Source organism: Rhamphochromis sp. 'chilingali' (genome assembly GCF_963969265.1).
Source record: "Rhamphochromis sp. 'chilingali' genome assembly, chromosome: 7".
Lineage (NCBI taxonomy): Eukaryota > Metazoa > Chordata > Actinopteri > Cichliformes > Cichlidae > Rhamphochromis > Rhamphochromis sp. 'chilingali'.
Genome location: NC_137934.1, coordinates 26080928 through 26225106, shown reverse-complemented (window position 1 = coordinate 26225106; position 144179 = coordinate 26080928). Strand labels below are relative to the sequence as shown.

Below are 144179 nucleotides of genomic sequence, written 5' to 3'. Positions count from 1 at the left end.
GACCCGCCCTGAACAGATTGATGTGCCCATTGTCAGGAATATGAAGAGCGCCACCTAGTGGGAACAGGAAATGTCATGTCTTACACTTTGTTGTACTGATTTTCACAGGTTCATAGTGGCCACCTCAAAAGCGGTGAATATCACCATCAGTCCTTGATGATGCTTTAGTGCAAAAATTGTGACTTTAAACTGAACGGCGCACCCTGGTGGCAACGCTTTTCACCATGAAAAATGAAGTGGCTTTTGAGGGGCTTGGAAAGTTTATAGAGGCTTTAAATTTAGCACACCCCTCCAAATGGACGAAGGCTTTGTTGTCATGTGATCATTTTCATTGAATATCCCAAAATGGCTCCACAGCGCCCCCTACAAAATTTCAAAACCACAGCCCCAGCTCTGTGTTTTATGTATGAATCTGAAACCTGGTAAGCTTATAGGAGATATCAAGATGTACAAAAAAGTCTCTTGGAGCAATATCCCAAATCCAACAGGAAGTCAGCCATTTTAAAATTAATGTGCAATTTTGGCAACATTTTCCTCTCTTTTCAGGCACCGTGCTTTGACGTACTCCTCCAAGGGATTTCATCACATTGATGCAATCTCCTGTGTGTGGAATCTTAAGACCTTTATGATGTTAAATTGCGAAGCCTTTTACATTCAGGGAAATGGGGTGGTCATGGCGGCACTTGGAGTTTCAATCACTGGCCAAAAAGCAGTAATCTGCTGTCACTCAAAATCAAAATATTCAATCTCTCCCAAAGGTCGCAGGCGTGATGAGACTCCAGCTCGGAAATATTTGTTATGCCATTTGTACATAATGGTTAGAGCGCCACCTAGTGGAACGACTAACTAATCATGAATGAATGAGTTGAAATGTTAGCTGGTGGTTAAATGCATGAATTCCATCAATGTGACATCAGATCGGAGGTGCTGGTTTTAGGTGTTGGGCGTGGCTCGACGTGCCGGGGGTGCGAGGGCCCTCATAACGCTGCTTGCAGCTTTAATTATTATTATTAGGGCCCGAGCACTGACAGTGCGAAGGCCCTATTGTAATTGCTCTGTTTATTATTAGGGCCCGAGCACTGACAGTGCGAAGGCCCTATTGTAATTGCTCTGTTTATTATTAGGGCCCGAGCACTGACAGTGCGAAGGCCCTATTGTATCTGCTCCGTTTCTTATTATTATTATTATTATTATTATTATTCAGGCGAAACAAGGGCCTTTTTGAGGGCCTAAACATGCTCAAAAACTCATGAAATTTTGCACACATGCCAGGTCTGGTGAAAAATTTTGTATTTTAATGGTTTTACATATGAGCACTGGGAAATGGCTCTACAGCGCCACCTATGCCTTGTTAAATGCAGCCCTACGACCACATCGTTTGAGCTACATGTATGAAATTTGGCACACATGTGTATCATGCCAAGACGAACAAAAAAGTCTGTGGGCCCATTGACGCAAACCCAACAGGAAGTCCGCCATTTGGAAGAGAAGGTGACATTTTGGCTCTAATTTTGCCATTTCCATGCCTCGAACTTTAACGAACTCCTCCTTGGGATTTGGTCCTATAAACTTCAAATTTGGACAGTGTCAACTACACCCTTGTGCCATGTTAAATTGCGGAGCTTTTGAGTTTTCACAATACGGTGAGGCCGTGGCGCCATGGCGAATTTCGATGACTCGCCATGAAAATCTTATTGCCTCCCATTTTGTCATACATTTTCTGACCTTGACCAAAGTGAACACATATGATAAGGCTCCACCCCTGAACATATTTCAACTGCCATATTTGACACCAGGGACAGCGCCACCTAGTGGGAACAGGAAATGTCATGTTTTACACTTTGGGGTACAGTATTGTGATGGGTGACATCTGCAGCCTCAAATTTCTCCAGGAAAGCCTTAAGGAGTTGGTCTTGGGTTACAGTGAAAACTGTGACTTTTCACGAAAGGGTGTGACCCCAGCAGCATGGCGAACTTTGATGTCACGCCATGAAGAAACAAATTAGTATAACTCAATGAAATCCAGTCTGATCAGTACCAGACTTTACAGGCATGATGTCAGACCCGCCCTGAACAGATTGATATGCCCATTGTCGGAAATACGGACAGCGCCACCTAGTGGCAACAGGAAATGTCATAGCTTTAACTTTGTTGTACTGATTTTCACAGGTTGATCGTGGCCACCTCAAAAGCGGTGAATATCACCATCAGTCCCTCGTGATGCTTCAGTGCAAAAATTGTGACTTTAAACTGAACGGCGCACCCTGGTGGCAACGCGGTTCATCATGAAAGATGAAGTGGCTTTTGAGGGGCTTGGAAAGTTTATAGAGGCTTGAAATTTGGCACACACCTCCAAATGGATGAAGGCATTGTTGTTATGTAACCATTTTCCTTGAATAGCGCAAAATGGCTCCACAGCGCCCCCTACAAAATTTCAAAACATCAGCCCCTGCTCTGTGTTTCATCTATGAGTCTGACACTTGGTAAGCTTGTGTAAGATATCAAGATGTACAAAAAAGTCTCTTGGAGCAATATCCCAAATCCAACAGGAAGTCAGCCATTTTAAAATTAATGTGTAATTTTGATGACATTTTCCCCCCTTTTCAGGCCTCATACTTTGACGAACTCCTCCAAGGGATTTCATCATATTGAAGCATTCTTCAGTGTGTAGAATCTAAAGACCTTTGTGATGTTAAATTGCGAAGCTTTTTCCGTTCAGGGAAACGGGGTGGTCATGGCGGCACGTAGAGTTTCAATCACTCGCAAAAAGCAGTAATCTGCTGTCACTAAAAAACACAATGTCCAATCTCTCCCAAAGGTCGCAGGTGTGATGAGACTCGAGCTTGGAAATGTTTGTTATGCTATTTGTCAATAATGGTTAGAGCGCCACCTAGTGGCATGACTATAATCCTGGTTGAATAAGATGAAATGTTAGCTGGTGATTAAAAGCATGAAATCCATAAATGTGACATCACATCGGACGTGCCGGTTTGAGGTGTTGGCAGTGGCTCGACGTGCCGGGGGTGCGAGGGCCCTCATAACGCTGCTTGCAGCTTTAATTATTATTATTATTATTATTATTATTCAGGCGAAACAAGGGCCTTTTTGAGGGCCTAAACATGCTCAAAAACTCATGAAATTTTGCACACATGCCAGGTCTGGTGAAAAATTTTGTATTTTAATGGTTTTACATATGAGCACTGGGAAATGGCTCTACAGCGCCACCTATGCCTTGTTAAATGCAGCCCTACGACCACATCGTTTGAGCTACATGTATGACATTTGGCACACATGTGTATCATGCCAAGACGAACAAAAAAGTCTGTGGGCCCATTGACGCAAACCCAACAGGAAGTCCGCCATTTGGAAGAGAAGGTGACATTTTGGCTCTAATTTTGCCATTTCCATGCCTCGAACTTTTGCGAACTCCTCCTTGGGGTTTGATTTCATAACCTTCATATTTGGTCAGTGTCAACTACACCCTTGTGCCATGTTAAATTGCGGAGCTTTTGAGTTTTCACAATACTATGAGGCCGTGGCGCCACGGCGAATTTCGATGACTCGCCATGAAAATCTTATTGCCTCTCATTTTGTCATACATTTTCTGACCTTGACCAAAGTGAACACATATGATAAGGCTCCACCCCTGAACATATTTCAACTGCCATATTTGACATCAAGGACAGCGCCACCTAGTGGGAACAGGAAATGTCATGTTTTACACTTTGGGGTACAGTATAGTGATGGGTGACATCTGCAGCCTCAAATTTCTCCAGGAAAGCCTTAAGGAGTTGGTCTTGGGTTACAGTGAAAACTGTGAGTTTTCGCGAAAGGGTGTGACCCCAGCAGCATGGCGAACTTTGATGTCACGCCATGAAGAAACAAATTAGTATAACTCAATGAAATCCAGTCTGATCAGTACCAGACTTTACAGGCATGATGTCAGACCCGCCCTGAACAGATTGATGTGCCCATTGTCAGGAATATGAAGAGCGCCACCTAGTGGGAACAGGAAATGTCATGTCTTACACTTTGTTGTACTGATTTTCACAGGTTCATTGTGGACACCTCAAAAGCGGTGAATATCACCGTCAGTCCTTCATGATGCTGCAGTGCGAATATTGTGACTTTATACTGAACGGCGCACCCTGGTGGCAACGCTGTTCACCATGAAAAATGAAGTGGCCTTTGAGGGGCTTGGAAAGTTTAAAAAGTCTTGAAATTTGGCGCACACCTCCAATGTGCATAAGGCTTTGTTGTTATGTGATCATTTTCATTGAATAGCGCAAAATGGCTCCACAGCGCCCCCTACGAAATTTCAAAACATCAGCCCCAGCTCTGTGTTTTATGTATGAGTCTTAAACCTGGTAAGCTTATAGGAGATATCAAGATGTACAAAAAAGTCTCTTGGAGCAATATCCCAAATCCAACAGGAAGTCAGCCATTTTAAAATTAATGTGTAATTTTTGTGACATTTTCCCCTCTTTCCAGGCACCGTTCTTTGACGTACTCCTCCAAGGGATTTCATCATATTGAACCAATCTCCAGTGTGTGGAATCTAAAGACCTTTGTGATGTTAAATTGCGAAGCTTTTTACGTTCAGGGAAACGGGGTTGTCATGGCGGCACGTGGAGTTTCAATCACTCGCCAAAAAGCAGTAATCTGCTGTCACTCAAAATCTAAATGTCCAAATTCTCCCAAAGGTCGCAGGCGTGATGAGACTCGAGCTTGGAAATGTTTGTTATGCCATTTGTCAGTAATGGTTAGAGCGCCACCTAGTGGGACGACTATAATGATGATTGAATGAGATGAAATGTTAGCTGGTGGTTAAATGCATGAATTCCATCAATGTGACATCACATCGGACGTGCTGGTTGTAGGTGTTGGGCGTGGCTCGACGCGATGGGGTGCGAGGGCCCTCATAACGCTGCTTGCAGCTTTAATTATTATTATTATTATTATTATTATTATTATTCACCCCAAACAAGGGCCTTTTTGAGGGCCTAAACATGCTCAAAAACTCATGAAATTTTGCACACATGCCAGGTCTGGTGAAAAATTTTGTATTTTAATGGTTTTACTTATGAGCACTGGGAAATGGCTCTACAGCGCCACCTATGCCTTGTTAAATGCAGCCCTACGACCACATGGTTTGAGCTACATGTATGAAATTTGGCACACATGTGTATCATTCCAAGACGAACAAAAAGGTCTGTGGGCCCATTGACGCAAACCCAACAGGAAGTCCGCCATTTGGAAGAGAAGGTGACATTTTGGCTCTAATTTTGCCATTTCCATGCCTCGAACTTTAACGAACTCCTCCTTGGGATTTGGTCCTATAAACTTCAAATTTGGACAGTGTCAACTACACCCTTGTGCCATGTTAAATTGCGGAGCTTTTGAGTTTTCACAATACGGTGAGGCCGTGGCGCCATGGCGAATTTCGATGACTCGCCATGAAAATCTTATTGCCTCTCATTTTGTCATACATTTTCTGACCTTGACCAAAGTGAAGACATATGATAAGGCTCCACCCCTGAACATATTTCAACTGCCATATTTGACATCAAGGACAGCGCCACCTAGTGGGAACAGGAAATGTCATGTTTTACACTTTGGGGTACAGTATAGTGATGGGTGACATCTGCAGCCTCAAATTTCTCCAGGAAAGCCTTAAGGAGTTGGTCTTGGGTTACAGTGAAAACTGTGAGTTTTCGCGAAAGGGTGTGACCCCAGCAGCATGGCGAACTTTGATGTCACGCCATGAAGAAACAAATTAGTATAACTCAATGAAATCCAGTCTGATCAGTACCAGACTTTACAGGCATGATGTCAGACCCGCCCTGAACAGATTGATGTGCCCATTGTCGGAAATACGGACAGCGCCACCTAGTGGCAACAGGAAATGTCATGGCTTTAATTTTGTTGTACTGATTTTCACAGGTTGATCGTGGCCACCTCAAAAGCGGTGAATATCACCATCAGTCCCTCGTGATGCTTCAGTGCAAAAAATGTGACTTTAAACTGAACGGCGCACCCTGGTGGCAACGCTGTTCAACATGAAAGATGAAGTTACTTTTGAGGGGCTTGGAAAGTTTATAGAGGCTTGAAACTTGGCCCACGCCTCCAATGTGATGAAGGCTTTCTAGTTATGTAACCATTTTCCTTGAATAGCGCAAAATGGCTCCACAGCGCCCCCTACAAAATTCCAAAATATCAGCCCCTGCTCTGTGTTTTATCTATGAGTCTGAAACTTGGTAAGCTTATGGAAGATCTTAAGATGTACAAAAAAGTCTCTTGGAGCAATATCCCAAATCCAACAGGAAGTCAGCCATTTTAAAATTAATGTGCAATTTTGGCGACATTTTCCCCTCTTTTCAGGCTTCATACTTTGACGAACTCCTCCAAGGGATTTCATCATATTGAACCATTCTCCAGTGTGTGGAATCTAAAGACCTTTGTGATGTTAAATTGCGAAGCTTTTTACGTCCAGGGAAACGGGGTGGTTATGGCGGCACTTAGAGTTTGAATCACTCGCCAAAAAGCAGTAATCTGCTGTCACTCAAAAACACAATGTCCAATCTCTCCCAAACGTCTCAGGTGTGATGAGACTCGAGCTTGGAAGTGTTTGTTATGCCATTTGTACATAATGGTTAGAGCGCCACCTAGTGGAACGACTAACTAATCATGAATGAATGAGTTGAAATGTTAGCTGGTGGTTAAATGCATGAATTCCATCAATGTGACATCAGATCGGACGTGCTGGTTTTAGGTGTTGGGCGTGGCTCGACGCGCCGGGGGTGCGAGGGCCCTCATAACGCTGCTTGCAGCTTTAATTATTATTATTATTATTATTATTCACCCCAAACAAGGGCCTTTTTGAGGGCCTAAACATGCTCAAAAACTCATGAAATTTTGCACACATGCCAGGTCTGGTGAAAAATTTTGTATTTTAATGGTTTTACATATGAGCACTGGGAAATGGCTCTACAGCGCCACCTATGCCTTGTTAAATGCAGCCCTACGACCACATCGTTTGAGCTACATGTATGAAATTTGGCACACATGTGTATCATGCCAAGACGAACAAAAAAGTCTGTGGGCCCATTGACGCAAACCCAACAGGAAGTCCGCCATTTGGAAGAGAAGGTGACATTTTGGCTCTAATTTTGCCATTTCCATGCCTCGAACTTTTGCGAACTCCTCCTTGGGGTTTCATTTCATAACCTTCAAATTTGGACAGTGTCAACTACACCCTTGTGCCATGTTAAATTGCGGAGCTTTTGAGTTTTCACAATACTATGAGGCCGTGGCGCCATGGCGAATTTCGATGACTCGCCATGAAAATCTTATTGCCTCTCATTTTGTCATACATTTTCTGACCTTGACCAAAGTGAACACATATGATAAGGCTCCACCCCTGAACATATTTCAACTGCCATATTTGACCTCAAGGACAGCGCCACCTAGTGGGAACAGGAAATGTTATGTTTTACACTTTGGGGTACAGTATAGTGATGGGTGACATCTGCAGCCTCAAATTTCTCCAGGAAAGCCTTAAGGAGTTGGTCTTGGGTTACAGTGAAAACTGTGAGTTTTCGCGAAAGGGTGTGACCCCAGCAGCATGGCGAACTTTGATGTCACGCCATGAAGAAACAAATTAGTATAACTCAATGAAATCCAGTCTGATCAGTACCAGACTTTACAGGCATGATGTCAGACCCGCCCTGAACAGATTGATGTGCCCATTGTCGGAAATACGGACAGCGCCACCTAGTGGCAACAGGAAATGTCATGGCTTTAACTTTGTTGTACTGATTTTCACAGGTTGATCGTGGCCACCTCAAAAGCGGTGAATATCACCATCAGTCCCTTGTGATGCTTCAGTGCAAAAATTGTGACTTTAAACTGAACGGCGCACCCTGGTGGCAACGCGGTTCATCATGAAAGATGAAGTGGCTTTTGAGGGGCTTGGAAAGTATATAGAGGCTTGAAATTTGGCACACACCTCCAAATGGATGAAGGCATTGTTGTTATGTAACCATTTTCCTTGAATAGCGCAAAATGGCTCCACAGCGCCCCCTACAATATTTCAAAACATCAGCCCCTGCTCTGTGTTTCATCTATGAGTCTTACACTTGGTAAGCTTGTGTAAGATATCAAGATGTACAAAAAAGTCTCTTGGAGCAATATCCCAAATCCAACAGGAAGTCAGCCATTATAAAATTAATGTGTAATTTTGATGACATTTTCCCCCCTTTTCAGGCCTCATACTTTGACGAACTCCTCCAAGGGATTTCATCATATTGAAGCATTCTTCAGTGTGTAGAATCTAAAGACCTTTGTGATGTTAAATTGCGAAGATTTTTCCGTTCAGGGAAACGGGGTGGTCATGGCGGCACGTAGAGTTTCAATCACTCGCAAAAAGCAGTAATCTGCTGTCACTAAAAAACACAATGTCCAATCTCTCCCAAAGGTCGCAGGTGTGATGAGACTCGAGCTTGGAAATGTTTGTTATGCTATTTGTCAATAATGGTTAGAGCGCCACCTAGTGGCATGACTATAATCCTGGTTGAATAAGATGAAATGTTAGCTGGTGATTAAAAGCATGAAATCCATCAATGTGACATCATATCGGACGTGCTGGTTTGAGGTGTTGGCAGTGGCTCGACGTGCCGGGGGTGCGAGGGCCCTCATAACGCTGCTTGCAGCTTTAATTAGGGCCCGAGCACTGATAGTGCGAAGGCCCTATTGTAATTGCTCTGTTTATTATTATTATTATTAGGGCCCGAGCACTGACAGTGCGAAGGCCCTATTGTAATTGCTCTGTTTATTATTATTATTATTATTATTATTATTATTATTATTATTATTCCGGCAAATGAATTGGCCGTTTGAGGGCCTAAACATGCTCGAAAACTCATGAAATTTCGCACACGCGTCAGGTCTGGTGAAAATTTACGTATTTTAATGTTCTCAGACATGGCCAGGGAAAATTAGCTCAGTAGCGCCACCTAGAAAAATGAAAAACGCGAGCCCCCGGTATGGGTATGACCTACATGTTTGAAAGTCGGTACACCTATATAACGTTCAGAGTCGAACAAAAAAGTCTATTATGGCAATGTCCTAAACCCAACAGGAAGTCCGCCATTTTGGATTGAAGGTGACATTTTGGGTCTGATTTTACCGTTTCCATGCCTTGTACTTTAACGAACTCCTCCTTGGGATTTTGTCCTATAAACTTCAAATTTGGACAGTGTCAACTACACCCTTGTGCCATGTTAAATTGCGGAGCTTTTGAGTTTTCACAATAGTATGAGGCCGTGGCGCCATGGCGAATTTTGATGACTCGCCATGAAAATCTTATTGCCTCTCATTCTGTCATACATGTTCCGATCTGGACCAAAGAGCACACATATGATAAGGCTCCACCCCTGAACATATTTCAACTGCCATATTTGACATCAAGGACAGCGCCACCTAGTGGGAACAGGAAATGTCATGTTTTACACTTTGGGGTACAGTATAGTGATGGGTGACATCTGCAGCCTCAAATTTCTCCAGAAAACCCTTAAGGAGTTGGTCTTGGGTTACAGTGAAAACTGTGACTTTTCGCAAAAGGGTGTGACCCCAGCGGCGTGGCGAACTTTGATGTCACGCCATGAAGAAACAAATTAGTATAACTCAATGAAATCCAGTCTGATCAGTACCAGACTTTACAGGCATGATGTCAGACCCGCCCTGAACAGATTGATGTGCCCATTGTCGGAAATACGGACAGCGCCACCTAGTGGCAACAGGAAATGTCATGGCTTTAATTTTATTGTACTGATTTTCACAGGTTCATCTTGGCCACCTCAAAAGCGGTGAATATCACCATCAGTCCCTCGTGATGCTTCAGTGCAAAAATTGTGACTTTAAACTGAACGGCGCACCCTGGTGGCAACGCTGTTCAACATGAAAGATGAAGTGGCTTTTGAGGGTCTTGGCAAGTTTATAGAGGCTTGAAATTTGGCACACACGTCCAAATGGATGAAGGCTTTGTTGGCATGTGATCATTTTCATTGAATAGCGCGAAATTGCTCCACAGCGCCCCCTACAAAATTTCAAAACCACAGCCCCTGCTCTGTGTTCTATGTATGATTCTGAAACCTGGTAAGCTTATAGGAGATATCAAGATGTACAAAAAAGTCTCTTGGTGCAATATCCCAAATCCAACAGGAAGTCAGCCATTTTAAAATTAATGTGTAATTTTGGCAACATTTTCCCCTCTTTCCAGGCACCGTTCTTTGACGAACTCCTCCAAGGGATTTCATCAGATTGAACCAATCTCCAGTGTGTGGAATCTAAAGACCTTTGTGATGTTAAATTGCGAAGCTTTTTACGTTCAGTGAAACGGGGTGGTTATGGTGGCACTTAGAGTTTGAATCACTCGCCAAAAAGCAGTAATCTGCTGTCACTCAAAAACACAATGTCCAATCTCTCCCAAAGCTCATAGGCGTGATGAGACTCGAGCTCGGAAATGTTTGTTATGCCATTTGTACATAATGGTTAGAGCGCCACCTAGTGGAACGACTAACTAATCATGAATGAATGAGTTGAAATGTTAGCTGGTGGTTAAATGCATGAATTCCATCAATGTGACATCAGATCGGAGGTGCTGGTTTTAGGTGTTGGGCTTGGCTCGACGCGCCGGGGGTGCGAGGGCCCTCGTAACGCTGCTTGCAGCTTTAATTATTATTATTATTATTATTATTTCGGCAAATGAATTGGCCGTTTGAGGGCCTAAACATGCTCGAAAACTCATGAAATTTTGCACACGCGTCAGGTCTGGTGAAAATTTACGTATTTTAATGTTCTCAGACATGGCCAGGGAAAATTAGCTCAGTAGCGCCACCTAGAAAAATGAAAAACGCGAGCCCCCGGTATGGGTATGGCCTACAAGTTTGAATCTCGGTACACCTATATAACGTTCAGAGTCGAACAAAAAAGTCTATTATGGCAATGTCCTAAACCCAACAGGAAGTCCGCCATTTTGCATTGAAGGTGACATTTTGGCTCTAATTTTGCCATTTCCATGCCTCGAACTTTAACGAACTCCTCCTTGGGATTTGGTCCTATAAGCTTCAAATTTGGACAGTGTCAACTACACCCTTGTGCCATGTTAAATTGCGGAGCTTTTGAGTTTTCACAATACTATGAGGCCGTGGCGCCATGGCGAATTTCGATGACTCGCCATGAAAATCTTATTGCCTCTCATTCTGTCATACATGTTCCGATCTGGACCAAAGAGCACACATATGATAAGGCTCCACCCCTGAACATATTTCAACTGCCATATTTGACATCAAGGACAGCGCCACCTAGTGGGAACAGGAAATGTCATGTTTTACACTTTGGGGTACAGTATAGTGATGGGTGACATCTGCAGCCTCAAATTTCTCCAGGAAAGCCTTAAGGAGTTGGTCTTGGGTTACAGTGAAAACTGTGAGTTTTCGCGAAAGGGTGTGACCCCAGCAGCATGGCGAACTTTGATGTCACGCCATGAAGAAACAAATTAGTATAACTCAATGAAATCCAGTCTGATCAGTACCAGACTTTACAGGCATGATGTCAGACCCGCCCTGAACAAATTGATGTGCCCATTGTCGGAAATACGGACAGCGCCACCTAGTGGCAACAGGAAATGTCATGGCTTTAACTTTGTTGTACTGATTTTCACAGGTTCATCGTGGCCACCTCAAAAGCGGTGAATATCACCATCAGTCCCTCGTGATGCTTCAGTGCAAAAATTGTGACTTTAAACTGAACGGCGCACCCTGGTGGCAACGCGGTTCATCATGAAAGATGAAGTGGCTTTTGAGGGGCTTGGAAAGTTTATAGAGGCTTTAAATTTGGCACACACCTCCAAATGGATGAAGGCATTGTTGTTATGTAACCATTTTCCTTGAATAGCGCAAAATGGCTCCACAGCGCCCCCTACAATATTTCAAAACATCAGCCCCTGCTCTGTGTTTCATCTATGATTCTGACACTTGGTAAGCTTGTGTAAGATATCAAGATGTACAAAAAAGTCTCTTGGAGCAATATCCCAAATCCAACAGGAAGTCAGCCATTTTAAAATTAATGTGTAATTTTGATGACATTTTCCCCCCTTTTCAGGCCTCATACTTTGACGAACTCCTCCAAGGGATTTCATCATATTGAAGCATTCTTCAGTGTGTAGAATCTAAAGACCTTTGTGATGTTAAATTGCGAAGCTTTTTCCGTTCAGGGAAACGGGGTGGTCATGGCGGCACGTAGAGTTTCAATCACTCGCAAAAAGCAGTAATCTGCTGTCACTAAAAAACACAATGTCCAATCTCTCCCAAAGGTCGCAGGTGTGATGAGACTCGAGCTTGGAAATGTTTGTTATGCTATTTGTCAATAATGGTTAGAGCGCCACCTAGTGGCATGACTATAATCCTGGTTGAATAAGATGAAATGTTAGCTGGTGATTAAAAGCATGAAATCCATCAATGTGACATCACATCGGACGTGCCGGTTTGAGGTGTTGGCAGTGGCTCGACGTGCCGGGGGTGCGAGGGCCCTCATAACGCTGCTTGCAGCTTTAATTAGGGCCCGAGCACCGAGAGTGCGAAGGCCCTATTGTATCTGCTCCGTTTCTTATTATTATTATTATTCACCCCAAACAAGGGCCTTTTTGAGGGCCTAAACATGCTCAAAAACTCATGAAATTTTGCACACATGCCAGGTCTGGTGAAAAATTTTGTTTTTTAATGGTTTTACATATGAGCACTGGGAAATGGCTCTAGAGCGCCACCTATGCCTTGTTAAATGCAGCCCTACGACCACATCGTTTGGGCTACATGTATGAAATTTGGCACACATGTGTATCATGCCAAGACGAACAAAAAAATCAGTGGGCCCATTGACGCAAACCCAACAGGAAGTCCGCCATTTGGAAGAGAAGGTGACATTTTGGCTCTAATTTTGCCATTTCCATGCCTCGAACTTTTGCGAACTCCTCCTTGGGGTTTCATTTCATAACCTTCATATTTGGTCAGTGTCAACTACACCCTTGTGCCATGTTAAATTGCGGAGCTTTTGAGTTTTCACAATACGGTGAGGCCGTGGCGCCATGGCGAATTTCGATGACTCGCCATGAAAATCTTATTGCCTCTCATTTTGTCATACATTTTCTGACCTTGACCAAAGTGAACACATATGATAAGGCTCCACCCCTGAACATATTTCAACTGCCATATTTGACATCAGGGAGAGCGCCACCTAGTGGGAACAGGAAATGTCATGTTTTACACTTTGGGGTACAGTATAGTGATGGGTGACATCTGCAGCCTCAAATTTCTCCAGGAAAGGCGTAAGGAGTTGGTCTTGGGTTACAGTGAAAACTGTGACTTTTCACGAAAGGGTGTGACCTCAGCAGCATGGCGAACTTTGATGTCACGCCATGAAGAAACAAATTAGTATAACTCAATGAAATCCAGTCTGATTAGTACCAGACTTTACAGGCATGATGTCAGACCCGCTCTGAACAGATTGATGTGCCCATTGTCGGGAATACGCACAGCGCCACCTAGTGGCAACAGGAAATGTCATGGCTTTAATTTTGTTGTACTGATTTTCACAAGTTCATCGTGGCCACCTCAAACGCGGTGAATATCACCATCAGTCCTTGATGATGCTTTAGTGCGAAAATTGTGAGTTTAAACTGAATGGCGCACCCTGATGGCAACGCGGTTCACCATGAAAGATGAAGTTCCTTTTCAGGGGCTTGGCAAGTTTAAAAAGTCTTGAAATTTGGTGCATACCTCCAATGTAATGCGGGCTTTTTTGTTATGTGATCATTTTCATTGAATATCCCAAAATGGCTCCACAGCGACCCCTACGAAATTTCAAAACATCAGCCCCAGCTCTGTGTTTTATGTATGAGTCTGAAACCTGGTAAGCCTATAGGAGATATCAAGATGTACAAAAAAGTCTCTTGGAGCAATATCCCACATCCAACAGGAAGTCAGCCATTTTAAAATTAATGTGCAATTTTGGCAACATTTTCCCCTCTTTTCAGGCACAATTCTTTGACGAACTCCTCCAAGGGATTTCATCAGATTGTTGCAATCTCCTGTGTGTGGAATCTAAAGACCTTTGTGATGTTAAATTGCGAAGCTTTTTACATTCAGGGAAACGGGATGGTCATGGCGCCACGTTGAGTTTCAATCACTCGCCAAAAAGCAGTAATCTGCTGTCACTCAAAAACACAATGTCCAATCTCTCCCAAAGGTCGCAGGCATGATGAGACTCAAGCTCGGAAATGTTTGATATGCCATTTGTCATTAATGGTTAGAGCGCCACCTAGTGGGACGACTATAATCATGATTGAATGAGATGAAAGGTTAGCTGTTGGTTAAATGCATGAATTCCATCAATGTGACATCAGATTGGACGTGCTGGTTTTAGGTGTTGGGCGTGGCTCGACGCGCCGGGGGTGCGAGGGCCCTCATAACGCTGCTTGCAGCTTTAATTATTATTAGGGCCCGAGCACTGAGAGTGCGAAGGCCCTATTGTATCTGCTCCGTTTCTTATTATTATTATTATTATTATTATTATTATTATTATTATTATTCACCCCAAACAAGGGCCTTTTTGAGGGCCTAAACATGCTCAAAAACTCATGAAATTTTGCACACATGCCAGGTCTGGTGAAAAATTTTGTATTTTAATGGTTTTACTTATGAGCACTGGGAAATGGCTCTAGAGCGCCACCTATGCCTTGTTAAATGCAGCCCTACGACCACATGGTTTGAGCTACATGTATGAAATTTGGCACACATGTGTATCATTCCAAGACGAACAAAAAAGTCTATGGGCCCATTGACGCAAACCCAACAGGAAGTCCGCCATTTGGAAGAGAAGGTGACATTTTGGCTCTAATTTTGCCATTTCCATGCCTCGAACTTTAACGAACTCCTCCTTGGGATTTGGTCCTATAAGCTTCAAATTTGGACAGTGTCAACTACACCCTTGTGCCATGTTAAATTGCGGAGCTTTTGAGTTTTCACAATAGTATGAGGCCGTGGCGCCATGGCGAATTTTGATGACTCGCCATGAAAATCTTATTGCCTCTCATTCTGTCATACATGTTCCGATCTGGACCAAAGAGCACACATATGATAAGGCTCCACCCCTGAACATATTTCAACTGCCATATTTGACATCAAGGACAGCGCCACCTAGTGGGAACAGGAAATGTCATGTTTTACACTTTGGGGTACAGTATTGTGATGGGTGACATCTGCAGCCTCAAATTTCTCCAGGAAAGCCTTAAGGAGTTGGTCTTGGGTTACATTGAAAACTGTGACTTTTCACGAAAGGGTGTGACCCCAGCAGCATGGCGAACTTTGATGTCACGCCATGAAGAAACAAATTAGTATAACTCAATGAAATCCAGTCTGATCAGTACCAGACTTTACAGGCATGATGTCAGACCCGCCCTGAACAGATTGATGTGCCCATTGTCGGAAATACGGACAGCGCCACCTAGTGGCAACAGGAAATGTCATGGCTTTAACTTTGTTGTACTGATTTTCACAGGTTGATCGTGGCCACCTCAAAAGCGGTGAATATCACCATCAGTCCCTCGTGATGCTTCAGTGCAAAAATTGTGACTTTAAACTGAACGGCGCACCCTGGTGGCAACGCGGTTCATCATGAAAGATGAAGTGGCTTTTGAGGGGCTTGGAAAGTTTATAGAGGCTTGAAATTTGGCACACACCTCCAAATGGATGAAGGCATTGTTGTTATGTAACCATTTTCCTTGAATAGCGCAAAATGGCTCCACAGCGCCCCCTACAATATTTCAAAACATCAGCCCCTGCTCTGTGTTTCATCTATGAGTCTGACACTTGGTAAGCTTGTGTAAGATATCAAGATGTACAAAAAAGTCTCTTGGAGCAATATCCCAAATCCAACAGGAAGTCAGCCATTTTAAAATTAATGTGTAATTTTGATGACATTTTCCCCCCTTTTCAGGCCTCATACTTTGACGAACTCCTCCAAGGGATTTCATCATATTGAAGCATTCTTCAGTGTGTAGAATCTAAAGACCTTTGTGATGTTAAATTGCGAAGCTTTTTACGTTCAAGGAAACGGGGTGGTCATGGCGGCACGTGGAGTTTCAATCACTGGCCAAAAAGCAGTAATATGCTGTCACTCAAAGACACAAAGTCCAATCTCTCCCAAAGGTCGCAGGCGTGATGAGACTCGAGCTCGGAAATGTTTGTTATTCCCTTTGTCTATAATGGTTAGAGCGCCACCTAGTGGGACGACTATAATGATGACTGAATGAGATGAAATGTTAGCTGGTGGTTAAATGCATGAATTCCATCAATGTGACATCAGATCGGACGTGCTGGTTTCAGGTGTTGGGCGTGGCTCGACACGCCGGGGGTGCGAGGGCCCTCATAACGCTGCTTGCAGCTTTAATTATTAGGGCCCGAGCACTGACAGTGCGAAGGCCCTATTGTAATTGCTCTGTTTATTATTATTATTATTATTATTATTATTATTATTATTATTATTCCGGCAAATGAATTGGCCGTTTGAGGGCCTAAACATGCTCGAAAACTCATGAAATTTTGCACACGCGTCAGGTCTGGTGAAAATTTACGTATTTTAATGTTCTCAGACATGGCCAGGGAAAATTAGCTCAGTAGCGCCACCTAGAAAAATGAAAAACGCGAGCCCCCGGTATGGGTATGACCTACATGTTTGAAAGTCGGTACACCTATAAAATGTTCAGAGTCGAACAAAAAAGTCTATTATGGCAATGTCCTAAACCCAACAGGAAGTCCGCCATTTTGGATTGAAGGTGACATTTTGGCTCTGATTTTACCATTTCCATGCCTCGAACTTTTGCGAACTCCTCCTTGGGGTTTGATTTCATAACCTTCATATTTGGTCAGTGTCAACTACACCCTTGTGCCATGTTAAATTGCGGAGCTTTTGAGTTTTCACAATACTATGAGGCCGTGGCGCCATGGCGAATTTCGATGACTCGCCATGAAAATCTTATTGCCTCTCATTTTGTCATACATTTTCTGACCTTGACCAAAGTGAACACATATGATAAGGCTCCACCCCTGAACATATTTCAACTGCCATATTTGACCTCAAGGACAGCGCCACCTAGTGGGAACAGGAAATGTCATGTTTTACACTTTGGGGTACAGTATAGTGATGGGTGACATCTGCAGCCTCAAATTTCTCCAGAAAAGCCTTAAGGAGTTGGTCTTGGGTTACAGTGAAAACTGTGAGTTTTCGCGAAAGGGTGTGACCCCAGCAGCATGGCGAACTTTGATGTCACGCCATGAAGAAACAAATTAGTATAACTCAATGAAATCCAGTCTGATCAGTACCAGACTTTACAGGCATGATGTCAGACCCGCCCTGAACAGATTGATGTGCCCATTGTCGGGAATACGGACAGCGCCACCTAGTGGCAACAGGAAATGTCATGGCTTTAATTTTGTTGTACTGATTTTCACAGGTTCATCGTGGCCACCTCAAAAGCGGTGAATATCACCATCAGTCCCTCGTGATGCTTCAGTGCAAAAATTGTGACTTTAAACTGAACGGCGCACCCTGGTGGCAACACGGTTCAACATGAAAGATGAAGTGGCTTTTGAGGGGCTTGGAAAGTTTATAGAGGCTTGAAATTTGGCACACACCTCCAATGTGATGAAGGCTTTGCTGTCATGTGATCATTTTCATTGAATATCCCAAAATGGCTCCACAGCGCCCCCTACAATATTTCAAAACCACAGCCCCTGCTCTGTGTTTTATGTATGAGTCTGAAACCTGGTAGGCTTATAGGAGATATCAAGATGTACAAAAAAGTCTCTTGGAGCAATATCGAAAATCCAACAGGAAGTCAGCCATTTTAAAATTAATGTGCAATTTTGGCAACATTTTCCCCTCTTTTCAGGCATCGTTCTTTGACGAACTCCTCCAAGGGATTTCATCAGATTGGACCGATCTGCAGTTTGTGGAATCTAAAGACCTTTGTGATGTTAAATTGCGAAGCTTTTTACGTCCAGGGAAACGGGGTGGTTATGGCGGCACTTAGAGTTTCAATCACTCGCCAAAAAGCAGTAATCTGCTGTCACTCAAAAACACAATGTCCAATCTCTCCCAAACGTCTCAGGTGTGATTAGACTCGAGCTCGGAAGTGTTTGTTATGCCATTTGTACATAATGGTTAGAGCGCCACCTAGTGGAACGACTAACTAATCATGAATGAATGAGTTGAAATGTTAGCTGGTGGTTAAATGCATGAATTCCATCAATGTGACATCAGATCGGAGGTGCTGGTTTTAGGTGTTGGGCGTGGCTCGACGCGCCGGGGGTGCGAGGGCCCTCATAACGCTGCTTGCAGCTTTAATTATTATTATTATTCAGGCGAAACAAGGGCCTTTTTGAGGGCCTAAACATGCTCAAAAACTCATGAAATTTTGCACACATGCCAGGTCTGGTGAAAAATTTTGTATTTTAATGGTTTTACATATGAGCACTGGGAAATGGCTCTACAGCGCCACCTATGCCTTGTTAAATGCAGCCCTACGTCCACATCGTTTGAGCTACATGTATGAAATTTGGCACACATGTGTATCATGCCGAGTCGAACAAAAAAGTCTGTGGGCCCATTGATGCAAACCCAACAGGAAGTCCGCCATTTGGAAGAGAAGGTGACATTTTGGCTCTAATTTTGCCATTTCCATGCCTCGAACTTTTGCGAACTCCTCCTTGGGATTTGGTTGTATAAGCTTCATCTTTGGTCAGTGTCAACTACACACCTGGGCCATGTTAAATTGCGGAGCTTTTGAGTTTTCACAATACTATGAGGCCGTGGCGCCATGGCGAATTTCGATGACTCGCCATGAAAATCTTATTGCCTCTCATTTTGTCATACATTTTCTGACCTTGACCAAAGTGAACACATATGATAAGGCTCCACCCCTGAACATATTTCAACTGCCATATTTGACACCAGGGACAGCGCCACCTAGTGGGAACAGGAAATGTCATGTTTTACACTTTGGGGTACAGTATAGTGATGGGTGACACCTGCAGCCTCAAATTTCTCCAGGAAAGCCTTAAGGAGTTGGTCTTGGGTTACAGTGAAAACTGTGACTTTTCGCAAAAGGGTGTGACCCCAGCAGCATGGCGAACTTTGATGTCACGCCATGAAGAAACAAATTAGTATAACTCAATGAAATCCAGTCTGTTCAGTACCAGACTTTACAGGCATGATGTCAGACCCGCCCTGAACAGATTGATGTGCCCATTGTCGGGAATACGTACAGCGCCACCTAGTGGCAACAGGAAATGTCATGGCTTTAATTTTGTTGTACTGATTTTCACAGGTTCATCGTGGCCACCTCAAAAGCGGTGAATATCAACATCAGTCCCTCGTGATGCTTCAGTGCAAAAATTGTGACTTTAAACTGAACGGCGCACCCTGGTGGCAACGCAGTCCACCATGAAAGATGAAGTGGCTTTTGAGGGGCTTGGAAAGTATATAGAGGCTTTAAATTTAGCACACCCCTCCAAATGCATGAAGGCTTTGTTGTCATGTGATCATTTTTATTGAATAGCGCGAAATGGCTCCACAGCGCCCCCTACAAAATTTCAAAACCACAGCCCCAGCTCTGTGTTTTATGTATGAGTCTGAAACCTGGTAAGCTTATGGCAGATCTTAAGATGTACAAAAAAGTCTCTTGGAGCAATATCCAAAATCCAACAGGAAGTCAGCCATTTTAAAATTAATGTGCAATTTTGGCAACATTTTCCCCTCTTTCCAGGCACCGTTCTTTGACGAACTCCTCCAAGGGATTTCATCAGATTGATGCGATCTCCTGTGTGTGGAATCTAAAGACCTTTGTGATGTTAAATTGCGAAGCTTTTTACATTCAGGGAAACGGGGTGGTCATGGCGGCACGTGGAGTTTCAATCACTCGCCAAAAAGCAGTAATCTGCTGTCACTCAAAAACACAATGTCCAATCTCTCCCAAAGCTCATAGGCGTGATGAGACTCGAGCTCGGAAATGTTTGTTATGCCATTTGTGCATAAGGGTTAGAGCGCCACCTAGTGGAACGACTAACAAATCATGAATGAATGAGTTGAAATGTTAGCTGGTGGTTAAATGCATGAATTCCATCAATGTGACATCAGATCGGACGTGCTGGTTTTAGGTGTTGGGCGTGGCTCGACGCGCCGGGGGTGCGAGGGCCCTCATAACGCTGCTTGCAGCTTTAATTATTATTATTATTATTATTTCGGCAAATGAATTGGCCGTTTGAGGGCCTAAACATGCTCGAAAACTCATGAAATTTTGCACACGCGTCAGGTCTGGTGAAAATTTACGTATTTTAATGTTCCCAGACATGGCCAGGGAAAATTAGCTCAGTAGCGCCACCTAGAAAAATGAAAAACGCGAGCCCCCGGTATGGGTATGACCTACACATTTGAAAGTCGGTACACCTATATAACGTTCAGAGTCGAACAAAAAAGTCTATTATGGCAATGTCCTAAACCCAACAGGAAGTCCGCCATTTTGGATTGAAGGTGACATTTTGGCTCTGATTTTACCGTTTCCATGCCTCGAACTTTAACGAACTCCTCCTTGGGGTTTGATTTCATAACCTTCATATTTGGTCAGTGCCAACTACACCCTTGTGCCATGTTAAATTGCGGAGCTTTTGAGTTTTCACAATACCATGAGGCCGTGGCGCCACGGCGAATTTCGATGACTCGCCATGAAAATCTTATTGCCTCTCATTTTGTCATACATTTTCTGACCTTGACCAAAGTGAACACATATGATAAGGCTCCACCCCTGAACATATTTCAACTGCCATATTTGACATCAAGGACAGCGCCACCTAGTGGGAACAGGAAATGTCATGTTTTACACTTTGGGGTACAGTATAGTGATGGGTGACATCTGCAGCCTCAAATTTCTCCAGGAAAGCCTTAAGGAGTTGGTCTTGGGGTACAGTGAAAACTGTGGCTTTTCACGAAAGGGTGTGACCTCAGCAGCATGGCGAACTTTGATATCTTGCCATGAAGAAACAAATTAGTATAACTCCATGAAATCCAGTCTGATTAGTACCAGACTTTACAGGCATGATGTCACACCCGCCCTGAACAGATTGATGTGCCCATTGTCAGGAATATGAAGAGCGCCACCTAGTGGGAACAGGAAATGTCATGTCTTACACTTTGTTGTACTGATTTTCACAGGTTCATAGTGGCCACCTCAAAAGCGGTGAATATCACCATCAGTCCTTGATGATGCTTTAGTGCAAAAATTGTGACTTTAAACTGAACGGCGCACCCTGGTGGCAACGCTGTTCACCGTGAAAAATGAAGTGGCTTTTGAGGGGCTTGGAAAGTTTATAGAGGCTTGAAATTTGGCGCACACCTCCATTGTGCTTAAGGCTTTGTTGTTATGTGATCATTTTCATTGAATAGCGCAAAATGGCTCCACAGCGCCCCCTACAAAATTTCAAAACATCAGCCCCAGCTCTGTGTTTTATGTATGAGTCTGAAACCTGGTAAGCTTATAGGAGATATCAAGATGTACAAAAAAGTCTCTTGGAGCAATATCCCAAATCTAACAGGAAGTCAGCCATTTTAAAATTAATGTGTAATTTTTGTGACATTTTCCCCTCTTTCCAGGCACCGTTCTTTGACGAACTCCTCCAAGGGATTTCATCATATTGAACCAATCTCCAGTGTGTGGAATCTAAAGACCTTTGTGATGTTAAATTGCGAAGCTTTTTACGTCCAGGGAAACGGGGTGGTTATGGCGGCACTTAGAGTTTGAATCACTCGCCAAAAAGCAGTAATCTGCTGTCACTCAAAAACACAATGTCCAATCTCTCCCAAACGTCTCAGGTGTGATGAGACTCGAGCTCGGAAATGTTTGTTATGCCATTTGTACATAATGGTTAGAGCGCCACCTAGTGGAACGACTAACTAATCATGAATGAATGAGTTGAAATGTTAGCTGGTGGTTAAATGCATGAATTCCATCAATGTGACATCAGATCGGACGTGCTGGTTTTAGGTGTTGGGCGTGGCTCGACGCGCCGGGGGTGCGAGGGCCCTCATAACGCTGCTTGCAGCTTTAATTAGGGCCCGAGCACTGACAGTGCGAAGGCCCTATTGTAATTGCTCTGTTTATTATTATTATTATTATTATTTCGGCAAATGAATTGGCCGTTTGAGGGCCTAAACATGCTCGAAAACTCATGAAATTTTGCACACATGCCAGGTCTGGTGAAAAATTTTGTATTTTAATGGTTTTACATATGAGCACTGGGAAATGGCTCTACAGCGCCACCTATGCCTTGTTAAATGCAGCCCTACGACCACATCGTTTCAGCTACATGTATGAAATTTGGCACACATGTGTATCATGCCGAGTCGAACAAAAAAGTCTGTGGGCCCATTGATGCAAACCCAACAGGAAGTCCGCCATTTGGAAGAGAAGGTGACATTTTGGCTCTAATTTTGCCATTTCCATGCCTCGAACTTTTGCGAACTCCTCCTTGGGATTTGGTTGTATAAGCTTCATCTTTGGTCAGTGTCAACTACACACCTGGGCCATGTTAAATTGCGGAGCTTTTGAGTTTTCACAATACTATGAGGCCGTGGCGCCATGGCGAATTTCGATGACTCGCCATGAAAATCTTATTGCCTCTCATTTTGTCATACATTTTCTGACCTTGACCAAAGTGAACACATATGATAAGGCTCCACCCCTGAACATATTTCAACTGCCATATTTGACACCAGGGACAGCGCCACCTAGTGGGAACAGGAAATGTCATGTTTTACACTTTGGGGTACAGTATTGTGATGGGTGACACCTGCAGCCTCAAATTTCTCCAGGAAAGCCTTAAGGAGTTGGTCTTGGGTTACAGTGAAAACTGTGACTTTTCGCAAAAGGGTGTGACCCCAGCAGCATGGCGAACTTTAATGTCACGCCATGAAGAAACAAATTAGTATAACTCAATGAAATCCAGTCTGTTCAGTACCAGACTTTACAGGCATGATGTCAGACCTGCCCTGAACAGATTGATGTGCCCATTGTCGGGAATACGTACAGCGCCACCTAGTGGCAACAGGAAATGTCATGGCTTTAATTTTGTTGTACTGATTTTCACAGGTTCATCGTGGCCACCTCAAAAGCGGTGAATATCAACATCAGTCCCTCGTGATGCTTCAGTGCAAAAATTGTGACTTTAAACTGAACGGCGCACCCTGGTGGCAACGCGGTCCACCATGAAAGATGAAGTGGCTTTTGAGGGGCTTGGAAAGTATATAGAGGCTTTAAATTTAGCACACCCCTCCAAATGGATGAAGGCTTTGTTGTCATGTGATCATTTTTATTGAATAGCGCGAAATGGCTCCACAGCGCCCCCTACAAAATTTCAAAACCACAGCCCCAGCTCTGTGTTTTATGTATGAGTCTGAAACCTGGTAAGCTTATAGGAGATATCAAGATGTACAAAAAAGTCTCTTGGAGCAATATCCAAAATCCAACAGGAAGTCAGCCATTTTAAAATTAATGTGCAATTTTGGCGACATTTTCCCCTCTTTTCAGGCTTCATACTTTGACGAACTCCTCCAAGGGATTTCATCATATTGAACCATTCTCCAGTGTGTGGAATCTAAAGACCTTTGTGATGTTAAATTGCGAAGCTTTTTACGTTCAAGGAAACGGGGTGGTCATGGCGGCACGTGGAGTTTCAATCACTCGCCAAAAAGCAGTAATCTGCTGTCACTCAAAGACACAAAGTCCAATCTCTCCCAAAGGTCGCAGGCGTGATGAGACTCGAGCTCGGAAATGTTTGTTATGCCATTTGTGCATAAGGGTTAGAGCGCCACCTAGTGGAACGACTAACAAATCATGAATGAATGAGTTGAAATGTTAGCTGGTGGTTAAATGCATGAATTCCATCAATGTGACATCACATCGGATGTGCTGGTTTTAGGTGTTGGGCGTGGCTCGACACGCCGGGGGTGCGAGGGCCCTCATAACGCTGCTTGCAGCTTTAATTATTATTATTATTATTATTATTCCGGCAAATGAATTGGCCGTTTGAGGGCCTAAACATGCTCGAAAACTCATGAAATTTTGCACACGCGTCAGGTCTGGTGAAAATTTACGTATTTTAATGTTCTCAGACATGGCCAGGGAAAATTAGCTCAGTAGCGCCACCTAGAAAAATGAAAAACGCGAGCCCCCGGTATGGGTATGACCTACACGTTTGAAAGTCGGTACACCTATATAACGTTCAGAGTCGAAGAAAAAAGTCTATTATGGCAATGTCCTAAACCCAACAGGAAGTCCGCCATTTTGGATTGAACGTGACATTTTGGGTCTGATTTTACCGTTTCCATGCCTTGTACTTTAACGAACTCCTCCTTGGGATTTGGTCCTATAAACTTCATATTTGGACAGTGTCAACTACACCCTTGTGCCATGTTAAATTGCGGAGCTTTTGAGTTTTCACAATACGGTGAGGCCGTGGCGCCATGGCGAATTTCGATGACTCGCCATGAAAATCTTATTGCCTCTCATTCTGTCATAGATTTTCTGACCTTGACCAAAGTGAACACATATGATAAGGCTCCACCCCTGAACATATTTCAACTGCCATATTTGACATCAAGGACAGCGCCACCTAGTGGGAACAGGAAATGTCATGTTTTACACTTTGGGGTACAGTATAGTGATGGGTGACATCTGCAGCCTCAAATTTCTCCAGGAAAGCCTTAAGGAGTTGGTCTTGGGTTACAGTGAAAACTGTGAGTTTTCGCGAAAGGGTGTGACCCCAGCAGCATGGCGAACTTTGATGTCACGCCATGAAGAAAGAAATTAGTATAACTCAATGAAATCCAGTCTGTTCAGTACCAGACTTTACAGGCATGATGTCAGACCCACCCTGAACAGATTGATGTGCCCATTGTCGGAAATACGGACAGCGCCACCTAGTGGGAACAGGAAATGTCATGTCTTACACTTTGTTGTACTGATTTTCACAGGTTCATCGTGGCCACCTCAAAAGCGGTGAATATCAACATCAGTCCCTCGTGATGCTTCAGTGCAAACATTGTGACTTTAAACTGAACGGCGCACCCTGGTGGCAACGCTGTTCACCATGAAAGATGAAGTGGCTTTTGAGGGTCTTGGCAAGTTTATAGAGGCTTGAAATTTGGCACACACCTCCAATGTGATGAAGGCTTTGTTGTCATGTGATCATTTTCATTGAATATCCCAAAATGGCTCCACAGCGCCCCCTACAAAATTTCAAAACCACAGCCCCAGCTCTGTGTTTTATGTATGAATCTGAAACCTGGTAGGGTTATAGGAGATATCAAGATGTACAAAAAAGTCTCTTGGAGCAATATCCCAAATCCAACAGGAAGTCAGCCATTTTAAAATTAATGTGCAATTTTGGCGACATTTTCCCCTCTTTTCAGGCTTCATACTTTGACGAACTCCTCCAAGGGATTTCATCAGATTGAACCAATCTCCAGTGTGAGGAATCTAAAGACCTTTGTGATGTTAAATTGCGAAGCTTTTTACATTAAGGGAAATGGGGTGGTCATGGCGGCACGTGGAGTTTCAATCACTCGCCAAAAAGCAGTAATCTGCTGTCACTCAAAATCAAAATGTTCAATCTCTCCCAAAGGTCACAGGCGTGATGAGACTCGAGCTAGGAAATGTTTGTTATGCCATTTGTCGGTAATAGTTAGAGCGCCACCTAGTGGGACAACTATAATCATGATTGAATGAGATGAATTGTTAGCTGGTGGTTAAATGCATGAATTCCATCAATGTGACATCAGATCGGACGTGCTGGTTTTAGGTGTTGGGCGTGGCTCGACGCGCCGGGGGTGCGAGGGCCCTCATAACGCTGCTTGCAGCTTTAATTATTATTATTATTATTATTCAGGCAAAACAAGGGCCTTTTTGAGGGCCTAAACATGCTCAAAAACTCATGAAATTTTGCACACATGCCAGGTCTGGTGAAAAATTTTGTATTTTAATGGTTTTACATATGAGCACTGGGAAATGGCTCTACAGCGCCACCTATGCCTTGTTAAATGCAGCCCTACGACCACATCGTTTCAGCTACATGTATGAAATTTGGCACACATGTGTATCATGCCGAGTCGAACAAAAAAGTCTGTGGGCCCATTGATGCAAACCCAACAGGAAGTCCGCCATTTGGAAGAGAAGGTGACATTTTGGCTCTAATTTTGCCATTTCCATGCCTCGAACTTTTGCGAACTCCTCCTTGGGGTTTGATTTCATAACCTTCATATTTGGTCAGTGTCAACTACACCCTTGTGCCATGTTAAATTGCGGAGCTTTTGAGTTTTCACAATACGGTGAGGCCGTGGCGCCATGGCGAATTTCGATCACTCGCCATGAAAATCTTATTGCCTCTCATTTTGTCATACATTTTCTGACCTTGACCAAAGTGAACACATATGATAAGGCTCCACCCCTGAACATATTTCAACTGCCATATTTGACACCAGGGATAGCGCCACCTAGTGGGAACAGGAAATGTCATGTTTTACACTTTGGGGTACAGTATAGTGATGGGTGACACCTGCAGCCTCAAATTTCTCCAGGAAAGCCTTAAGGAGTTGGTCTTGGGTTACAGTGAAAACTGTGACTTTTCGCAAAAGGGTGTGACCCCAGCAGCATGGCGAACTTTGATGTCACGCCATGAAGAAACAAATTAGTATACCTCAATGAAATCCAGTCTGTTCAGTACCAGACTTTACAGGCATGATGTCAGACCCGCCCTGAACAGATTGATGTGCCCATTGTCGGAAATACGGACAGCGCCACCTAGTGGCAACAGGAAATGTCATGGCTTTAATTTTGTTGTACTGATTTTCACAGGTTCATCGTGGCCACCTCAAAAGCGGTGACTATCAACATCAGTCCCTCGTGATGCTTCAGTGCAAAAATTGTGACTTTAAACTGAACGGCGCACCCTGGTGGCAACGCGGTTCACCATGAAAGATGAAGTGGCTTTTGAGGGACTTGGAAAGTATATAGAGGCTTGAAATTTGGCACACACCTCCAAATGGATGTAGGCTTTGTTGTCATGTGATCATTTTAATTGAATAGCGCGAAATTGCTCCACAGCGCCCCCTACAAAATTTCAAAACAACAGCCCCTGCTCTGTGTTTCATCTATGAGTCTGAAACCTGGTAAGCTTATGGAAAATATCAAGATGTACAAAAAAGTCTCTTGGAGCAATATCCCAAATCCAACAGGAAGTCAGCCATTTTAAAATTAATGTGTAATTTTGGCGACATTTTCCCCTCTTTTCAGGCTTCATACTTTGACGAACTCCTCCAAGGGATTTCATCATATTGAACCATTCTCCAGTGTGTGGAATCTAAAGACCTTTGTGATGTTAAATTGCGAAGCTTTTTACGTTCAAGGAAACGGGGTGGTCATGGCGGCACGTGGAGTTTCAATCACTGGCCAAAAAGCAGTAATATGCTGTCACTCAAAGACACAAAGTCCAATCTCTCCCAAAGGTCGCAGGCGTGATGAGACTCGAGCTCGGAAATGTTTGTTATTCCCTTTGTCTATAATGGTTAGAGCGCCACCTAGTGGGACGACTATACTCATGGTTGAACCAAATGAAATGTTAACTGGTGGTTAAATGCATGAATTCCATCAATGTGACATCAGATCGGAGGTGCTGGTTTCAGGTGTTGGGCATGGCTCGACACGCCGGGGGTGCGAGGGCCCTCATAACGCTGCTTGCAGCTTTAATTAGGGCCCGAGCACCGAGAGTGCGAAGGCCCTATTGTATCTGCTCCGTTTCTTATTATTATTATTATTATTATTAGGGCCCGAGCACTGATAGTGCGAAGGCCCTATTGTAATTGCTCTGTTTATTATTATTATTATTATTATTTCGGCAAATGAATTGGCCGTTTGAGGGCCTAAACATGCTCGAAAACTCATGAAATTTTGCACACGCGTCAGGTCTGGTGAAAATTTACGTATTTTAATGGTTTTACATATGAGCACTGGGAAATGGCTCTAGAGCGCCACCTATGCCTTGTTAAATGCAGCCCTACGACCACATCGTTTCAGCTACATGTATGAAATTTGGCACACATGTGTATCATGCCAAGACGAACAAAAAAGTCTGTGGGCCCATTGACGCAAACCCAACAGGAAGTCCGCCATTTTGGATTGAAGGTGACATTTTGGCTCTGATTTTACCGTTTCCATGCCTTGTACTTTAACGAACTCCTCCTTGGGATTTGGTCGTATAAGCTTCAAATTTGGACAGTGTCAACTACACCCTTGTGCCATGTTAAATTGCGGAGCTTTTGAGTTTTCACAATACTATGAGGCCGTGGCGCCATGGCGAATTTCGATGACTCGCCATGAAAATCTTATTGCCTCTCATTCTGTCATACATGTTCCAATCTGGACCAAAGAGCACACATATGATAAGGCTCCACCCCTGAACATATTTCAACTGCCATATTTGACCTCAAGGACAGCGCCACCTAGTGGGAACAGGAAATGTCATGTTTTACACTTTGGGGTACAGTATAGTGAAGGGTGACATCTGCAGCCTCAAATTTCTCCAGGAAAGCCTTAAGGAGTTGGTCTTGGGTTACAGTGAAAACTGTGAGTTTTCGCGAAAGGGTGTGACCCCAGCAGCATGGCGAACTTTGATGTCACGCCATGAAGAAACAAATTAGTATAACTCAATGAAATCCAGTCTGATCAGTACCAGACTTTACAGGCATGATGTCAGACCCGCCCTGAACAGATTGATGTGCCCATTGTCGGAAATACGGACAGCGCCACCTAGTGGCAACAGGAAATGTCATGGCTTTAATTTTGTTGTACTGATTTTCACAGGTTCATCTTGGCCACCTCAAAAGCGGTGAATATCACCATCAGTCCCTCGTGATGCTTCAGTGCAAAAATTGTGAGTTTAAACTGAACGGCGCACCCTGGTGGCAACGCTGTTCAACATGAAAGATGAAGTGGCTTTTGAGGGTCTTGGCAAGTTTATAGAGGCTTGAAATTTGGCACACACCTCCAAATGGATGAAGGCTTTGTTGGCATGTGATCATTTTCATTGAATAGCGCGAAATTGCTCCACAGCGCCCCCTACAAAATTTCAAAACCACAGCCCCTGCTCTGTGTTCTATGTATGATTCTGAAACCTGGTAAGCTTATAGGAGATATCAAGATGTACAAAAAAGTCTCTTGGTGCAATATCCCAAATCCAACAGGAAGTCAGCCATTTTAATATTAATGTGTAATTTTGGCAACATTTTCCCCTCTTTCCAGGCACCGTTCTTTGACGAACTCCTCCAAGGGATTTCATCATATTGAACCAATCTCCAGTGTGTGGAATCTAAAGACCTTTGTGATGTTAAATTGCGAAGCTTTTTACGTTCAGTGAAACGGGGTGGTTATGGTGGCACTTAGAGTTTGAATCACTCGCCAAAAAGCAGTAATCTGCTGTCACTCAAAAACACAATGTCCAATCTCTCCCAAACGTCTCAGGTGTGATGAGACTCGAGCTAGGAAATGTTTGTTATGCCATTTGTCAGTAATGGTTAGAGCTCCACCTAGTGGGACAACTATAATCATGATTGAATGAGATGAATTGTTAGCTGGTGGTTAAATGCATGAATTCCATCAATGTGACATCAGATCGGAGGTGCTGGTTTTAGGTGTTGGGCGTGGCTCGACGCGCCGGGGGTGCGAGGGCCCTCATAACGCTGCTTGCAGCTTTAATTATTATTATTATTATTATTATTCACCCCAAACAAGGGCCTTTTTGAGGGCCCAAACATGCTCAAAAACTCATGAAATTTTGCACACATGCCAGGTCTGGTGAAAAATTTTGTATTTTAATGGTTTTACATATGAGCACTGGGAAATGGCTCTACAGCGCCACCTATGCCTTGTTAAATGCAGCCCTACGACCACATCGTTTGAGCTACATGTATGAAATTTGGCACACATGTGTATCATGCCAAGACGAACAAAAAAGTCTGTGGGCCCATTGACGCAAACCCAACAGGAAGTCCGCCATTTGGAAGAGAAGGTGACATTTTGGCTCTAATTTTGCCATTTCCATGCCTCGAACTTTTGCGAACTCCTCCTTGGGGTTTCATTTCATAACCTTCAAATTTGGACAGTGTCAACTACACCCTTGTGCCATGTTAAATTGCGGAGCTTTTGAGTTTTCACAATACTATGAGGCCGTGGCGCCATGGCGAATTTCGATGACTCGCCATGAAAATCTTATTGCCTCTCATTTTGTCATACATTTTCTGACCTTGACCAAAGTGAACACATATGATAAGGCTCCACCCCTGAACATATTTCAACTGCCATATTTGACACCAGGGACAGCGCCACCTAGTGGGAACAGGAAATGTCATGTTTTACACTTTGGGGTCCAGTATAGTGATGGGTGACACCTGCAGCCTCAAATTTCTCCAGGAAAGCCTTAAGGAGTTGGTCTTGGGTTACAGTGAAAACTGTGACTTTTCGCAAAAGGGTGTGACCCCAGCAGCATGGCGAACTTTGATGTCACGCCATGAAGAAACAAATTAGTATAACTCAATGAAATCCAGTCTGATCAGTACCAGACTTTACAGGCATGATGTCAGACCCGCCCTGAACAGATTGATGTGCCCATTGTCGGAAATACGGACAGCGCCACCTAGTGGCAACAGGAAATGTCATGGCTTTAATTTTGTTGTACTGATTTTCACAGGTTCATCGTGGCCACCTCAAAAGCGGTGAATATCACCATCAGTCCCTCGTGATGCTTCAGTGCAAAAATTGTGAGTTTAAACTGAACGGCGCACCCTGGTGGCAACGCTGTTCATCATGAAAGATGAAGTGGCTTTTGAGGGGCTTGGAAAGTTTATAGAGGCTTGAAATTTGGCACACACCTCCAAATGGATGAAGGCATTGTTGTTATGTAACCATTTTCCTTGAATAGCGCGAAATGGCTCCACAGCGCCCCCTATAATATTTCAAAACATCAGCCCCTGCTCTGTGTTTCATCTATGAGTCTGACACTTGGTAAGCTTGTGTAAGATATCGAGATGTACAAAAAAGTCTCTTGGAGCAATATCCCAAATCCAACAGGAAGTCAGCCATTTTAAAATTAATGTGTAATTTTGATGACATTTTCCCCCCTTTTCAGGCCTCATACTTTGACGAACTCCTCCAAGGGATTTCATCATATTGAAGCATTCTTCAGTGTGTAGAATCTAAAGACCTTTGTGATGTTAAATTGCGAAGCTTTTTCCGTTCAGGGAAACGGGGTGGTCATGGCGGCATGTAGAGTTTCAATCACTCGCAAAAAGCAGTAATCTGCTGTCACTAAAAAACACAATGTCCAAGCTCTCCCAAAGGTCGCAGGTGTGATGAGACTCGAGCTTGGAAATGTTTGTTATGCTATTTGTCAATAATGGTTAGAGCGCCACCTAGTGGCATGACTATAATCCTGGTTGAATAAGATGAAATGTTAGCTGGTGATTAAAAGCATGAAATCCATCAATGTGACATCACATCGGACGTGCCGGTTTGAGGTGTTGGCAGTGGCTCGACGTGCCGGGGGTGCGAGGGCCCTCATAACGCTGCTTGCAGCTTTAATTAGGGCCCGAGCACTGACAGTGCGAAGGCCCTATTGTAATTGCTCTGTTTATTAGGGCCCGAGCACTGACAGTGCGAAGGCCCTATTGTAATTGCTCTGTTTATTATTATTATTATTATTATTTCGGCAAATGAATCGGCCTTTTGAGGGCCTAAACATGCTCGAAAACTCTGGAAATTTTGCGCACGCGTCAGGTCTGGTGAAAATTTACGTATTTTAATGGTTTTACATATGAGCACTGGGAAATGGCTCTAGAGCGCCACCTATGCCTTGTTAAATGCAGCCCTACGACCACATCGTTTCAGCTACATGTATGAAATTTGGCACACATGTGTATCATGCCAAGACGAACAAAAAAGTCTGTGGGCCCATTGACGCAAACCCAACAGGAAGTCCGCCATTTTGGATTGAAGGTGACATTTTGGCTCTGATTTTACCGTTTCCATGCCTTGTACTTTAACGAACTCCTCCTTGGGATTTGGTCGTATAAGCTTCAAATTTGGACAGTGTCAACTACACCCTTGTGCCATGTTAAATTGCGGAGCTTTTGAGTTTTCACAATACTATGAGGCCGTGGCGCCATGGCGAATTTCGATGACTCGCCATGAAAATCTTATTGCCTCTCATTCTGTCATACATGTTCCAATCTGGACCAAAGAGCACACATATGATAAGGCTCCACCCCTGAACATATTTCAACTGCCATATTTGACCTCAAGGACAGCGCCACCTAGTGGGAACAGGAAATGTCATGTTTTACACTTTGGGGTACAGTATAGTGAAGGGTGACATCTGCAGCCTCAAATTTCTCCAGGAAAGCCTTAAGGAGTTGGTCTTGGGTAACAGTGAAAACTGTGAGTTTTCGCGAAAGGGTGTGACCCCAGCAGCATGGCGAACTTTGATGTCACGCCATGAAGAAACAAATTAGTATAACTCAATGAAATCCAGTCTGATCAGTACCAGACTTTACAGGCATGATGTCAGACCCGCCCTGAACAGATTGATGTGCCCATTGTCGGAAATACGGACAGCGCCACCTAGTGGCAACAGGAAATGTCATGGCTTTAATTTTGTTGTACTGATTTTCACAGGTTCATCTTGGCCACCTCAAAAGCGGTGAATATCACCATCAGTCCCTCGTGATGCTTCAGTGCAAAAATTGTGAGTTTAAACTGAACGGCGCACCCTGGTGGCAACGCTGTTCAACATGAAAGATGAAGTGGCTTTTGAGGGTCTTGGCAAGTTTATAGAGGCTTGAAATTTGGCACACACCTCCAAATGGATGAAGGCTTTGTTGGCATGTGATCATTTTCATTGAATAGCGCGAAATTGCTCCACAGCGCCCCCTACAAAATTTCAAAACCACAGCCCCTGCTCTGTGTTTTATGTATGAATCTGAAACCTGGTAGGCTTATAGGAGATATCAAGATGTACAAAAAAGTCTCTTGGAGCAATATCCCAAATCCAACAGGAAGTCAGCCATTTTAAAATTAATGTGTAATTTTGGCAACATTTTCCCCTCTTTTCAGGCTTCATACTTTGACGAACTCCTCCAAGGGATTTCATCATATTGAACCATTCTCCAGTGTGTGGAATCTAAAGACCTTTGTGATGTTAAATTGCGAAGCTTTTTACGTTCAAGGAAACGGGGTGGTCATGGCGGCACGTGGAGTTTCAATCACTCGCCAAAAAGCAGTAATATGCTGTCACTCAAAGACACAAAGTCCAATCTCTCCCAAAGGTCACAGGCGTGATGAGACTCGAGCTCGGAAATGTTTGTTATGCCCTTTGTCTATAATGGTTAGAGAGCCACCTAGTGGGACGACTATACTCATGGTTGAACCAAATGAAATGTTAACTGGTGGTTAAATGCATGAATTCCATCAATGTGACATCAGATCGGACATGCTGGTTTCAGGTGTTGGGCATGGCTCGACACGCCGGGGGTGCGAGGGCCCTCATAACGCTGCTTGCAGCTTTAATTATTATTATTATTATTATTATTATTATTATTATTATTATTATTTCGGCAAATGAATTGGCCGTTTGAGGGCCTAAACATGCTCGAAAACTCATGAAATTTTGCACACGCGTCAGGTCTGGTGAAAATTTACGTATTTTAATGTTCTCAGACATGGCCAGGGAAAATTAGCTCAGTAGCGCCACCTAGAAAAATGAAAAACGCGAGCCCCCGGTATGGGTATGACCTACATGTTTGAAAGTCGGTACACCTATATAACGTTCAGAGTCGAACAAAAAAGTCTATTATGGCAATGTCCTAAACCCAACAGGAAGTCCGCCATTTTGGATTGAAGGTGACATTTTGGCTCTGATTTTACCGTTTCCATGCCTCGAACTTTAACGAACTCCTCCTTGGGATTTGGTCCTATAAGCTTCAAATTTGGACAGTGTCAACTACACCCTTGTGCCATGTTAAATTGCGGAGCTTTTGAGTTTTCACAATACTATGAGGCCGTGGCGCCATGGCGAATTTCGATGACTCGCCATGAAAATCTTATTGCCTCTCATTTTGTCATACATTTTCTGACCTTGACCAAAGAGCACACATATGATAAGGCTCCACCCCTGAACATATTTCAACTGCCATATTTGACATAAGGGACAGCGCCACCTAGTGGGAACAGGAAATGTCATGTTTTACACTTTGGGGTACAGTATAGTGATGGGTGACATCTGCAGCCTCAAATTTCTGCAGAAAAGCCTTAAGGAGTTGGTCTTGGGTTACAGTGAAAACTGTGACTTTTCGCAAAAGGGTGTGACCCCAGCGGCGTGGCGAACTTTAATGTCACGCCATGAAGAAACAAATTAGTATAACTCAATGAAATCCAGTCTGATCAGTACCAGACTTTACAGGCATGATGTCAGACCCGCCCTGAACAGATTGATGTGCCCATTGTCGGAAATACGGACAGCGCCACCTAGTGGCAACAGGAAATGTCATGGCTTTAATTTTGTTGTACTGATTTTCACAGATTCATCTTGGCCACCTCAAAAGCGGTGAATATCACCATCAGTCCCTCGTGATGCTTCAGTGCAAAAATTGTGACTTTAAACTGAACGGCGCACCCTGGTGGCAACGCGGTTCACCATGAAAGATGAAGTGGCTTTTGAGGGGCTTGGAAAGTTTATAGAGGCTTGAAATTTGGCACACACCTCCAAATGGATGTAGGCTTTGTTGTCATGTGATCATTTTCATTGAATAGCGCGAAATTGCTCCACAGCGCCCCCTACAAAATTTCAAAACATCAGCCCCAGCTCTGTGTTTCATCTATGAGTCTGAAACCTGGTAAGCTTATGGAAAATATCAAGATGTACAAAAAAGTCTCTTGGAGCAATATCCCAAATCCAACAGGAAGTCAGCCATTTTAAAATTAATGTGTAATTTTGGCGACATTTTCCCCTCTTTTCAGGCTTCATACTTTGACGAACTCCTCCAAGGGATTTCATCATATTGAACCATTCTCCAGTGTGTGGAATCTAAAGACCTTTGTGATGTTAAATTGCGAAGCTTTTTACGTCCAGGGAAACGGGGTGGTTATGGTGGCACTTAGAGTTTGAATCACTCGCCAAAAAGCAGTAATCTGCTGTCACTCAAAAACACAATGTCCAATCTCTCCCAAACGTCTCAGGTGTGATGAGACTCGAGCTTGGAAGTGTTTGTTATGCCATTTGTACATAATGGTTAGAGCGCCACCTAGTGGAACGACTAACTAATCATGAATGAATGAGTTGAATTGTTAGCTGGTGGTTAAATGCATGAATTCCATCAATGTGACATCACATCGGACGTGCTGGTTTTAGGTGTTGGGCGTGGCTCGACACGCCGGGGTGCGAGGGCCCTCATAACGCTGCTTGCAGCTTTAATTATTATTATTATTCACCCCAAACAAGGGCCTTTTTGAGGGCCTAAACATGCTCAAAAACTCATGAAATTTTGCAGACATGCCAGGTCTGGTGAAAAATTTTGTATTTTAATGGTTTTACATATGAGCACTGGGAAATGGCTCTAGAGCGCCACCTATGCCTTGTTAAATGCATCCCTACGACCACATCGTTTGAGCTACATGTATGAAATTTGGCACACATGTGTATCATGCCAAGACGAACAAAAAAGTCTGTGGGCGCATTGACGCAAACCCAACAGGAAGTCCGCCATTTGGAAGAGAATGTGACATTTTGGCTCTAATTTTGCCATTTCCATGCCTCGAACTTTTGCGAACTCCTCCTTGGGGTTTGATTTCATAACCTTCATATTTGGTCAGTGTCAACTACACCCTTGTGCCATGTTAAATTGCGGAGCTTTTGAGTTTTCACAATACTATGAGGCCGTGGCGCCATGGCGAATTTCGATGACTCGCCATGAAAATCTTATTGCCTCTCATTTTGTCATACATTTTCTGACCTTGACCAAAGTGAACACATATGATAAGGCTCCACCCCTGAACATATTTCAACTGCCATATTTGACACCAGGGACAGCGCCACCTAGTGGGAACAGGAAATGTCATGTTTTACACTTTGGGGTACAGTATAGTGATGGGTGACACCTGCAGCCTCAAATTTCTCCAGGAAAGCCTTAAGGAGTTGGTCTTGGGTTACAGTGAAAACTGTGACTTTTCGCAAAAGGGTGTGACCCCAGCAGCATGGCGAACTTTGATGTCACGCCATGAAGAAACAAATTAGTATAACTCAATGAAATCCAGTCTGTTCAGTACCAGACTTTACAGGCATGATGTCAGACCCGCCCTGAACAGATTGATGTGCCCATTGTCGGGAATACGTACAGCGCCACCTAGTGGCAACAGGAAATGTCATGGCTTTCATTTTGTTGTACTGATTTTCACAGGTTGATCGTGGCCACCTCAAAAGCGGTGAATATCAACATCAGTCCCTCGTGATGCTTCAGTGCAAAAATTGTGACTTTAAACTGAACGGCGCACCCTGGTGGCAACGCGGTCCACCATGAAAGATGAAGTGGCTTTTGAGGGGCTTGGATAGTATATAGAGGCTTTAAATTTAGCACACCCCTCCAAATGGATGAAGGCTTTGTTGTCATGTGATCATTTTTATTGAATAGCGCGAAATGGCTCCACAGCGCCCCCTACAAAATTTCAAAACCACAGCCCCAGCTCTGTGTTTTATGTATGAGTCTGAAACCTAGTAAGCTTATAGGAGATATCAAGATGTACAAAAAAGTCTCTTGGAGCAATATCCAAAATCCAACAGGAAGTCAGCCATTTTAAAATTAATGTGCAATTTTGGCAACATTTTCCCATCTTTTCAGGCACCGTACTTTGACGAACTCCTCCAAGGGATTTCATCAGATTGGACCGATCTGCAGTTTGTGGAATCTAAAGACCTTTGTGATGTTAAATTGCGAAGCTTTTTACGTCCAGGGAAACGGGGTGGTTATGGCGGCACTTAGAGTTTGAATCACTCGCCAAAAAGCAGTAATCTGCTGTCACTCAAAAACACAATGTCCAATCTCTCCCAAACGTCTCAGGTGTGATGAGACTCGAGCTTGGAAGTGTTTGTTATGCCATTTGTACATAATGGTTAGAGCGCCACCTAGTGGAACGACTAACAAATCATGAATGAATGAGTTGAAATGTTAGCTGGTGGTTAAATGCATGAATTCCATCAATGTGACATGAGATCGGAGGTGCTGGTTTTAGGTGTTGGGCGTGGCTCGACGCGCCGGGGGTGCGAGGGCCCTCATAACGCTGCTTGCAGCTTTAATTATTATTATTATTATTATTCAGGCGAAACAAGGGCCTTTTTGAGGGCCTAAACATGCTCAAAAACTCATGAAATTTTGCACACATGCCAGGTCTGGTGAAAAATTTTGTATTTTAATGGTTTTACATATGAGCACTGGGAAATGGCTCTAGAGCGCCACCTATGCCTTGTTAAATGCAGCCCTACGACCACATCGTTTGAGCTACATGTATGAAATTTGGCACACATGTGTATCATGCCAAGACGAACAAAAAAGTCTGTGGGCCCATTGACGCAAACCCAACAGGAAGTCCGCCATTTGGAAGAGAAGGTGACATATTGGCTCTAATTTTGCCATTTCCATGCCTCGAACTTTTGCGAACTCCTCCTTGGGGTTTGATTTCATAACCTTCATATTTGGTCAGTGTCAACTACACCCTTGTGCCATGTTAAATTGCGGAGCTTTTGAGTTTTCACAATACTATGAGGCCGTGGCGCCATGGCGAATTTCGATGACTCGCCATGAAAATCTTATTGCCTCTCATTTTGTCATACATTTTCTGACCTTGACCAAAGTGAACACATATGATAAGGCTCCACCCCTGAACATATTTCAACTGCCATATTTGACATCAAGGACAGCGCCACCTAGTGGGAACAGGAAATGTCATGTTTTACACTTTGGGGTACAGTATTGTGATGGGTGACATCTGCAGCCTCAAATTTCTCAAGGAAAGCCTTAAGGAGTTGGTCTTGGGTTACAGTGAAAACTGTGACTTTTCGCAAAAGGGTGTGACCCCAGCAGCATGGCGAACTTTGATGTCACGCCATGAAGAAACAAATTAGTATAACTCAATGAAATCCAGCCTGATCAGTACCAGACTTTACAGGCATGATGTCAGACTCGCCCTGAACAGATTGATGTGCCCATTGTCAGAAATACGGACAGCTCCACCTAGTGGCAACAGGAAATGTCATGGCTTTAATTTTGTTGTACTGATTTTCACAGGTTCATCGTGGCCACCTCAAAAGCGGTGAATATCACCATCAGTCCCTCGTGATGCTTCAGTGCAAACATTGTGACTTTAAACTGAACGGCGCACCCTGGTGGCAACGCTGTTCACCATGAAAGATGAAGTGGCTTTTGAGGGTCTTGGCAAGTTTATAGAGGCTTGAAATTTGGCACACACCTCCAATGTGATGAAGGCTTTGTTGTCATGTGATCATTTTCATTGAATATCCCAAAATGGCTCCACAGCGCCCCCTACAAAATTTCAAAACCACAGCCCCAGCTCTGTGTTTTATGTATGAATCTGAAACCTGGTAGGCTTATAGGAGATATCAAGATGTACAAAAAAGTCTCTTGGAGCAATATCCCAAATCCAACAGGAAGTCAGCCATTTTAAAATTAATGTGCAATTTTGGCAACATTTTCCCCTCTTTCCAGGCACCGTTCTTTGACGTACTCCTGCAAGGGATTTCATCAGATTGATGCAATCTCCTGTGTGTGGAATCTAAAGACCTTTGTGATGTTAAATTGCGAAGCTTTTTACATTCAGGGAAACGGGGTGGTCATGGCGGCACGTAGAGTTTCAATCACTCGCCAAAAAGCAGTAATATGCTGTCACTCAAAAACACAATGTCCAATCTCTCCCAAAGCTCATAGGCGTGATGAGACTCGAGCTAGGAAATGTTTGTTATGCCATTTGTCAGTAATGGTTAGAGCACCACCTAGTGGGACAACTATAATCATGATTGAATGAGATGAATTGTTAGCTGGTGGTTAAATGCATGAATTCAATCAATGTGACATCAGATCGGAGATGCTGGTTTTACGTGTTGGGCGTGGCTCGACGAGCCGGGGGTGCGAGGGCCCTCATAACGCTGCTTGCAGCTTTAATTATACTTGTTACTGCTCAGAACTTTCCTATCATTTCCTTCGTCTTAGAGGTGTTCAAAATAATAGCAGTTTTTGTGACTCCAGTCACTGGAAGCTTTTACAAGATTCCTGTATTTAGATTCTGTCTATTCCTGATGCATGCCACTAATGGCAGCATCATCTGAGTATTTCTGGATGTGGCAGGAGTGTGCTGTATAAAATGTGAAAAAGAAATAGACCTGGAACGGTCCCCTGTGGCGCTCCCATACTGCTTATTAACATTCCAGAAACAAAGTTCCCCAGTCTCACAAACTGTGGCCTTTCTGTCAGGTAGTCTGTGACTTAGAAAACAAAGGAAGAATCTGTTCCCATCTCTGTGAGCTCGTCTTTGAGTATATTTGGTTGAATAGTATTGAAAGCGTTTGAAAAATGAACTCTCATAAAAGTGCCAGATTCCTCCAGATGAGCTAGGACATGATGAAGCATGTAGAGGACAGCATCATTCACTTCAATGTGTTGTTTGTATGCAGATTGCAGGGGAAGTCTGGTTTTTACCTCGAGTTTCAGTTGGTGTCATAATCAGCTGCTTTAAGGTTTTCTTGACTACTGGTCTGCAGTCGTTCAGTTCAGCTGGAGACTTTTTGTACCGGCACAATACAGGATGTTCTCCACAGTGCTGGCCAGAGTACAGACATTCTGTACTTAAGTAGAGGTACAGATACTACTGTTAAACAATACTCCAGTAAAAGTAACAAAGTATTTGTTACCGTACTTAAGTAGAATTTTCAGGTATCTTTACTTTACTTGAGTTTTTCTGACAGCTTTTACTTTTCTCTCTACATTTCTAAACAAATAGCTGTACTTTCTACTGCTTTAAAAGAGGCTCATTATTTTTGGTTTAAGGGATATGGGAGAAGTCATTATTTCACGTCACTGCGGGCCTTCAAAAATCAAACTGATTTAAGCCTGAACAGTAACACGTGAAAGTCAATCCTGTTCGTGTATTAATCACCAGGGGACGTCGCATAAAAAGAGATCAAAGACGCACAGTCATGTGCTATAGTCAGGGGTTAAAGAGGGTGTTTGTGTTGTGTTTTCTTTTTTCTTGCACAGCACCAGAATGATTGCAGACAGAGAGGACAGGAGTGAAAGAAGAGAGGTTAGATTTAATGGTAAGGACTGCTCAGTGATGCTTGATAAACTGCATATGTTAAGCTTGCATGTAAAGCCATCAATTTAACCATGTACTGGATCTGTATATGGTGTGTTTTGATAAATTATGTATTTTTATGCTGTAAACAATTTTGCAAATCAAACTAAGCTATACCAGCTTTGTGTTATTCAAAAATATATGCAGTCCTGTGGTGAATTCACGGTAATGCTGTTTGTTTGACTGGTGCTCAGTGGCTGTGGTCCTCGTGGTCAGATTTAGGTTACATCAAGTGTAGCAGAAAAAAGGGGAGGGGGTAACCTGATCACAGCCTGTACACTAAGAAAATCTGCTGAAGCTCTTATAAGAAATTATTGGAGTTGTGATTCTTTTCCTTCTTTTGAACTACTACACAGATCTTAGGGTTCCCCTACCTGCTGAATTCCACTGTAGCCCTTGACTGTACTCATTTTACTTTTAAGGTGTGGATGCAAAGTCACCCTATACAATGTAGACAGCAGAAAATTGTTATTTTTTAAAATTCCCTTTCACTGCTTGTGTGCTACATTACAGATTCAAGCTGAGTACAGTCCTTAGAGTTAGAATTTAGATTTGAATAACATTTGTAGTATCATGTTCTATCTAATATTGTTTTATTATTATATTAACATAGCACAAAGTTAAATTTTTACAGAGATGTTTAGTAGAATTGTCCTTCAAGAAGCTACTTTTTACTTTCTTACTGTGAGTACATTTCAGAGCCTGTGCTTTTCACTTTTTTTGAGCAAAGAAGTTGCTTCAGTATTTCAACTTTTTACTGGAGTATTTTTTTAAAACAGCTATCAGTACTTCTACTTAAAGAAAGTCTGGGGCGATCGTGGATCAAGAGTTGGCAGTTCGTCTTGTCAATTGGAAGGTTGCCGGTTCGAGCACCGGCTCAGACAGTCTCGGTCGTTGTGTCCTTGGGCAAGACACTTTACCTGTTGCTTACTGGTGGTGGTCAGAGGGCCTGGTGGCGCCAGTGCCTGGCAGCCTCGCCTCTGTCAGTGCGCCCCAGGGCAGCTGTGGCTGCCACCAGTGTGTGAATGGGTGGATGACTGAATGTGGTGTAAAGTGCTTTGGGGTCCATAGGGACTAAGTAAAGCGCTATACAAATACAGGCCGTTGACCATTTTTTGCCACCTCCGTCATGTACAGAGTGAATTGACTATTGGCTACTTTGTTGTGCTTTTTTTAAGTAGTATTCAGGAATAATTCTCCAGACTTCTTGAAGGTTATTGAAAATCTGACCTTTGGAGGCTGACCACCTTTTGTTCTGTGTATTGTCAAGATGATCCCACACTGCTTTAATAATGAAGATGTCAGAGCTGTGGAAGTCCAGTCCATTAGTAATACTGTGCCTCTGTGTGATGTGTTTTACTGCATTAGTGGTGGGCTTGAGAATCTGAAGTTCCTCCAGATTCCCTGAATCTTTTAATTACGTTATGCACCGTTGAAGGTGAAATATCCAAATCTCTTCCTTCTTTCTTTGAGGAACATTGTTTTTACACATTTCAATAATTTTCTTCACGTATTTGTTGGCGATCCTCGGTCCATCTTTGCTCCTAAAGGGCTAGATGTTTCTTGAATGCTACTTTTGTACCAAATCATAGTTACAATCACCTGTTAACATCACCTGTTTCAAATCACATTATTATTTAACCAATTTACCTGATTACTAGTTGTAAATTGCTCCCGTCCCAACCTTTTTTTGGAATGTGTTACAGGTCTGAATGACAGGAAAGGATGAACATTTACAAATGAAGTTGACCAGGCAAAACTTTTTAAAGAAAAATTTGTGTTTACCATACTGTTACAACGTTTTCTGATATTTAGTTTTTTTTTTTTTTTCTGTGCTGCATAATTCCATGTATCTTGCTTCACATCTTTGTCTTCAATATGTATCTACTATGTAGAAAGCAGTAAAAATAAAGGTCAGCTGTTTAAGGTTTGTATGGTGGAATAGTTTGCACTATTGTAATATTGTAATGCAGGTTTCCTTTGCATAAATCTTCCACTGCACCAAGGGCGTAGATTTGGTTTTGGCATTGGTGGGGACGGATGATTCAACCACCGAACCCTGCCCTGTTTCTTTTTTTTTTTTTTTTCCTTTTCGTCTTTGCTTCTTGATTTAATAAATAAAAAAAAAAAAAGGAGAAATATACTTGCCTACATATGCTATTCTACGTGCTTTTAAACCATTTAAAATTACAATTCATAGTTTTATATGTGAATTATATAATGTTAAGTTACTATTAAACAAATGACTAAGTATTTTATACTTTAGTTTACTTCAACCATATTTCATATAAATCAGATATCATACAAAAATAAAAATAGCTTAAAATACAGTCATAGCAATAAAAGAATATGACTTTAAGGACTTAACAACATTACTTCAGTTATATTACACCAACATCTCTGATACATTAGCACTAAGGGAACACTGAATGACCTGGTGGTTTTTGTCCATAAAACTACTCATCTAAAATTACCACAAAGTAAAAGATCTCTTAGCAAAATTATGCAACATTTTAGGCACACTATTGCCCCTATCAAGTCAGTGAGCTGGGGTGTTTTACTCTAAACATGAACTACTGTTACAGCAACAGACATGGACTACTGGTGTCCCACACAACAACTCAATGTCCACTATGTGAAGGAGCCAAACACATGCCTGCTCCTCTCATTAACTGAGAAACTGCTGGCATATTTGTTTTACATCTATACTGTCCAGTCTCTCCTGGTGGACATGGCAACAGGTTATTCATGGTTACATACAATTTTAGACTGATGTGGGCCAAAGCCTAAAACGATGCGCCGGGAGTTTGCTGTTCTCCCCGGTTCAGATATTTGAAGTTTGCACAGCTACATTCTCGCCTGAAAATTTTTTAAAAGTTTATTTTGCAACCCAGAAAGAGTAGGGGAGACCGGGGATAGTTGTAACATTTTTGACATTTCTGTCTGTAAATTGAAGCTCTTTTAAGGTAGTGGATTCAAAATGTAATGCAAAGTATTTACATGTCTCTGCTATTAAATAGTGCAGCTATTTTCTCTGCAGCACAATTACCCATTGCATGGTATGGTCTCAAACACAAAGAGTGAAATGTTACAATTAACCCCATAGTCTGGGTTAGTTGTAACACATCCTGGGGTAAAATGTAACACAATGAAATAAGGGTACTAACAAAACATTAACATGTAATCTTTGTTTATTCAACACATGAATGCACTTACATCCATTTATGTAGCTATGTGTGTGTGTGACAGAATGCAGAAATCTAGCTTTTGAACATATTCCAACCCCCCCAAAAAAACATATTATGGAATTTTCTGCAACTGAATATTTCATTAATTTTGGTTGGTCTTCCTTGAGTTTGGCCTCATTGGCTCAGTGGGCATTATAACTTACAACTCTTGCACCAATTTTGAACATAACAATGAAGCTGAAAAAATGTAGTTGTTCACCAGCATCGCAATTCCATTACTTTTTATCATGGCTTACCTTGGTGTGGTTTGCAAAGTGCTTCAGAAAGATGAGGGAATCTGTTTCTTGCACCCATCCTGATTTATTTCCACTACCAATACTTCCTACTGGTCCATCTCTGACACAGTGGTCTGCATAATGTATGCGTGGGAACACAAACAGTGGAGGAATTGTGTTGCCAATGGCATTAACCGCATATACAAATGCGACCAGTGAACCTCTCTCTGCTGATGTCGTTGCCCCAACTTGTTTAATATAAGTTAAAGTAATAGTGTGGCAAGTTGTAACATCTGCATTATTGTTACAACTAACCCAGACTGTTGCTGTTACAACTGACCCAGACTCCTATAGCCATGAACTAGCTAACATTACAGCCAACGGCTAAAACATTAGCACTAAAGACTTACACAGAATATATCCCCACAGACATACAAATAACATAATTTAAGTTTGATGAGTTTAACTGCAAAGCAGATAATGCTATCACAAATTGAAATAAAGTAGAAAAACTTACTTTTTGGCATACAAATTACTTTTTTTCATGTTAAATTGTCTGTGTTTGACAAAATGTGCTGATTTTTCACGTGTGATAGCAGAACTGAATTGGGCATGCACAGGATGAGTCACATCATTTGAAACTTAGCCCTGATTGGAGAAATTGGAAGTGTTACAACTGACCCACGTTACAACTATCCCCGGTCTCCCCTAATAAGAGGGGCACTGAAATTCGGGATTGTCCGAGAAAAAACGGGAGGGTTGGCATGTATTGCCTTGCATTGCCTGTAACGTTATTATGATGTACAGGTTTTATGAGTGAACTTTACGGTGGCCCCTAGAGACAAAGCACGTACAAACTCCAAAACACATGCAAATTCCAAAACACATGCAAACTCCAAAACACTTGCAAACTAAAGAACACATGCAAACTCCAAAACACGTACAAATTCCAAAACACTTGCAAAATCCAAAACACTTGCAAACTAAAAAACACATGCAAATTCCAAAACACGTACAAATTCCAAAACACTTGCAAAATCCAAAACACTTGCAAACTAAAAAACACATGCAAATTCCAAAACACGTACAAATTCCAAAACACTTGCAAAATCCAAAACACTTGCAAAACCCAAAACACTTGCAAAACCCAAAACACTTGCAAACTAAAAAACACATGCAAATTCCAAAACACGTACAAATTCCAAAACACTTGCAAAATCCAAAACACTTGCAAACTAAAAAACACATGCAAATTCCAAAACACGTACAAAATCCAAAACACATGCAAACTAAAAAACACATGCAAATTCCAAAACACGTACAAACTCCAAAACACGTGCAAACTCCAAAACACTTGCAAAATCCAAAACACAACGGAAGTGCTACAGGACGCTAGGGGCAGTGTTGAGCTCGATTTGCAAAATAAACGGCAAGTTTGTCTGTATGGGACGGTCTAGTCTCCGTCGCGCTTCCCAGGTTGCCTAGCAACCGTGATACTAACCGCTGGAAACGTGTCATACAACTTGGTTTGACAGAAATGAGGGAGAACATATTTTGTTCATTTGTTTGTTTGTTTCTACATGAGCTTTGTGTGATTTGATAAGTATCTGAGGCTGAGACCACAGGACAGTAAAACATGATTTTTGGGCTTCATTTCTGTACTGAACAGTCATTTCAAGATTAATTAGTAAATAAGAATTAGCTGATGTTGTTCATGAGACTAAAGTCATATCACTTTGGTAATGTAAATATAATATGGCCAATATTCTAGTTATTATATTAATCATTATTAGCTATTACAGCAGTGAACATGAACTCTGTGTCAAATACTGAGCTTCAGTACAGATTCAAGTTGCAGTTATTTATATGTCTTATCACCTTAAATCTTCACTCAAAGACAAGTATCTTTGACAGTGCATATATAGGTGTATCATATATAAGAGACAAATGTTGTTCCTTCATGCTGGCATTACTAAATTTGGCTCATTGCTTACATATATTTATAAAAAGAAAATGTACAAGCTGTGATAACTGTTTCTGATAAAATGAAGAGTAGACTGATATATGAAATATTCCTTTATTGGGTGAGAAAATCAGACCATGTCATAACTGCTTTAAGTCATACAGAATAGATATCAGAGCCTTAAACAGGCTGGCTTCTGCTAAATGGGTCAAACTGGGCAGAAAGTCTACAAACACATAACATCCTTACAGAATATGATGTAACACTATAGATCAACTTACCTCAGAATATATAAAGCATATAAACAATTACAGCAATATGATGCAACAAACACAGCAGTGCTACTGATCCAAAATACTCAAAGCTTCATAGAACTGAAACAAACATTTGTTTTTAGCTCCATTCTGCTGCTGATACATACTTTAGGTTTCTGAATATTACACTTGTTGCTGCCTTTCATAGTGTGTAACTTGAAGGCCCTGAGTACTTTCTCCCACACTGAAAACACTGGAATGATAAAATTATTTGAACATTACCTAATAAGACTGATTCAGGACAGACAATTAGTTATTTTAAACTGTCCTAGCAGTCCTTCACAAACAGGGAACAGTCTGTCTATTCTCTCCATCTGTCAGCTGCTGCTGGCTCTTCCTTCTCCTCTTCCTCACACACTGCTGAGTTTGTCCTGGTGGATCATCAGGGGTGCAAAGCCTCACAGATGATGTGCAGCAGTGGGTCCCTCAGTCTGTCCTCACTCTGGACACTTGCAGTTGTCACACATGGAAATCAAATGTGTGATAAGCTGCAGGATTCAAACACAAGTGTAACTTATTAACACATGTTCATATTTTTATTACACAATCAGAGAGAAAGAAACAGAGAGAGAGTGCAGGACAGACAGACAGGTGACAGTCTCAGGTGTATACACTGCTACAAAACAGCACAAAAGAAGGAGGATTTAGTGTTTGTGTTATTACGAAACAAGAGGAGTTCCCAGATGGTACAGTGAACACATGTGTGACTCCTGTGATTAAAGCATCTTTCTTTCAGCTTAACGAGTGAACCGTCAGCTCGTTCAAACACACGTTAAAGTCCGTTTGGCTCGACACCACCGAACAGAGGCAGCAATATAACATAGCTAACATTAACAGTGCAGTGAATCTTCCTTGTGCTGTGATATTCAGGACTGCAAACCGAGCAGCATCACTGACTTTCAGCTTGTTGTGTTTGTGGATATATGACTGACTTTAATTATCCACAAAATCATCACAATCTCTGTAAGATTAAGATCGACTATATATTTTTTTTTTAAGTAAAGGCTTTAAAACCAAGTTAATTCTGAAAGTACAGACATGACTAATGTCACATAACTTTCCCGACATGTGGCCAACAATAATGGTTTAATGTTCTTCATTAAAAAAATATTTGCGCATAAATAAGTGACATAATATTCAGTACTTACTTCTGAAAGTTTACACTTCCTCCGCTCCGCTTCCACCGTTTTTTTTCGGCAAAATTATCCACACCACCACCGCACTATGAAATCTGGGATATGTTGGGCCATGAAGGCTACACCGACCCATCCTTAAAATTCAGGGAAATTATGGACGCATTTCGAGCAGCCTTTGAATTGGGAAAGCCTTCTCTTGTCGCTGTGACGTAATCGGCCTTAAAATGCGGCCTTTAAGGCTGCAAACCCCAAATCCGGTCATTGGTACTTCCTGGCTTGTGTAGTTACTAGGTAACAAAAGCTCAACACTGCCCCTAGCGTCCTGGAGCACTTCCGTTGTGTTTTGGAATTTGCATGTGTTTTTGAGTTTGCAAGTGTTTTGGAATTTGTACGTGTTTTGGATTTTGCAAGTGTTTTGGAATTTGTACGTGTTTTTTAGTTTGCAAGTGTTTTGGATTTTGCAAGTGTTTTGGAATTTGTACGTGTTTTGGAATTTGCATGTGTTTTTTAGTTTGCAAGTGTTTTGGATTTTGCAAGTGTTTTGGAGTCTGTACGTGTTTTGGAGTTTGCATGTGTTTTTTAGTTTGCAAGTGTTTTGGAGTTTGCATGTGTTTTGGAATTTGTACGTGCTTTGTCTCTAGGGGCCACCGTAGAACTTGACTTTAAGTGACTTACAGGTTTCTTTGAAAAATACTTTCTTATATCCAGGTTCTTTTTGCTGCCATCCTCCTCTCCTGCTCGCAGCGCATGATTGCCGCTGCTAAAACTAAACAGAGCTCCCTGAAAGGCACAGCCAATCACATTGGCCATATTTGTCACATGATATAGGACTCCAGTAGAGAACGTAATTTAACTCTTTCTGCACCGCTGGGTGAATGAGACGTTTACTCGAAGAGATCAAATTATTGGTGGGGACAATTCAATAATCGCTGGATATTGGTGGGGACATGTCCCTTCCGTCCATGCCAAATCTACGCCCTTGCACTGCACCCAAGTCTTAATCAGAATAATATGTGCACACTGCTCTACAATTCCTATCAGTCATTTCTTATATCAAAAGCATATTTATTTTTCTTCAGCGTCCTCTCATTTATTAGAATTGCCACACTGTTTTCAGAGAGAAATGCGTGAAACCTGCTCTAACACTTTGTTTTTCAGTCACTATGTTCTGCTCTTGGCATAATGGTTGTTTTTACTGATGTGAACTGGCTGAATCTTTGTATATGAATTCAAATGTATTATTAATGGCGACATTGCAGTAATTTCCCTAAATTAGTCCATCTCATAGAATATAAGTAAAATACAACTTATTTTCTTATATTTTACTGCACCGATCCAGTGTAACCCAGTAACCTCCTGCCTGTTTAAGTAAAAAGTTAGAAGCACCCAGTGTAAAGCCAAAAGTTACCTTGGATCAGACTAAATTCTGGTTGGCAGTATAAGCTTCAGGTACTTCTATCAGAAGTCATATCATCAATAAACACTCATTAAAAAGCTGTTAGCCATGACTGATCAATGTCATCAAACAAAGTGATTAACATGAACAAACAACTCTACGCACACAAGACTTGTGAAAGACTGATATAAACCGCACTGATGACAGATAACAAAAGCTTAGAGGTTTAGATTAAAAAGTGATTTAATCTTTCTTTTAGACACAAACAATGTAAGGCTCAGAACCGATTTCACACTTTAATCAAAATATACAGATTTCATCAGATAGAAAACTGACAATCGCCTTTTAGACACTGAACTGTGGTATAAAACGTGTATGTACAGCTGAATGCCCCTCCCTCCTGTTACTGACTGGTCCCATTCCCACCTCACCTGACCAGGTTTTGTGATGCATTCCAGTCACCTGTGGGATCTGTCCCAATGGAAAGGCTGCAGTTATAGATTAAAGGGAACTGTGTCCTAATATGTCTCCCAGCCTCCATGTAGTGATGAACAGCATGCAGCACGTCTATCAGTTTGACAGGTGAAGGTCCCTGACACTGTGGTAACCGCAGTCAGGTTCAGCTCAGACTTGCACCTCACATAATCAGAAAGGTTTGAGCTTTACATTGTGTGAACTGCAATGAGCTGGTTTATCACAACCCTGAACTGCACATCACAGTCTGATAGTGGAAGAAAATGGACAGTTTAAGTTGATCAATCGCCAATACAAACACCCTCGTGTTCAGTGAACATGTGTCTTCAATATCTGAGTTGGGTTTTTTGGGATTTTTTTTTTTTTTAACACGTGTGTTTAGGAGCTCAGACTTCTCTTGCCAACAATACGAACTTGAGTATTTTAATTCCGCAGTAAGAATTAAAGCCAATTGAAAAGTTAAATGAAAGAAGATGGTAAAAAGTGTCAGTACATGAGGGTTTGGTTGTTATCGTTGACATGTCTCAGAGTCCTGATGGACACATGTGCCCACCTGTTACGTATAGCTGTGAATTTTAGAAACCGTCTCAAATTCCTCGCACATCCATACAAACTCCGTAATCACAACGTGCAGGGACCTCGTAAGATGTACCTTTAGCCCCTTTTCCATTTGATTGACTTGCCAGGTTTTCCATTAGGTGATAGCTCCTAATGCCAGGTACTAAAATAGTACCTACTTGGCAGGGATTCAAAGGGATCCAAACAGGTACTAAATGTTATTTCAGACTGCATGCCACCGACTGGCTGGTCAGTGCTGTCATTTCATTTGATGAGTCATGAGACCGTCTCATTCACAAAAATCTAAACCGCCACTTTTGAAACCCAGCAACGAGTGACATAGCTACAAAAAAAACCCAAAAAAAAAAACCAACATGTCGTGGTTCTGAGTCTGACAAAAGGCCACAGACTGACCAGCAGGTATACTGTTGCCTCAACTGCCACCTTTGTTGCAGCGTTTGTGTCGCATACTAATTACGTCACAGGGCCTTGGGAGGGGTTGCTATAACAACGATGACGCACATTAGGTAATACTCGATTGTAATGGAAAACCAGTCGATCCGAGTCAGGTTGTGGCGAGTCAATCCGAGTAGGTACTAATGGAGAAGGGGCTTTTGTCATGTTCAAATTCAGGTGCAACGCGGCTAGTTTATTTGTTTGACTCTGAAATGACCCGCCCACCTGGACCTTTGGTCTGGGTATGTAGGGAGGGAGTAAACAGGGACACAATCACCATTTTCTCCTCACCTAGTGACAAAGTGAACACACAAACCCTCCCAGCTCTACTGAAGGCACCACAATGAACCTGTTTAAATGAACCATGGTCAGTGAAGAATCTTTGTCTTTTTGAAGTTCAGTTGAACATCTGAGCAGCTGGAATGACAAAATAACAATATTCATATTAAGACACAAACAGATCAAACCAGCATTTTATGGTTTCGGAGGACTGTGGGCTTCCTCCCTGCCAAACTGTCACATCAGTATACAGATAAATTAATGCCTGATTACAACTCAGTGCTGCGTCAAAGGCACTCCAAACATCTGGTTTTGCGATTAAGAAATGAATAAAAACGTTCCGCATTCTCACAGGAAAATAAGAAAGCTGAAAACAGCTTGCAGTCTTTCTGTAGTCCATAAAACCAGAAACCTGAGGCAGACATATTTGTTTGCATCCTGAAGGCCATTTTTGGTTTCAGCTGTAGTGGATCACAAACTTATAAATAAAACCATCCAGAAAGGCGACACACAAGACAACCTGACCAGATTCACCAACTAGACAAAACATTCGTCTGCACGCCGTGAAAGGCCGAGCTCACAAAAAAAAAAAAAAACCTAACACAAAAACAGTTATATCAGGAATGATTAAAATATTGCTACAACATTTGATTAACACATGATTGCAAACACAGAAATATAGAAATCAAAAAGAAAAACAATGCATTTAGGACTAAAGACCCAACAAACCTGCTAAAAAGACAATCAGTTCTTGTTTCACACTACAGTAACACAGTGGTACAAAACACTAGAGACAGAAAACGCAGATATATCTGTAATACAGCTCATTAACAGTAAACCTTTTCACTTTTTTTTCCCCCCTCTTTCTCTTAAACATGACATAATCACGGTCATTCACACTCCAGGAATAAGGCACAGGGATCATGTGAAGGTCTAGCCAGGCTTCTCTTTACGGGGCCACACTTGGACCTGCAGGCCTGAGCGGACATCTGACCTCTGATTGATCGTTTACAAGCAGAGCTGGAACTTTTAAAGAGAGCTAAAAAGGAACAGGGTCACGTGTAAAACTTGGGCTAATTTAAGATCAAAGTAAAAGTCTGAATCTGAAAAACGTAACATCTTTGGATAAGAAGGTCGACTTTGATCCCTCGGTGTGGGAACAAAGCCCAAAGGCGAGATAAAAAAGTACATTGCTGTCTGAATTCTGACTAACCGAAGAACTCCGGCTTTATTGCAGAAAGCCTGAACAGGTCAGAACTACAACTTTATTCTCTAGTTTATAAAATTTGAGAGAATAAAGTCAGATTTCTCCTCAAGAGACCTTAATTCTGTCAGAAGGCAAAGAATCAGAAAAAAAAAAGCAGAAGCATAATAATAATAATAATAATAATAATAATAATAATAATAATAATAATAATAATAATTTAACATTAATCCAGACTCTGTGTTTTCTACAGACATGTGGTGGAATGATTGGAGTGTGGTAGATACTGTCGTGCTGACTCTAAGGATTCAGATGGTGGCTCAGATTGAGGATTTGGAGAAGGAGACTCGCAGGTGGTGGTTCTCTCCCAAATCATGGTTGTGGAATTCTATGAGGGACTCGATGGCCTCCTCCACAGAGCCCACCTGGATTAGAGCCATTTTATGGTCCTTCCTGTATGAGAAATGAACAAGAGCTTCCATTCAGACTGTTTTGAGGCAAAGCAACAACAGGACATTCAGGGGAAGGATGAATAGTACCGCACACACTGAACAAGCTGCTTGGACACTCCAAGAGGAGCCTAAAAGACTGAAGGAGATTTTGGTCTTTTACTGCAAGGGGGCACAAAGTCCACAACCAAACCCATTTACTGACTGGCCAGCAATTACAGGCCATTTAAGAAATAAATAGGAGCAAACATCAGCCGGCACAATGTGTTTTCACAACATGTTCCTGAAAACAAGGACTTGTACATATGCTAATCAAACAGATTAACACGACGAGACAGACAAACAGACCGAAGGGTGTGCAGGGCTTTTTTTTTTTTTTTTTTTTTTTAAATGGATGACACGAATCAATAGCCACGAGTTTAAGAAGCTGAGACAGTAAAGGAGCGACTTACTGGAAGAATTTGAAGGCTTTGACCACGGCTCCTGAGCTGGCAAACAGCATCTTCAGATCATCTTCAACCACAGAGGGGCTACAAACACAAGCAAAGTAGATTTGAGGAATGCAGTTTTTTTTTCCCCATCTTGGGGTCAGCTGCACCTCTCAGTTTGGAGTAAGCTGAAGGACTTACGGAATGTTGGAAAGGTGTAAGGTGGCAGAAGGCGGGAAGATGTTGGAATAATTCTTGGAGCCGGGCTTCTTGAAGCGGTGCAAGGGGGAGTTGCTGTAGTCTTTGGTCAGGCCCTGGTCCTCGTGCCCTTCGCGAGGAAGCTGAACGCTCATGTGTTTGGACAGAGTGATGCGCAGAGGCTTCCCGTGCAGCCGCTGGCCATTCAGGTGGCTCATGGCTGTACACATACAAACACAGCCTTTTACAGCCTGAGTCTAGTTCTTCTGGTCTCCTTTTAGAGACACTGTTCCAATGCAATGAACACTCCTCATCTCTTCCTTTTGTTTTAGTCTGGAGTCAAGAGCATTTCTGATGAACTGAGGGGAAAATTAAATCTGAAGACTCATAAAGCACGGATAAAGGTTAAAACCTTTTGCGTTACCATTTGTGGGGTAAAACTGTGGAACAGTTTTCCTGTGGACCTACAGCAATGTTCAATCATTAGTCAGTTCATAAAGATGTTTCAAAAACTGCTTTTGGAAGAATATGAAACTGATAAAGTTGATCACCCATTGTATATGTAACTATACTAAATTGTATCTATCACTGTAGCTATGTTAATACATGTCCTTCATTCCTTGTTTATTGTGTGGGGTAAGTGATGATGGGAATTAGGGGTAACAATGAACAGTGGGATTCAATAGAATGTTGAACATGGGGTAGGGACTAATAAGTATATTATACTTCTCCCTACTTCATTTCAGACTTAATAATTGTAATTTCATGTCATTTAGACTATTTCGTTATATTTATTTTCTTTTTTTTGTTTTGTCTGAGCACATACGTGCGTGTATTTACATATATATTTGTATTTGTACATTTAAATGCAAGTATGTGTACTTGTATATATTGTTTTTTTTCCTGTATGTCTGAAATAAAGATACAATACAATACAAAAACTGACTTTATAATGAAACACGTTTGCTTAACCCAATGCTCACGACAACATTTCAGATGTTGAATAAACTTTACACTTCAGTTTGGGAATGTGTTTTGTTGCCAAGCTGAGGTTGAGAGTCGTGATCACAGATCACAAGTTGATCACAACAATTATCAACTTGTATCAGTACCAGTTTATTTGACTGTCAGCCTTAGTCAGTTCTTCTTTAGTATGTTAAAATTGGGCAGGTAAAAAGACCTGAGGGAATCAGCAGAGGGCCTAATTAATGGCTGAGAGCAACGTCAACAAAATAGCAACAACCCATGACGTGCTCCCCGTCAGTGCACCAGCAGAGGTATGAGGGTATTAGTTTTGTAGACTCCAGACTAAGAATGGTTTTTATGGTAGATGAAAGACCACTGTGACAATCTGGGTTCATCAGTCATTTAAAATTAGAAGATGCAGAAACAACACATTTTTAGACATTTCTGCAACACTCATGTAGCAGCACTAACTCTTTTAATACTCTGCACATGTGTGGTTCTCAGGTGTCTCAAAATCAGAGTGTTACCTAGCTGAGCCTGTGTGCTGTCAGACATCTGAACCAGAGCGTTTTCTTTCTTGTTGAACAGAATCTTCACTCTCATGACATCTCCATAGACACCTTAAATAAAGAGGACCGGGTTATTTGGCACACAGGAAATAGAAAAGCAACCCTCCCTGCCACCAAGCCCTACAGGAAGATGTGTATTGGACTGACTGCAGCCTGCCAGGCGACTGACCCTCTGTCTCAATGCTCAAATATGGCTTTTGTGTTTGAAGGGCTGCATACAAACCCCAGAAGTGAGGGGAGCAGCAGCAAACATGACTAAAGGAACTTACAAATGCGTGAACTCAGCAGGAATTCCTGAATGGTTAAATACAGGAAAATTCAAGTGAGGAAAATTAAGGGTCAGAGGGGAAAACCCAAAACAAAACAAAATCAAACAAACAAAAACGTGTAGGAGCTATGAATTATGGGACAAAAACTAAATAAATAAAATAATAAAACAAAAGCACTGATTGAGCACTGAGGACATGCAAAATGTAAGAAACCCCAGCATGCAAAATTAAAAACAGACAATCAAATGACAAGACACAATAAATGCAGCTCCTCACAGTGTTAGGCCCAAACTAAAAATTACATTTTTTAAAGAATTAAAGCAAATATTTGCTTTCAAACTTTCTGACTCCAACTGAATGATAACTGTGTACTCAGAGCACAAAGTTTGAAAGGCAGCGCTCGTCTAAGCGCTGGACCCTGAACTCGAGAACAACACGACACATTAACGCAAAGTGTTTCCTGTTGTGTTGAAAATTCCCATTACTGCCAAAATGTCCTAGAAAACAGAAGAGTGCCCTCAGCTGATGACTGTCTCTTGAGCGATTTTCTTATGAAACTGTAAAAATGTTGCAAATCTCAAAAATATGACAAAAGTTCTTTGCAGAGTGTTCTGGCTAAATACAAGGATTATTTATCTGCAGAGAGTAAAACTACTCTCTGCAGATAAATAGTGCAGTAATGCAGCGCTGCATTAGTAATGTTCCAACTCTTATTACCACAGACTTCTTTTCAGCGTTCAGTTCTGTCTTTCATTGGCTTCATATCCATTTCAATGCTTTTTTAAGCATTCAGACTACAACTTAGTCACATATACACTAACCATCAAAAGTTTGGACACACCTTCTCATTCAATGATTTTCTTTATTTTAACTACTATCTACTGTGGAGATACAGAAATTCTTTTATTGCTGCCATATAATCTGCATCATTATACCTGCATTAATAACATTCTTTACAGCATTATTTCATCTAATAATACTTCTCACAGTATTGATACTGCATTACAGTTGTTTATTGAAGATGTCCATTTGAGGATCCTTCCATTATGTTAACTTTTATTACAAGTACGGTTGGAAGTATTTTATACACGTTGCATATCTGTGCTTATTTTGAGTTGATGTTGAGTTCATTAAGGGTCTTAAGCTTCACTGGCGTGACTGTCCAGGTGATACATGCTGATGGAAACTAGAACATAGAAGGATAACTGCAATGCATGCTTACAGTACATATAATACATATAATCTAGGAATGTGTCTGGCCTGAGGCCTTAACTCATTTGGTGTCTCACTATATTTTATTCTACTTGGTAACAGATGATCAGAGTCAATAATTAGCCTCAGAGACCCTGAGGGCTTGAAGTTTATTACCTTGTATGGAAGCTGTTATAGAAAAGAGAAGTTCTATGTCTGCTTATAGCTATTAAAAATGTACGATTAACTGTGACTAATGTCTGGAACCTATTTTAATCTGTCATTGACGCCATGGGGGGGCGTGTACCCCACTGCTTTATAAGTGTCCACAACATGTATTTTGGTCAGAAGACATATGTTGATGTTTTCTCCGGGCTGTTAATAAACTCAACGTTTGATTGCACTTTTCTGGGGCCTCCGTGGTTTGTGACACTGCTCTACATTGATCGATTTCGCGACACTACATAGTAGATACATACTGAAGATGTCAAATATATGGAATTATGTAGCAAAGAAATACTAAATAACTCTAAATATGTCTTCGATTCCTCAAAGAAGCTGCCCTTTGCTTTGTTGACAGTGCTGCAAACCCTTGGCCTTCTCTCAATAAGCTTCATGATGTAGTCACCTGAAATGGTTTTCACTTCACAAGTGTGCCTTGTCAGGATCCATTTGTGGAATTTCTTGCCTTCTTACGGTAATCAGGTTGGAAATATCAGTTGTGTTCTGCAGAAGTCAGGTTGGTACACAGCTGACAGCCCTATTTGACAACTGTTAGAACTCATTGTGGCAAGAACCATTCGGCTAAGTAAAGAGAAACAACAGTTCATCATTACTTTAAGAACTGAAGTTCAATGCAGTGACATGCCATCCCATCCAGTTTGCGTTTAGTTGAACCATCATTTATTTTTCAACAGGACAATGACCTTAAACACACTTCCAGGCTGTGTAAGGGCTATTTGACCAAGAAGGAGAGTGTTGGAGTGCTGCACCAGTCACCTGACCTAAACCCAATTGAGATGGACTGCAGAGTGAAGACAAAAGAGCCATCAAGTGCTCGGCATCTCTGTGAACTCCTTCAAGACTGCTGGAAAAACATTTTAGGTGACTTCCTCATGAAGCTCATCGAGAGAATCCCAAGAGTGTGCAAAGCATGAATAAATATGTATGGAAATAAAGAAAAACAATTAAATGAGAAGGTGTGTCCAAACTTTTGACTGGTAGTGTATGTATAACAGAAAACTACTGCACACCCCTGATTCAAATCCCCAGGATTGAGCTGCCACACTGAAGACTCATTTTTTTGAATGGACTGGTATGTATATAGCTTGTATAGCTCCTTTCATACAAAGAAATAAAGTGCTTTGGTGAGTTATTGCTAGAAGCTGTAGACTACTGCCAGGTAAAGTCAGTTACAAAGAGGGTGCTGTACCACAAAGAGTCTCACGATCTTCCACATTTGGTGGTCTATTTGCATCGACGCTGGTCTTCAGTTTACCCCAAAACTTTTAAATGGGATTAAAGTCAGGGCTTTGTGTAGGCCAGTCAAAAACTTTACTTTGGCTCTTCACCGAGAGTGACATATGTTTTGTTTCAATTCCAGATACACTGAAGCGTCTCCACATCATAATACTCCCCCCACGGTTTCATCGTGGGGACAGTGCTCTTCAGGTTGTATACGTTCTTTTTCCAAACACAAGCAGTGTGTAGTCTCATCTCATCTGACCAAAGGATGCACTTCCTGAAAATTAGAAGAGGCTTTAAAAGCCTCTACTGCTATTTAGTTTCTACTTGGTAAGAAATGAAGGGTTCTGTACAAACATGACCTTTTTTGGCAAGAAAACCACTGAGGAAAAGCTGCAAATATTGTGAAAATTTCAATTCAACACACAAAATCTGACAAGACCAGTACACACCATTTTTCATTAAACCAAAAATAATGAAAAAGAGGGGGAAAAACCAAACAGAAACCAGAATTTTAATAAAAATTAAATCAGAACAACCATGTGGTACTGATAATTCAAAATAAGAAGCTAGTAATAACATACCGAAGAGAATAAAGAGGCAGTGGGGCGTAACTCTCTTTAAAGACAGCAGAGAAGGCAGCGGAGGGACAGGACAGGTAAAGGTGGGAGGGCAGGACAGGTGCAGGGTCCGAGGTGTTTCCATGGCAACAAATTAAAGGGGAAAAAAGACAGGTGCAGGGTCAATCAGAAGGTTAATTACCTTTGGAGGAGGGATCACATACAGATAATGTCAATATGAGAACAACATTTTTACATGAGTGCACAGGCGTGTGTGTGTGTGTGGTAGGGGAGGGGTCATGACATAGTTTAATATGAAAAAAAATTCCCGAATCAAAGGCAAAACCCATCTGTGAGCAAAACATCAGTGTCAGAGGAGACGAACAAACATGAAGTCAAACCGTTTAATGATGAGAATTCAGAAAGATTTCCCATCATTTAACAACCAGACTGAGGTGCACCGCTCTGTTAGTGGGGATTTCTGCTGCAGTGGCAAATCTACAACATTCCTATGCTGTAAGCGCAGGGGGTATCTGACCTGCAGCTCCCTGCAATGCCACTAAATGTCAGGTCAGGACAGTGATTGGCCTATTCAGTACCATGGATTCCTCCTTGCAGTACTTTGATGTAGGAGATGAACAGCTGGCTGAGTCACAGCAGAGGGACATAACTACTGGATCACTGCAGTGTGTACACAGGCACGTGACTGCTGCCACACACACATTTAAGAATGTGACGAATGCTTTTAAATGGATTTTAAAGACGGAGTGTCTGTATAGACAATGCTTAACCCCTTCCATTAGATTGGGAACATCCCTAACAGTGACACTCTGTTGGGGATGTTGGACTGTTAAGAACTTGCTTGACAATAGTCACATGTTTTCTATTTGGGCATATGAACCAGAGGGTGTGGGCTCCACATGACCAAGATCCTAATCCTAATCTGATCAAAAATGGACTGGAGTGGGAGGCAGACCCACCATCAGCATCCTGATGAGTTAGTCAACTGGTATCCCAACACTGCAGACTGGTGCATGTACAGCACTAGGCAGGTAGGTTTAATGTTGTGGCTCAACAGTCCATCAGCGTCATACTGGTCACAGTGGGCCTGTATGCTGCTCACAGCTGTGGATTATGTGGTAGCGTTTAGAAATAAACCGCAGTGGTGAAGAAACCACAGATGACATCAAGCCGTGTAAGAGAGAGGCGGTTCTGAGGACCACCGCTGTGCACGTTGCAGCTGAGCTGTGATCCAAGCTGCCTTTTTTTCCTTTTTTAATTCCTGTGCACTCACTGCTCCACTTCCACTAACTGATTCAAACATGAAGAACTTTAAAATCCAGGTGGAACAGAGCACTGAAAACACTTTACATCTCACTCCATGTCCAAAATACTGAATGTTCAGACCAACTGAAGCTTTAGAAAACAAAATCCTCTAAAAAAAACAAAACAAAACAAAACAAAAAAAAAAACATGCAGGCTAGTCCAAAGCTGTAGCAAGACTGGTGACATCAGTGCAGGTTAGATACAATCAGATACATGAATTAACAGCCTGTAGGGAGACAATCACTAACCTCAGGATTGAGATTGCTGACCAGCAAGACAGAGTGTCCAGCAGGGATTGGATGGAATCCCAATCTGGTGGCCCCAGGGAGGGACAGAGAGGCCAGGGCTCCGGGCAGAGCGGGGACCGCAAGGCCTGGATAGGGGGAGGACACTGGGAGAGTTGAGACAAGTAAACAAAAATCTGCAAGCTGCCAGAGATGCGTCACACAACCCACAGTCATACACTAAGGCTTCAACACTTCTGGTATGTGGAGAACAAATGATAATTGCAGATGAACTGATATGGAAAATATTTGCATCCCTGAATTAAATCATGAGACCTAACTTCCTCAGGTGCAGAGGAAGGAGGGAATGCAACAGGTTTCCCATGCACAGTGATCCTGAACCTAACCATTATTTCCACACTGATAAGGAACGCGTAGACTCCTCCCTAAGGATAAGCAACTGAAAACCCTCTAAAGGCTTCATCACAATAACTCAGCTGCTGGGTCTGTCTGCAGCTGCAAAGGTCATTCTCAAAAAACAAGGTGATCACTTTTCAAAGTGTGTGTCATCTAACAGACATCCTCTCTTAGCACTGACACTCACCAGCAGGCTGCAGGGTGAAGGCTGGTGGGAAAGCGTGAGTGGCTCCAGCGTACGGTGCAGCAGAGATGATGCCTGGAGCTGCAGACAAGAAACACCGGCTGGATTTTAACTCAGCAAAGTAGTGAGATTCCACCACAAATCAATCATACAATTTTTAACCAGGATGTGTCCTTCAATGCACATATTAAACAAATATGTAGGACTGCTTTTTTCCCCCCATTCGTGCAGTATCTCTAAATAAAACTGAATTGAATTGATTTACTGGACTTTAATCAGTTTAGGTTATTACAGACAACTAGAATGATAATTTCAACTCAGTATTTTTATTCTTGCCATCTAGAGTAGTATTGCAGGATTCAGTTTGGTAATTGATCTTCTTTTGAGTTTCTGCTCATTTCACTGACTGAAACGAGCACTGAGAGCATTCTGATGCCCTTTTGACTCACATGTCATGTCTGCAGTGTCTCTGTGTGTGTCAGAGAACAACTTCCATACTAAATCTGTCCCTCAGTTCCACTGGTGTAGTACTTTTTTTTTTTCCTCTTCTGCCTCAGCTGAGCACAGCTGTAGTGATGTTACATCAGTATGGTGGGATCTTACTAAAGGCTGCCATGGCCGTATGCTCCATGGTGGGCTGGCCGTCTCCAGTGGGAAGGTCTGGTCTGGTGAAGTCTCGGCTCTTCTCGTTGTTGTATTTGACGTTGAGACTGGTGAGTTTGGAGAAGCTGATCCTCAGAGTACAGCAGCCATTATAGATGTTTTGACCGTCCAGAGACTGAAACAGCGCAGCAGTAACACTCGTTACTTCTACCATTTAGTAGAAGCGACAAAAGCACTGGGAACCATCATGCTCACCAGTTTGGCCGCCTGGGCTGACGCGCCGTCCGGATACTGCAGCAGAGCCTGGAACTGATTGTTCTTTGTGAAGATGATGATCCTCAGCACGGTGCCAAACTTTGAGAAGATCTGAGGACCAAACAGCAGCTTAGTTTAGTCACTAAATAAACCAAATCCAACAGGCAGGACAACATCACGCTCAGCTCTTCCCCACAGATCAGCTGATCACCATACCGTCTGCACACCAAACTGCTAAATCTCATTTATGTTGTTTTAGCCTGCCAAGAGTTGCTGCACATCTGCAAGCCTCTTGCTAACCAACCTGTACTGCAGGTCATCATTTTATGCTGCATCTGGTTTGTTTGTGTTGCTGCTCTGTTTTGTGCCGAGTGTTGCTCGGGTTATCTTCTCTTTTCCTGCTAAAGTAATTTGTTACTTAACTACTTCTTAGCGGAATTGACAGCATGTCATTAGTGCAAACACCTGATGCTGGAGTAAAACAGGTAGAGCGAAGCACAGAAAAGGTGCGTGTTTAACTGCCGTTTTATTATAGATGAACTTTAGAACAGTCGGTTCACAGTTATTCTCCATCTGTCATGACTTTGATCAAAGCAGTGATCTACATACATGCACGCACACTGCTGTGGTGCACTACGGATACCTGGCACAGAGCATCCAGGGTAACGGGATAGATGAGGTTCTCCACCACCACCCTCAGTACTGTGCTCGGAGCCACCGCCGCCGTGTCCACGTGAGATGAACTCAGAGCCCGAAGAGCCGCCTGAGCCCTCTGAAAGAGAAGAGAGGAAAGGGGGGGGGGGGGGGGGGTTAACAAGGTGCTAGCAGAGGGACGGAGCTGTTAAGACGCTAACAGTAGTATGTGTTACCTCCTGGTTTGGGGAGTTGTCAGTCTTGAGCTCCTTGTGGTTGGAAAACTGTACATAGACTGGATGGTGCCTGATGATCGGCACCATGGTGGAGTAATAACCCACCAGGTTCTGAGCTGCTTCCTCTGAGTTCATCTCTAAAAAGGCCTAAGAAGAGACAAGAGACACAGAACATGTAAGTTCTGCTCACGATGCAGTTCCTCAACACACAGATCTGTAGACCTGAGAGCCTTAGTATTGATCAGTGTCTCTTTATACATGTTTAAAAAAACAAAAAAAACAACAACACACATCTCAATTTGAGACGCGACCAAACTAAGTTATGTTATCTGGATCCTGTGAACTGTGGATGGAAAAGAAATACACTCTCACAGGACGCTGTAGTGTGTACCTGGTTCTTGGCTTTGAGCATCAGCAGGTTGGTGACGTCTCCAAAAGGCACTCCGAGGCTGATCACCTCCGCCTCTGTGATGTCGCTGGGAAGCTTACGGATGTGGATGACCCTGGATGGCACGCTGGGACCTCTTATGTCACCTTTGAACTTTTTGCTGTCGTTGCCATTGGCTACAGAGGAGAGGAAACCGTTTTTTATTAAATGAATCAAAGCAGAGACAGGAGTCCTGGTGCTGAACACTCCCATCAGTTTGTGGTGTTTCAAACTTATTGTGTTAACACTGCTGATTCTGTCTTTATCATCCGCCTGTAAACCGGCATGAAACCATTTCTGTCCAATATTTTTTACATTTAAAAAAAAAAAAAAAAAAGTATTTATATGAGATTAATGGATATTTCAATCTGTTCTTTCAGAGTGCAGATAGTCTGTCTGAAAATCTGAATAATAATTATTTTTCTGATCATTTTAAATACATATTTTCACTCCTGGACTCTAGAGGAGTTTTGTGTCATTCATAGTCAGGAATCTTAAGTCATCTTACACTATGAACCCCTTACTTCATCCCATGTCTGGAAAAACATAACTCAAAACTCAATAAGCTAATATTGTCCATTAAAAGTTGTGCATTGACACAAACACCTTCGCGTGTGCAGAGTGGGTTCTGACCTGTGGTGCTCATGATATAAGGGCTGTTGGAGACGCTGGAGCAAAGTTCGTCAGATCCTCTCTGAAACAACAGAAGCACTTCAGTTTGACCTCTTCTCCTCAGTCAGTATGCACCTCATTTATACATGACAGGACAGAATTAGGATACCAAACAAGAAGTGATGCCTTTGCATTTTTGACGGGGACAGACGAGAGAAGATTTCATGAAGAGCAGTGAATGAATCTGTCCCAAACATGTGAAAAGCTCTTGCCTGCATGAGATCCTGTTTTTGCTCTTCATTAGCAAAACTTTAGAACAGTTCTGTGATTAAACTGCAGTTCCACACAAGTGAGGTCCAACGGCTTTAATTATAAAGACATCTCGCCATCAAACCAAAAAATTCGAGGATTCAAACTGTTTACAACTGTTGGGATTTTCATACATCTCAAGTTAAACTAAGTGGTGCATCGCTTAGATGTAATCCAAGCCTTCCTGGACAACAGCTGGTTAGCACAAGAGCACACAGACCCCAGCTGCTGCATTTAATTTATGCACTTCCTCTTCCGTCTACCTGCTCTGCAAAACAGCCATGCACCGACTTTTGGGATAAAATTCTGAGAGTCCTGGTACCAGGGCTTCATTTATATCTCCTTTATGATGATTATGGTGGTGGAAAATACTTTTGTTACAACAGTTGCAATAAAAATAATAAAATAAATGAAAAATACATAAAAATATTACAAATATATCATAAAATAATAGTCATCATATTTGGCAGATGGCTACAGCATATTATAGAAAGTAATGACATATTTGTTTCCCCTTTGTAAAACTGCCTAAATACAAACGAACATACACAGGATGTAAAACTATTTGCTAACATGTGACCCAAGCTGTCTCAGTGAAGTCCACATCCAGGTTTGTTAAAACCTGCTTTCCTCTGCAGAACCCTGAGCTGTACCTGACATCATCCAGCCCGGGGCAGGTTCTGGACTGCACTTCCACTGACTTCATGTTTTAGGTTTAAACAATGTGATCAGACAGCTACTTCTTTATCCTTTGCACCAACTGTACACCGTGACATTAAGCTCTGCTGACAGGCTCAGAGTCTGATCCAAAAGTCGTTTAGTCCCCCTGCCGTGTAACTGATACATCGATTAACAGTTTGATTGTTTGTTTGTTTTTTTCCCAGGTCACAGTGGGTACAACATTTACAGCAAAAGGCAAAAGGGAAGAAAACTACACAACTTGTAGAAAATAAGCAGAATTGAGGGGCACACAGTAATGCTGCTGCCACTAGATGTCAATAAAGAAACAGTCTATAGCGGCCATGTCTTAGTCTTAGAAAGCAAAACAAGATGAATGGTAAACGCACCTTTCTGCTGTAGGTCATATTCACCCAGTCACACACAATCATACAGCACCATTAACTATGCCTAAACACTTTCTAACACACAATAAAAGACATGCTAAGCTCAATCGTTGCCCTTTCCAGCACACAATGCTTTCATGCCATTATCACTTGCTGCCTGGACTACTGCAACTCCCTATACTTTGGTATTAAACAGTGATCTTTTCACCACTTGCAGTTACTCCAAAATGCAGCAGCTCGGCCCTTAACAGGTGTTTAAATGCATGAACACATTACCCCGGTCCTGTCGTCCCTTCACTGACTTCCTGTACGTTTTAGTATTGATTTTAAGATTTTATTGCCTACTTTTAAAGCTTGGCACCTGGGTAGGGCTGGACCATATCATACCATTCACGGTAATAGGACTTTGGAGTTGACGTCACACCGCAATGCATTGTGGGAGTGCGGCGCCATTTTCGGGGTCTACGAATCAAAACAAACACACTGTGTTGGAACGACGACTACAAGAAAGATGCTTAAAAGCAGCTCAAAAGAGAATGGACTGTATAGAGACCGATTGCGTCCAGAGGCGAAGCAGCGGTACTTGCAGAAAATAATGTGCATTGGAAACATGGACCCGTATGAAATACGGCCGTGGAAACCCTGAAGACCAACCGCTATTGACGTAGTCTGACATATTTTCGTACCTTGTCCGTGGAGTCAACGCGTACAAGTCATCATTCAAACAAAGGTAAGTCAGCTCGAGTACTGCGTGTGAAATGCGTTTGATTTCATCTTATTTTATATCAGGGGCAGCACAGTGGTTAGCACTGTTGCCTCACAGCTAGAAGCTCCTATATACTTTTTTAATGTGCAGCACTTTGGTCAACTTCGTTGTTTAAAACATGTTATATAAATACCGTCACCTTGACTTGAACTTTAAGCCAGAAAAACCAACACTGAAAGCTGGTTGCAGCTCCAAAATCCGTAAGTACCAACTTTGTGGAGTGTGGTATTAGTTATGCTAAAATAGAGCCTGCATCTATCTATCTATCTATATTTTTTTTTTTTTTTTTTTTTTTTTTTTTTTTTAAAAATGCACTCACTGGGACAGATTTAACTGCTCACTGCCAGCTATTTAAAAGTGACCCCACAGTTGGCTACAACCGTGAGGTCACACTGCTCAGTTCTGAAACCTCTTCTCCAAATTTCACTCTTTATTAGCTTGGATGAGTTCATCACACTCTGAGCTCTCTCATTAGTTCAGCCACAGTTCTCACTGCTCTGTACAGTCAGCAGCCTGACAGCCTCTAAATGTATCTAATCCACTAATCCACCAACAACGCTCAATATTCCATCTGTGACCTGTTCAGCCTGCAATAATGATTCTTTTATCCAACTACAGTCTGCTATCCACTGTACTAATGATAACAGATGGCTAATAATAATAATAATAATAATAATAAATTTATATAGCGCTTTTCTAGACACTCCATGTGCTTTACATTTCCACTATTCATTCACTCTCACATTCACACACCGGTGGAGGCAGCTACAGTTGTAGCCACAGCTGCCCTGGGGCAGACTGACAGAAGCGAGGCTGCCATATCGCGCCATCGGCCCCTCTGGCCATCACCAGTAGGTGGTGGGTGAAGTGTCTTGCCCAAGGACACAACGACCAGGACAGAGAGCTGGGGATCAAACCACGGTCCCCCCCCCCCCCAATGTAGCTATCATGTAATTGCTAATAGTAAACGGCTAATGTTACCATATGTGTCAGCCAGGTTAACATGTATGAAGACCCTTTAATACTTCAGTGTTAATGAAACAGGACCTTTACTGACCTCTGAACTTTCTCCTTAAGTCCTGTTCAGTGTTATGAACGTTAACTACTCTAGCTGTTAGTGAGGACGAGCTGTGTGTCTGTCTCTGAAGTTGTGTTTCAACTAGAAGAGGTAAAGACAGCACTGCTATAGATGTTGTTCCAAATCAGGACCTTAATTCAATATTAAATGTTATTACTGAGAGTAGATTTTCAAAAGTCAAAACTACTAAAACACCACCATGCATGTCCTACATATTCTACTGTGCACCAAACTTCAGGCTAAAGTCGTCACTTTAAATTCTTTAAAGAACCTTTAATTTGCACAAAGTTTATGTAGTTACAATTAACACATTGGCACAGTTACAAGTTACCTTTATCACAAAACATCCGAAGCACTCGAACTCCTGAGCTTTTCAGTTGCCTACAGCTTTGTAAACTGTATTTTTGTGACTGCTTATAACAGGCAGGTTTTTATTCAGCTGCCTCGAACATGCAAACCTGGAAAATAAGTTTGTCTGTGTTGTAAGAAATGCAGATTGGGTGTGGAACATGACCTGTGGGGATTTAACATGTACTTATTAAATGGACTGGTTCTTATATAGCGCTTTTCACAACTTGCCTCATTCACATCCATTTATACAAGCACTTTCTATCATTCACACACACATTGACACTGCTCATGCTCAGTGTCAATATGTGAGCAGATTTACCACCGCCCCCCCAAAATACGTTTCTGATATTGCCAGAATCTTTCCTCATACATGAGCCCAAGCAGGAGGTTTTATGTTCACAAATTTGTTGTCAACTTCGTGATCAGATGAATAATAAAAAGCTGCAGAAACCTGAGCCCTTCTCTGTCTCCTGTGCCACCCCATCCAGCCCCTCTATCGCCATCTCCATCTGTTGTCTGACAGATGCCAACTGCCAGCCTGCCCCATAACTGAGGAGCAAAACAAAAGAGCCATAGCTGTGCGCATCCACACAGACATCTGGTTTTGACAGACTGTTACAGTCAAACCACAACTCTGTTTATCCACATGTAATTACAGAGGACCTGCTGCTTCCTCTGGAGCCATACTGCAAATGGAATAAACTCAGGGAAAGCTCATCACTAATGTACAGACCAGAGTTTGGATGATCATTATGTGCCCAACTGTAATCCATTTAGACTGAGGGGGAGTTGTTTTTGTCTTAGTTATGTGCCTGCCAGTGATTAACGCAATGGCTGACTCACCCCAAAAACACTTTAAGGGGAGGATGAAGTACAAGAGAAGAAAGAAGGCGACAAAGACAACGCAGACAACAAAGACAAAGGGGATGAAGACAACACATTAAGACAACGTTAAAGCAATAGGTCTTCCACTCATCCATCACTCAAATTCAGGTAAAGCACATTACTCTACAGTGAGTCATTAGGAAAAGTACATTTTTCTCCATGATGGAATGTGGACCGAGAGTCGATGACAAAGTCATAGAAGCACTAGAACCTGCCTGTAACCAGGTAGGACAAATAGTTGACTCTCTCTCCAAGGCGCTCGTAAGGAAGTTGCTTCGTGTTAAAGGGTGTTCTTCTTCACAGTCGACGAGTGCTCAAACATCCCAGAATGCAGATAATCAGATATCAGCCAAATGTCAGGAAGTTTCCCACATGTGGGAAAGATCTTGATCGTCCCAGAATTACAGCATTCCAAAACAAGGATCCCAATGTAGTATTCCCCTCTGATCGTAGCGGAAGTTCAACACAAACACAGCCAGTGTTGGCTTTGTGGTGGCTGGCTTGATAAAACCTAACACTCCAGCTGAGCCCCTTTTCCATTAGTACCTACTCGGATCGACCTGCCATGGTTTTCAGGGTTTTTCATTAGGTCATAATAACTGGTACTAAAATAGTACCTGCATTTTTCTCAGGGAAATGGCCACAAAAAACAATGCCGTATTCCTCAGTCTGATGAAAAGTCACAGGCCAAGCAGCAGGTACATCATCGCCTCGACATCCACCTTTGTTGTAAAATTCGCATTGCAAAATAATGACATCAAACTCAGACATGCTGATATAACAATGACCACGCACAATCGGTGGTACAAGATTGTAATGGGAAACCAGTCGATCCAAGTAGGCACTAATGGAAAAAGGGCTTTGGAGATAGAAGGTATCACCACAGTGGTTCTCAGCTTTCTTCATTAAGAAAGCTGAACCCATCTGCCATGTTTTCTCCTTCAGGCTCTGAGTGTTTATATAAAATGTGGTATTTCACATACCATGCAACTCTGCACAAAATGATCCCTATGAATGCAGCCATTAGAGCTCTGACTAGATGCATTTAAACATTACAGCTTGATGCCTCATGGCCTAATAAAGGAGACATGGTAATTGTTTGACACAGATCAAAATTAAAGAAATGTGATTGATTGACAATAAATACCATGATTAAGTTGCTTCGCTGCAATTTCAGCAGTATGAAGGTGCTGCACGTATTCTAACGGAATACATGCAATACCAGCTCAGAATGGTTTTAAATGACTTGCCTGAAGACAGAAAGAAACAGGAGAGCTGTAATCATCAAAGAACATCCCTCCTTCTCAGATCTCCTCCTGCTCTTAGATCGCAGCTATTTGTTACCTTCATGTGATTTTGGCTTAGATTCTAGCTTGTATCGACAAACACACTGAACGTGACTGCCAAAGAGTGACCTGAGGAATGTGAGTATTGGCTGCTGAGATGTCACACACATTCACAACTGTGAGCAATACTTTTTCGGTAACAGAAACCTTAATAAAACAACTAGAATCACATGAACTGCCGGGCTTCAACTCAAGCTGCGACTTTATTTTGGTAGGACCGTGCAAACAGTGGTCCAAAGAATCTAAATTTATAAAATGAAAATGATGATGATTATTATTATTATTATTATTATTATTATTATTATTATTATTATTATTATTAATAATAATAATAATAAGGCTGCAATGATTTATTAAGTAATTCTAATATTAAAAAAAATACAAATAAAAATTTGGCACAATTTCTTTGCTCTGTAGCTCTGTTGTCACCATGGAAACACGAATGCAAGCGTTTCACCCCGATCTGCGATTAAAAGCAGACCTGCAATACAAACGTATTTAACAGCTGCGTGTGAAAATAAAGTCTGAAAACATTAAGCCTAAAGTTTTAAACACACACATGCAGAAGAGTAAAGAGGCGGAGCAGTTACCGAGACGGGAGCTCGAGATGAGTGAAAGAAAATGTGTTTCTGGAACCCAAAAACAGCAGCGCTGTTCCTGTAACCACCATTAAAACCTTTACTGGGAAAAAGCTCGCAGGAGCCCTTCATCAAAGCACCCGATCAACAAACTCCAATTTAAATCCAATAAGGACTATTTGTTTTACATAGAGACAAATCGGCAGTATGCCTCCAGAAGCTGTATTAAAATATGCAGATCAACTGACGACTGACAGTAGCCATTCTTTTATACATATAGCCATACCACAGCAAACAGGGGTGAGTCTAAAGGGGGCCATGGGGTGTACTAGACCATATTTACTTCAAGGCTTTTGAAACATTCTTCAGATTAAAAGTGAAATAGTGTAAAATATTTTATTAATTAATTTACATTAATATTTAAAAATGCAGAAAAATGTTTTTTTTCACAAGCCAATAAAAATGTACATTGGCTAGTAAAACACTGAGCGACTGATTATTATTATTATTATTATTATTATTAATTTTGATCAACATCTACACTATCATAAAGTCCGTTTTCAGCAGCACAAAAACCTGTCTCCTATTAATGTCAGAAACTCTTCCAAGAACACAGAGTAAAGGTTAATTTTTATGCCTTAGTGTACATTTCATGTCTTATTTTTATTTGACTGTACTTGACATCATTTATATATTTTTACATTCAAGAAAATCGTTTCTTTAAAAATTTTGACTTTAATATGGCATCTTGATGCATTCTCAATAATGAATATTTATTATTGCTCATTAATAAGATAAGCATTTCTTACCCGATTAATCGATGGAATAATCAGTAGATTACTCAATAAAATAATAGACAGCTGCTGCCTTAAAAAAATGTGTAAAATAGAAAATTAATGCAATGTTTAATTAGCACCATGATTAGTTTTGATTACTACCTTGAATGGCCTGAATAAGAATAAGGATGCGTTTATGTAGAAATTAGTGTTGATAAGGGGAATGTGCTGATGCTGTCAAGGGGGCCTTTTCCATTAGTACCTATTCGGATCGGGTCGGCACGGGTCGACTCCATTTTTAGCGCGTTCTATTAGGTGGTGGTACCTGTATGAATCGATGAATGAAGCAAGATGTATAAAGCTATTGAGTGCTCAGGAATAGAAAAGCGCTATACAAGAACCAGTCCATTTAATAAGTACATGTTAAACCCCCACAGGTCACGGTCACAGATCCACACCCCATCTGCATTTCTTACAACACTGACTTATTTTCCAGGTTTGCATGTTCAAGGCAGCTGAATAAAAACCTGCCTGTTATTATGCACAATAAGGATGAGTACTTCACATCTACTGCTTACAAATAAACGTCTCTGATGCCGCTATAATATCATGTTCTATTATTCATTGTGCTCCTGAAGAATGAAAAGCAGCAGTCATGTACCTGAGGACTTGTTGTAATCTGACACACGGCTTCAATGCCGGAAAAGTCAGAGAGATCAAGCAGCATTCCAGTTTAATGACTGAATACAGACCTGCTGAACACCAGGGAGTCACTGTTTACGATATTTGTGCTTATAGTGTACTAGCCAATCACTAAAGCCGAAGGAGGCACTTCACTTCAGACCAACTTATTTTTAAACCCAGACAAGGTTTAGGTTTTAATAAGCTAAAGGAAAATTCTTATTAAATAAATTTGTGAATCATCTTATAGCAACTTATTGACACTGCTGGGTTATGAAGAATATGGGGAGTTTTTTATTAACACCAATATTAATAGTGAAAATTATTACATAGTCAGCCATACAAGCACTTTTTCTATGCTCAAGTTCTTTCTGAGGCATGTTGTATAAAGTGCTTTGAGTGCTCAAGTAGAAAAGCACTATATAAGAACCACTTACAATCACATGTGGCTATATTGATACTCCTCTCCAAACACTGGTAAGGACAAAATAGTGGTTGTAGCCACTTTTCACACACTCTTCATCTTAACACGAAAGCCAGCAGGTACGAGTTTGATATAGGCGTCTGCCAGCTAGCTACTAGAAAATCTGTCATTTGTGCAAACATTGGTAAGGACGACTGAAGGAAGAGCTTCAAACCATTACTCTTTTTTTTTTTTTTTTAATTATGCATCTAAGAAAACCACTCTTTTAGTTTGGTATTTGCACTGGAGCTTCAAGGCTATGTTGATGATGCTGTTCCCTTCAAACAACATCCAATAATTTACAGATCAACATTCGTGTTGCCTCATTTACACTTTCACACCATTTTAGTCAGTGAGTTCGGCTGCATTTCAAATGTAGTACAGCAAGTATGTCACAGCACCATTTCTGCCGCAGCACCACACTCCTACGGATTTTAACTCTGGACTTTTTGAGTCCTTGCACTGTGTCTGACCTCATTGTCGGAGAAGCAGAGCATAGAACGTGGACACAAAATCACCTGTGAGAATCACCTCTGCCATCAAATTAAGAATGAAAAACAGTCTGCTGTTTGTGTATTAGTGATTTGGTACTTGGACTATTTTAATACGGATTCCTAGTTCTTATCCCTAATGCTGGAGGACGGCTCTGACGAGATCTTTTAGCAGTTAGGAAATACAGGGAAATATCGGACATTTCAACATGACACTTCATCATTGTCCATTTTTCCCATCAGACTGTACATAGGTTAAATAGGGGATTTGTAAAGTTCAAGACACTCCCAGATCAACACATTTCTTAGACATAACTGGACCACATGACCTTTGCCCAGCTGTGAGAGTGTTCTGAGCACAGCTGGTTTAGTCAGTGCTTTTTAGCAATCAACAGCATCTCTGAGTGGACTCAGAGAAGACTTGATTAGGAGTTACAAAAACACTCTGCAGCCCATCTAGAACCTGAAAAGCACTCACTGCAGGAGACTACTTTCAAAGTGAAAGTTCTGATGTGATGGACTTTTCAACAGTCCACAGGAATGACAACAAACATCCACAGGATCTTTGCTGAGTGGCTGATTTGTGCAACAGCAGTAGCATGCTGCTTAAGAGTGCATGCATGCATGTGCATGTTGCTGTTGAATAAACTGATTATCCACAGACCAGTTTTGGACTGTACCTGAGGTCAAATTACTGCTGGGCTTTGGGCATTCAAAAGACAGACAAGGGAGCCACCTCCACAACGATTAAAGGAGAAAGCTCTGCACTGTTCCAGATGGCAGCATCTCCATCTATTCAGACACTCAGTGATGACACAGCAGCAAACAAAGCAAGAAACCAGACAGAAAGGAAGAGGAGGAGGAAGCAGAGGTGCCTACCTTGGTGCCAACTGTTATATCGTGGTGGACACTGCTGTGAAGAAAAGACAGCGTGTTAGAGGCAGCCAGGGAAAACTCGAACACAGAATGAGTCTCACTGAGGTATCAAAAAAGAAAAAGAAAGGTGACGATGTTGAAGACTGTGCGGGAGCAGGTGGACAGAAGCCGAGAGAGGCCGAGCAGGCAGCAGCGATCGGCAAGGGACCGATAGCTCGGCGGGTTGGTTTGCCCTGCAGATGGGACATCTCTATTCAGCACCTGCTTGCCTCAGTGTGCACCTCACCTTTTCCATAAAAACCTCACGGCAACCTCAAGTGTTTTTCATACAAGATCCAAACGGTGATAAGAGAATGAAGCAGAGTCTGAAGCAGACCTTTTCCACAAGCAGCACATGGATACTAGCCTCCAACTGCTCTGACTGCTACAATAGTTTGGTGACGGTGGAGGTGCTGCCTATTGAGACGCAGCTTTTTGAAGCCAGTCAGAGCCACTTGCACCTCACTGAACCCTGCACCCTCTTTTCCATCACCAACCTTTTTCCTTAGGTCAGAGGTCACAGGAGTGGCCGCTCAACCCAAAAGCTTGAGAAGTTCTGCTGTTTTTGAAACCAATTTTTGCAGTTGGACATTAGAACACTTGAGGCACTTAAGACCCGAAACTTGTGTTTATTGTTTATTCACTATCATAATTTCTCATTCAGACCAAATCATTACAAAGCTCCAGCAACCAACCAGTAAAGGCGGCTGTGAACACTGAGCAGCTGAAGCGTCTTGCCAGTCACATGGGATATGGTCACTCAGTACAGGAGATACAGGATGCGAATGTGCTCCACAGCTGCTTTATCAACTATGGATAGGACTGAAATCCTAGACCAAGTTCAACTAAAACTAAATCAATAAAAAGTGTGATGGATTCACAGTGAACAGATGAAGAAATTTTTTTTTACTGCCAAAGCAAACCATCAGCTCTTATCAGCAAATCATCAGATGACCAGGCTTTGATAAGCCGGGATGTGTAGAGAACTGACAGAGTGTACTGACCCGTGGTGTGAACACAGTCAGACACACACACACACACACACACACACATACACACACACACACACACGATGCTCCTTTGGTAACAGGAGTGCTGGTGTCTTTCTGTCCATCAACACTAAGCTTTGACTTCAATTCTAGTTCCTGTCTGTCGGGAACATGGTGGCATCCCGACGGCCCCTGTTACACAGTCTGTAGAGTCACAGTTATCAGAACAGCTGCTCCTAACAAAAAACAATAAAACGCACAGACATTTATCCCAAATCCGTGTGGAGACATCAGCATTGCACTACAATGCATTTGAATACACGGATATTGCCGTGAAAGTCAAGCAATGCTAACAAACTATTAGAGGGCTCTGGGAGGTCTTTGCAAAGAAAATACATTTTTTAAAGAAAATACATTTTTTAAAGAAAATACATTTTTTAAAGAAAATACATTTTTTAAAGAAAATACATTTTTTAAAGAAAATACATTTATTGGCTTGTGAAGAAAATTTATTTATATATTTTTAAATATTAATGTAACTGAATTAATAAAATATTTTACACTATTTCACTTTTAATCTGAAAAATGTTACAACATGTTACAAAAGCCTTGAAATAAATATGGTCTAGTACACCCCATGCCCCCCTTTAGACTCACCCCTGTCTGCTGCAGTATGTCTATATGTAAAACAACAGCCTGCAGCAGGCTGTATCATTGAAACATGTATCAGACTGAATGAATAGTTCATCTGCATATTTTAATACAACTTCTGTAGGTATACTGCAGATTTATCTCAGTGTAAAACGAACAGTCTTTACATATGGAGTTTGTTAATCGGGTGCTTTGATGAAGGGCTCCTGCGAGCTTTTTCCCAGTAAAGGTTTTAATGGTGGTTACAGGAACAGCGCTGCTGTTTTGGATGCTACAAATAAGTTTTCTTTTACTCATCGTGAGCTCCCGTCTCGGTAACGGCTCCGCCTCTTGTGTGTGTCTGTTTCTGTTTAAAACTAGAGGCTTAATGTTTTCAGACTTTATTTTCACACGCTGCTCTTAAATGCGTTTGCATTGCAGGTCTGTTTTTAATCGCAGATGGGGGTGAAACGCTCGTGTTCTTGTTTCCATGGTAACAACGGCGCGCTACAGAGCCGTGCATTAATTGAAGCAAAGACTTTTTTGGAGAATTTTTCGAATTACTCGATAAATTATATTCCAATTCAAGAAATTCCTTTGTGTAAAAAAAATAAATAAATAAATTTAAAAGCACTACTATAAGCACACAGTGCACAAGTCCACTGAACAGCAGTTTGACTTTCTCACACACAGGTACTATATCTACATCCTTTCTGCTGCCGCTTTGACTTATCAACATGGACTGCAGGCTATACTCCAAACATGACTTGTTGGTGTTGTTCACCCCCCCCACAAACACACAAACTTCCATCCAGTATGCTCAAGTTCCTCACTTTCCCCTTAAAGAGTATGTTTGCCTGTAGACAGAGGTGAGAGTTACGTAATTGTGGAACTGATTTATCGGATGCAAGTCAAAGGAAACCTGCCCTTTTTCACCCACAGCTTTTTGGAGGAAATGTACAAACAATGGGTCAGTCTCAAAAATAAAGGTTTGCTGAACAAACCTACCCAAAGACGCCTCGATATGAAAATGAATAAATGACACAAAGAGCTTGGAACAAACTAAACAAAAAACAAAACGCGTTTTACACACTAAGGTATGGCCCAGAGCAAGTGAAAACCGGCTGGCCAGGCTGAGGCCCACACCACTGTGCTCAATGAGGAGCAGCTGGAAGAGGAGCCCTCGGGGCAGGGATGAGTCCTGACGAAACACAAATATTCCATCAGGGCCGTGAATGCTCCACAGCCCCCTGACTGAAGCTGAAATGACACGCATTATATTATGAGTGGACACAGCTACCGGTGTGATCAACGCTAATAACGCTGCTATTTTTCCCCGTCAGTCCACACAGTTTAACAGCAGCAGGCTTACAGGCCTCACATTCCCTCCCTCCACCAACAAAGCTGCTTTCTCCTATTCACCATCGCTGCAACTGAACTCTGTGAAAAACAGCCACTTTTAGGCCCTTTCCCTAATCCAGCAGACTAAAGCAAGACCATCTACTTTACATCTAAACCTGAGCACACACTCAAAACAAAATCACCCCCAGAAAACAACACACGCACACTCCTGATGGCGACTTCTACGAGTGTGTTACAGCTTTTAAAAATGCACTCCAGATGAAACATGACAATTAGGAGTTTCACAGCAGTCCTCTCTCGCTCACACACACACACTTTAAAGTACAGTTTCCGCATTTAAAGGATTAGAGGGCCAGCTCCATATTTCGGGACACAAGTGACGCTACTTTATTAATTTATGCTTTTATTAGTTTTTTAAATTTTAACTGTTACTGTTTCACGTGAACGACTGCCTGGCAAGATAAACCAGAATGGGCGTGAGCCTCTAACCTGTGTGCTCTGGTTACTTCTCACCGCTCATGTATCCTATACACATCACCAACAACCTTCCAAAACGTCCCCGAGCAGAGCCTCAGCGGGTAACCGGGTCGCGCTTCAGTGCGGCCGTGATGTGGGACTTTGGAAAAGAGAGGTAGGTGCCCGCAGAGCACGGCCCACCGTGAGCTAACAGCACAGCTAACTGTGCTAGCCTCGCTTCCTGCTCCCAGCACAAAACTCACTTCTGCGACTACTCCGCGACAGCAGGAGCGCTCCCTGCACACTACAGCGCCTCCGACAAACCCCGGTGCTCCCGGGTTTCCATGAAAGAGCAGAAACGACATTTAAGCGGAGTGTCACCGTGAGACTGTGGAATAACTCACCCGTCCATTGCACAACACGGAACTACAGAGCAACAGGTCCCAACAGCAGCCAACAGGGACCCCGAGCACCGCCGCTTTAAACGGACAAGATGGCGTCCGTCGTGAGGACTCGCTGATTGGACGGCTCGCAAAACTGGTGGGCGTTCATGGGCAAAATCGTACGTTGATTGGCTGGTTGGACCCAAAATACAACAACAAAGAAGCGCTATTCCAGCGAAGATTTGCTATGAGTAAGATACACGCATTCACGGGAAAAAACGGATACACGTTTTACTCTGTGAAAGTGGGCGTTGTCCCGACAAAACAAACTGATTATATGTCCGAAAGGGCACCTGAACACTTTTATATTTGATTTTGAATCTGCAACATTAATGACAAAACACTAAAAAACATTTTGAGTATACTGACCAGAAAACGGGGGGGGGGGGGGGGGGGGGGATTTAGAAGATTTAGCTTGTATGTGACAGTGAATTTTATTGTGTGGTGTAAATCACAGTTCATTCTGTTCATTCGACAATAAAACCTCTTACCTTTAAACCTGGGGAAAAGGGGGATGCTTTGTATAGTAGTAACCCTGTCTTTTCCGTGCAAGCAAGGCTAGCAGTGCTTGCCCTGTGAAATCTGAAAATACATCAATTACAAAGTACCAGAGTCCAAGATCAAGACGATTAAAAGAAAAAATAACAATAAAAGACAAGAAGCACAAAGTAATGGAAATATATATTTTAATTTGGTCCGGTTTGACTTTTTAAATTGTGTGGAATAATGTGTTTCACTGTCCCCAAGACATGATAACAAAGCCCAGAAGTGCAGGAACTTGGTGGTATCCAACTTTAATCAACCTATTTCTGCGCTTCACACAGGAGCCTGTTGAACTGGTGTCATATAACAGGTTGATAAATAATTCCTCCATGTGCTGCTTTCCAGGAAACTACTTGTGTGCTTGAAAATGATACAGCTGAACACACAAATAATTCAACAGATTCTCATACATAGATCATGTGTTTTTAAACGGAGACCACCTGGCTGGCTCAGACTTTTCTCTGGTAGCCCATGCTTTTTGCTGGTCAAGGTAAACTTAAAGAGGTTGACAGAAATAAAACATTTTTAAAAATCACTAACTCATCCACACCAGACATTTTAAAGCGGGTGTAAAGAACTGTAATCTCCACATTTCAGCTTTCTTTCTTTTCTTTTCTTTTTCAAAATAGAGTTACGACCTTAACCTCGAAATGTTGAATAATATTTTTTCCTTGTGTGGCCCTAATACAGAGGAATGGAAGACAGAAAAAAATACGTGTGTGAATGAAGGAGCAGAGGTAGTGAAGGTGGATACCTCGCGCTGGCCATTTAAAGAAACAGCGCACGAGCGAGGTGAAGAAGAGACTGCAGGCAGGTGGAGTGGGTGGAGACGAGTGTTGATCTGTGACAGAGGGATAGCAGCAAGAAAGAAAGGGAAGGTTTACAAGATGGTAGTGAGACCTGCAATGATGTATTGTTTGGACATGGTGGCACTGACACAAATACAGGAGGAAGAGCTGAAGACTTTCAGATCTTCATTACGAGTGAGCAGGATGGACAGGGTTAGAATTAGAAGAAGCGGCACGCCATTGGCCAGAGTGGCTGCAGCGGAACTTGCTATTGGCTGATTCTGTTGCCCCGCCAGTCGAGTCGGGAAACAGCGCCATAATTAAACTGTAGCAGACCTGTGTTTTCTGCGGATTGTTTGCGGCCTGATTTACTAAGATAGTAACAGACAAGAAATTTGTTCCAGGACGGTTGGAACTTTTTTAATCTTTCAGTGACCTTCCCGAAGAGTTCAGCTTTGTTACGTTTAGGCAGGTAGCAAGGGCGCTAATATGGCCCGATCGCTAGGCTAACGCAAATACCCCAGCAGTCGGTAACAGCAGGCTCAATTTAGCGCTCACAGTCTCTTCTTTCAGCGACAACAGCGATGAACTACCCGCGAAGCCTCCAGGGACTGCCGTGTGAAATGTTCCAGGAGACTGCGAGAGCACGGTGAGTTAATGTTAGCACACAGCTAGTCGTCGTTAAGCTGCTCCGTTACAGGGCCCGTTCCTTTGACAGCAGGTAATAGTTTAATAACCCACCCCCATCTCCCAAAAACGACAAGAGAAATGAAAGCTGTCTGTTCAGCAGTGGTTTGATCTGTTATGGATTATATCACAGGCTGTGAACCTCGCGTGTTCCCCTTTATGACAGCAGCGAAGGAGGTGATCAGATTCTGAGCTGGAAGAAGGTTGTAACTTTCGTGTTGACTTGACTTGGCTTGGTAACGACAAACAAACAATCTTCCTTCCAGGCCAAAACACTGCTGAAAACCCACAGTCTCTAGTTTCCTCTGGACCTCTTTTCCCCAAGCCTCAATCAGCATGGATGCCATTCTCCCATTCGGGCAACTCTAGGAGTATGATTGTTAAATAGAAAGCACTTAGGTAGAAAAATGGTGATTGAGGCAAGTTGTATAAAGTCCTTTGAGGGTTACTCAGAGTAGAAAAGCGCTATATAATTTACCATCTAGATATCTCTTTATAAACTGAACTGGTCTGTGAGTTTCCATGAGCTATAGCTAGCCTAGATTTAACAGTGAATTGAATAAGCTCTTTAAAAACTTTATGTCAACATCGGTGAAGATGACCAGAATATACTTTGACACTTGGACTCTGAATACAAAAAATACAATTTCTTGTCATCCTTGTATTTTAGTCATTCTTTAATGATTAGGTTTTTGTGACTTGATTAAAATGTGAATTATTTTGTTATGAAATATAACAAAGCTGTTTTTGGAGTGTCCCCATCTTATCTCTTGTGGTGTACAGGAACTCGGTGAACCCTCGGACACCACTGAGTTTCCCTAAATCCAGATCAGCTCTGTGGGACAGCAGCCCCATGGGCGAGAAGCTCCGCCTTCACCTCAGCTCACACAGGTAACTGCTTCCTTGCTGATCAATAGAGCTGGTTGTGCACTGTTGTAGTGAGAGCACATTGTAGCTGAGATCTAGACTCACTGCTTGTGGTCTGCTAATGTGTGCAAAAGTCTGCTGAAGGAAAAGACTGCATACTAAGTTATTAAGATGGTTATTAAGAATGGATACTTTTCACATTTGAGTGAAAATAAGGAAAATAAGATGCTTTTTTTAAACCACGTAGAGCAATAAAAACATGACAGACTTTTACACTTTATATTTTATTCACTGAATCAATAACAAATTTAACCTACTATAATCTTGTCATACTTAAGTGACAACAGATGAGGTATGTGTCTCTGCAGGAAGCCTCAGTTGGTGCTATTAGAGAAAACTCTTCGTCTGGCGCATCGTCACGCCCGTCGCAGTAACAAGCCCCACCTCCACTGTTTCTTATTGGGAACGGTTTCTGTCGATTCAGGTCAGAGGTTAACTTCAGCTCATCCTGAATGCTGATTCAGCTCTTTTATAAATGTGTCTGTGGCATCGAGCACCTTAGTCCAGCTGTCTGTCCTCTGTGTGTTGCTGTGGTTCAGATGAGGAGGGCATCACAATCACCCTAGATCGCTTCGACCCGGGTCGGGATCAGGCCGGAGCCTCGGGTCAGGTTCCCTCTGCTCCTCTGCCTGGAGACGTCCTGGTTCCCTGTTTATTCTCCTCTCAGACTGAGACTGTCGTCCAATCAGAGGCCGAGCTCCATCACTGCTTCAAGGTGAGTTTGTTACCCTTCAGCCCTTCCGCTTCCTCTAGTGGCCACTTGAAACTGCCTAAAGATTACACAGACAAAACATTTCCCAGTGAATGCAGCACATGATCAACTCTTCTTACTACAATGATCTTGGCATATGCATGCTTAGACTGACACAGATGTGGTTTTAGGTGGAGCACAGCAGCTGCTGGTGTTCAATTCAGCTGTTCTTGTGATTTGGCTGAATTACAAGAACAGTTGCCTTAAGACACTTTATATTGTAAGGTAAAGACTCAACAATAATACAAAACTGTGTTGACTGTGTGTTGGTGTTTTAGGTGTTGCAGCAGTTTGTGAGCAGCCGACAGACTCTAGATCTGTCTCAGCTGCTAAAGGTCAAAGGGCATGTGGCCTGCTGTGAGCAGAGTGATGCTGCAACGTTTACCCTCAGCTGGTCAATCATCAGTCCGTCTGTCAGCGTGGAAGTGGAGCCGGTCAGAAGTGTCCCCATCATCCCGACTGCTCTGTTCAGGAGTCTAACCAACGTAAGCAGACCACTGGGGCGTGACAGCAGCCGACAGAGAGGGTGAGAGAGCGAGAGTTCATCACCACACGTCTCGGCCTCTGATCACGTTTGCTGACGTCTTAGTTCTCTTTTCAGGTTTCTGACCATGGACCAGACCAGGAAGTTGCTCCTGCTGCTTGAGTCTGATCCGAAAGCCTCCAGCCTGCCGCTGGTCGGACTGTAAGCTTCACCTTTCATCAGACAAGCCTGGGGGGGAAAAAGTCCAAATTATCACCTGGTAGTTCTTTTGGGATGTGATTAGCACTGATGTATGAGTTCTTTTAAAAATTGTTCACATTTTAAGAAATTCTGATTTTAATTTTCTAATTATTAATGAGAGGCACTTGTATTTTTTATGAAATGTTCTACTCCGAGTAGGAGTACCGAGAAAAAATGATGTGAAAGATTTTTTTTTTAGATGAATTCTAACAGTCCAGATGTAAGCCCAGATGTTTTTGCTTCTCTTAAGTGGGGGTATTTCTTTCTGCTTCCTGTCTCGTGACAGCTGGCTGAGTGGAGTCACACACATCTACAACCCTCAGGTGTGGGCCTGGTGTCTGAGATTCATGTTCAGCTCCACCCTCCAGGACAGGTGAGGTGACGGTGGCAGAAAGGAGTGGATTGGACGTGTTCGCGTGTCTGATCGGCTGTGCTGTGTTTCAGAGTGCTGTCCGACGGTGGCTTCTTCCTCCTCGTTGTGTTCGGTTGCGCTCGCAGAGCTCCTCAGTTCTTCCGCTGTCGAGGCTCAGGACCACAGCTGGACTGCCAGCTGCTGACGGCTTCACACACAGCCACTCTCTACCAGGTAACACAGCACCTGTTTTAAACTCTTTCTCCTCCTCCTCAGTCATTCACTCATGATCAGCTGTGCTGTGTATGCTCAGCAGGCAGTGCAGGTGGATGGGAAGACTCTGCAGGTGGAGCTGACTTCAGAGGATCACAGCAGAAAGTTGGAGGTCTTCAGAGAAGCTCAGATCTCCTTCAGCAGGCAGGCCAATGAACTAGTTAGTACTTGTCAGACAATTAGCAGTGGTGACTAAAAAGTGTGTTAATGCTCGTGTGCTGATTTGTTTGTGCCCTCAGAGCGCCTCCACCCTCCGCTGCCCTTTCTGTCACTGATCAGGACTCTGGAGTTGAGGATGATGATCTTTCTCCACGGCCGTCTCCGAGCCCTCATACTCCAGCTCACCAGGTCAGTCACAGAATGGGCTCGGGTCAACGCTTCCGTTAACACACTCTGGGGTGGTTTGGGTGGTGTGGAGATGTTTTTCTCAGATGTGGAAAATGTTACGTGTGTGAGATGTGAGGTCTGACCGTTCTGCGGATGTGCTGATTTAACATTAGTTTTCCCAGCCCTTAGGCTGTCTCAGGCTCAGATGTTGGGAATATTTTACTTTTGTGCGTCACGCAACTTGCAAATCCAGTGTTTCGTGTTCATCTCCTTTTTCCCAGCCTTTTTAATAGAAATCCACAACATTTGATTCAAATGTGGGTGTACACTTTATATGATACTTCACTCCTGCTTGCTGACAAAACAACATTCTTCCTCTTGTTCTTCCTCCTCTCTGGTTGGGGTTAGTAAATGGTTAGTGCATGTTGATGTTGCTGATTATGTAGTAGCAACTTTGTGCTAGGTGGGGTTTTTTGTGGTCTTTGTTTTTAATGTGGTGTAAATAAAGTTGTGTTAAAAGCCAAAAGTGTGTGTCTGTGTGTGTGTCTGTCTCTCTCTCTCTGTCTCTCTCTCTCTGCAGTAATCTGTTGTTCCTTTCAGGCTCGGCGGGTGGAGCCATCTGTTCCCGAGCTCTCTCTGCTGATTGACTCCAGCTTCACCTGCACTCAGCCCAATCCTGCCTCTGCCTGCAAGCCTCCAGCTCATCCACGTGGAAACTCCTCTTCAGCCCCTAGAACTCCTCTTTATCTTCAAAGCACCCCCAACCCCAACTCCAACCCACAGCAGCCCTGCAACTGCTGCTCTAACCATCCCTACAACTGTACCGCCATTATCGCCTCCCCAGGTCTCCTTCCTGCTGCTTCACCTGTGTCCCATCATAATGATCCTTCTCCTTCTAGTCTCATCCATGCTCCTCCTCCTCCTCCTCCTAGCAACCATCCATCTCTTTCTGTACCTCCTGCCCCCACCACTCAGTCTGTTCCTCCATCATTCACTTGCCCTGCCCCCTCTCCATCTCATCAACATGTTTCACCTCCACACTCCTCCAGCCACCCAGCTCCCCTCAACCCTGATGTCTCTACTCCCCTCTCCACCCACCACCACTCTCCTCCCTGCACACTTGTCTGCCCTCCTACTCCTTCTTTCCCGTGCAGACCCCCAGCCTCCTTCCCACACTCCTATGCAGCAGCAGACCCTGTGCCCTCGCCCTGGCTTTCCCAACCCTCCTGTATGAATCAATGCTGTTATCAGGCGGGTAGAGTTGTACCGCCAGACACCTACCAGCTCCTCCTCCATCAGGAGCACCAGCTGCGCCTGCTGCAGGCTCAGGTAACAGATGTACTCTTTCCACACAACACAACCAGAATATATACGTCATGAATAAGAACAAGGACTTATCATTGGCACACAGGGAACCAGGAAGAGGCCTGAAACTGGAACTGTGGCTGTATTTAAAGGCTTCTGTGGATAGTATTGCTGGCTAGTTTCAACAAGTACTGTTTAACGTGGCTGCATCCTTGCTGCAGTTAATATTTTCTGATAATCGGGCAGGTCCAGATGCTCCTGGAGGCTCAGAAGAAGCTTCAGTCCTCTAACCAGTCCCCAGGCGACATACACACACCCATGAGTGTGGCCAGCATCGCCGTAGAGACAGGTGAGTGTTTACTGAGCAGTCAAATCTCCAGGAAGAGGCTTATAGCTCACATCATCACCATTTTTCCCCATCACTCTTTTTCCAGGTGCTAGTCTGTTCTGGGGGAGTCCTGCACAGTCCACCTCACATCAGGAAGAGCAGGTGCACCCTCCCTCCTCTACTGGGCCCCCGTCTACACCCAAGCCTCCACCTTCATCTTCCTCCTCTAGCCCCTCAAACTCTTCATCATCACTCATCAGGCCTGCGGGTAGTGCTGACAGTGACAGAGGTCATTCAGCTCCCTGCTCCCCACCTGGTGTGCACAGGTGAGACCAGGTGCCATTTAAAGAAACAAATTATTTTCAGCTCAAATTTCTCTGTACTGCAGAAGTACTGACAACCTCGTGCAACTGAGATAAATCCACTCAGTTAATGGGTCTTAACTTCTGCTTTCATGGTTTTCTTTTTGTAAATTGATGGTTTGATTTGCAGTGACACTGAATAAACCTGTGGTGCTACTGAAGTTTAGCGAAAAGTTTTAACCGCTGTTGTGGAGCTATCTCACCAATGCCTTTGCTCTTTTCCACATCAGCAGTCCAGTTCTGGGAGAAAGTCTCAGCATGTACAAACCAACAGAGGAACAGCACACCTTCTACCACAACCTCATGGTGAGACAAAATAGTATCTGCAAACCTGTTTGATGCCAGGTCTAATAAAAGGTAACAGTTTGACTCTGCAGTCAGAATGATAGGAATAGACCCTTCCTTTCCAGAAAGCACTGCATGAATCTCTTTGTGACTGGGTGAATGAGACTTTTGGTAAAAAGCGCTTTAACTGCTGAGCTGAGTAGAATGGCGTTACAGAAGTACCGGTCCCTTTAGAAAAACGTGTTCACCTGTTGAATCCAGAAAAGGGTTAAGCCTCCAGAGTCAGAGAGAAGCCATGTTGCAGAAATTTTTCAAACCAATATCACAGCAAAACGTGTAATAGAGACTGTGTCTACTTTCACCTTTTGCCTTCCTAAAACGTTAAATAGACATGCACGCAGAAGTTTCATTACCAGCAGGGAGAGATAATGTATTTAAAGTGTGCTTTAATGCACAGGTACACAGCAGCACAGGTACGAATGCTCTAGGCTGCATATACTTTGCACTGCCCACTGCTGGGGAAGCGTTGCCAGTCATTGGTGTAGGGCAGCGTTTTGGATTCATTGTACAGAATTCCTTGATTTTTTTTATTTTTTTATTTTTTCTTTCCTCCTCCTGATGAAAACATAATATGTCAAACATTAACAGAAAACCCCCCACAAGGATCAATCAAAGGACATCACTGTTCAGTAAAAGTAACCTAAAACACAAAGATTGTGTATCATTACATTTAATTCCAAATTGAACTACTTTTTTTTCCTTTCCATTGGTCAATATTATTAACACAGGGTTCATTTGTTCTCTGGGTACAAAGGACAGAACTGTGCATGTCATATAAAGATAATTACTTTTGCTCTGTGTCTCAGACTCAACTCACCAGTCGTCTTCAGGAGTCACCTAGCAAACAGGAAGTGGAGGACGAATCCAGGAGGACGAGGAGTCTGTCAGCAGTTTCTGATTGTTCTCAGTCCTTCCAGTCCATGTCGTCCTCTTCATCCAGCAAGAAGCAGCAGCAGCAGAGTCCAGTAGAAGACCCGGTGGTCAGTGCTACACTGCGGCAGCTGCAGCAGCTCGGAGTCCACGTGGACGAAGACGTTCTGACAGAGTCTGGCAAAAACCATCGGAAAGCTGTGGAAACTGCCAGGTACTGAAACACCTCACACACGGATATGTGTCTGCTTCACAGATAATTGGGAAGTTTCCAGGAAAAACCTGATCTTGTTTGGAGAGATGGCACACTTTGATGAAGCTGCTCTCATTTCTAGAAATCTGTCTAAATTTATTAAACCCCCCCCTAAAATGTGACTATTCAGTGTTGGGACCAGCAAACAGAGTTTCAGTCTTATACGCCTCTCTGCTGCTTCTTTCCTCCTGATTATTAAAACCAAATATATCACAAAGAACAATATGACATCGTCAACTGCAAAAAAAGAGTAAAATGGTGAAATGTGGATTAATAAACATTAGATCTCTTTTCCATGTTAGTAAATGACTATTGTAGGTGAGGGTTTTTTTTGTTTGTTTGTTTTTGGGGTTTTTTTAAATATCCATGTAAATGTTGAAAATGTCTGCCACAGCATGGCATTTATTCTATTATTAGACTCAGCTTCTCTCGAAATTTAAGTGATCTCACCACTTGAATCACATGGTCCATCTTGTTCTGATGTATGGCCTAGAAACTGAACATTTAACAATATTCCTTGAAAGCGCTGTTTTATTTTTCTTCTAAAGATTTTCTAGTCAAATTGAATTTTACAGTAATGCATTACAAAGCAGTGGGGGATAAATTGAATTGCAGTAGATATCTTTCTGAAAGCTCTGTGTCATTTTAGGGATATGATTACTTTTTTACTGTTATGTTCTTAAACGCCATGTGCAGAACAGCTACCTAAACTCTACTCCCACTGAGGTTGACTGGCTTTTTTACAGTGTTACATTCATCACTGCATACAACTCTGAACACACTGTGTACTCTGAAATTGAAGGCAACAAATCAGAGATGCCTGACTCCCCTGTAGGGCTGTGCGATATGACCAAAATCTCATATCCCGATATAAGAATTCTATCATCCCGATAACGATATAAATCACAAAAATGTAACATTTTCTGTAAATTCTGAGAATCTCGGGCAGCTCGACTTGCGTGAAGTGTTTCCAGCTGCGCGTCATGTAGTCGAGTGTTTTAACAGATGCATGAAACGATACATTTTTAGACATAAGTTGTAAAGGCCGCTGTTTTCTTTGTGAGTATTTATTACACGGCGTGCTGCGGGAAAAAGCCTGTTCTAACGTTTGAGTCTAAGGTTTATTTTTTTTAGCACCTGGCGGCTCTTTTTTACTTCTCATCCCTAAATAATCTGCTCTTTCATGTGATTCAGTTTATTTTCAAAAGTCTCAACAGGATCTTGAGCTTTATTGTGAAAGGTTTATGTGGAACATAAACAAGCGGACACGCGATGGTGTTACTGTCGTTGTTGCTAACGACAACGCATAAAAACAGGCGCTTGTCCGTCCGTAGTGTGGTTATATTAAATATAAGAGAAAGAGAGAACATTAAGAAATTAATATAGCCACTACAGTGACCATCAAAACAATGAAAAAATATTGCCATAAACAGTTTATTTTGCAACACCACGAAACAAACGATAGTGTAAAATGAAACGATAGACGTTTTTATATCGTCATCCGATATATATGGTTATATCGAACAGCCCTACTCCCCTGTGTAACTCTCAAATGCACAGCCTAAATCAGACAAGACACAAGTTATCGAGGAATTTGCATTTCACTAAGGTAGATGAAAGGTCTGCGTTATCTTAACTATGCTGCTACACTTTATCCTGTCAGTGTTGGAATGTAATGCATCTGCACAACAAGTTTATAGCCGATGTCATGACTGTTTTTCTCTCTGTGTACTGTCAGCACTCTGGCCAGCATCAACCCGGCAGCAGTACTTTCTAGACTGAGTGTTTCTGAGCCGACAGCCAGCGCTCTGTGTCCAGGAGGCAGCGTGGATCTGAGCCTGGAGGCCAACGCCATTGCCCTGCACTACTTGAGTGACTCTCAGCTCAGCAGGCTGTCCTTGGGAGGCCACATTCCTCATTCTAGTCTCACTCCTTCCTCCACCAGTGATTCTCTGCCATCACCTAGTAACATGTCTCTGGCCACCAGAAAGTACATGAGAAAGTATGGGTTGATCGAGGAAGAGGATGGCGAAGATGAGGTGGAGCAAAAGGAGGTGGGAGTTCAGGAGACATCAGATCGTGAGCCCCTGACAGAAGCTGTGAATGCGAGGTTCCTCCCACAGAGTCAGCTGATCCAGGATCTGCGCCCCAAAATGCAGCTATTAGCCAACCACACTGAACCACATACCAGTGACAAAAAGAACCATTCCAACAGGCAGCCATCTTTTGTCAGGGCAAACCTCCGTCAGACAGAGGGATCACTGGGAAACATCCTGGACCTGAGCCGCCTGAGACAGCTGCCCAAACTCTTCTGATGCCCACATCACCAGTAAAGCAACCCCATATTGAACTGTAATATGCACTAAGCTTTTATAGATAGTTGAAGCCTGGTGTGTCCTAGGTACTCTCAGCTGGTCTGATAGACGTCCTGGTTTCCATGGACACTGGCTGTCACTGGAAATTTGCCGTCTTTAGTCCTAGCAATTCTCTGGGATGCAGAAAAATGCTGGAGGGTAAACTATTTAAGATAGCTGCCCAAACTCTTATGACACCGTGTAAACCAGACTAAACAAACCTCTTAAACTTTAAGTGGAATTTGCTTTGCTCAAGGAGCTCAGGACTGTTGCTAATACAATTTTATTTTATTTTTTTTACTGGAAACCTGGTTTCTTTTTAAAAACCATTAAAGTTTGAATGGTGTGCTCAGTGTGTTAATGAACTAATAGTCTATTGAGTTGGTCAGATTTGTGTGTTTGTGTCATATTTTCCTCTTCTGTAAAATGTCTCATGAACAATTTGTTTTAGTATTTATGAATCCACAAATAAAGTTTTCCCAGGAAATTCTATTAAAACTGCAGCTGATGGTGTTGCTTACTTCAGACGTCATCTGGAAATGTACTCTGTTAGAAATGAGTATTTCCACACCCACCAGAGCTTCAGAACCAGAACTCTGTCCGTGCCGGAGCCAAGGAAACGTGATCGTTCTAGAAAAGGTTTTTGTTTTTGTTTTGTTAAACTAACGATCACCTAGTAAACATTAGCTATGGCATTACTCCACATAAATAGTAGTCAGCATGTTCGTTACTTGATATGGAGTTTTCTAACTCCTAGCTTCATCTTTTACAAAGTTCCTCATTACTGTAATGCATTTAGTTCAACCTGCTGCCTTCAGTTACAATCTTGTCACTTAGTGGTGCCCCGTGAAGCTTTGCAGTCTCTCTGATCATCTCCTGGTGACTCTGTTGGCTGTCATCTCCCGGCTTGCAGCCAACCCCTCTTCTGTCTCACCTCTGCGGTATCCTGAGCAGCAGGTCCATTTGGTTTCTCCAGATGAATCAGGATCCCCTTTTCTTTAAATCCTCTGCTCCCTTGCTTGCGCTGCTGTACATTACCAGCCTGCTTTTGTACACATGTAGTTTGGCAGGAGGCGGTTTTCCCTCTCCCACAACGTTCTCCTTATTGGTGCCTAAGGCTCTCTCTTTGCCAGAGTTTCTGTGGGTTAATCATGTTCAAAATGTGTCCTCCAGTCACCACGGAGTATCCCCGTCTTTTTCCATGCAGTGAGGAGCATCGTTCTTTGGTTTGAAATTCCTGAAAGCAAACAAACCATTGACTGAGGCTACACTACTCTGGCCTGAGAGCTCTGTGGCATTGTTGTATTTTGAGTTTCACTTCATCTTGGGGCACCAGCTCCTTTTAATAAAGTTGTCTTTATGGTGCTGGATGTCCTTCCAAAACTTGTTGTATGCCCTCCCGGTTAGTTAGCTTCATTTGTAGGCTTCATTGTTTTTAACTTTAATTCTGAGCATTTTGTGGCTTATGGTACTTTGGAAAACTGTAAATAATGACTGAAAGGCAATAATGAATATAATTATTACTGCTTATTGTAGTAGTGGTGGTAAATTTAAAGGCTTGTGTATAGATTTCTAAGGCAGCCAGGCTGCTGATTTCTTTGCTAAGTTCAAATGAATCCAGGTATGAAAATATAACAGATTAATAACTGATTTTTCCATGAAATGTTTGTATGCATAATTTATGCGGACATTTGTGCCTATGAACTGTTCGTAAATGACACCCACAACAGGAAATGAGAGCCAATGTTTTTACAAGTAATCCTTGAAGCTCAGAGGACATCCCTAACATGGCCTTTTCATAGTACACAGCTCTGACCTTGAACACCGACTGTCCAACCACCTGCTGTTGAAATCCGTTTTCACATACAGACAGTCAGAAGTAATCGGGTTTGGGGCCATGGTTTAACTCACCAGGTTGAGCAGTTGGCCCATTTGCTGTCGAAGTGGCCCGGGTTTAAATCTGCCCTGTGTTGCCTTTTGTTGTGTTGTCCTCCTGCTCTCTCTCTCACAGCTTTCCTGTTAAGGTAAAGACTAAAAGAGTCCCAAAGTATTTGGAGAAGAAGGCTGTTTCAAAGAGATTGTGGAGTTGAGTTTAAAGATCGTTTATCAGACAGGATGAACTGAGGTGACTCACCATGTCAAACCTGTTTTAATTCAAATGTAACATTTTCCAAGAATTGTTTCTTAAAATATTTCATAAAATCGAATATTTAAATATGTGATTTGTGATCATAAGAAGACATTTTGTTCCAGTAGTGGTAAAGAATTTGTTTTTCTAAGGATGTTTTGTTGTGGGATGACTGCTCCAGTCGTCATTGTGTGGGCGAATGCGTCTTTCTGTTGATGGCTGCAGATTGTTCTGACTAACAGTGGATCAATGTCTCAAAGGTTGATTTGTTGTTTGTGCGCTCTGCAGGACACTGACCTGAGTTCAGCTCAAACCGCACAAATCTGCCTGTGTGAACACTCACGGCTCTACCTGGTCAAGTAAGACCCAATCTTTAATTTTATTCTTTTTCTGCTATAACAGTGAAATATGCATATGGTAGACTAGAGTAGAATATCGTGTTTGTGATGCCACACAGCAAACATGCTTTAGTGAAGGAAATGTCTCATTTTAAAAATGTTGATGATCGATCAATGATAGGGAAAATGTTTCTGGTTGTTTTGAACTTTACACACTTGTGACTTTATGCTATCCTTGTATTCAGTATTGATGTTTAAAGAGTATATTGTATTTTTGTTGATCCTGGCTGCTGTTTTTAGCAAAGTTAATGCTCCACATGTTCCTGGTGTTTTGTGTTAGTTTATTGGCTTTGGGGTTATTTTAGTTCTCTCTTAGATTGCGTTTTGTCTCTGTGCTAGCAGTGTTTGGAAAGTTTGTCTAAAAGAGCTGACGGTGGATAGAAGATCCGGCTTTGTACAAATGAGCAGTTGAAGATGACAAAGATGGAAGGAACTCTTCTATTTGTCTTGTTGTTATTCTAATAGTGTATGTTCATTCTATAAAAGACATACAAAATAATAGATCAATGGAAAAGTTGATATATACATCCATATATGTACATACAGTACATCAAAAAACTATATTCCAATCACAGAGTCCAAAACTACAGTTCAATTAAATTTTGTTTATATAGCACCAAAGGTGAAGACCCTACAAGAATATAGAGGAAAAAAAAGAGAAAATCCCAACAATTAAATGAACCCATATAAACAACCCCTTGGTGACACTGGGAAGGAAAAACTCCCTTTTAACAGGACGAAATCTCTGCCAGAACCAGGCTCAGAGAGGGGCAGCCATCTGCTGCGACCCATTGGGAGTGAGGGGAGGGAGACAGGACAAAGCCATGCTGTGGAAAAGAGCCAGAGATGAATAATAACTAATGACAAAAAGCAGAGTTGTATATAAACACATAGTGAGTGAAGAAGAAACACTCCCCCAGCAACCTGACTATGGGAGGATTCAGGGTCACCTGATTGAGCCCTAACTATATGCTTTATCAAAAAAAGGAACATTTTAACTCAATCTTAAAAGTAGAGAGGCTGTCTGTCTCCTGAATCCAAACTGAGAGCTGGTTTTAGAGAAGAGAGGGCTAAAAGCTGAAGGCTCTGCCTCCCATTCTACTTTTATATCCCATAGGAACCACAAGTAACCCTGCAGTCTGAGAGTGAAATGCTCTATTGGGGTTATATGTAATATGAGGTCTTTTAGAAAAGATGGGAATGATTATTTAAGACCTTGTATGTGATGATAAGGATTTTAAATTTGATTCTGGATTTAACAGGGAGCCAACAAGAGAACCCAGTATGGGAGAAATATGCTCTCTCTTTCTAGTCCCTGTCAGGACTCTTGCTGCAACATCAACATGCATCAACCGAAGACTTTTCACAGAGTTTTTAGGACATCCTGACAATAATGACAAATGTCCAGCCTAGAAGGATTAAATGCACAAACTAATTTTTCAGCATCACTCTGAGACAGGATATTTCTAATTTTAAAGATGTTGTGCAAACTGAAGAAAGCAGTCCTACATATTTGTTTAATATGTGCATTGAAGGACATTTCCTAGTCAAAAACAACTCCAAGGTTCCTCAGAGTGTTACTGGAGGCCAAGATAATGCCATCCAAAGTAAGTATCTGGTTAGACACTGGTTAGACGTTTAGGGGTTTTGTCTTAATTTAGAAGCAGGAAATTAGAGTTCATCCAGGTTTTTATGTCTTTAGGATTTTCTTGCAATTAAACTAATTGGTGTGTGTTATCTGGGCTCATGGATAGATACAGTTGTTTGTCATCTGCATAGCAGTGAAAAATGCTATGCTATGCTATGCCTTTGATGTTACTGCCTAAGGGGAAGCATGTATAATGTAAACAGAATTGGTCCTAGCACTCAACCCTGTGGAACTCCATAATTAACCTTGGTGTGTGAATAAGACTCTCCATTTACATGAACAAATTGGAGTCTATTAGATAGATATGGTACAAACCACTGCAACGCAGCACCTGTAATACCTGCAGCATGTTCTAATCTCTGTGATAAAATATTATGGTCAACAGTATCAAACTCTGCACTGAGGTCTAGCAGGACAAGCACAGAGATGACCCCCACTGTCAGAGGCCATAAAAAGATCATCTGTAACCTTCCCGAACTGAAACTCTTCAAATAAAACATTCCTATGCGTATGATCAGTTAGCTGTTTTACACTCTTTCAAGAGAGTTATCTACTGTTGATTTCATTCTGACTTATGAAAAATGCACTCAATTGTATGTGGTAATAAATACAACTTGTGCTTGAAATTGGCAGACTTCCAATAAAATCTTAGAAAACTGAAGTCAAATGGACTGAGCTGCAATATTATAAGCTCACTTCTTGCTCGTCCTTTTTCCAGGATGAGGTTTGCCGATTGCCTGTTGGTTCTGGTGTTCCTGCCATTCCTCTCTGTTGCCATCGCTATAGACATCTGCTCTGCCAAACCCAAGGACCTCTCTCTGGAGCCATACTGTGTCTATCGCAGCCCTGAGTTCTCTGACGGACCATCGCTGGAGCCTGAGGCAGTCCCTAACTTCACCAATCCCCGAGTATGGGAACTGTCAAAGGCCAATGGACGCTTTGGTCTGTCACTGTACAAACAGCTGGCTCTTGGCAGGAGCCCCGAGTCTAACATCTTCATGTCCCCCATCAGCGTCTCCACCGCATTCGCCATGACCAAACTCGGAGCTTGCAATGAAACGCTGAAGCAGATCATGAAGGTGAAATGCTGCATCATTGTGATCCTTTAGTTGTAGATGAAGACAACCGCACCCCCAACCCAAAGCTTTTGTCAAAATTTTCCCAAGTGCTTTTTTAACAGACAAAGGGATTTTCAATATAGCATTTTGAATCATAAATCATTTCTGTTTGCACACAATATTAAAATAATTTCAGAAAAAAACAAAATTTACCAGTATTGGTAGGTCTTAACATCCAGCTTTATGTGAATTAAAATGATCAGCGTGCTAAAACAGAGCTTTTAAATAAAGCATTTCAAATAAATCATAAATCAAAACATAACTTTAATCTAAGAACACCATCTGCACAATAGTGGGAGTGTTATGCTGTGGGAATGCTTCTCTCTGTTTTGAACTGGGAATCTCATTTAGATGGGGGCAATTATGAAGAAAGGATATATGAAGATTTTGACAGAAAACGTCAAAGAATCCATATCAAAACTGGGTCTCAGTCATTGCATTGCCTTCCAACGCAACAACAACAACCCAAACATACGTCGCTCCTGGTGAAGAACTGCAGGCTGCTATCCAGCAAAAAAAGATACACGTTTGACTTTTAGCATTGCAATATGATGATGATCATGATAACATCATGATAATGATGTTATTGTGTGCAAATAGAAACAATTTATGCTTTCTGAAGGAAACTAGTATGTTGGAAATGCTATCATCTGCTCTGTTAAAAGCACACTTGGGAAATACTTTTTTTTAAAATTACATTTTCGTAGGGTGACTAATAATTCTGTCTTCACCTGTTTTAGTTTTGAAAGTTAGTCTGTCCATTTTTACACAGGACTGAAGTAATATGTTTCACGCAGTCAAAACAGCAGAAATCTTTGCAGCAGACAGACTCACACATTCAGTGAGCCGCTATATTTGCCTGAATTCAGTTTTTGAATAGAAACTAAAATCTTACCAGTGATAGCAGTGTCTGTTTGGAGTGGTTCAGGTGGGTTGTCTATCAATCGGAACGTCGGTGAATCAGTCCTTTATTCTACAGTCCACGTGTTGAAGTGTCCTTGGGCAAGATACCCCTCAGTTCCCCTATTCATTGGAGTGTGTCTCTGAATTTTAGATAAAAGTGCTTAAGTATAGATAAAAGCACTGCATGAATGTGTGTATGTGATTGAGTGAATGAGACTTGTATTAGAATATCCTTTGAGGGGTCACAATTGAGTAGAAAGGAGCAATATAAGTACCAGTCCATTTACCACTGGCACCACATACCCATGGCATTATGGGACAGTCTGCTTCAGATCATGAGCTGTTTCTCTCCTTCTTTATAATGTTTTCTTTCCATCATTCTGGTACCAGTTCATCCTGGTTTCTTCTGTCTGCCTTTATGGGAGAGGACCGTAGAAAGGACCGTCCTCAATCGCTCTCTTAAGCACGTGACTGTTTATTTGGCAACCTGTAGAGCTTTTGCTATCTTTCGGATATCTTTCAGACCACATATCGAAAGTTTCAATTTAAAACTATGAAATGGAAGTTTAGCACTTGGTATCAACTCCAGGTTTTACAATCTGCCTAGTTTTGTCATGCAATACCAGGGGAAGAGGTCTTGCTGGGCCATGAAAATGCTTTTCATTAAACTGTCCAATAACTTTTGAGCCTGTAAAAATTCAGGGAGTATGCATGAAAATGGTTGTAATTCACAAACAGTTAATTCACAGTTAATTGACCTACTTGAATTAAAGCTGAAAGCCTGCACTACAATCATATCTTGATTGTTTATTTAAAAGGGTTGTACATGGCCTGGTAGACGAAGCACCTCACGCAAGAGATGCATCCTAGTCAGATACCCAAACTACCTCACCTAGCTCCTTTTAATGTGGGAGAATAGCAGCTGTACTCGGAGTCCCTCCAAACTTTCTGAACTATAAGAGAAAGGCCAGCCAATCTTCAGAGAAAACTAATTTTGGCAGTTTGTATCCATGATCTCATTCTTTCAGTCACTATCCAGAGCTCATTACCATAGATGAGGATGGGGACGTAAATCGCTTTTACTCTCACACACCACAACATACCTGTACAGCTTCAGCATCAGTGCAGAAGCAGCCACAAACCATCCCCAATCTCCCCTCTCCACTCACTTTTGAACAAGACCCGAAAGATACTTGCTTAGATACTTGAGGTGGCAATTTGTTCCTGATCTGGAGTGAGAGTTTCACCCTTTTCCAGCTGAGAATCGTGCCCTAAGACATGGGAGGTGTAATATATCTACGTCAATCCTGAAAGCCAGAGAATATATTCTGAGACCGCCAAAGCCTTTCACCATTTGGTAATACTTAGAAGTTCTGTCCATAAAAAAATGAACAGAAGTTGTGACAAAGACAAAGCTGGAAAAAGTTCAACACTCATCAGGAACAAGACCATCTTACTGACAGCAATGAGGACTTTCTGTGGCACCTCCCACAGGATCCCATGAGACACAGTCGAAGGTCTCCTCCGACTCCACAAAGCACATGAAAATGGGTTTTTCATGCATTTTCGAATATTCTTAAAAGGATAACAAGCTGCTCCAGCATCTCAAGACTGTGAGAAAAACTTTCAGTTAAGTTAGTAAATTTTATTTATATAGCTCAACCACACCAGGGACCTGCAACTGTGACTTCATCCCCAGTAATCACACTCATCCTCAGCCTCTGCTTATCCTAGGGCTTCTGATGCTCCCAGTGCACACTCACATACATTCATGCAATTACCTTTTTCTATACCTAAGCACTTTTAACCCAACATTCACACACTTACACTCTGATGGATGCACTGGGGGCCACTCGAGGTTCAGTGTCATGCCCAAGGATATTTAGCCATGCAGGCTGGAGGAGCCAGGGATCAAATCCCTTTCTTGTTAGTAGATAACTAACAAGAAACGGGGCGATCGTGGCTCAAGAGTTGGGTGTTTGTCTTGTAATCGCAAGGTTGCTGGTTCGAGCCCCGGCTCGGACAGTCTCGGTCGTTGTGTCCTTGGGCAAGACACTTCACCTACCGCCTACTGGTGGTGGCCAGAGGGGCCGATGGCGCGATATGGCAGCCTCGCCTCTGTCAGTCTGCCCCAGGGCAGCTGTGGCTACAACTGTAGCTTGCCTTCACCAGTGTGTGAATGTGAGAGTGAATGAATAGTGGTATTGTTAAGCGCTTTGAGGGGTCCTGAAAAGCGCTATATAAATGCAATCCATTATTATAACTCCCTCTACCCCCAGAGCCACAGCTATCCCAATTTTGTAGCTCAAAATAAACTTTTGATTTTCTGCAGGTATTTGAGTTTGATACCATCAAAGAAAAGACATCGGATCAGGTCCATTTCTTCTTTGCCAAACTCAACTGCCGTCTGTACAGAAAGAAGGATGAAACCACTGAACTAATATCTGCCAACCGACTGTTTGGAGACAAATCATTAACCTTCAACGAGACATACCAGAACATTAGCGAGACAGTGTACGGAGCCAAACTGCTGCCTCTCAACTTCAAGGTAAAAAGGAAAAGAACTCAATTTGAGACAACTTTGAACTCTGGAGCCTAGAATTTATGATGCTGCCAAATATGAATAATAATAATAGTCAAAGAATCGACATCCTACAATAGCCCAGAGTAGAGTGGTTGGTCGTTATGGCCTTTGTCTTTTCTTCAGGTTTATTTTTGAGAGGTCAAACGCTTTGAGGTTTGACTTCAACCACACCGACTTACGACAGCTGTCGAGTTTCCAGAAAGCCAGTCGCACAAATACAAACAGTTTATACTGATGAGATGATTAAATGAACCAGCAAGCCTGGAAGCCTGGATCCCCCAGTGTAGCAAATGTATTCACACTGTAAGCTTATAAAGATAGTGGGTGGACCTTTATATTGTATCAATATATAGTATATATGTGAACTATTTAGTTTGAACATCTGGATACTTTAAAATTCAGGAAAGTCAGGCTTAGAAAAAAACTTTGTACTGATTAGGATTGGGAGTGGTGTGAAACAGAAACTGCCTCGCTCAGTTTAAGGTATACTGCACCTTTAAATAGTTAACATTAAAATCCCATTTTCCTTAAATCTCTAGGGAGGCTGAGATTGCAAATTTAGCATTATTCACAAAAGGGCATTGATCTGTCTTACACCAGTTATACTGATAACCTTGTGTCTGTGGTGTAGGAGAACCCAGAGAACGCCCGGGTCACCATCAATAACTGGATTTCCAACAAGACAGAGAACCGAATACAGGACACGCTGCCAGCTGGGTCCCTGGATCCCACCACAGTCCTGGTGCTTGTGAACACCATCTACTTTAAGGTACTTGAATACCAAATACTGCAGCTCAAACTAAATTATTTTTGTCTGCATGCTCCATACATCATTATTGCAGGGTTTGTACCTGTAAAGTGCCTTGAGGCAGCTGTCATTGTGATTTGGTGCTATACGAATGCTGCAATTTGATCAAAATGTAAAAAGTTCTTCCTTGTTTTTACACTAATATCCTTATAGAAAGTAACCAGAAGGGAATATTTATATGTTAGTCAGGACCATCATCTCAAAACATGGAATTCTAATGGAAATATCGCTGCATTTCCTAAAATCCATATTACATTTTTTTCTCACTCTAAAACACCTCACCCATTGAAACTTTGTATTTTAAGATTAAGATCTGAGATTGAAATAAGGTTTTTAAAGATGTAAAATAACAGGAATTTAATCTCTGGGCAACACATTGGTGCAGTGCTTGGATTAGTGGTTGATGAGCGCGTTATAGCTTCCACTTTCTTGAGTCTGCTTATGTCTCAGTGAGTAAATTTCATGTAGTGAGGATAAGGCACGCTCCAGTTCAGTCTATGAACCAGCTTTTTCTTTTTGGACATGTACTTTATTTGATTTAGTGAAATTACGAAGCCTTTTAAGTGGTTTTTGAACCCTCCTAATGTTTTCAGTACAGCCACATACATTTTCAGCTACAGGCACAGAACGGTAAATGGTTGGGGGAAAGGAGGGAAACACACAGCATAATTGCTTTCTCTAAAGTCTCAGTATCAGTATCAAGGGATATGCATTCATTAAACATGGGTCAGGGGTCAGGTGGGAACGTCAGAATTGTCAGACTTGGAGTGAGCCAACAGGGAGCTTGTATAATATAAGAAAGTGAGCACACTTTCTGCCTTTTAGGGTCAGTGGAAGCACAAGTTTGATAAAGACCAGGTGTTCAACACAGACTTCCATGTCAGTGAGAGTCGCACCTGCTCCGTCAACATGATGTACCAGCAGACCAAGTTCAGGTACAAGTATTTCCCTGATGATCATGTGCAGCTGCTGGAGATGCCATATCGTGGAGACGACATCACCATGGTGATCATCCTGCCAAGCAGAGACACCACACTCAGTCAGGTAACCCGTCTGTGTTTTCAGCTCGTCTTGTCTACTGTTTATAATTATGTTTCAGTTATAAACGACTTAGAAAAATACAACCATAACATTTTCTGTCCCTTTCACACAACATGGAAAAGAGCAGTTTCAAAATGATAAGATAATTATAATTGCTATCAGACCTACACTGATGCTGCTTATTATTGTTTTTAACAAAACTTTTGGGCTCTTTTGCCTTCATTGAATAGTACAGTGAAGACACATAGGAAAGCAGGGAGAAAGCAAATGGGGAAAGACACACAATTAGTGGCCTCAGGTCAGAATTGAACTAGGGCCCCTGCTACTCCTACTAGTTATTTCACACTTAAAGTGGCCATAATACTAATTAAAAAGGAATCATTATTACATTAAGCAGAAATTCAGAATGTAAGTAACAAATAAAAACTTTTGGTCTTTTGTCCTGCTACTTTTTCTTTATTTTTGAGCTACAGAAAAAATGCCTTTTTAAAGATATGTAGTAATTTAAGAGTCAAATGTTGACTGGTGCATATTTCATTGCTGTTGTACTTCACCTCTGTGCTATGTGTACTTGTTTGTTGAGGTGGAGGAGAGTCTGGACCTGGCAAAACTGAACAGTTGGTTGGATCAGATGAAGGAAACAACTGTCTCTGTTGAGGTCCCTCGCTTTAAAGTGGAGCACAGCTTCAGCTTGAAGGAGAAGCTTAAGGAAATGGGATTGACTGACCTGTTCAGCTCTGACAAGGCCAGCCTGCCAGGTACTTAAACCTGAACTTTGGATCTCAGTCCAAAGTCCACATCAACTGAATTAAAAGTGAATTTGAGTATTATTTTTGATTATACCATTACATAATCAAATATAATTGTTATACATGTTATTCAATTATATTTGGTCAATCTGGTCAAACATGATACATTTGGTCCAAACATTTAACAGTCTGAACATGTTTGGAATTTGGGGAAACCTGCAGTCAGCGGAGACTCAAGAAGTCACTTGGATGAGTGACGAAACATTTCTCCCACTGAAAACGCTACGTCCAGATGAACACAATCAACTTTGGGGGATTTACTTACCTGGATGATTGAGCATGCATCAAGACGAAAGGAAGACTCTCTCCAAAGACCAAATTATATTATTTACTGAAGATTCATGTCATTTAAATCAGGTTTTGATGCAAACATAAATGGAGGAGACCCTGCAGCATGGTGTGTTTTCATGGCTTCTATTAAGTGGTCTGCGTTTTTATTCTGAATATAGAAGGGAAGCAGAAAAAGTCAACTTGACCTGTTGTTGGTTTTGATTATGGCAGTTATAAATGAACAGTTAAGAAAAACCACAAAATTCCTTCTGTGTTTCAGGGATGCTGGAGGATAGCAACTTTGGGCTCTACATCTCAGATGCCTTCCATAAAGCTTTCCTGGAGGTCAGTCAAATACTATCTACATCACTTAGAGCATGTTTTACATTATACAAGTCCTTTTTTCCAAGTGTGGGTCGGGACCATTGACTGTATTCGAATGATCAGCGTAGCTTCCAGGTCTGAGAAGCAAAGCCAATGCAGAAGTATAAAAAGAAATTGTTTTCCTATGAGCTTGCAGGTTTTCTTGGTTATTTCAGTCCTGAGATGGTAAAAAACATGACAAACTGGTGGGTGATGGCTACATACATTTCTACATACTATGATCAGGACTAAGGGGTGAGGGGTGCTTCTGTAATGAAAGACCACATTTGAGTGGTAGTGTTTCCATTTTAAATGTTTTTTTATTTTATTTTTTTTAACGATTTGTCTTGAATTTCCAGACCTTTTTTGGAAAAAATGCTTTTGCCTTAAATGTTATTTTGGGCCTTTTTTTGTATATCATTTCGTTTGGTATTAAAACATAAACATCTAAATCCATATTGGTATCCTGACAGTTGATATAAATTCAGAGAGATGCATTTATACGAGTACATCTCTCAGACACAGGTTTTAATTTGAGTTAATAAGCAACTGTGTGTGCTGTTGCAGGTGAATGAGGAGGGCAGTGAGGCGGCAGCAGCCACCGCTGTGGTGGCCGTTGGACGCTCCTTCAATCCGTACAGGGAGGTTTTTACAGCCGACCGGCCGTTTCTGCTGCTCATCAGAGAGTCCATCATCAACACACTGCTATTCACTGGCCGTGTGGCTGATCCCTGCAACCAATAAAACCCTACACATGAAGCGATCACTGCTTTGTTAAAAGCCGCAAATCGTAAAAATATAGTAATAAATATTTCAAAATGTAAATATACTGCATAACAATTCGGCACTGTGCTGTATGATGTGGAGCTAATGCAAACTTCATTTTACAACATTATACACTACACACTCAAGAGTGGGGTTTTTGATTTTTAGCCAAAGTTTTAGACGTTTGTTCTGTACTTCAACTTCATTTCATTTAATTCCATCCATCCATCTGCGGTGGCAGCAGCCTAAGCAGAGAAGCACAGTCCTCCCTCTCATCAGCCACTTCCTCCAGCTTGTCCGGGGGAACACCAAGGCGTTCCCAGGCCAGCCCGCTGGTGTATGGTGCCTTGGTGCTTCTCCCTCATTTCCCAACAACACGTCACAGCAGTTAGATTTATCCAAGCTTGGGACCGGCGCCGGGAATCCACTAGCTGATCACCCCTGACGATGGGTTCATGTCTCCTCTTCCCGGTCTCAAATCAGCGATCAGGGTGACTTAGAAAAGATGCAGCTTTCAAAAGTGTTTCCACAGTAAATGATTTAAGTAAATAAATGCAAAACAAATGAAATAACAGTGTTGTTGAATATCTCTGCCTTGAGATACTCACCGTGGCTTCAGATGAAAAAGAAATGAACATGAAAAGAGACCACATGAAGGACAAGAAGCATCTGCCCTGTCAGCCCGAACTCAGCTTACTGAAAACCATCCAGATTCTCCACAAGGACTGGAAAAAAAGAAACCCCATCCACACCTGACAGAGTGCCAAGAAACGAGAGGATTTACATCCAATAACTTAAAATATTAAAGAGCAGAAAATCTTAACGCATTAAAATACTTTAATTCTGAGCGTTTTGCTGCAATAACAACAAACTTTTTTTTATTTTTATACATTTTTTTTATTTTTAGTAGTAGTAGGAGTAGTTGCAGTATTCAGTTTGAGGCACTTCTAAACATGTTCATGGAAAACAGGTGAGAGAGTAGTGCTGAATTCCAGATGTGTGTGTCACGTTCACACGCGCACGTTTGTGAATGCTGCTGGAGACAGAGGCGAGTCGGTGGCATTTGTCACTTAAAGTGCTTTATTTCCTTTGAAGGAGATGCAACCTGTGAGTGATCTAGTGGTCATAGTGAAAGTAAGCATCTTCACATTTATCTAAACTAACTGACCTTTGGCCTCACATCCCCCCACCCTCCCACACCCTCCACCAACATGATTTAGCAATAGACATGCAACATAAAAGATGTTCACATAAAACCTTTCAGGTTCATCTACTACAGAACTTAAGTACTTCCTCTTCAAGAAAAAAAAAGTACAGTATTAAAAGTTAATTTACTATCTAAAATTTGTTTACTTTGACTTATTTTCTGCATTGATATATTAGGATATACTCTGAGGAATCAACATTAAAGAGTTATTACGTGAATATAGTTAAATGATCAGATTCATGGTTAGGCATGTTGTTGTCAATGTTACTGGATATTCATGTGCTAAACACTGGATTTATCCAGGTAGGAAAAAGAAAATTTAGACTGCACCTATTACAAGAGAATTAAACTTTAGCATTCTGAATAAAGCAAATGAGCTGGAACCTTGACTGACTCAAAGACGTGAGGATCATGAGGAGGTTCTGCTGTTTTTCACAGTTTGAGGATGAAAGCGGATCAGGACATGAGAAATCACTGAGGAGGAAAAGTCTGATTTGGGCCGTCTGTGTTTAAAGCAAACGTAGCTGAAGTAACGGTGAACACTGCGATGAGCCTTAACATTTACTCATGTCTGACTCATTACTGCGTCGCTCGTGTTGTTGAGCATAATGACAGAGACTGTTTGTGACTCCAAGGGATTGGGCAAACAGCAGATACAGGCCAGTTTACTTCAAAAACTAACGAGTGAACAACATTTAAGAATGCTAGGCGAGGCCATTTCACCGAGGTTGGTTCAGTTGAGCACCTTCCCTCTTACAGTTCAGTGTTCGCTACACTTCACAACCCATTTTGGGTGAATTGAGACACATTTGCTTGCTTTACCAAGTGTTTCTTAATATTTTTGCGTATAACTATACAAGTCTGATGTACAACAGAATGATAATTTGAATATAGACTGAAATCTGTCGCATCTATTTCCACTGGACAGATTCATGAAGATTGGCTTGTTGTTGGTGCCTTATAGGCAAACTGTTTGAGCAGAGAAAGACTTGGTTGAGCGATTCTCTTATGATCAAGTTTGAAATGCAGTTGTTTCTGAATGCAGCTCTAAGCCAACTTTTCCTGCTGTAGATTTCTCAAGTAGGACCACACTGAACCAGAAGGGAGCAGCTTGTTACCAGCAATAACTTGAAATGATGTATTGCTCAGTGAAAACATGAAGTCTTCCCTGCTTTCCTTCAACTCAGGGCAAAGAGGAGGAAGCAGAAACAGAACGTGAAACACAAAAAAGAAGGCCAATCTGTTTGTTCCTGGATCTACGGTGGTTGGAAACCCCAAGTTAATGTCTTAATGCTGGAACAGGTCAACATGTGCAACTTGAATCTTTTGTTCTTTGTCAGAAATGTCTCTTTGAAGTACTTCTCATGATCACTGCTCTAAAAAAATGTCTATACATTGGATAATTCCTGATAAATGTAAAACACAAAGTGAACCAAAATGAACCGGACTTCTTATGAAACACATGAAGAAACGCTCAGGTCTTAAATCGTCTACATGATGTCGGTAATTGAATCAATAGAGGGGCTGAATCCTGACCTGTGCAGAAAATATTATTGAAGGTGAAAAAGTGTTTCGGGCTACGCTTTCTGGTACTGGACTTTATATATGATAAAACAAGTATATGCATCTGGGATTTTACGAAAATGGTGGCACACCCATTTCTTTTAGTTTTTTTTTTCTTTTGGGTGGGGTTTCTCAGAAATAAAAGGCATTTTTGTTGGTCAATGGCCAGAAACAGCAATACAATGCTGAAACAGTCTATCCTATGTCTAGTTGTTACCCTGAAAAGGCCCACTCTGCAGCAGGAAAGCCCTGTACCTGTGGATTTGTAATTCACGTTTAAACACAAGAAGAAATAGCAGGTAATTGCCAACGTCTTCTTTTTAGCCTTATATCAACAAAACTAAAGAGTTCCACACTTAAAAGTCCTCAACTGCTATAATACCTACTGAGTATGGATTACTGTTGGGTCTACCTCACAATATAAAGCGCCTTGAGGAGACTGTTGTTGCGATTCGGTGCTGTATAAACTGAATTGAAATTGAGACGAACATTATTTTGCTAACATAACATGTTAAGACTACAATAAAATGGATACATTTGACCTGAAAAAATGATGCAGGAAATAACACGAATACACAAATGTACTGTAAAGTCACGTGTTGGCTGCTGCTAGATGCGGGTTCAGGCAAATGACTTGAGCTGCTCTTTGTCATGTCACATACCTCCCAGCACGTTGCACTGTTTAATCTGTATAATCACGGCAGGTTTTAAAAAGTTTTTAATCAGCTCCTGATTTGAATGTGATGGAGCCATGTTGAAATACTAAATACCTTCCAAAAGTAATGTCCATTTAGGGGAATTTGTTCAAAGAATTTGATTATTAATTAGCAGCTAAAATCATTTGATTGTCACTTTATGGAACATGAAATATTCTATAAATGTGCTTTTCCCCGTTATTCTGTTGGGTACAATACACAGCACCTTGGGGTGACTGTTGAATGGAACTTAATTGAATAATGTTTGCTTAATTTTATGCAATATTTCCTGCACGAGTCATTGTATTCAGCCCCTTTTGGTTGCTTCTAAAAGTCGCGATTTCTCTCAAAACACCTGCTCAAAGTCACGTTCCAGCCCAACACAGCAGACAAAACTTAAACATCTGTTAGAGGCAAGATCACCACATACTTAAACACCGACCCAGACTGTGGGAGACATCCACACAGTCTGTGGAAAGAGGTCTTGAGGTCACCATGCTCATTTCTGTTTCATATTTCCCAGTCTTGGTTTTGCCGACCTCTACGGCGACTCATGAGGATGCCTTCCCTGCTGCTTTTTTTTTGTTTACAGGTAAGTTTTATTTCTGCAGCGTGCATACTGCACTGAGGTTTAGCTGTTAGCATACTGCTACGTGGGAAAGGTAAACATCCAATTCTTTGAATAAAAGAAAAGAGTTTGTATACCTGATATCCTGGTTAGCCTGAAGTGTGAGCCTAGCGGCAGTGGCTGCAGTGGCATCTGGGACAAAATCTCCAATCACTCGATTGAGGACAGAGCCGCTGGCTTCACTTGCATAAAAAAATTGACCATCCACTGAGAATCTGTTTCACAGCTCTGTAGAAGAAAACAGTAACAGTCCATCTGTGTGCTACCTGCCTACTCCTAGCTTGTTTACATTAATCATATTTAAAAAACAAAACAAAAACATCTTAGTAGTTTAAATACATTTGTCTTATAATGTGTGTAGATTTGTTATTGTTCTCTTGTTACAAAAACTTTGTGACCTTCTCGTTCTCCCTCATTGATAAGAGGTTTAGTTGTTTTGGCGTTTTGAGGGGCCCACACGGCCACGACATCTTTCCTTTGGTTGCCAGATAGTCCGACCTGCTCCCGCCCGCCAACAGGTCAACTCTGATCACAGGAGGCTTCTGAAGTTCAGCTCCATGGCCTGGCCACTACATCCATCTGGTCTATCAGGGTTTGGCTTGTCAATATCCAATCAACGTTCATCCAGATCAGAACCATCTATTGTCAGTGACGCATTACCTCTACTGCACTCCGTACACAAAAACGAAGCCAAGGTCGGGTAACGTGTGTTCTGTTTATACATTCAAATGTATATATTTTGTGGTCTACCTTTTTAGGTGAAGACTCCATTTCTGAATGTTTAGACATTTATCCTCAACAGTGTCTGAAATGTCACAGTTTCATGTCTGTGACATCAGGAGTGAAGGTGAGGTCATCTGTGGCAGTGCTGTGGTGCTCAACAAGTTACAGAAGGATTTTTGAACTCTCACAAAACTAATATTTTTAATAGGTTAAATAAGGCAAGCATATTAATGTATTATTTTATGATCTTTACTATCCGGTAAAAAACAAACAAACTTCAAGACATGTTGAGGAGGTAATTTAGCCATTTGAATCAGCTGTGTTGGATCAAGGACACATCTAAAACCTGCAGGACACCGGCCCTCGAGGCCTGGAGTTTCCCACCCCTGTTCTAAGGCGAGGTATTCCCAAAGGAGACCCGAAGAGATCATTTCCCTTTTCCTGACACTTTATGGTGAGTTTTTTTTTATTTTTATAATAATGCATGTTTTTAGCTATGTCAGTGGGGTCTGGCCCCCTTATATATAAGGCTTTCTCCCCATTTATATTGTTTTTTAATCTACGAGTCATGTTTGTAGTTTTTTGTTGCACTACAGCTGTTGGAGCTATCTTGTCTCGTCTCTCTGTACACTGTGTTTACAGTAGCGATGGCAATAAATTTTGATTAGACTTCGGTGTGCTGACTATAATTGGAGTCACTTCAGCAGACCTTTCTACTGTGTCGGTGTCTTGAATGCCTGTGCTTCACCTGTTCTTCACTCTTAGTTTCAGTCTGATTTTTTTCCCTCAGGCTTGTTGGTAAGTGCAGTAGATTAAATGCGTCACTAACTGTCACACAAGATACTGATCGGGTCTTCCCAATATCTTGTTCTCCTCAAACAACAAGCTGTCTTCCATCACACCCGTTGTCAGAGCAAGAAAGTGTCCAAGAAAACTGAAGAAAAACAATAAATACATGTTTGTTTATAAAAATATCTGAGAAAAGTGACTGAGATCTCTGTGGGAGTGGAGCAGAGCGCTTCCTGGTGGTGCTGTGCTGCAGCTGTATTGCGTAGTGATGAGAGGTAATTGAGCTGTGTAGCTTATCTGAGGCTGGACCATGTCCAGTTTTCCTGCTGTGAGTTTGTTGGTGGTCAAGTGTGATCTAAAACCTGCTGTAGAAGCTAAGTTCAACTGCCACAGTAAAAACACTATTGTAAGGAAGTTCTATTCAATTCATGCGCCAAATTCATTAACCCAGTGTGACTGGAGTCCCCACAGACCTTTTTCCATCCATTTTGCCTGCATGAAGCGTGAGAATGCCTCTCAATATTTGTTCTACGACACATCCCGTGTACATCCAGAGAAGCGGAAGGCTGATGGAGCCGTCCGCATTCGATTCTCAGGGCCATACTTGTGCATACATACATACAAACTTGTGACTTTATCACAGGGTCACATGAAAGCATGTAATAGTTTTCATGTGACACAAATAAGTCACATGACCTATGTTGCATTCGAAGGCAATGGGATATACTACTGCATCTCCAAAAATTACAGTGAAAAAGTGATTATTTTGGCAATTTCATTCACAATGGTGATTTTCATATATTCTATATTAATTACACACAAAGTCAATATTTTCAAGCATTTTTGGAGTTTGCTTATAGCTCAAGAAAATTAGAAATGGAGTATTTCAAACTGTCCGAGATACTGCACTGAGGTCTTTATCATTTTAGAAAATTTCTATTCAAACCACAGTATCTGTCTCAGTACACAATCACAGTCATGGGGAAGACTGCTGACCTGACGGCTCTCCACATGACGATCATTAATATCCACCACAAGGAGGGTAAGCCACAGATGGTCACTGCTGAAAAGGCCGGCTGAGTGGAGAGTTTTTATATGTCAAAGGATAAACTTCCAGGAAGACGGCTGCATTAACAGAGTTCATGTTTCTATCTAGCGATGCCGGTGCAAATTTCCTTTGCCAACAGGACTGACCTGACTACAGCTCCACCACTACTACCACATGGTTGCCAACAACGCTATTACTCTACTTAATTGTCAAGCCAAATCACATGACCTAAACCCCACAGAGACTCTATGGAGTATTTTCGAGGAAGATGTGAAAACCTGATCCAAAAATCCACACGAAGTTGGCATCAGAGCAGCTTCAATAGGATCTTAGCAGAGCCACACTTTTTCTCCATATTCTATTTTTGTGAGATGCACTAATAGTTAAAAACTTTGTATACAGCAGTTCAAAACCCCAAAATACTCCCCAAAGAAAAATTTAGTTCACAGTGACGAAGGCAAATCTTCTCTCTTTTAAAATGCAGGTATTTGGGTTTTTGACTATTCTCGATCAAAAATAATAACATTAAACATTTGCAGATTTTTATCGGCCAAGTATATATTCATCTACACCTGCAAATTCTTCCATTGGGCACACACGGGTGGCTATGACTTCAGAGGTAGAGCAAGTCACCCTCTAAATGGAAGGTCGGTGGTTCGAGCCATGGCTGCTCTAATCTCCAATCCAAATATCCACGGGCAAGATATTAACCCCAAGTCGCTCAAATGTGTGTGACTGTTAGATAGAAAGCACACAGCAAAGTGTTTGTGTGAATTCGTGGATGAGGCAAGTCGTATAAAACGCTTTGAGTGCTCAGAGTAGAAAAGCGCTACATGAGAACCAGTCCACTTACATCGTCTTTCTACCGTCTCGCAATACATTTTACAATTTTTGATGGATGGTCATATTGTGAAACAGAAGATTGTGCCTGCAGTTTTTTGTGCTGTACAGTGAGGTATGTACGTAGTGTCAAAGTGTGTAGTGTAATAACTTTATCTATCCTGAATCGTGCCAAATGCAGGAAAATGGGGAAAGACCAGTAACTCCAATCACATTGGGATGCACCGTCAGCTAAATAGTTTTAAGTTTCTCATTGAACTTTTTTGTGCAACTATATCTTTTAACGCCATTATGGCACTTATAGAACGCATAAGATTATTATTACTACTACTATTATTATTATCATCATCATCATCCAACGGCTCCAGATTGTCTCAAGGCAAATATGAGGGATTTGAATTGTTTAACTGGCACTGAGTAGTTTGGCAAAGTCTCCACCAGACATACTGTTGTGATGCTGTATTGTGGACCAGTAATACCTGTAAATATAAAAGTAGAAATCTGTAACATAAACTAGACGGAGGCAAACGAGAACCACTGAACTTTGTGGCATATGAGGTTGTTGGAGTGTGTGGAATTTCTTCATTTTAGCTTAATCTGTTCGGTTTAGTAGGTGAAGGTAGATGCGGTTTAAAGCGGATAAATCTCATTTCAGACTCTGAGGGGTCCTTTGACTTCAGCGGGTTTAACATCCTGTTAGCTTTGGTTACAACAGGATCATGCTGCCCCACTCACCCCCCACCCCATGTTCCTTCCTTCACTGGGGTCAGTCTGGTCCTGTTGTAGAAACAGAGGCTTGGGGACCCTCTCCATATTGCCCTCCAGCACTATTACCTCCTCCACCTTCAGATTCCTCCTGACTAGGGGAGGCCTCATCACTGGGACCACCCCTGGATGTAACTGAAGCGGTGGTAGTCTCAGGAGAGGCGCTGTGGGCTTCCTGGGGTGCGCAGCCTGGGTGGTTCTTGCGGAAATGCTGGTTGAGGATGGCCTGGAAGGGGAAGCTCTTCCCACAAACGTGGCAGTGGAAAGGTTTGTTGCCAGTGTGCTTGCGGATATGGTACTCCAGCTGGTCTTTACGGGTGTACTTCTTCCCACAGATGCGGCAGACAAATGGTGTTATACCCATATGTAGGCGCATGTGACGGTCTAGGCTCCCTTTCTGGTTGAAGGATTTGCAGCAGTAGATGCAGGTGAGGCGTGGATTGTAGCGGAACCAGCGATCTCCTACCTGCTCCCTCAAGTAGTCCTCGTAACCGCCCATATCAAACGTTGTATGCTCCTCTCCCTGATGGGTAGAATGAAATGCAAAATTAAACGTTAACATAGTGGACACCATGACAGAATGAATCAAATAAGACTTTAGATCATTTTAGATAAACATGCCCTGAACAAAACTGTCCTCCTGCATCACACTCTGTTGTCGGTCAAATTTGCGTTACCTGAGTATGTTAATGTCCGTAAGAAACTGCCAACAGATTTCTCTTTTAAAAAAAGTGAAAACTTATTATTGTAGTGTCTTTATGTTACAACATAAAGCACCTTGAAACAACTGTTGTTATGATTTGGTGCTATATAAATAAAACTGAATTCAAACTATAATAGATTCCTTGGGACATCAATCATCTCGTCAACATAAAGACCAGATGTTGTTAGCAGTGCGTATGAGTACAATGAGGCCATACACACTACTAACCCACATTATGACGCAAGCCTGTGGTGATATTTTTTATCTTTCATTTTTAGTGAGTCGAGCCCTCAAAGGGTGGATCAGTTTTTCCATTTACACTGACAGTTGTATCTTTTATGATAACGTATATCAGTAAAGACTTTCAACTCAATTTAATTCAATATGTGATTTAAATGTACCCTGATTGTTTTGTATTACTGCACAATAAGGAGATTTTAAAAGTCCTTTAAAAGGTTAGATTCAGCAGGAAAGGTCCAATCAAAAGTTTAAGACCACTTGAAAAATGGCAAAAAAAAAAATAAATCATATTTTGCATGGTTAGATCTCAACAAGGTTCCAAGTAGAGCTTCAACATGCAACAAGAAGAAATGGGAGAGAGACAAAGGGTTTCCAATGTTACTGGAATGGCAAGCAGATCCCACCTGAGATGTTTTCTGCGCGCCACAGTGGAGGGGGCACCATAACTGTCTGGGGTGCTTTTTCCTTAAATGGAACAATAGAGCTTCAGGAGGTGTAGGGGCATCAAACGGCCGCTGGCTATGTCCAGATGTTGCAGAAAGCATCCCTCATGACTGAGGGCTCTCGTCTGTGTGGTAACGACTGAGTTTTTCAACAGGACAATGCTACAGTACACAATACCCACAATGCAAGGGATTTTTTCCAGGAGAATAACATCACTCTGTTGGACCATCCTGCGTGTTCCCCTGATCTAAATCCAACTGAGAACCTTTGGAGATGGATGGCAGGGGAAGTTTACAAAAATGGACAACAGTTCCAGACAGTAGATGCCCTTTGTGCAGCCGTCTTCACCACTTGGAGAAATCTTCCCACTCACCTCATGGAAATGTTTGCATCAAGCATGCCGCAACAGATTTTTGAAGGGATCAACAATAACGGCGGAGCTACTCATTACTGAGTTCATGTTTGGAATGTTGATTTCTGTTTTAGGGGGTTTTCTGGTTTTTTGCAGTCTTAAACTTTTGATCAGCTGTAAAACAGCTCAGTAAAAACTACAATTTGTTAAAATTTGACCAAAACTGACTTTTTGCCATTTTTCAATGATGTACAAAATGATCACACATTACTTTAATTTTTGTTGTTATGGGATTCAGAAAAAAAACAGTGCTTTTCTTTAGGTTGTTGCATATCTACAGGAAGAGTCTAGTGATCCTTTATCATGACTAGGCTGGTAATCACTAAATAGACTCTGTATCTATTTAAGAACCACTTTGTAAGCCAGTAACCACGAGCCACTGGGTTTCCAGTTTCTTTGTAAATCATTACATATTACTATATAAGCTTAGTGAAGTTGTATTTAATAATTAAATAACACATACTAACAGGATGCATATAAATTTAAAAAGAGTATTTATTATTCACTTCATATATCTAAATTTCTTTACTGTGTTTCTCTGTGATTTATGTCCACCCTAGAAGAGTCCACATTGCTCTCACTTTCAGTGTGAACACCGCACTTCCTCATTTGGCCATGAGAGTAACAAAACATTCCCAATAAGGTGTCAAACGTAACATAAGAGAGCAAGAAAAGGTGAAAGAGAGTGACAGGGACAAATGTGACACATCTCCATATTGCTGACTCTTTCCTGGTAACTTCCTCCATGTTTCTTATCCATGGAAAAGAAACATGGTGTTTTAATAATTTCAGTTGTCTGTAAAAGAAGAAGAAAAAAAAAAAGGTTGGTCTCTACTGACTTACTAACTATGACAGTTTGTGTTTGTACCTGTGAGTTTGGCTGTCGCAACTCATCTGCCCTGCTAGGAGACTCGCTCTTTGCTCTCTGACGTTCTGTGAGGACGACCACGCTGCCAGTGGGACTAAACCTGACATCAAAAATCAGTTAATTTAAAAGGAAAGGGGAACAAAACCCACACACAAATCATCATCATCAGGTGTCTGCAGACCAGTCAGTGAACCATGGAGGAATATCTTAGCTATGACTCACCTGTCTGTCTCGCTGAAGCTGGAGGATGGCTGGATACTACGGGCCCCCAGCGTTCCTACTGGTCCAGTCACCAGTGTACTGCGTCCTGATGTGTCAATCATCACCGTGGCCCCCTCTTCCACTGGCCCTCCCTCCTCCTGGTGCTCTTCTGTTCCAATCCATTCCTCCATCCTCTCTGTTTTTATCCTGATCCCATCCATGCTGCTCTCCTCAGCGCTGCCGGTCCGTTCTGGTTCACTGCTGGTCTCCACATACCACTGACCAGCTCGGTTGATGCGTAGTATCGGTTCTTTGCCTGCTCTTCCGCTGGTGGTCCCTGGCCCTTCTAGCCCACTGTGCTCCACCGCTGGAACTGGGCTAAGTGGCTCTTCTGCTGGACTGACTGCTTCACATGGCTCTGCACCTCCCCGTGGGCCAAGCAGCCGCAGACCACTGTGACCCCCTCCTCGCACCACAGCCTCCAATGTCCTACTATTCCTGGAGCCCCGTGCCCCCTCCTCATCCCTGGACTCTTCGTCCAGGTCAGCCAGACTGATCTTAAGGTGGATACCCTCAAGAATTTGGGTGCAGCGGTCAATAATGTGCTGCATCTGCAGGAAGCTGGCAGCTGTCAGGTAGCTGATGATGTCTGCAAGCTGCAAGCAGAGACGGCCCGTGTAGCAAAAGGACAGCAGTTGCTCGAACACTGATGGATTACGGATCACTGTCAGTGACACAGTGCTCATCTGACTCAGAGACATGTGGTCCCGAAAGTATGGCGAGCTGGCTGCTAGTACGACCTTGTGTGCACGAAAGCTTTGGCCCTGAACATTGACCACAATGTCACAGAGACGGCCTTGAACACGCAGCTGGTTCAGGTGAGAAAGAACAGAGTTACTGAAGTCTGGGATGTCCAGCTGTATGCTGCCGGTACGCTCCATGCTGCAGCCTGCAGGGACACTGAAAACACAGCAACACATCAGTGCTGACCCACACCAGGACCTTTTTGCTTAAAACTGGCAAATGATTCCAGATTAATAATATGGGAGCTCCTTGTCATGCCAGTAACGTGGAAACCATCAAGGACACCCCGTTTTATTAATCTGATTCCAGATTAATAAAACAGGATGTTTTTTTCATCAATCTTCAATGAAACAGTGACATTACTGATTGGGGGTGTTGTGACTAATGCTACCTTATCATGGAAAGCAAATCCGCAAAAAGCAAAAACAAGTTACAGCCATATGGAATTTGCAGTGCATAATTCAGTTCAAGTTCTTCCACTGTTATCTTTTTCAATGTCATGTGCCAAAGTAGTGCAAAGAAAGCAAGTAAACTTTGCCCCTACAGAGTCGATTATCTTGTTAATAGTGTTACACCCTTGTCTGCGTATAACTCAACATACTGTAGGTCCTCTAAAAAGAAAGCCTCAAATCAGAAGTACTAAACTCCCTGGTGTAACTCTCAAAGGCACACCTTAAAGTAAATAGCCCATAAGTTGGAGAGAAAATGGCAGAAATTTAGAAGATCAATGATTAGTCTGGAAAAAAAGTTTGCAGTTCTATAAAAAAAAGCCCCCATGTAAAGCTAGAACATCGGACTATTCATCACTGACTGACGAAAAGACGAACAGCCCAAGATTTCTCTTCAGCACTGTAGCCAGGCTGACAAAGGGCCAGAGCTCTGCTGAGCCAAGAATCGCTTTAACCTTAACTTGTAATGACTTTGTGAATTTCTTGACAAATAAAATTTTTACCATTATAAATCAATAATAACCATGTCATAGATGTATTACTATTTACAGCTACTTTCATTGATATTCAATTAGACTTTTTTCCTCTCCAATTAATTTCTCTGAGGTAACTTCAACAATCACTTCCTCCAAAGTGTCGATTACGCCCCATTCTAACAAGACTGCTCAAAGAAGTTCTTCCATTAATGCTTTGGTAATGTCTCTGTGGAAACTCTGGGTTAACTTATCGAATTCATAATCAGCTTTGTGTAACCTGATCACCAACCGATGTTAGGGTAAGTGAATCCAGAAAATGGAAATATACCCTGGATATGTTACACTCACTTTGTAGTAGAGCGCACAGACCCCATCATGCTGCCCAGTGAATACTTCAAAGTAGGGACTTAGCCGACTAATTGCTGATGTCTTCTCACTGGTCGATACAGATTAGTCATTTAATCCAATTGTTAAAATGTTAATTACCCAATGAAGGTAAATTATTGTGTCCTAAATGTTTGCACCCATCTGTCACCAGTTGGCGCATTGTTGTGGAGAAATACCATAAATCTGTTAATCTTGGTCTCATCTTTTGTGAATGATAGTAGATACAAGTGGCGGACAAGGGCTTTCTCCGAAAGGTAGATGGGCTTTCCCTTAGCGATAGAGTGAGGAGTTCAGTCAATCAGGAGAGGTTCATAGTGTCGAGGTGCTGCACGTTTAAGGCATGATTCATTATTGAAGAATATAAATGTTATAAGAGTTTGACATTTTCAATTAAACGGTTCTCAAATCTACCTTAATACGCGAGTATTTCTTAGTTTTAGGCTAATGGGTTAGTCTAATTTTCTTCCACCATTAGTGGACTATTAAATCAGTCGCCAGGAACATCCCTACTTGAAATCCTTCTACTTGCCGAGAACCATCATCTCTCAGAACCTAAACCTCAGCTCCTCCTCCCTCTACCCATCCCTTGTGTTGTTCTTCTTGAATTTGGTCTCCAGCTTCCTCCCGTACGAGCTCTTGCATATCCTTAGCTTCACCCTTAGATCGTGCGGCACTCTCCTCAGCTCTTTTGTTCCTGGACCTTTTCGTCTCTTTGTTCTTTCAGGTTACTACTGATCAAAGGCTTATTGTTCACAAAGCATACAGTGCTGGCTGGTCTGATGGTGTGTTCACAAAATTGGACATATTCTATTCTTTAGCCAGTCAAACTTTTAAAACCCATCTTCCTATGCCTCCACAGCCTCATCCATCCACCTTCTGACAACTCCCATAGACACAGGTTTAATTTACAGTGGGGCAAAAAAGTATTTAGTCAGCCACCGATTGCGCAAGTTCCCCCACTTAAAATGATGACAGAGGTCAGTAATTTGCACCAGAGGTACACTTCAACTGTGAGAGACAGAATGTGAAAAAAAAAATCCATGAATCCACATGGTAGGATTTGTAAAGAATTTATTCGTAAATTATGGTGGAAAATAAGTATTTGGTCACCTCAAACAAGGAAAATCTCTGGCTCTCACAGACCTGTAACGTCTTCTGTAAGAAGCTTTTCTGTCCCCCACTCGTTACCTGTATGAATGGCACCTGTTTGAACTCATCATCTGTATAAAAGACACCTGTCCACAGCCTCAAACAGTCAGACTCCAAACTCCGCCATGGCCAAGACCAAAGAGCTTTCGAAGGACACCAGGAAAAGTATTGTAGACCTGCACCAGACTGGGAAGAGTGAATCTACAATAGGCAAGCAGCTTGGTGTGAAAAAATCAACTGTGGGAGCAATCATCAGAAAATGGAAGACATACAAGACCACTGATAATCTCCCTCGATCTAGGGCTCCACGCAAGATCTCATCCCGTGGGGTCAAAATGATCATGAGAACGGTGAGCAAAGATCCCAGAACCACACGGGGGGACCTGGTGAATGACCTGCAGAGAGCTGGGACCAAAGTAACAAAGGTCACCATCAGTAACACACTACAACGGCAGGGAATCAAATCCCGCAGTGCCAGACGTGTTCCTCTGCTGAAGCCAGTGCATGTCCAGGCCCGTCTGAAGTTTGCCAGAGAGCACATGGATGATACAGCAGAGGATTGGGAGAATGTCATGTGGTCAGATGAAACCAAAGTAGAACTTTTTGGTATAAACTCAACTCGTCGTGTTTGGAGGAAGAAGAATACTGAGTTGCATCCCAAGAACACCATACCTACTGTGAAGCATGGGGGTGGAAACATCATGCTATGGGGCTGTTTTTCTGCCAAGGGGACAGGACGACTGATCCGTGTTAAGGACAGAATGAATGGGGCCATGTATCGTGAGATTTTGAGCCAAAACCTCCTTCCATCAGTGAGAACTTTGAAGATGAAACGAGGCTGGGTCTTCCAACATGACAATGATCCAAAACACACCGCCCGGGCAACAAAGGAGTGGCTCCGTAAGAAGCATTTGAAAGCCCTGGAGTGGCCTAGCCAGTCTCCAGACCTCAACCCCATAGAAAATCTGTGGCGGGAGTTGAAAGTCCGTGTTGCTCGGCGACAGCCCCAAAACATCACTGCTCTCGAGAAGATCTGCATCGAGGAATGGGCCAAAATACCAGCTACTGTGTGTGCAAACCTGGTAAAGACCTATAGTAAACGTTTGACCTCTGTTATTGCCAACAAAGGTTATGTTACAAAGTATTGAGTTGTATTTTTGTTATTGACCAAATACTTATTTTCCACCCTGATTTACGAATAAATTCTTTACAAATCCTACCATGTGGATTCATGGATTTTTCTTTCACATTCTGTCTCTCACAGTTGAAGTGTACCTCTGGTGCAAATTACTGACCTCTGTCATCATTTTAGGTGGGGGAACTTGCACAATCGGTGGCTGACTAAATACTTTTTTGCCCCACTGTAAAAACAGGAACATACTATGGTGTCAGTAGGACTAGATTATAGTCACCAGGCACTGCATCTATTAACGGCATTCTGCTTCGTATTTGCTATTCCCAAAGATTTCTATTTCACGATTCTCTGAGTGCCAAGTCTCTCACTTTTGTCTCTGAGCAGTCTTGTGTTTGTCTTTGCCTAGTATGCCCGTGGCTACCTAATGGTCAGGGAAGGGTTTAATCAGATACAGCCAGAAGTAATGGAAACAGCAGAGTTCCTCCAGCAAGTCTAATCTATGACGATTCCAATTCATCAGATGATTTTCAATCTTCATGAGGATAATGACATGCTGATTGGACAAAACTGATTTTATTCATGAGCAGCAGAATAAGAACCCTCTGGTTTATTTTATGGTGCACTGGAGTGTTGTCTGCTGAATCAGGTCCGGAGTTTAAAGTCAGAGTTCTTAGTGTCATCAAGAGGTCTCTTTTTACCATGGCAACTTCTGCTGAACACAAAACCTGGTTATGAGCAGGTTATGTTCCAACTTTCGATTTAAAATCAGCCGGGCCCTCCACAGTTTTATTCTTTTACTTACAGCATCTTTTCAGCGATTCTCTGTTGGAGAGTAGGGAATAGCCATGCCTTACTAACATCATCAAATGAAGCCCAACTGTGAAGTTACAGCAGCACAAACGGTCACTGGAATCTGAATGCATTCAGTTAGTGATGTGCAAACGTATACATGTTTAGTGGTTTTTACGCTGCTGGAATTACAGCCAACAGGGCTAAGGCTAAAAAAGTCATCATCTACATTTGTAGGCCAATACTTTCCAATTAGTAAGATTAATTTTGCTCTGATCTGGTGATAAACTAAAGTGATTTCCATGTCTCCTGTACAATAGGCGATGGAGGAGCGTCAGACGTGAACACACTAACATTCAATGTTTCAGAGCTCTAATGTGCAGCTGTCAACAAAAACACATGGCAAGTTTTAGTTCACAAAATTAACAGTCCTCCTAAACATTTCTCTCTTATTTGCAGCACCAGTGTTGCAGCTCATTGTTATATATTTTAATATATTTCTTGTAACCTTTATTACCTGTTTGTCTGCTGATGAAACCTATTGGAATAAGCAATGCTCAGCTGCTGAGGAAGAAGAGTCAAAAGATACATTTTCTTTTCCCTGTTTTCTGTGAGCATGCACAGAGCCTGGACCTGAAAGCCCTGGATAACAAAGGATGCTGATAACCATTATCGCTGGCTGGGCTTTTAGGTTTTGTTAGTCGAGCTAATGCAGAGAAAGAAAGAAGGCTTGGCTGTGTTAAACTGCCCCGTGTTATACTGTGTTATACTTACACATATTACACTAATCAACAATTACTATTCACTAAATAACTGCAGTTTTTCTCGGTTTCCTGTCACATTCAGTGATGCTGTGTTTTGTAGGTATGAAGGGCCATAGACAAACATGCTCGTAGGTACAGACACGTGAAAGGCCTACCTCTACCACACAGGGGACCCAGATCCTTGGTGGCTGCTTTGTGTTTTTGTGTAGTGTTGTGTCTGCATGGTTGTTATTGCATGTCTGTGTGGTTTTAAGTTTGGGTTTGAGGTTCATCCTCCGTCTGTAGTTTTGCCTCTCTGGAGTTGTTTTGCAGTCATTCTTCATATTTCTTTTTTTTTGGAAAATGAGTTTTGTTTGTACAGGATGTTCAGTTTGGTGTGACCCCGCTGTTCAGCACTTTCTGTGATCAGGAGCACTTTCAGTAAGAAGTCTATTTACGCCACCTCCTCAATAGAAACTCAAGTACTCTATCTGCTGCCAGGCTTTGCATAAAGCAGCTTCACACACTTTTAATTTGTATGAATCTGTACAGTGTGTTGACACTCATTGCACTGGCTCATTGCGATGTGCAGGGAAAATTTAGACCAGGCGCCAAAATCACACAAAGTGTGCTTCAGTCAGGGTCATGTTGCACCACAGTCCCACCCAAACCTGCCTGTACAAAAGGCTGACAGACACCAAGGACCTCAAGTTACATCAAGACCTGATTAACCGATCAAAATGGAGGAGTCGCGTTGAAATGACAGGTCACAGGGTAGATCACCTGTACTCTGATCAGGTCCAGCCTGCTCACAGGACAACTACCAAACCGATGCGAGTCGCTGTGTCTCGGGGGGGGGGCAGGTGAACCTCCAGGTGTGCAGCCGGATTCTCACCTGAGGGGGAGGGAGCAGTGAAAAATGCTCTGGTCTGCTTTCGGGTTGCCGATACTTCAGTTCTGCAGCTTGCTGAGCATCATTAACGGACGGGAGATGACAGCAGCTCGGCTCGGCTCGGCCTGACAGGCTGCAGCTCCACCCGCGGCTCCTCCAGGCTCCGAGGCTCCAGCGGCGGTAGCGAGCTATTCAAGACCCCGGAACGACAGCTGAGCGCGGGCTCCGGTCCGTCAGCAGGCGCTCTGCTGCCATTCCACTGTACCTGCGAGCTGGTTCAGGATCGGCTCAGTGACGGCGGACAGCCCAGACTTCACAGCCTCCTTTTCACGGCAGAAGGGCCGAGACTGCAGGAAGGAAGGAAAGGGGGAAGAAAAAGCGCGCGGCGCGATGGGAAATGTAGTCCTAGCAGGGCAGAGCGCTGTTTTCAGCACAGCCTAAACACTACGGTTCCCTGCGTGCATTCGCCCAGAGACCATCTCCTGGTATTTGGAGTTTGACTTCAGCAGACCTAAAGTAAAACAACCGGACATCCTCACAGCTGGATTCAGAAAAGCTGTTTCTCCTTTCATAAGATATGAAACTTCATAAACCCCGGCATGTGGCAAAAAGCCTTTTAGGTATTCAAAGTTCTACATTTGTACATTTCAACAACTTTTTCAGACACGGGAAGTCAAATGTACAACTTATAAACACCAGATCATTATAATGAAAATGTATTATGGCAAGGTATGAAGACTCGAAAGTTATTTTTACATTTTTGTTGACACCCGTAGTGAGTCTACAATAATATAATAATAATAAATAATATAATATTCATCCCTGCATGCAGGAATTAAAGGAGAACAAAAAGCACAGATAATGGGCCACAGATTTAAGAAAAGCTAACCTACAGAAATTGGTTTTTTTGAAACGAACCACAGATTTAGCACACCTGATGGCTGATGAAGGTAGTTTTGACGTTTGGCCATTACAAAGTGAAAGCGCGATCTCCTGTGGTTTCAAAATAAGAGTGTGGAGCAGTTAAGGGGGGCACAAGGGGCAGCGGTGCCCTGGTTAAAGCCAAGTATCAATGGTACAAAAATGTCTGATTTCTGAGAGGTAAAAAGGTAATATACTGGTAAAGGACCTGAAGCTAAGAAGGGAAATAACTGCTGAACTGTCAGGCTTTGGCAGTTTCACAGAGCACATAAATTATATGATTAATTCTGGATTTAGAAATTTGGTTTAAAAAAAATAAGACTATTAATTTTGTGCCCATTATTACAGTGATAGGTTAAACTGTAGTATCAGTAAAATATGAGGTTGGTGAGCGATCATAACCAGGTCATTTTATCTTTATTTTTGGCTTAATAATTGAGAAAATGGGCAATGAGAATGACTGAGCATAAGGAATGGGAGGAGCAGGTGTGAACATAGGAGGGCAAAGCAGAGTACTCAGTTAGTGAAACCTGTAAGTGGAACTGGTAGATAAAACAGAACCCACCACTATCTGGAAAAGAGGAAAAGGCAGGATCTAAACAGTCAGTCAGATGTAGCAGACTGGACAGTCTGGCTGTAGAACCAGGCTGAGCACCGGACAAATGTGCTGGAGGACCTGGTCGCTCAGTCTGGCTCATCGCCGACACCCCTCTACTAACCCCTGCCCTGGCAGTGACACTCCATCGGATGGGGGAAGAGGTCGACCCCTAGCCATTCCAATCCAGTTGAAGAATGGGTCCTGAGGTTGCTGCCATTATTATCAGAGGAGGACCTCAGCCTCCCTGCAGCAGCAAGCATGTCATTCAGTTCATTTCAATTAAATTTTATGTATATAGGGCCAAATCACAACAACAGTTGCATCAAGGTGCTTTATATTGTAAGGTAAAGACCCTGCAATAATACAAAGAGAACAGGGAAAACCCCAACAATCATATGACTGCCTATGAGCAAGAGCTTTGGCGACAGTGTGAAGGAAAAAGTCCTTTTTAACAGGAAGAAACCTCGAGCCATGACAGGTTGGAGTGAGGGGAGAAAGACTTATAATAATAACAAATAATTAAATGCACTCACATAGTGAGTGTAAAAGGTGATGGCCCTGATGTAGGGTGAACAATGTTGGACAGGCTGGGCCTCTCCATGGAGGACCATCACTGCCTCTTCAGGGAGGGGCAGATGGGACCAGAAGACTGACCCTTCTTCTATGGCTTGCACCCTGGCCCTGAGGAAGAGAAGGCCGACTGCTGAGCATCCGCATTGCGGGCTGCAGCCGCCAGCATCGATCAACACCTAAACATGAGATTCAATATGTTCTGGACCTGAGAGCAAAGCTGCACACATTGAGCAGATTATATCAGGAGGAAATGTTAGCAGCACCTGTACAATAGAGTCACTAGGCTCAGGCAATTTTCACTGAGAGACATAGTACTTGTATTACTTCCTTCTTCTAGCTCAAAGTTATTCGCCAAGTGGCAAGGACACTTTGTGCGATGATTTTTTGGACAGGGGAGGAGTCACAGAGATATTTCACCTCAACCTGACAAAAGCATGGAGAGAGGCTGAAGGCCAGAGGTGTTCAGGACCCTACAGGTTACCTGAACATAAGAGAAAAATTGTACAGAAGGAATTGGCTGAAATGCTAAAAATATAGTAATATTAATTAAACTAATGTTATAAATATTATAAGAGTCAGACAGTGCGTGGTGTAGCCCAATAGATTTTGTGGTAAAGAAAGATGCGTCTATACGGTTTTGTGTTGACTACTGCAAGGTGAATGAAGTCTCAGAGTTTGACACTTATTACATGCCCCAGGTTGACGAGCTCCTGGACTGGATAGGCTGGTTTTTTCACAGTACTGGATTTAACTCATTAAAACCCGATGGGAGTGCTGGCTTTGTATGTCAAATTATCGTGACTCTTGAACCACTGGCACAATTTTAAAAAATTCCAATTGCTCCTGAAGGCATCAACTCCATCCTTTTTCAGTGATGTTAGGGTCATTACAGTAATCCTAGGCGGGGTGCAACATCCAAATATCTGCAAATAAAACAAGACAACACAGCAAACAGCAAAAACAAAACAAAACAAAAACAACTTAAAACAGACAAATGCCTGATAAAATGTCCATTTTCTCCTTTCATCACACTCACTCTCTCTTCTCTCAAGTGACCTTTGCCTTCGTTGGGCTGCTGCGAGACTTGAATTTACCGTAATGACCCTAATATCACAGAAAAGCGTAGAGCTGGTGCTTTCAGGAACCGCTGGAATCTTTTCAACTGAGCAAATGGTTCAGAAGTTACAGGAGTTACAGATGTTGAAAACAAACGTCACAAAAACCATTCTGGCGCTAGTGATAAGTTGGATAACCAAAGGCTACTGGCAGAAAAAAAGGGAAAAATGGCCTTCTCCACTCTGTCCCACATAGCAAAATTGGTATGGCCCGGATCTGGCCCACACAATGTGCTTACACATGGCCCACTTACCGCAAAGAATGACGGCCTTTTGGTGGCCCAGATCAGGTTTGCCAGAGGTGGGCCAGCGCAAGGTCAGTTGCAGACACACTGGTGGTCCTGTACTGGCCCAGAACAGTTTCAGCTGTGGCTCCAGATGTCAGTCTAATGTGTACCTTAATCAAGCCATGTAATAACAACATGTACCATATTTAGCACAGATTAAAAATGTCTCAACAAAGGTAATGCAGCAAATTTATTTTGAATTGAATAATTTTGATAATTTATAATTAACAATATATCAATTAATACTGCTGCTGGAACTGTTCGGACAGTGAATGGACTGATTCTTATATAACGGCGTTTCTACTCTCAAAGCAACATCAACAGTCGCCCAATCACTTTCTCTAAACTGAGTGCTGAGTACTACGTTCAGACACATTCACACTCCAATGATGCATTGGAGAGCAGTTTGGGTTAGTATCGTGCCCAAGGATACTTGACATGCAGACTGGAAGAGCCAGGAATCAAACCACTAACAAACACAAACATGAGTAAACTCTCACAAATAAGTGTACACTCACTAACCTGTCAAACCTGCATTTGAAACTGTGATGGCCAAACCCATGGCCACACTCTAAAGTTGGTAACTTTTGTATATTCAGTTTTCATTTGAACATAGTAATACATTTTAGTTGCCAATAACTTCATTGATTGGTTTGGATACATTTGTTCTATTTGTAAGCGCGCACATTTAGTTTATTTATGTATTCATACTTCTTCATTTCTTTGCTTTCTGACTAACTTTTGTCTTTTTATTTCTTACCTGCCATCATCCCTGGGAGTTGCTGGACAAAAGATGGTAGCCAGGGTTTGAAACCATTAAATATGAAGGAAGATAATTGGACCACACCACCACTTCCTGCTGAAGGGGGAATGTGTGTTTTCTTTACCTTAAAAACAAAGTATTTGTATTTAATTAAATATTTGAGTTTAGGGTTTAATGGGGTTTTTGAGTTTCTTCTTTAGTGGTTAGTTTATTAACAAACTAGATTGTACTGCATTGTTGTGATTTATGATTGTGTTTTGTTTGTTACCCCTCATGTGTCACAATGGTCTGATCAGCCATTATATATACCCTAGTATGTCATTTCAGTTTTAGGGCAATTATGTATGTTTGGGCAGTCATTTGGTTGGTTAAGGTTGCAGTCTTTGCCTAAGTTCAGCTTTGTTTCTTTGACCTCTTTTATGAGCTCAACATTTGTTAGTCTTGTAAATATAATTTTGTGGGGGTTAAATAAATGGAAACTATGTTTTTCTAATAATTCCTAGGCTCCTCCTGTTTTTCAACTCGGTCCATCACAGAAACATTGGCTACCATAGCAGTATAGTATTGCAACATGGTATTTGGGTCTTCTAACTAAAATAGGAACATAAAAAGTGCCATCATTGCCACACCTGGACCACACCTGGTTGGCATACACCCTGCCATGACACCAGTCAGTCAGACGTGCCAGCTTGATGCCGGATCCAGGCCAGACCTGTTTTCTATGAGCCTGGGCCACATAAACCAAACCATAATCAGGCCAGATGTGGTATGCCATCACATAAATAATAATAATAATGGATTGGATTTATATAGCGCTTTTCAAGGCACCCAAAGCACTTTACAATGCCACTATTCATTCACTCTCGCATTCACACACTGGTGGAGGCAGCTACGGTTGTAGCCACAGCTGCCCTGGGGCAGACTGACAGAGGCGAGGCTGCCATATCGCGCCATCGGCCCCTCTGGCCACCACCAGTAGGGTAAAGTGTCTTGCCCAAGGACACAGCGACCGAGAGCCAGGACAGAGAGCCCGGGGATCTAACCAGCGACCTTGCGGTTACATATACGCTTCCCAACCCCCTGAGCCACGGTCGCCCCAAATAGAGCCATCTACACCAGGGCTGACCCATATCTGGATGACATAGCAGTTACCATGCCAGAAGTCAGCCAGCAGTGTCGGCTTGACACCTTATCTGGGCCAGACCTGTCTGCTATGTGGGGTATGGTTTGTAGCAGTCTGTGACACTTCAGTTCAGCATGTCTAGAGCCAGCCACTTTCCAGGGCCTCTTGGACTGGGTGCTGGGTCTGCATGCTCCATATGCTGATGGCTATCTGAAGGGCATGATCATCCATAGGTAACGACTCTTCTGTGGCAGGTGTAGTTTGTGCCTCAGCTGCAGGTGATTGGTGGAGCAGTGATTCAGGGTGTGGTGTCAGGGGAGGCTGACCTACAAAGCTGACCTCCATCATCTGATCATGCCTTCCCTTTCGAGTAGGACCCTAGAGCCTAGTGGGAGAGCAGTGTAGTGTGCAGCTGTAAAGCTGCATGAGCAGAAAAATGCCTGTGTGTTGGGTCCTTCTTATCAGACTTTCAAATACAAACATACAAACAAATGAAACCATAGATGTCCATAAATTTAACTATGCATAATAATGTGAAATGACACAGGGAAAAAGTATTGAACACATAAAGATATGGAGGTGCAAAACGGCATATAGTCTTCATAATCAGGATACGATGGGAAAACCAGATTAAGGCTTTGTGTTCTTATGCAAGAGAAGAATGTGAGCTACATTGTGTTTAGAGAGGAGAATTTTGTGACAGGGTATCAGGCAGAGTCTCTGCTTATTTGCCTTCATGTAGGGGTGGTTGGCCCCTTGAGTGCTTTCAGCCCCCCACGCACATCCAGTACCCACCATGTAGTTCATGTATTTGGACATGAGAGGTCACAAAAAATTTGTTTTGTCTTTTAGTTCTTCTGCTTCTTCTTCTTCTTCTTCTTCTTCTTCTTCTTCTTCTTTGTTTTTGGAAATAAAGGGAGATTCAACTGAATATAATAAGCAACATATTTTCCTCTGACGACAGATGAATTCATTCAAAGTCATCTGACCTTGCTAAGATTCAAAATTACTGTCAGAAGTGATGAATGATGTAACAGATAACAGAAATACCCCCCTCCCCTTTTAATCATCTTAAAGCATCCAGACAATAAAACTTTCTGACTTTGATCTGGTGAGTTAAATAGTGCAAGGGTTTGATACTCACCCACTAAACACTGGACATTGGATAGTGCAGATATTGTCTATATTGGGTCAGTCAGTCCTTGATTCTGGACATGACTAACTATCAGCAAAATGACATGCAACTTATGGTTCTGTGTTTAACAATTACAACACAGTTAATACCATTTCTCTCATTCAGAATCGTGTATAATGACGGCCCGCAGACACATTTCTTATCTTTTCACGTTCCTGCAGCCACACACAGACACTAATCTTCCGCGGTCTATGAATCAGGTCTACGCAAAAAAAATCAAGACATTAGAACAGACGTTTTCGTCACTTAAACTGCATTTCTCATTCATAATATTAATTCAAACTATACTTTGATTATATATTTTATTAAGAATAGAAATGATTTACTATTAGCAAAAGCACATTTAGATAAACTCTGTTTAGCACTCTGTATCGCTTTAAACATAAAAGGCTGGATGTTAAGTCTTTTTACCTTTTCTCAGATGTAATGAGAGGTAACCCGCATAGCAGACAGGTCTGTGCCGATCTGGTGTCAAGCCAGCACTGCTGACTGACTGATGTCATGGCAGGGTGTATGTCAGCCAGATGTTGGCCAGGTGTGGCAATGATGGCATTTATGTTCCTATTCTCCTATTTTAGTTAGAAGACCCAAATACCATGTGAGTGATTTTGTAATGAGGGTTACACTCAGAGAATTACTTACATTTGGATGTAGAAAAGATGAATGAAGTCACAATTTAAAATGAAAGGTTTTTCAGATAGTGGTTGTAATTTTTAATCAGGGTTAGTGTTATAAGGCCTACATCTGCTTTAAATAGTTTTAGACTTATTCTTGAAAGAATTAATGATAGCTTATCACTGAAATAGGTCTGGCTTCAAAAAGTGTTTTTCTGCTTAAGAAATATTAACATGTTTTAGTTTCTGGGCCATTAACCTTTTTAGGTTCAATAATACTGTCAAATTTCTATAGATGTGCTAACATGATGATGAAATGTGATGGTTTGTGGTTCCATGGTGGAGGTAAAACTTCTTTTTTTAGAGACTAGCAAAGCACTTCCTCAATATCATTCCAGCCCATAATATACCCTAATCTTAGATGTTTGTGAAACCTTATTTGGCCCATTGCCAGGTGATTGAGGAAATAAATGCTTTGTAATGTTCTGTGTCATGATTGCTTTTATGAATGAAAAATAACATTAAGTGTTGACCTAACAGACTTCCGATCAGTCTGGATTAGATGCAGGGCATCAGCTGACCATCGACTGGGCCTCATTCAGAGGAAAAGGTTTTAGTTATATTTATCTCTCCCTGTGGGCTCACAGAGACAACCCCCTTCTTAGAAGTCAGGGATCAGCAGCTGGGATAGTCAGTGAATCTCATTAACAATGACACTCTGAAGCAAAAGACAAGCTGAGAACCACACTATACATCAAGTGTAATTGATTTTTATCCGTCTCTCTACCTCCCTTTCTCTCTTTCTCTCTGTCTAGAAAGACAGAGAGAAAGGGATCGAAAATCTATCAATCCATCTTTTGCATATATATATATATATATATATATATATATATATTTTTTTTTTTATGTATATACATACACACATATATAGCACTTCAGTTACCACTGGCACCCATGTTACCTGTTATCTTCTCGTCTCGAGCTCTTGTCTGAGGCCTTGGTACTTCTCCAGCTTCTCGTCTTCCTTCTTCCTGATGTTGCTGTCATTCGGTATCACTACGTCTACCACTACGGCTATCTTCCTCTGCTTGTCCGCCACTACGTGCATGTAGTAGTAATAGTAGTTGTTGTAGTTCTGCTTTTTCTTAAAGTGATATTACAAGATAAAAGCAGCAAATTTGTGGGACCTGTTTGTTCAGCTGGTTTGGTAAAGTGGTTAATTTATTTATTAGTGGAAGCTTGTTAGGGGCTGTCTGACATTATTATTTATGTACTTTTTTCTCCTGTTTTGAGGCCACCCAAGGACTTCAGGCGATATATCTTTGGTTTCAATCTTGAGAATAGTGTTTGTGTACTTTCTATTAACAGTTGGAGGGTTTTGTGGCCTAGGAGACCCTGGTGTTAATTTGCTTCCCTTTTCTTCTCCTATTCATTTTCATTGTGTAAGTTAATTTTAAATAGTTAATTGTAAAATTGAAAAAGTTTTTTAATAATAATAATAATAATAATAATAAAATTAAAAAAAAACTTTTGACACAATGGCTAATTTGTTTGGAGGCTAAGTCTATGGTTTGGTCTGTTAACACTTACTGTTACTGTGTTACTGACACTGTTTTACACTCCATAGCTCCCCTAGACTTCTCAGGCAAGAGGACTGTAACAATCATGGATGAAACAACAATTCAAAGTTTAATTATAAATGGTTTACATGACTAAAACTGGTGCTTGGACAAAGGGTTGTAACTGTTTGCTAAAATAAGGATAGCTGTTAACTGGGAAAAACTAATTAACAACCTCAAATTAATGGCTCAAGAAAAGTGGAAATGTTGGTGTTTCATGATAAAAAAAGAAACTGATAAATTAGGAATACCCTTTTCATTCTAAAATGAATGATTCAAAAAAAGAGAGAGTAGTGGCTACATTGACAACACGTGAAATACGTAGTTTAAAGCATAGTACAGCTGTAAGCTATCACTGAACATCTGGTTAAAATTTCAATCACTTTCGTGTAAATAATTCTTCCTTCTCCTTTCTTTCATTGTTCTCATCACATAAAAGGTCTTGAATAATCAGGCCCCATCTCATCTGAAAGACCTCATAGTACCATATCACCCCAATTAACCCTCAAACTGCTGGCTTACTTGTGGTTCCCAGGATGTTTAAAAGTAGAATGGGAGTTAAGCTGCTGGGGGGCTTCCCTTGTTGCAGTGAGCATTCTTTCTTCTCTCACCTCTTTTCACTCACTGCATTTAATTATTAGTTATTGATAATCTCTGGCTTTCTTCTACATCATATTTTTGTCCTGTCTTCCTCCCCTAACCCCTAATCTTTGTATTGTCTGTATATGAATTTCTTTTGGAAATTGTAACATCAGTTTGCAGCCTTTCAGATGTTATTTGTGAAGAACAAAAACAGCGTGTTTCTATTTCTGTCTTTATTAATTGCTAAAAAAACAAAACAAAACAAAACAAAAAAAACCCATCAACCGAACATTTGGGAGTTAAAGAATGCACAGGTCAGCTTGGACTGTGTCAATGTTCTTGATAACACACAATTTAATTAATTAATTAATTGATCTGCTCCTGATAAAGGATGAGAGAAGTTGAAAGGGACCGTTGATCTTGGTAACAGAGAACAACTGGCATGAACGCCCTTTCCTGTCAATGACTAAACACAATCATTATGATAAAAATGGCACATTTCTCTGTAAGCATTTCAGCAGCAAATTTAAAAGAAAAATCCTAAAATTGCAAAAATCGTCTCATCACAGAGACCAGTTTGCATCCTACTCATAGCTTTCAATAAGATTATTTGTTCTTTTGAAGATAGTTACCAAATTAACAAATTTACAGGAAATGTGGAAATTACATTTTTTCCTTTCAGCTTTAAAATAATTAAAATACACTGACATCACTACTAATAACAATGGGAACACTGACGGAAAGCAGAAAATACATTCTGACCCAAACTTTTCTACAACTTTTGCACAGTTAATTCTTGTCACATCAAAAACATTCATGAATTCAGAGTTCAGTTGCTTCTTGGACAAAAAATAGTTTTTTTTTTATCTTATTTGGGTTTTTTTAATAGATAGTGTTTATTGAAGGGTTTTAGATGAGGCTAGTATTTTGAATATAATTTTTTATATCAATATTTTGTCAAATATTTAACGTTCCAAATGTTTTGTTTGTTTTATACTACAATAAACTCAATAGTCTAAATAACAATATTGGTGATGGTTTAAAGAAACATTTTTTATGATGACCAAGACAAAACAAGACAAAAAACGTTTAACGTTTCTGTGCTTTGTCTTTATTATTTCTTAATATTGTTATTATAGATTGAACAAATTTGGACTTCTGACTTCTTTATTTGATTATTTGTTTATTTAGTTATTTATTTTTCAAGCCACTTTTGGTAAGGCTCTATTGTGGTTTTAAGACCATTTCATTTCTATAACAATATTAAAATTAAGCAAAATTCTAAAAATAGAAACAAAATTCTGACAGAATCGCATCATTTTGGGAAAAGAAAATTTGACAAGATCAAAAATGATCAAAATGTTTTTTAAAAAAAAGTAAATAAATACAAAGAGTTGACAAATGAATTATATTTGACCCTTTATCTGAACATTTCCACCTTATTGAGGTTTTTAAAATTTAATTTAAAATACATGGAAGGCAAGTTACTTATGATTAACAGGAAAATACAATTACAGTTTAATTGAAAATTGGGGTTAAAAATAGTTTGTTTAAATAACAAACTGATTTTATTTATAATCATGACTTATGTGATTTTTTTAATAGGTAAGTAAAGTTTGCCTCAATATTATTTTTCTTTTTGAGCAGAGTAGACTTCATATGTAGAACAATAATAAAGCATTGGTAAAAGATTTATTCATGACGATTAAAGAAAAATGAACTGTTGTTTAAAGCAGCTGAGCTCTGCATTCATAAGTGCGTCCCTGTGTGGGAAGGTAAAAGGGGATAGAGGACAGTTTTCTTTAATTCATTTTCATATTTTAAACATCTGATAGTAAGTGCTACATGTTCTAGTTGTTCTTAGAGGGTGAGTATAAAGTCTGATTCCTCTATGTGGATCACTTTCTATGTATGTCGTAAGTGTTATTCAGTAAAATTAACCTTGATGCATCAAAACACATCAATAAGTCACTATTTTATCATGCTTTGACTGTCTGGTAAAGTGTATTTTGCAGAGAAATGCTGTGTATCAGCATGTTTGGATATCTGTATAAAATCTGAAGAAGCACTTTATGTTCTGACCAGGTCTTGAATGACGCAGGACCACAATGATCCACATTAAGCAGATGAGATGAAACACAATCCATCCCAGCCTACAGGAGTTACAGCCACTGACTCTCCAGTAGGTGCTGCGACATGACGGTTTGGAACTACAAACAGTGTCTGGACCTCTTTTACTTTCCAATCAGTTTGAAAGTCTGTGAGTCCTGGTCAGCCGGAGGTTTCGTGACTTGGCTACATGGCAGAGTTCACATGTATTTTGTGTACAAACACGTACTCCTCATCTGACCCTGTACATCTGCTTGTTTGTCCTGCATGTTTAAGATGATGAGGTGACATTCCCCGAGGACACTACGGTTGTCTCCCTCGGTGAGTACTCCACTTCCTCCTTGTTGGGATGAGAGGAGTTATCAGACTTGCTGCGGCTAAACTCCGCCCCCATTATTGGTCCTGTGAGCTTGGTGCGTGGTCGAATGAAGGCAGTACAGCACAACAGTGTCTTTAGGAATGCACGCCGCATCTCGTTGCTGGTCAGCGTGTAGATGAGTGGGTTCATGGCAGAGTTCAGGACTGCAAGTGCCAGGAACCACTCTGCCTTGTAGAGGATTGGGCAGCTTAGCGTCTCACAGGCCACATCTAGCAGCAGGAGGATAAAGAGTGGTGCCCAGCAGGCAATGAAGCAGCTGAGAACGATGATGACTGTCTTCAGGAGTGCCATTGACTTCTCTGAACTCTTACTGTTTGCACTGGCATTGCTGCGACCATTGGACACTTTGCGGAAGACCAGTTTGCGGCTACGAGTGCGCACCAATGCATAGATCCTGGCATAGAGCACCACAATGGCCATAAGAATGATACTGAAGACAGTGGTGCAGAACAGGATGTAGGCTTTGTGGTAGAGTGGTAGCACGGTGGAGCACTGTGTCATACTCTGGATGCAGTTCCAGCCCATCACCGGCAGACCGCCTAGAATGGCTGCGATCATCCACACAGTGCTGATGAGTAGAAAGACGCGGAAGGTGTTCCCATTGTTGTGCAGCTTCATCTTCAGCATGGTGAGGTGGCGCTCAATGGCAATGGCAAGTAGGCTGAAGACAGAGGCCGCCAGCGCCACAAACATGCTGCCTTCCCTGAAGAACCACTGGGTGGGTGTCAACTTGTAGGTATTGGCACCTGACAGTAGGATGTTGGCAGTGTAGACGACACCAGCCAGAAGATCAGACAGTGCGAGGTTCCCAATGAAGTAATACATGGGCTTGTGGAACTTCTTGGTCCTCCAGATTGTAGTCAGGACCAGGATGTTCTCTAGGATGATGAAGCAGCACACAATGATGAAGATCACAGAATCAGCCTTCAGACCTGAGTCCTGCTCCGTCTTCCGGAACTTGCCGGTGTAATTGTAGTGTTTGGCAATCAGATCAGAGTAGCTGGGCTCAGCCATGGCCTCCATCTGCAGCACTAGTCCAGCAGGGGGCACCGTGTCCTCAGACTTCAGTCCTTCATGTTTGGTAGTAACTGTGAAGAACAGCAGAGAGAGTCCAGCTGAATGGTGACATGGCCCTACAGAGAGAAAGAAAAAAACATTAATAACTGGTCTCACATCAGCATATTAGACAACAAATAGTCTTAAATCAGAGTCTACACTACAGAAATATTCTTCTACAGAACCCTTCTCATGCACTTTGATTAGAAACTATTCACTGAGAGCCAGAACAAACAAAAAATGTCACTTCAATTTGTGATGAAACAATGATCCAGCAAAAAAGAGACTAATCTTAAGTAAGCAACTTAAATTCAAGTCATTTAAACTGTAAGTCCATACGAATACTCAACTAAAAGTATCCTTTAGAATCATAAGATAATGAAACCTCAGATGACATCCAAAGCTTGCTTCATCAACCTAGCTGCTCCTAATCAGCTGGTTTGAAAGCAAAGATCAGAAAAAAACTAAACTACTTTTAATCTATATTGTAAGAAAATCTTTCATTTTAGAGTTAAAAAAATGCAACAAATGAAAACAAAAATGAAAAGCAAATCTCAAGTCTGTCTTCAGTCTGATGTATTAAGAGAAGGATAGAAGCTTTAGAATGCCTAAAACACAGTACAACACAACATTGCAGTATATTTTGTTATATTTACCTTTTAATCATTAAATAAAAAAGAAATGTTGAATTGTGCAGCTGTATAAACTTTGCTTTCTTGAGTCTGGGATTTGATTTAATTTAACCAAAAATATATGGAACACCAAATAAAAGAAACCACCAAATGATTAATCTGTCATTCCTGATGTGTCAAAAGAATCTTTTTTGTTTACAACTTACTTTATAACTAATCCTTTACCTATCACAACATATGACAATATATATATATATATATATATATATATATATATATATATATATATATATATATATATATATATATATATATATATATATATATATATATGTTGTTTAATTATTGGAATTATAACTGTAACCTAACTAGCATTCTGGTGATTTGAACGCTCTAAATGCACTGAGGTATGGTGATATCTTTTTCCTATTTTTTGTTCAGAATCATAAACTAACTGAGGATTTTGTTTAGACGGATAATTTATTTGCAAACGGTGATTTTTCTTGCAAACTGAACGCATAGCTTTTATAAAGGAAATGGAAAAAATGTTGGTGTCTTGTAGCTCAAAAGCGAACAAACATCCTTTAAAAAAAACTTTAAAGCCCAGAAATTGATTTGGGTTCAGAAACTCGTCTCTCAGATGTGTTTTATCAGTCTTAAAGAGAAGTCCTCGCATTTCTAACGGTCGCGCCTTACAAGACTACTTATAGAAAAGGTTTCAAATTATTAATGAAATATTTTCTCGGTGATTCCCTGTTCGGTGAAATCGGTTGGTTAGTCCTTGTTCATATTATAAAGTACTTAAGTTACTGCACGACTGCCTTTTGAGGATTTTTATAAAAACTGTCTGCGATTTTTTTTAAATCTCTAAAATTCCATTTATTTGATCAAACTGACCTGAGTTCAGATGAACGCGGAGTTCTCCTCTTCACACCAAATGAACGCAAAACGACTTCACGACGATCCGCTTCGGTTTAATTTCAGCTAAAACAGCTAAACAAAGTTTCTATTGCTTGAAGACAAGGTTGATAACACAGACACTTTTTCCCCTTTTTCTTTTTACATCTTCAGTCAGAGTCCCAAGGAAAACAGCCCGTGTCGGAGTGAAAGACACCAGAGACGCACAAACACAATGAAACACACGCACACTCTATCCGAAACACACACTGAAGATGAGGATGGTATGATGACGATACTTCCCTCCTTCGGATCCACGCGTCTTTTTTTGCCGTTTTTCTGCCTTCTTATTATCGTTAATCAAACAAATAAATGAATAAAACTCTTATAAAGATTATTATTAACAGAGACCTGAGAGTAAAAAACATTAGAGTGAACACAAAACAAAAATTGACCTGAGATGTAATTTAAGTAAACAACGTTTATATTAAATAAAAGAGTAAAAATTAATTAGATGCAGAAACAACATTCTAAAAAATATAATAGCATTTTAGTTATCATACAGTATGTCATTTAGTTTGTTTGTGGGAATCAACCATATGCACTCCCTATACCATGTCTCCCCTCAATCCAGACTTGGTTTGCCCCATAATGAGTCTGTAGCCTCTGTGACCTACATCATATCTTTCATGTCATGGTGTGTGTGTGGGGGGGGGCTGTTATGGATTCATCATGGGTTCATACACTTTCAGCTAACTGTCAAATTATTATTAATTATGTTTCCTGCATCTAACAATGAAGACACTTTTTTAGCACTTAGCGCTAGCATAGCACTTTTAGAAGTTTTCTTACACATAACATAGTAACCGGATGTGGGTGCAAGATCTCTTATTGACGCCTTATTTTGATATTGTGCTTGTATTGTGTCATACTTTAAAAATTTTATATAGCATATACTGTATATGACACACTGACACGCTTAACTGAGTGAGTAGATTTTATATCTGTCTAACCAATTGTATTAAACATTTTGTTGTTAGATATTTCCTGAGACATTATGTATATCTTGTCTTCTGTCTGTCGCTGGGTTTGTGGAAAGATCTCTCTTCATCATCCTAATTTGTTTTCCTTTTATTTCAAAAATTCTTAGAGTAGATGTCAAGCAGTTATATGATCACTTGCAAAAGAATGGTTTATTTGAAGAGTTTTAGTCAGGATTTAAAGTGAATCATAGCACATAATACAGAATTACAATAGTCCATCCTAGAAATAATAAATGCATGAACAGGATGTTTCTAGTTTTAGAGATTTGTTTAATATGATCACCGAACATATCTTGGGGAGATGGGTAATGCCATCTAAAGTAAGCATCTGGTTGGACACTATATTTTTACATTTTTTTGTTCCGAGTACAATAATCTCAGTTTGGGAGTAAGGGTAAGACAGCTGGGTCAAGTGACGGCTTCTTACATTTTTTTTCTTCCTATCTTTCTCCATTCAGCCATTCGATCCTTATACAATCGTTGTAAGAGCTTGGTCCGGACTCATTCCTGGTCAGTGTTGGACTCTGCCAGACTTGCCCTTTGTCATTGATTCTGTTCAGTATTTTCATGGACATAATTTCTAGGTGTAGCCAGCTGGCAGAAGTGTCATTGTACTGGGTTCATGGCTCAGTGTTTCTATGTTTCTTATTCTCTCATGTGGCATTTAGTTTCAGTTTAGTTTCTAGTTCTTAGGCTTTTGTTCATTTTAGTCTGTTCCCATTTCTGCTTCCCTGTGTAGTCTGTCATGTCTATCATGTGTGCCAAGTCTCCATGTTTATTCATCTGTTTCCTAGTCGTGTCTCTCTTGTGTCTTACTGTGTGTTTCATGTTTCCTGTTTTATTTTGAAAATCTCCTGGCCTGTGTGCATTATGTTCAGTTTTGTTTCCCTTTCTTGTTAGTCTGATTGATTCCAGCAGCGTTTCCCTCCTGTTTCTCATCCCTTCGTTTTCTTGGGTGTATTTAGTCCTCTGTCTTCCTCTGCTTGATGTCGTTGTTGTTGCTGTGTGTTTCCTTGTGCCCCTCGGTTTCTTTGTTATTTCTAGTCTGTTCTAAGTTTCTAGTTTCAGGTTGTGTTTTTCTGTATCTAGTGTTTCAGTTTTTGCACAGCCAATGATACACCTTGGTGTTTCCCTAGATAAGCTGGAGATGGCCGAGAGAGAGAGAGGTCTGGGCTTCTCTGCTTAGGCTGCTGCCCCCTGGCCCTGGATAAGCAGGATGGATGGATGGATGGATGGGTGGTCTTTTTCCAGTCCCCAATGAGTCACACCAAATGACTTCCCCTTCCTGATCCTGGTTCTATTGGAGGTTTTTTCTTTTTAAAAGGGATTTTTTTCCTTCTCACCGTGACTAAGTACTTGGTCATAGGGGGATTATCTGATTGTTCATGTTCTTGGGACTATAGATATTTTTAAGAAACCTTGATGATTCAGAACACAAAGTTACATCACAAAAGGACACGATGACATCAAAAACATTACCCCTCTTAAGAATAGTGAAGATTTTATCTTTTTTACCAAGAAAGACACTGACAATAGCTCTGAAAGGCGCCATCATTGGGATCATTTCTGTGAGATGCCTGCATGATGACCTTACTTCCTGTCCAGGCACTGCCATTGTTTGAGATCTGCAGGTCAACCGGTTATACAGAAACTGTTGATAAGAATATTGAGATAATGACAAATTATATAAAATGCATGAAACCTTGGGACCCTCCAGTAGGTCTATCTAGTGGCTGTTATGCTGAATGATGCATTTTGCTAGCAAGCTTTGGTTCCAGGTGCCCCCTTAAAGGGACAGCAGTGGTACCGTGTTAACTCCAGGTAGACGGCAGACTGTCTGTCTCCCTGCAGAGAACATCTCTTTTCAGACAGTGTCTAAAATATGTGGTACAGGCAGACTGTGCTCTTATTTGTGCTGTTATTGGAACGTCAGTCAGCTGTGGGGAAACATAAAGTACTTATGAAGAGCAGACATGAAAAATGAGTGTTAAAAACAATGACCACTGCAGAGATTATCTGTGCTTTTCATGCCATATTTTTTTATTTTTGACATTATTTCCTGGTGACCTGCACTGTTGCTTCCCTTGACCAATGCACAGTGTCTTACACATTAAGCAATTTGCAGTTAGGATTTTGGAGTACTCCATGGGAGCAGCATGGCTGAAAACCCTCTCCATAGATAAACTCACAAAATCTTGATAGCATACATTTTGTACTAGAATGAAGGAGCACAGCATGTTGAAACAGAATTTAGACTTTATCATATGATAAAGAATTTCTATCTTGAGGCAGTGTGTAGTGTACTTCTCACTGAACTGAAAATGATGTGAATGAAATGGTGTTGCCTTCACAGGTACAAGATCTCGACCCAACTTAGCACTTTTGTAAGATGCTTGATTGATGTCCTAGAAAACTGAGTACATGTAAAGGATGAGCTTCTGAGAATTTACAGTAAATCCAGCTCTCTGGCTTTAAAATTAGATTGGACTCCTTTCTAATGACTGTTTATTACAAATGAAATTCCAGTATGGCTTCAGCGCATTTCTTGTTTGTTGCCAAACAAGAAATGTATAAAAAATGTACAGAAAAACCAGAATGCAATAATTTGGAAATAATTTAAAGCCTTCATTTCATTTAATACTAAATAGTCCAAAAACATCAAATTGAATGTTGAACCTAAGAAATCATACTACATATCTCATGAAAAGAGAAATGTTACTGCATATATGTTTTTGGACCATACTGGGGCTATATTGGTGTATTTGGTAAATGCTGCTGCTGGGCATATGACCGAGGTTCGATTTTATTTTGCTGAAGACGAAGCTGACATTAACAGAAAGTGTTCAAGGGTGAGAAAAGGGGAGGACAGAATAGGAGGTAATGGGGGTTGAGGGTAACAAAGGCCTCTTTCCTCAAAGCTGCTAACTGTATTCAGGCTCTGCATAGCTGAGCATCACCATGACGACAGCTAGAGAACTGAGAAGGAGCACTCTGAAACTGTGGAAGAGAAATCACCAACAAGCCCACAGACAAAAATAAAATAAAATACAGTCCAAACAAAATGAATTAATTTCAAATGCAGTGGATCAAAGGGGCTGAACATGAAATTTGAGATTTTACAGCAAATCGTGATCCTTTTGTTGGATATGGACATTTTTCTTTTAAACGGATTTCAAATTTTTGATGAGTAATGAAAAACTGAGTGCTCTTACCAGTGTGCTGGCCCTGTTAGGGCTCTAACATTCTGCTCCAGTGAAATTTTAACTGGTCTTCATCTACAGCCTGTAATTATGGTTTTGACAGACTGACCTTCTGGTGTGTGTGTGTGTGTGTGTGTGTGTGTGTGCGTGCGTGCGTGCGTGCGTGCGTGCGTGCGTGCCTGTCTGTCTGTCTGCCTGCCTGTTTAACAGAGAGAGACCACACTACCTTTTGTAAGGACAATTAGAGCTAGATTGAAGAATTGAGTTAACATTAGGTTAGCCAATTTGTTATCTGTGAGTGGGCTTAGTTCTGAAACATTAACAGCAAAATACTCCTCCTGATTTTGGTTGTGGTCTTGGGCCCCTTTAGGTCCCTTTTACACCTTGTTCTACTGGTTCTCTTGTTTGCGTTTTTCTCTATTTTCTTTATTGTGTAAGCCCTGCACCTTGTCCTTTTTTGTCCCGCTGTTTCTTCAGTACTGCTTGTCCATCTTTTCTTTTCTTTTCTTCGCTATGGTCTAACATGATCTTACTCTGCCTGTTGGTATTTAAGGAATTTTAATAGTCAGTAGTCAGTGTTGCATTTACTGTAGGTTCTCAGTCCTCCAGGTCATAGTAGTCTAAAAGCCCATTTCCATTTCTGCCTTCTTGGCTGGACTTGGTTTTAGAGTTTTGGGGGTAGTGTGTATGCTGTTTAGCTTGCTGAATTCTGTGGTTTAGCTGCATGTTCACCTTAAATTGCTGGCTGTTTGAGTGGTGTCCAAAAAAAGACTTTGAATGGTGCAGCCCTCAATCCCCCCCCCCCCCCCCCCCCCCAATTTTCTTTCTGAGATTAAGGCCAAAAGTATGAGGAAAAAGTCAGAATTCTTACTTTAATCTCAGAATTCTGTGAAAATGTGAGCATTCTGAGAAAAAAGACAGTCAGAATTCCGAGAAATAAAGAATTATGAGGTTAAAATCAGAATTCTGACAGAAAGTGAGAATTCTGAGGGAAAAAGTCAGAATTTTGAGAAAAAGGGCTTCTTTCAAAATGTAAAAGAACCCACCCACCACTTTAATGTTGGGTGGGATCTTTCTCTAGGCCCAGGATCCTCCAGCAGACACCACGACCAGGCTCCAACGGCCACCAACAACTAAAAAGGTTAACTCTTTTACATGTTAATCGGGCTACATACAAAATGCCACCAAAGTCTCTAAGGAAACTGAGAAACCTCTAAATTAAATGTCAGGAGAGCTTTCTAATATCTCCAAACAACAGAAGTTGCTATTGGATATGATGGGACAGATTAAAGAACTGCAAAAGGTAAATGAGGAAAGGACAAAAAAAATTGCTCTACTTGAGTCATGAGTGGCAGAGCTAGAGCAGTATATCGACTCTTTGGAGCAACAAATTGTAAATTTCTTCAGAGGCAAGGGAATTACTATTAATAGTAAAGATGTTAAGGCTTGCCATTCTCTGCCTCGAAAAAATAATAATGGAAAACCATCTATAATCATACGCTTTGTGAATAGAAAATCAATGGATGTAGGGCTAAAACCCTTTGAGTATACGGACAGACCCTGGGGCTTGGAAAACGATATAGACCCTGAAAATAATTTTTATACCCATAAACATGATCAAATGAGCAGTTTAATCAAAATATAATAATGGATAATGTAATATCGATCATACATTTTAATAGTAGAAACCTCAATTGAAATCATTTAAAAATCCTAGGCTATCTAGCATAGCTTTCAAAGAAATTCACTGTCATTGCAGTTTCAGAGATTGGTTAGATGGGGATCAAAAAAATTTGTAAAGCTTGATGGCTATGACACATTTTGCATCAACAGAAATAAAAAAAAGGAGGGGTTGACTTGTATACTGACAATAATTAAAAAAGTAGAATCATCAGTGAACTGTCACTAGCAGAGGATAATATAATGGAGTGCATAACTATTGAAACAGAAGCTGAAAAGTCAAAGAATCTGCAAATCAGCTGCATTTATCGGAGCCCTGGATCATGTATAAAAATGTTCACTGAGGAAATGCTGAAGATGTATAATCCTGTTAACAACAAGAAAATGACATTTATTTATGGTGATTTCAATATAGATTTGTTTAACCTAACTGTGACAAAAAAGAAAACATGGCTAACAAGGGGGATGCTGAACGTATGTAAGAAAAAGAATCTGTTGTATATATATGTTTTTAAGAACAGAACACAGAATAAGAATAAATTGATAAGAATTATAAGATCAGAAAAATAAATTACTACAGTAAACTTTTAGATGAAAATAAAAATAATGTTTAAAAAAACACATGGACAATACTAAATAATATTGTAAATTAAGGAACTAAAGGATTGGAATATGCAAATAATTTCCACTAAACCTTAACTGGGCAAGACTAGACTATAGCAACCATGAATTAACTATGCCAAAAGTGTGACAACAATGATACCTGACCTGAACATGATAGTGAGCAGGAGCGTGATAAAAACTGTGAGGAAAAACCAAAACTTAAGACATGAACGTGCCCTGAACACAATCATGTGAAAAATGCTAGAAACACTGACATGACATAGGGGAAGTACAACGGATGACCTGAGGATGACCAAATGGAAACACGCAGAGTAAATTCACACAAGGAGTGATCAGGAGAACTGGAAACCAGAGGTGTGGACTCGAGTCACATGACTTGGACTCGAGTCAGACTCGAGTCATTAATTTTATGACTTTAGACTTGACTTGAAAAAATGTTCTAAGACTTGTGACTTGACTTGGACTTTTACACCAATGACTTGGGACTTGAATTGGACTTGAACCGGTTTACTTGAAAAGACTTGATATTTTACCCCAAATATAAAATTTAACATGCATATTATATAGAGATTGAAAATGTGACGTCATTCACGGATAGAACCGCAAAGGATTCTGGGAACTCGTGGCAAGCGGTACTAGCGCACGCAGGCTTTCAATTGAAATCAGTCACACAGCGATAAAAAGAAACACAAAAATGTCAAGAAGCTGTTGTATTATTAACTGCAATAGCCGGTCGCATGACAGCCACGGGAAGCCGACGGGTAAAGAGATCGGTTGTTATCGGATTACGTCGTTGAGGAGAAATTGTTCAAGCCAAGTTTCCGAAGTAACAAAGAGGCGACGGATGGCCTGGATCGCAGCCATTCAAAGATCAAATATAACGTCCCAGAACACTCCAGCTCACAGGTTAGTCTGCTCCAAGCATTTACACGAAGGTCAGTGTTTTTTAGTAGGAGGTTCCTAAGGACATTTATTGTCTTTTTCATTTTTAGTTTTAAACCATCTTCACTGTGTTGAGTGGAATATAGCCAAATTTGTCAAAGAATGTTTTTTTTACTTATTTTTTTTAATTGTGGTGTCAATTCATTAAATCAGCCTAAAATGGCTAAGTTACAGCAATCCATCCACATTAGTCCCTTTGGACAAAAATGTCCACATTGAAACCCATTATAAACGCTATTTTTCACGCCAGAAAAATTACGGTCAAATCGATCGTCAGGTTTCTAGCTTAGGTTTCGTTTTGGACTACTGGCCTTAGAGTTGTAATTTTTTTATTTGTCCACCGGGTGGCGCCCTTGCTCCACATGTGACGCCTGCTGGAACATACACATGTTTGTGTATGTTCTCCAGCGGCCTGCTCGAGACAGATACCCGGAAAAGGCAGACTAATTTCCCGCGTACAGCAGCAGCTTGGCCCGCTGCTCGTTCCGGACCATTTTCTACCCTTAGGTTCGTTTGATTTTTTTTTTTTTTTTTTTAATCAACAGGAAATGACGTATTTGTTTTCACGTGGTAGCGGAAGTGTGTGCTGCAGACACGGGAACCGAACCATATGCTCCGGCGCTGCGCGAAACACACCCGCGGCAGAGGCACTCCTCCCCGGGGGAGCAGGAGCAGCAGCGCCGCCTGGGGACATTTTTGGCTTCTGGAAAAAAAATTAAAACCGGATCGAAATTAATGTTCGTGCCAATCTTTTGTCCATCTAAAGGCCTAATTATAATAACAATAAAATATTACTTCAAATGTTTTTTTTGGAAAATATTTTATGTTTTATGTTTTTGGGGCAAAAAAAGCAGTGCGCTCATGTGACGAAACCGGGATATAAAGGGTTAAAATCCGCGAAATGTAATTAAAACTTGACATGAATATTTCAGGGAGAAGTAGTTTTAAAAGACTGACCAATTTAAAGTGAAAAAAAAAATTAATATTTAATATTTTTATTGCACTTTTTGGGCGTGGTCGATAGTGTGCATTTTATGAAATGCGCTCCTGGAAAAAAAATAAAAGGCGATCGAAATGACTCTTGGTGCCAATCTTTAGTCCATCTAAAGGCCTAATTATAATAACAATCAAATATTACTTCAAATGTTATTTTTTTTAAATATTGAGTTTTTTTGTTTTTGGGGGCTAAAAAAACAGGGCGCTCATGAAGTAAAACTGGGATTTAAAGGGTTAAAACAACGAAAATATAATTAAAACTTTATATGAATATTTCAGGGAGAAGTAGTTTTAAAAGACTGACCAATTTAAAGTGGAAAAAAATATTAATATATAATATTTTTATTGCACTTTTTGGGGAATGGACATTTATGTCCATTAGGGACCAAGGTGGATGTCTTTTTTAGGGATCTCCAAAGGTTAATACGTCATTTTTCTTAACATAATTGGTGATATAGGTTACAAGCAAGTCTGGCGCTGAACAGAAATTGTCGCGCTATGCTCTTTTGTTTATTGTGTTTATTGTGCATAAATAGTGAATTGTCCTGACACAATATTGCGTTTCACTTCTGTTATTATGGTACATTGACAAAAACATATACTTTTATTCACAGGATAAAACAGGTTTTTTGTATCACTAATTGTCCAGTAGGATTACAGCATACAGTATTATTGTCACTGCTACATTTCTGTGATGGGTACCAGAAATTATTTCCACTACTAATTAATTACCGTTGAGCTCAAAGGTCCTATTAATAAACGGTTAACGAATGTGTATTTATGACGACGATTTGTGAGACTGGTAAACTTATGATACGTACGATGGTCTTTACTTTCTACACGGTGCATTTCAAGGTCCTGCACCCATCCGTCGGTAAACTGTACCTGGGCTTGTTGCAGTGACCTGAAGTTACTAAACTTCATGAGTGTATGCACTCACTCCAAGAAGCGTATAATTATAAATATGCATATAAATATGCTACGATGAGATAGCTGACTTCATCTAACTAGCAAATGTTGTCCAGGCTACGTTGGTGATGCAGTTTTTTTTTTTAAATGATATTTAAAAAAAAAAATCATTTATTTATGTATGATATTTTTGTCATGCGATTTTAAAGCTGGTCCTACAACCGCATCCAAGAATAACATGCAGCTTATCTCAGAACTGTCGGTGAAAATTATTCTTGGAGCTAGGTTTAATTGAGCTGCATTTTAAAGAGGTGCAATTTCACAATTTGTGTATATTTTCTAACTTCACTATTTTGTCATGTGTTGAGAAAAACACAGATTTTAAAATTACATGGTCTAATATTTACATTTAGCATATAACTGCAACATTATTTTTTCTTTTTTCTTTTTTAAAGACTCGAAAGGACTTGAAATTCAAAGTTTCAGACTTGTGACTTGACTCGGACTTTTACACCAGTGACTTGAGACTCGACTCTGACTTGCCTGACATTACTTGAGACTTGACTTGAGACTTGAGGATAAAGACTTGAGACTTACTTGAGACTTGCAAAACAATGACTTGGTCCCACCTCTGCTGGAAACACATGAGGGAACAGCTGACTAGAATGAACATAATGAAGCCACAGTGAAAGTGGAACTAAAACAATGAAGATGGAACCCCTTCAAAGTAAAACTGGAACCATAATAAGACACAGACATGACATGAGACAACATGAAACACAAGACAGGCAATGACGTGGACTTAACATGGTGGTCTGACGAGGAGCACGAACACTGCTCAGACACACATACAGAGGGAAAAGGGAAACTGGAAATCAGGCAAGGACATAACTAAGCACCTGAAGGGTGAGGGACACTTAACACAGGGGTGAAAACACAAGGGGAACCTCATCAACAAAAGAACTAACATGGAAACCTCGAATGCACTTTGGACAACTAAATGACAGTGAAACATAAACAAAGAATATCAAAATACCAGAAAACTCAAAAGACTGTGTCACGAGACCCAGGACCCTGAAAGAAATTGTAAAAACTGCACACCCTCCTAAAACTAAAAATATTAATGTAGCAAACTCAGTGTTTATGATGGGAGTAGATGAAGAGGAAAATATTGTTGTAGTTACATCCTTTAAGTCCAAAGAATCTACCTACTGTAATGGCATTGATATGGATTTAATTTAAAATATTATTGGATGTGTTGTGAAACCATTTACCTAGATGTGGAATCTGTCATTACAAAATGGTTTAGTCCCTGACAAGATGAAAATTGCAAAGGTAGTTCCAATATATAACACTGGAGATAAACATCTTCCCACAAACTATCTGCCCATCTCTTTACTGCAGTTCTCTAAGATACTGGAAAAAAAATTGTTATAAAAGATTGTATGACTTTATCACAAAAAATAATGTACTACATGGACATCAGTATGGATTTAGACCCAAAAAGAACAACCACACATGGATGTCAAAGTTTTTTTTAGGTAAAAAAAAAGAAAAAGCATTAACTACAATCAAGCACAACCTTTTACTTAACAAACCATACACATATGGGGTCAGAGGAGTGGAGTTATTACTGGTTAACAGTTACCTTGAAAACCAGAAACAATTTATCAAAATAAATGCCATGAAGTCACAATTGAAACCTGTTGTTTGTGGGGTTCCCCAAGGATCCGTTTTGGGACCAGTGTTTTTCATATTGTACATTAATGACATACTGTCACGACCGCGCTGGCAGACGTGTGGAATTGGAGAAAGGACCCAAAATGCGGCAGCTCTGGTGCAGATGAGTATTTATTTAACAAAAGAAAATACAAACAGCAAAGGCGTGGG

General features: G+C 41.5%; 5 protein-coding genes across 13 annotated transcripts; 2 read left to right on the top strand and 3 right to left on the bottom strand.

Moving 5' to 3' along the window:
* Positions 1-49176: 49176 nt before the first annotated feature.
* On the bottom strand, positions 49177-76532 carry LOC308400333 (polypyrimidine tract-binding protein 1-like). Of its 7 annotated transcripts, none has more exons than XM_080887977.1 (15): positions 76420-76532; positions 72543-72576; positions 62897-62957; positions 62228-62400; positions 61837-61983; positions 61611-61739; positions 60968-61078; positions 60713-60887; positions 60113-60190; positions 59533-59675; positions 57983-58016; positions 54433-54525; positions 52943-53159; positions 52766-52843; positions 49177-52317 (listed from the first exon to the last, which is right to left on the bottom strand). In XM_080887977.1, exons 1-15 carry the CDS (start codon positions 76425-76427, stop codon positions 52185-52187), a joined length of 1614 nt encoding a protein of 537 aa, XP_080744103.1. In that variant the 5' UTR covers positions 76428-76532; the 3' UTR covers positions 49177-52184. The 7 variants fall into 7 exon arrangements, with proteins under 7 accessions (XP_080744103.1, XP_080744107.1, XP_080744104.1 ...); XM_080887981.1 differs by having other exon boundaries at positions 59533-59657; XM_080887978.1 differs by having other exon boundaries at positions 72543-72573; positions 76420-76484.
* A 1278-nt stretch (positions 76533-77810) lies between these two features.
* stil (STIL centriolar assembly protein) lies at positions 77811-88159 on the top strand. Of its 3 annotated transcripts, none has more exons than XM_080887564.1 (16): positions 77811-78438; positions 79260-79367; positions 79712-79827; positions 79943-80118; positions 80433-80680; positions 80756-80839; positions 81165-81251; positions 81323-81464; positions 81544-81647; positions 81743-81851; positions 82431-83159; positions 83382-83484; positions 83570-83789; positions 84059-84131; positions 84977-85254; positions 87032-88159. In XM_080887564.1, the coding sequence occupies exons 1-16, from the start codon at positions 78374-78376 to the stop codon at positions 87606-87608; spliced, it is 3219 nt and encodes a 1072-aa protein (XP_080743690.1). In that variant the 5' UTR covers positions 77811-78373; the 3' UTR covers positions 87609-88159. The 3 variants fall into 3 exon arrangements, with proteins under 3 accessions (XP_080743690.1, XP_080743689.1, XP_080743688.1); XM_080887563.1 differs by having other exon boundaries at positions 77812-78438; positions 81547-81647; positions 84056-84131; XM_080887562.1 differs by having other exon boundaries at positions 77813-78438; positions 84056-84131.
* Positions 88160-90024: 1865 nt separating this feature from the next.
* Positions 90025-102656, top strand: serpinc1 (serpin peptidase inhibitor, clade C (antithrombin), member 1; the record flags this gene model as incomplete). The annotated part of the gene is made up of 8 exons (XM_080886755.1): positions 90025-90134; positions 92540-92900; positions 96175-96390; positions 97058-97195; positions 98060-98278; positions 98859-99033; positions 99635-99699; positions 100285-102656. 8 exons carry the CDS (start codon positions 90025-90027, stop codon positions 100459-100461), a joined length of 1461 nt encoding a protein of 486 aa, XP_080742881.1. The 3' UTR covers positions 100462-102656.
* A 9-nt stretch (positions 102657-102665) lies between these two features.
* zbtb37 (zinc finger and BTB domain containing 37) lies at positions 102666-118989 on the bottom strand. Its single transcript, XM_080886754.1, has 4 exons — positions 118436-118989; positions 111630-112568; positions 111408-111507; positions 102666-109263 (listed from the first exon to the last, which is right to left on the bottom strand). The coding sequence occupies exons 2-4, from the start codon at positions 112547-112549 to the stop codon at positions 108742-108744; spliced, it is 1542 nt and encodes a 513-aa protein (XP_080742880.1). The 5' UTR covers positions 112550-112568; positions 118436-118989; the 3' UTR covers positions 102666-108741.
* Positions 118990-128034: 9045 nt separating this feature from the next.
* Positions 128035-133482, bottom strand: s1pr1 (sphingosine-1-phosphate receptor 1). Its single transcript, XM_080887120.1, has 2 exons — positions 132896-133482; positions 128035-131443 (listed from the first exon to the last, which is right to left on the bottom strand). The coding sequence occupies exon 2, from the start codon at positions 131331-131333 to the stop codon at positions 130203-130205; it is 1131 nt and encodes a 376-aa protein (XP_080743246.1). The 5' UTR covers positions 131334-131443; positions 132896-133482; the 3' UTR covers positions 128035-130202.
* Between the last annotated feature and the right edge of the window lie 10697 nt (positions 133483-144179).

Bases quoted from the DNA above. Each gene is read 5' to 3' on its own strand.
- LOC308400333 (XM_080887975.1), bottom strand. From the start codon at position 76,380: ATGTCGTTTCTGCTCTTTCATGGAAACCCGGGAGCACCGGGGTTTGTC. The intron at 60,888-60,967 runs GTGAGCATGATG...GCGCTGTTTCAG, and splicing joins CAGCCCAGGCGGCCAAACTG to TCTCTGGACGGTCAAAACAT. The intron at 53,160-54,432 runs GTAACACTCTGA...GTATGTGTACAG, and splicing joins CAGCACACAGGCTCAGCTAG to CCATGAGCCACCTGAATGGC.
- stil (XM_080887562.1), top strand. From the start codon at position 78,374: ATGAACTACCCGCGAAGCCTCCAGGGACTGCCGTGTGAAATGTTCCAG. The intron at 79,368-79,711 runs GTAACTGCTTCC...GTGTCTCTGCAG, and splicing joins CTTCACCTCAGCTCACACAG to GAAGCCTCAGTTGGTGCTAT. The intron at 80,840-81,164 runs GTAAGCTTCACC...GTCTCGTGACAG, and splicing joins AGCCTGCCGCTGGTCGGACT to CTGGCTGAGTGGAGTCACAC.
- zbtb37 (XM_080886754.1), bottom strand. From the start codon at position 112,549: ATGGAGCGTACCGGCAGCATACAGCTGGACATCCCAGACTTCAGTAAC. The intron at 111,508-111,629 runs GTGAGTCATAGC...TTTTGATGTCAG, and splicing joins AGCTTCAGCGAGACAGACAG to GTTTAGTCCCACTGGCAGCG. The intron at 109,264-111,407 runs GTACAAACACAA...TCTACCCATCAG, and splicing joins TGCGACAGCCAAACTCACAG to GGAGAGGAGCATACAACGTT.
- s1pr1 (XM_080887120.1), bottom strand. From the start codon at position 131,333: ATGGAGGCCATGGCTGAGCCCAGCTACTCTGATCTGATTGCCAAACAC.